The sequence below is a fragment of the Patagioenas fasciata genome, chromosome 2 (genome assembly GCF_037038585.1).
Source record: "Patagioenas fasciata isolate bPatFas1 chromosome 2, bPatFas1.hap1, whole genome shotgun sequence".
Taxonomy (NCBI): domain Eukaryota; kingdom Metazoa; phylum Chordata; class Aves; order Columbiformes; family Columbidae; genus Patagioenas; species Patagioenas fasciata.
In genome coordinates this window covers 23,407,365-23,542,266 of record NC_092521.1, presented here as the reverse complement: position 1 = coordinate 23,542,266, position 134,902 = coordinate 23,407,365, and the positions used below count along the sequence as shown (strand labels likewise).

The 134,902-nt window shown below is 42.7% G+C and overlaps 3 protein-coding genes across 5 annotated transcripts; all 3 read right to left on the bottom strand.

Annotated features, from left to right (window-relative positions):
- Positions 1–27,798: 27,798 nt before the first annotated feature.
- ANKRD46 (ankyrin repeat domain 46) lies at positions 27,799–48,584 on the bottom strand. Of its 2 annotated transcripts, none has more exons than XM_065831903.2 (4): positions 48,445–48,584; positions 35,523–35,865; positions 34,084–34,242; positions 27,799–29,854 (listed from the first exon to the last, which is right to left on the bottom strand). In XM_065831903.2, exons 2-4 carry the CDS (start codon positions 35,831–35,833, stop codon positions 29,638–29,640), a joined length of 687 nt encoding a protein of 228 aa, XP_065687975.1. In that variant the 5' UTR covers positions 35,834–35,865; positions 48,445–48,584; the 3' UTR covers positions 27,799–29,637. The 2 variants fall into 2 exon arrangements, with proteins under 2 accessions (XP_065687975.1, XP_065687976.1); XM_065831904.2 differs by lacking the exon at positions 48,445–48,584 and adding an exon at positions 48,305–48,421.
- A 791-nt stretch (positions 48,585–49,375) lies between these two features.
- Positions 49,376–81,697, bottom strand: SNX31 (sorting nexin 31). Its single transcript, XM_071803903.1, is given in 14 exon segments — positions 49,376–50,398; positions 54,120–54,179; positions 55,220–55,297; positions 57,124–57,207; positions 58,002–58,208; positions 58,865–58,960; positions 59,539–59,608; positions 61,458–61,545; positions 63,194–63,284; positions 66,556–66,687; positions 73,512–73,576; positions 74,710–74,824; positions 81,297–81,371; positions 81,424–81,697. Coding segments are annotated over 14 exon segments (1,410 nt in total). The 5' UTR covers positions 81,478–81,697; the 3' UTR covers positions 49,376–50,203.
- Positions 81,698–89,895: 8,198 nt separating this feature from the next.
- PABPC1 (poly(A) binding protein cytoplasmic 1) lies at positions 89,896–106,174 on the bottom strand. Of its 2 annotated transcripts, none has more exons than XM_065830221.2 (15): positions 105,462–106,174; positions 100,595–100,788; positions 100,387–100,502; positions 98,394–98,533; positions 96,970–97,064; positions 95,259–95,396; positions 95,067–95,162; positions 94,358–94,630; positions 94,078–94,171; positions 93,779–93,889; positions 92,884–93,038; positions 92,331–92,415; positions 92,019–92,149; positions 91,629–91,724; positions 89,896–90,338 (listed from the first exon to the last, which is right to left on the bottom strand). In XM_065830221.2, the coding sequence occupies exons 1-14, from the start codon at positions 105,652–105,654 to the stop codon at positions 91,632–91,634; spliced, it is 1,914 nt and encodes a 637-aa protein (XP_065686293.1). In that variant the 5' UTR covers positions 105,655–106,174; the 3' UTR covers positions 89,896–90,338; positions 91,629–91,631. The 2 variants fall into 2 exon arrangements, with proteins under 2 accessions (XP_065686293.1, XP_065686295.1); XM_065830223.2 differs by having other exon boundaries at positions 98,403–98,533.
- Between the last annotated feature and the right edge of the window lie 28,728 nt (positions 106,175–134,902).

Here is a 134,902-nt window from a genome sequence, read left to right as displayed (position 1 = left end):
TCCTTTTCTCCACACATTTGGGATATCACAGTGGAAGAAGCTGAGGCCATGGTCCTATAATTTCTCTGGGTATAGTTGTGTCTCTGCTCAATCCTGGGCCTTCATTCTGGAGTGATGCTTTCCCGTGTACATGGATCTGCAGCAGGTCAAAACCAGGCAGGTGTAAGGACAGAATAGGTGTAAGAGCTTGGGCTGTACCTCGTGTTCCCAGCATAGCCCATATGTATATAGAGCAGTTCATAGAAATCAGCAGATTCCCTTCGGATTTACACCAGAACAGGAAAGAAGAAGCTCCTGAGAAGTTCATGTTCCCAGAAGAGCTATGTACTTCAGTACAAAGCACACCCACCCTTTTCTCTGGCCTCTTTCTTTAGGATGACTCATGCAGATTTCTGCTTGCAGTTGCCTTCGATCACTCCAGTGAGTCTGCTGTGATTCAGCCGTTCTCATTTTGAACTCCCTCAGAGCATTCGGTCAATCCCAGCTTACCAAGGCTGGACACTAATGAAAACAACATGACACAATTTCCAGAGATGCTTGAAACATTTGACGCTCAGCCACCTTTCTCTGGTGAGCTGTCATGCAGCTTCTCTGCAGGAACGTGATTAAGTCTAACCCTCGGTGGGACTGCAGGCACGGGGATGTTTCCCACCATCTCCAGTGAATAGTTCACATCCCAAGCAAGTGGTTTTTACCACATTGTATGAAGAAAATATGACATGCTACTCACACACAGAAATAGTTTGGAATATTATTTTACTGGGCCAGATGGTATAGGGCTGTCACTGCTGGCCCCGAGAGTCATGGCTTTCCGCTAAAAAGAGGATGTCCTGTCTGAGACAGAAAGATACAAAATTAGGAAAGGTAAAAGGTTCAGCAACACAAAAGATGTTCAGTATGTGGAGCAGATGTGGCAGGAACTCCTCTGCTTAGACCTGGAAAGTTGAGAGAGGATCACATCTAGGAGTTCAAGCTTGAGTGGAGAAACAGAAATGAAAGGGATTCTGAGAAGAACAGCTGACAGGGAGAACAAGGGAAACGTTTCTACAAATCAGCCTGGCTTTTTGCAGTAAACAGCATAAATAGATACTTGAACAGGGCAACAACCTGCTTTAAACAGGAAGAGATGAAGGAAAAGAAAAAATCCCAGGTTTTGTTGATTAGAAAGTTCCACTGCATTTAGCAAAGGGTTGAAGGAAGTATAGGATGAGGAAAGACTTTTTCGAGAACATTGACAACTGAGCTGCGATGTTATTGAACTAACTAACTAACTAACTACCTACCTGTATTCTGGGGCTTGCACAAGTATTGGGAGGCAGTTTTAAAAAATTCCAGGGTAAAGGGAAATCAAAACAATAAGATATAGTGAAACCTCTTTTCTGTCTGCTTTTGTGAGCAATAACAACTCAAGTCACAAATGAAGATTATTTGTGGTCAAGATTCAGCATCCTACCTTTTAATTTCCAGTGAAAGAATTTCGAGTGCACATCTGTGAACCATCTAAGAAGTCCTACAGCAAAAACAGGAAAGATGAATGATGACATTAACCAGTTAAACAAAGCAAGGCAAAAAAAAATCCAAAGACAACAACAAAAAATCCTGTTTGGAAGGAAACTCAAAACAAAGGGGTTCCTCCCACCCCCCCTTTTTTAATATACTATGAAGAGCATAAAGGGCACGCATAACATTTCTTTTCCTTTAGGACACAACTTCAAACCACATAATAGCAAAAGACACTTAAAACAAGTGGGCTGTAAGACTGGAGCAAATGCCTGGCTCTAATGGCAACGCCTCAGCCCGTTGCTGATCCCAGGACCTCTGCTTCTTCTCAAGCAAAAGCTCCAGCACTCTTGCACACCCATGGACTGGACCAGTCCCTGGCTCAAGAGTGACAGAGGAAAAATGACTTCCTGAGGAAGACAGGATGCTGCTTAGCCACCTGCACAGCCTCCTGGGCACAGGGTGAGATGAGATCAGAGGAGCAATCCTGGTCCCTGTGACAACAAGTTCCTTTGGGGGACTACCAACACCATCAACAAAGCCTTTGGCTTCCTGGAAACAATTGCTTTTTTTTTTGAAAGTTACTCCATCACTGGCAGCGGACCAGATTTTGCATCCACCTCTGTTATTTGAAAGATAAGTTCACAAAAAAAGTCTTGGTCATGGCCCAGCCATCTCCCCTCTATTAGAGATCCTGGGCGATCCTGGCTTTCCAGTCTTTCCTCATGAGGAAACTGATCCCCTTGGCCCTTTCGGTTGCCCTTCTCTAACACACTGTATCCTTCTTCAGACACAGAACCACATACATGACCCCTGATGTGGGTGCACCCAGATGGAGCAGCAAAATGGTGCCCTCTGTCTTCTCAGTAGCCTCCCTGGGGACAGTCACCACTTTCCCGGCTGTCCAGCTACCACGGCACACTGAGCTGAAGTTTTCAGGGAACTGTCAATGGCGACTCCAAGAGCTTTTTCTTGAGTGGTGGCTGCCAGTTGTGAGTTCTGCATCATGTAAACATGGTTTAGATTATTCTACCCAAGACATCATCTTACCTTTGTGTACACTGAAGCTCATGTGTCACGTTTCTGCCCCCTCCCTTGTTTTTTTCAAGTCCTCCGGGAGTTCTTCACCAACCTCAGCATTTCACCAGGCAGATGAGCTTGTTATTGATGGCAAACCAGGGCATCCCACGACACTCACCATTATTCCAGGCTCCTGGTAAAAATGTTGAATAATATTGTATACCGGACTAAGAACTGATTCCCAGGGGTTCTGTTGCTGCTTCTCTATCCTGAAAAGTCACTGTTGAGCCCTAACCTTTCTTTCCCACTTTTAAATCACAAAAGGGCCTTTTCTCCAGTTCATGGTGACTTAATGTCTTCATAGCCTTTGTTGGGTAACTGTCAAAAGCTATCTGAAAATCCAAATGCATTATGTTCAATTTATCTATGTACTTGTTACCACCTGCATGGACTTCCAGCAGACTGGTGAGGCAGGACTGTCCCTTACTGAAATGGTGTTGGTGCTTCCCTTGACATCACATTTCCCCGTGCGTACCATGGTCTTACGGCTCTGCTGTTGCAGCAGAGATGGCAGTCAGACTCACTGCCTGTTGTTCCCCAGGGCCCCTGCAGCTGGGAGCTGCATTGGCAGCTCTGCCCCCTTCAGCACAGAGCCCATTTGTGAGGGACACACTGTGGCCAGCAACCCTGCAGCTCTGCATGTGAACTATCATGTAAATGGTGCCTGGTCCTGCCGGTTTACTGACCTCCAGCTTATCTGTTTGGTCTGATATGTCCTGTGAATTTAATTGAGATTGATCTAGCTCTTCTGATGAATTGCTGTCAAGAATATGTGGGGTTTGGGGCTCTCCCTTGTGTCCTCAGGAAAAACTGGCACATAAAACTTTCTGCCCTTTCCATGTCTTCCCTGAGTGCCCTTTTACATATTTGTCATCAAACGAGTTGGCTTCCTGTCTTTGCTTTATAAAGAACTATCAGTCTTTGCAAGGCTCAACTTACATTCTTTCTTAGCCCTTTTAATTTCTGGTGTATGGCTGACTTGGCATATTTTATGGGCTTTCCTGTTCTCCTAATGTGGGTACGCTTCCCATTTTTTAAACATTAACTTATTGCCTGTGATAGCATCCCTCATGTTCCTATTGAGCCATGAAATGGCCTTTTCAGACCACATTGTTTTCTCTTCAAATTGTGGCACAACTTTTACCTGGGATTTTAATATAGTATTTTTTTAACAGCATCTAGGCTGCCTATTCCCTTCTTATGTTTTGGACTGCTCTTTTTAAGGTGTGTTTTTGTTTTAATCTCATTTTGATATACCTCTCTTGAAACTGAATAATCCATGCACTGAATGTGCTTGGGGTGTTCTCTCCCATTGCAACACTGACCTAACTGTACTGTGATTACTATCACAGAACTGCTCTGCCATTATTTGAAGAAGTAGGTTCTGTGCGCCGCCCCAGAATACTTCATCAGTGAAACAGGTTGCCCAGAAAGGTGGTGGGGTCTCCATACCTGGAGATACTCAACACCTGACTGAACCAGGCCCTGAGAAATGTGAAGCAACTTTGAAATTAGTTATGCTTTGAGCAGTAATTCTTTCTCAACCCTCAGCTTTTGGCATACCTTTCCCTGAAAGCTCACCTGTAACTTCTGGCAAGGTGTAAGCATCTTCTCTGTGACTGCCAGGCTTCATTGCCAGCCAGCGCAGAAAGCACATTTAACAATGCAGCTCCCTGGTAACAGAACAAGTTTGGCATCTCATGGTGCCTCACAGTGCCTGGAAGCATAAAGCTGGTGCCCTCCAGGCAGTGAGAGTGAGGCCACGATGAATAACTCTTCCACTGCAAGGCAAGATGGAAGAGACTCCAGAACAAACACAAGGACGTTGCTCCTTTGCAGGCAGACTAATCCCCGCTTTTCCACCCTTTCATGTAATCCGCCCACCACAGAAAGTTGCTAACTAGGACTTGGAAAGTAAAATATGCATTAAACGAATGGGTTTGGCAGAGGGAACATCTGTTCATGAGTAACTTCTTATTCTCTACATATGATAATGGTTATGTATTAGTGTGCAGAATACTGAACTTGTTTACAGCTCCCAGGAACAGTATGTTTTGAATCATTAATAAAGAGTGGTTTTAAATGCAGAATTTCTCATCAATATGAGCGTTGCTGTTTTTCCCCTCCCTAAATAGATGCAATTCAGTTTGCAAATTAAATATCAGTGAGTTCACTTAATATTGCTCTTTCAGCAGCTCCAGAGATCAAGATTTTTATTATCACAGTCTGTCCTACTTGGTATGTTGATATTCATGACAGTTGCCCGGCGAAAATAGAACCATTTTCACATGATATCTAAAATATATTCCACGTTTAATCTGACACGACACCAAATACAAAAATATTTACTGGGAAGGGGTGGGTCTGCTTGTTTAAGACAAACCTGGGAAACAAAGAAACCAGAATGAAATTATCCCTAGCCCAGACTATATATGTTTACACTTCTTTCTCCTTACAGCAGGGTAGTCCCTTCTAAGAGAGATGGACTAACCAGAAGATTACTGTAGAGGACTAATGCTCTGCCTTAAAGAGTTTTCCATGATCTAATTCTCACCTTACTCAGCTCAGATGCTTCCTTCTCTCTTTGCTTTTCACTCTACTCTTCAGGCAGTCCATTCTATTGTGGGGATATCTTTAAAAGCAACAAAAATAACTTTTTCGTAGAAGTATGTGTGTGTAAATCCCAACTAATCATTACACTGACTTAAGCTCTGGCTAATGTCAAATGCAGATGTGTAGAGGTCCGGATCTGCTGAGCTCCCTACACATAGCACATGGCATTTGCTTAATTCTCCCTGTCGTTTCCATGTGATATTGGCCCTGCCTTGATCCTTATTTTCTCCAGATTGCAACGTGAGCCCCCTGAATGCCGGCACTCCTGTGTGTGACTGGGAGGTCTGCATTCCAGCGCCCCATCTGAAGCCCGTCAGAGCTGCGAGCGAGAATAGTCCGTGACATATTCCAGTAGGAATGCCTTTTGAAGAGTTTTTCTGGCAACTCTCCAAACACAGCAAGTGCGGGATGGGGATCTGATTTCACCTCTAATGCAAGAAATATTCCTGTGAAAACTTCTCTTGCACAGAAGAGACTGGAACGACAGTTGCAGTTACAAGTTTTAATTAGTTTTCTGGTGTTATCTGATTTTGATAAACATACGCATGCACCACACCCACACGTGACCACATCCACGCCCTCTCATAGCGAAACTAACCCGAAGGGAACGGGGAGCGCTTTTTTTTTGTGTGACAGAAAAGATACTCAAAACGACTTGGGGATGGCTGGACGAGTTTTTCAGACAAGACAAGACACCAAAATTCATGCGATAGCATTATGGATTTCTTATTAGTGCTTTCCCCAGTGCAGGATTTGAGGGAGGAAGACTCCAGCTGTGATGTGTGGTGGTCTGTGAGGACACAGGCCCAGGACCTGCCTGGCAGGATGACCTCCCCCAGACAACCTTTAAGCCACTTCCCATGAGAGAACATTTTTCACAAAACAACTAGCCTGTCTCTACTCACCAGTTCTCAAGAAAGACCTACCAAAAATAAGCCTAGGAAGTAACATTCACCCCTACAAGCTACTGAAAATCAGTGAATCGGCAGAGGCGTTTGCTTCATATCATCCTGCAATGTTTCACACATCCTTCACCTGCTAATCCCTCTCATCTTCAGGTGCTCCATTCCTGTCACTGTACCCCCCTGTATATCACCTCTCCCCTTGCCCACACCCTCTGTGGTACGTGGGTGCCATTACCGTAGTCTATTAAAATTATTTTATTAAAAGAAAACTGATCTCGAAGTGGTCATTTGCAACCAGAACCAAGAAAATTGCAGCTTCTGTCTCAGACCTATAAAAAAATCTTGGTTGCCCAAATATTTATGCATAGTTTTTGAAAGCATAGGTTGGTCTCATGACAAATGAGACTTACAGTTCTTTCCTTGTCTGTGTCCTTAGACCTTCAGAACTTTTACAAGGACAAGTAATGGTAAGGGCTGGACTTATCCCCTTCCCATCATTACAGAAAGGCTCAGACACCCTTCTGGAACCAAATCTCTCAAACAACAAAGATTCTGCCTCATAACAAAGGCAGAGCGGCTCCTTTGCTATCTCTGGTGGTTTGTGTGAATATAAAAGACATGCAGACACAGCAGAGAAAAAAAGACACTGACTAAGTGCAGACAAACACAGAAGTCTTCATAGCAGGAAAAATCCCCCCATCCTAGCACAGACTTTTGGCTGGAAGATAGTTTCTTTGTTCCCAGCTCCAAGATGCTGTCACTCCTGCTTAATTTCATCTGTTCTAACAGAAACAGACTTTTGCACATGCTTTGTAAATGAAAGGGACTGCATTAAAAAAACTGTTTATTGTTATTTTTTCTTCTTAACAGAAACTGCCTGCAGGGTCCCTCCTTTCAGCCAACAGCTTGTGGGAAAGCAGCAATAGCACACTGGAGGAATCTGATGTGTTACTTTCATCCTTAGTAGCCATTATTGATCCAAACAAAGGAGAAGCAAGTTGTACTGGATGGGCGCTGGAGCATCTGAGCAGAGGCTGGCTGTACTGGAACTGATCAGATATTTGAGCTTTGATAAGTTTCCAGATAAATGGTCCAAGACACTGTCAAAGGGTCCCCATATAGGATACAGCCTGTGGTGCTTATAAGTTTGGGAGGGCCTCTTAAAAACATTAAATCTGCTTCCTCCTCTAGAGAGATTTGCACTGTAAGAAAAATTACAGCCTTAAAGACAAAAACATTCTAATCCATCTTCCAAAAACAAGACCGCATATCAAAATGTTATAATCCAGTCATGAATATTTTTAAAACCTCAAGAAGATTCCCCTCCAAAAGCTTGAGAAGAATAATCCACTCACCTGGGCCTCAAATTGTTATAGAGGTATATCTGCTTACAGGTACAAAATGTAAAAGAACATGATGAGGTTGTTTTGAAAACGAGAAATTCTGAAATTTTAAAAGTTAAACACCTTTAATATGAACAACTCCTCCAATGCTGAACACTAGATAATCCAGAAATACAGTTAAGAAACTCAAATATCTTAAACTCTGCCTTGCTCCTCACCGTATCACATTGATTTTTCTCTCTGGTGAAGACCCCAGGGTATAGAGACATGAAATGAGGCCACAGGAGGGAATAACTGTGTATAACATCAGCCCCTGATGACGACTACCACGGCGGCATAGCTGACTGTTTAAATGTAAAGTGCCGTGGCTATTGGGTGCCTGACCCTTTTGCCTGGCTCCAAGCTGTAAGAAATTCTTGTTATTGAACTGTGATTATGAGATTTCTTATGTCCGTTGCCACAGGCTTATCAGAAATATTGGTCTTATCATCATGAGATAAAACTATTTATTAAGGCTAATAGTTTAACAACACCCCACCTGCCAAATTGTGCATAACCTCTCACACCCAAGGTCTTTCTAAACCTAAAGATTTATTAAAAGTGAAAGAAGAAATGAAAACGTTGGGGTGATAGAAAGCAAATGAAACCACCTCAGTCACCTCTCTGAACAGGCGAGGCAGCACATTTTGGGAGCAGGCCTCTCCCGCGGCCATGCACTGTACGCTGAGCGTACATAGAGGAGATGGGAGCTGCTCCAGGACCCGACGGCTGCCTCACGTCTGACGGCATCTTTCACCTTCAGCAAGCAGCCGAGAGCCGAGGGCCAAAGGATGGGAGCCCACTGGTGCGCAGGGCACTGCAGCTGGGACGGGCCGTGCTGCACTCCTGAAGACAAAAGGCTTTCCAGTACATGAAGAGCATTTTTAAAGCTCCCTCTCATGGCCTGAGAGTTCACAAGCTTGGTAAACAGGCTTTGCTAAAGCTATTTAAAAACTTGCCCTGCCTGATGTCAACACAGTGGCCCTGTTCAGGAAAGTGATGTTTTTCTCTGAATTACATCCTGGCTTTGGATGTGGAGAAGCTTTTTCTGAGGAAAACTTTGTTAGTAGGCTAGCAGAGACATGCTCCCCCTCCACACCAAGAGAGGGTGCAGGGGCAGTGTGAACGGATGGGGCTGGGAACAAAGAACCAGGGCGGGGAGCAGGATCCAGGGGTCAAAGCAAGGATCCAGGATCTGTGTTTGAGCCGAACCAGAATCAAGACAGCAAATATGCTGTAATAAAAGATTTCCTGGGATTCCCAGGGTGGCTGTGGGAAGCCAAGGGCTCTTGGGTTCCTCAGGAACTCCCAAATGCACCTGTGATGGCAAAGGGCACCTTCAAGCCTCCTTGGGCCTTACCCAAGTGCCAGCCAGCTACAAGTCAGGACGGTCAGTTTCTGACCATCACATCCACTCAGCATAACCTTTCCCGTATTCACCAGACAACCGGGGAATGGGATAAAAAGTCATTGTAGCATTCAAGACAATGTAGTATAGCACTGATAGCTAACACGCAGCATAGCGGCATGGCTTCCCCATGCTCTCCCCAAATGCCACGTAATTACCAGCAGCATAAAAATAACTTCCTTTTGGTTCTCATTTTGCTGTCACCATTATCCACAGGATGACTGTGCCCAGATCTGGATGGCTGGGGAGAAGTATTACTCTATCGCGGCAGTGCCCAGGGGCCAGGGACCTGCAGTGGTGGGCACTGGTCACCCAGCAGAGGCAATATCTGCAATGGAAGATTAAAATGGAAATCAAATTATCAGCTGAATGCAGTCTGGATTCAACTGAAGGAGAGGCAATAAGAATCACAAGGGCCAGTTTTTTTCCCATGTTCACCTCTTCAGACTTGGCCAATAGGATGATGCCCAGGACACTATCATGCAGATGACAGCATTTTCCTGCTGTAACTAACCATCTCCGGCAAAAAGGGTGGTGAAGCAGCAGCCACCAAAGATTCAGTGTGATATTTAGGAAAGATTTACACCTCTTCGTGCTGTTTGGGTGATGCAAGGAAGATAAAACCACAGTCTTCATCACTGAAAGCTTACAAACTCTGTTCCAAAACTGTAGTTAACACTGCCCCTCTTGCCACACACAAAAGCACCATAGTCACAAGAAGCCTGATGACCACATGAGCTGAAAGCCTGAAGTCTCATTCTTGTTTTTTTTTTAATGTGGGAAGTTCCTGCTCAGATCAAATCCATCATCACTGTGTGAGACACAAAAGCAAAGCTCTGTCATTTATGATTATAATCTGTATTGGGACATATATTTCATAGGTGTAAATCCCAAGATACTGGGCAACTTTGTCGTCACAGTTCCCTTCTATTTCAGAAATACAGAGGCTGCAATGTGAGTGAGTTTGTTTTTTACTTTTTGTTCTAAAGTTGCTGTGTGGCCTTGCACTGCAGGGGTCATGTAGACCTGGCCAGAAATTTCCAACTAAATTATTTTCCCTGCAAAAATGCCTCACTTACCCTTTTTGTAGCTACTTTTTCTGATAAGGTGTATGCTGTGGCAGGGAAAGTGGAGGGAGGCTAGCACTTTCTGTCCAGAAGATCAGGGCGCTGTTCTTAGATGAAAGAGCTCCAGGTTCAGGTTCAATTACTATTTGATTATCAGACAAATGCCTAATATTTTCTCATGTCCTTTTAGAGAAACAAAATCTAAATGAGACAAAACCTAGAAAAGCCTTGGTGTTGACCTACTAAAAGACTTTGAAAGTTCCAAAATCTCAACTGTTTTTATGGGATGGCATGAAAAGCATCTCACATCCCCCTCAATCAGTAGGTTTCATATCAGAAGCAATAGCTTTTAGTGGGGCTGAACTTCCCCTCAGCAGCTTCTCTCCTTAGAACTGGGTCATTTAAGTTGGAAGAGACCTCGGGAAGTCATCTTGTCCCTCCTCCCACACAAAGTCAGTCCAGCCGAGATCAGATGGCTCAGGACCTTGACCAGTTGAGTGTCGATGGGATGGAAATGACACAGCTTCTCTGGGCAGACTGTCCTAGTGCTGAACTAACCCCACGGTGAGAATTATCTTCCTAACATTGGAATGAATTTCCCTTGCTGCAGTTTGTGCCTGTCACTTTTCATCCCACCAGTGTGCGCCACACAGAAGAGTCTGACTCCTGTTACTAAGTTCTGGAGAGCAAAAACATCTCCCCTTGGCTGAGACTGGACAAACCCAGCTCTGACTGCCTGTCTTCAAACATCATCTGCTCCTGTCCCCTAACCCTCCTGGTGATCCTCTGCTTGTCTTGCTCCAGTTTGTCAAGGCATTTCTTGAACTGGGGAACCCCAAAGTGGACACAGTACTCCAGCTGTAGTTTCACAAGTGTGGAATAAAAGAGAAGAATGACCTCTCTTGATCTCCTGGCTATAGACTTGCTAATACAGCCCAGCACATGGTTGGTCTTTGGTACAGTGGTGTTTTGCTGCCACACGTTCAGCTTGAGGTCCACCAGAACAAACAGGTCCCTTTCAGAAAAGCTGCTTTCTAGACAGCTGACCATACCAAACTGTTGCATGAGGTTATTCCATCCCACATGAAGGACCTGGCATTTGCCTTTGCTGATTGTCATGAGGCTCTTGTCAGTCCATTCCTCCCACTGTCAGGGTCCCTCTAAAGAGCAGCCCTGCCCTACAGCTTATCAACCACATCCCTGCAATGTGGTATCATACACAGGTTCCAGTTGTTAATTAAGCATTAAACAGTGTTGGCCCCAGTATCGATCACAAAGGGATACCACTAGTAGTAACCAGCCACCGGATGGATTTTGTAGTGCTGATCCCAACCTTTTGAGTCAGTCAGTCCAGCTGATTCGAGAAGGAACTTCTCAGTGAGGGTGACAGAACACTGGAACAGGCTGCTCAGGGGGTTGTGGAGTCTCCTACTCTGGAGACATTCAAAACCCGCTTGGACACATTCCTGTGTAACCTCATCCAGGTGTTCCTGCTCCGGCAGGGGGATTGGACTGGTTGATCTTTTGAGGTCCCTTCCAATCCCTAACATTCTGTGATTCTGTTATTTTCCACTGACTTTATTGCCACTTGTTCAGTTCATATCTCACCTTCTTACAGAGGCATAGTCAAGATTTTTGGGTGTTTGTAAGACAATTTGAGAGCTACAGGCCCTATTTAAAAAACAACACAATAAATTTGGACAGTCATGTATTTCTAACATTTTCTAAGTGCTTGACTTTGCAAATTAGCTCAGTTTTTGTATACAATTTTATTTATATTTATACCAACAACAATTGGGAAGTGTCAACTTGGGGCCCAAAACCTTTTAAATATTGGGGGGGGTTTGGTTGTCTTTTTTGTTGTTGTTCTGTGGTTTTGGTGGTTTTTGTTTGTTTGGTGTGGGTTTGGGTTTTTTTGGTTGTTGTTGTTGTTTTGTGGTAGATGCTTTGAAATCCCATGGTTAAAAGACGCTGCAGGAATAACTGCAAGTGGTTGTTCCTAATGTATTTCACTAACTGCAATTCTAGTGACCAATACTCCTAATCTACTAATTTTCCACAGGACTCTTGCCTGCTGGAGTGGACTATGTAGTTATTCAGGTTTCTCTCCATTTGCCTTTGTAGTTCCACACCTGCTTTTCCTCTCTGTGCTACGTGTGTTCCATGAAGACAGGCCAAACAGCTGCAGCAGGCACTGCTCTCCCCTCTTCCCACTGCCCTGGCAATGGCAGAAGCAGCAAGTCTGGCTTCAGGAACACCCCAATCTTTCCCTCTAGTCCTTCCCTTCTCACATGAGGCCAGGCTATCCTTGAAAGAGTAAAAATCTGTTTTATTTACAGTGCTGAGAAACTTTGAACTCAATTTGAATAGATGACAAGTTTACTTCACAACCATGATTCATTCCTAACAGTGAATGGGACAGCAGGGGCAATGGAAAAACTGCACTTGAAGATGGAAGGCTTTTTGCAAACAAACTGAAGAAAGCTTGTTGAGAAAGCTCAGGGGATCTTTACTGTGTCAAAAGGGCAGACGGGGCTTTTGGTGACAGTCAGCTGTTGTCTTCCAAGGATAAAACATCCACTTCTGAAGGAGAGGCTTTTGTGCTAGAGGACTAGCTGTTGGTATTTGGGGCAGGTTTGGATGGTGGAAAGCCCTGCACACCACAGCAAACGCATGTGAAGAAGCTCACTTGCCAAATGGGTCAAACACAGTGGAGTCAATGCACCTCAATGGCTGTAACTGCCCATCAGGATTGAGTTTCACCATCAGAAGAGCTATCCCAGAACCACAGGCTCATAGTAGGTGGTGCTTTTGAGATGGTCATGCATACTGAAATTTGTTTTGTTTCTGCTTAGAAGAGGTTAGTGACAGCTTTCCAACAATCAAAATTAGGGAACTACTCAAGATCTTAGAAGGCAGAAAAAGGAAATAGCAAACAAGTTCACAGAAGAGTTATTGTGAGAAAAAAGTCTGTATCTTCCCACACAGCAATTGCTGAAGCTACTCAGTGGCCTGCTAAGTTTCTCTGGGTATCTGAATGAAGACGAGTGTTATCTGAGGAAGACAAGTTTGAGCAAAAATAGCAGGAAGCAGCGTCTAGAGAGTCTGATGGTTTTTTCTTGAAAAGCTCAATTGGAAAGCATGGACACATGGCAACAGCGAGAGAACAAACCCCACTGGACAGATGTTGGGCACAGTGCTTAAGGCATTGCTGGAATGCACTCAGAGATTCTGGGGATGTGGCTAGTCAGAAAAGCTGACATAGAATAAAAGCTTTGTAGAACATGGATTTGCTCTAAGTTCAGACTGGTGTATATTAGGGTGGAAAACAGTTTCTTGCTTTCATGATTGAGTTTGCAACATCCATTGGGATAGAGAGACCCAAGAAAGCTGTGGCTTACTGTCTTCTTCCTCTCTGAGGACTATCCTCATAGACACTATGAGTGATTGTAACTATTTAATGCTAATGCAAATGTTTTTGTGATATTTAAAAAATATACATTAAAAATTAGTGGCATGCTTTAGAAGAAATCCCAAAGTTTGTTATAAATGAATGCCATAGACAGTAAACAGATTAAAGTAACTTTTTGGGTGGAAAATGGCAGTTGTCCATACTGCATAATGCTATACGCACATGCTTGTCAGAGAATGAGCAATACTAAGGTCAGCTCAAATGGTCTGTGTTTTTCTTTCTGTTTAGTATGAAAAGTGACAACTCTTGTTAACAATACTGCTGTCTACAGAAAATGTCTTTCTGAGTCTTGCAGACTACAGCTCAACCTCCTGTAATGTCACTTGGTATCTCTCCAGAAGCAGTTCACTTCCTGATGTGCTTCTTGAAGATATAAAACACCATTATTATTACCAAGCCTTGCCATCAGCAATATCAGCTCTAGCGTACCGTGGTGATTAATACTTGTGTAATGTCTGGACGGGGTTTGTGTGCTGTGGAGGAACAGGGTGCTTGTGCCATGCATGACACAACTGACTCTATTCTCAGTTGGGGAACGCCAGACTATACATGATAAAGAACATGGATAGTGTCTGTAAAATGGTGAATCATCTTATACTGATAAAAAGAAGTTGTTTCAGGGAAAGAACTAGAAGACTATGGAGAAGCGTGACATCAGTTATGGTCCTTAACTACATCCAGAGGAGCGCAACCAAGCTGGTGAAGGGGCTGGAAGGAATGTTCTGTGAGGAGTAGATGAGGACTTTGGGCTGGTCCGTTCTGGAGAACAGGAGGCTGAGGGGCGACCTCATTGCTCTCTGCAGCTTCCTGAGGAGGGACGTGGAGAGGAAGGTGCTGAGCTCTGACCCCTGGGATCCAGTGACAGGACACGTGGGAATGGTTCAAAGCTGTGCCAGGGGAGGTTCAGACTGGACATGAGGAATCATTTCTTTACCAAGAGGGTGGTTGAACACTGGAACAGGCTTCCTGGAGAGGTGGTTGATGCCCCAAGCCAGTCAGTGTCTAAGAGGCATTTGGACAATGCTCTTAATACCATGCTTTAACTTTTGGTCAGCCCTGAAGTGGTCAGGCAGTTGGACTAGATGATCATTGCAAGTCTCTTCCAACTGAACTATTCTATTCTATTCTATTCTATTCTATTCTATTCTATTCTATTCTATTCTATTCTATTCTATTCTATTCTATTCTATTCTGATATAACTTTCAACTAAGCAGGTATTTAAATGCAGAGTAACTCCATCAACATTGAAGCTGTTTACTTCATATTTTCCTAATTTTAGTTTCATACGATTGACCCCTGTTTTTCCATCCTATACTTACTTTTTCTCTGCATTTTTTTGCATCCTTTCTCAGCACCCACCAGCCAGGCTTGCATTGGTTTAGTCTGCTCCATTCATATCCATGTTTACATTCTTCCTGTACTTGCTGTGTATTTTTCTCAAACATAATACAGTCATGCATATAAATACTGGCCACTCAAAAAAAAAAATCTCATTTTTGCACATCTCAGTCTGTCTCACAGTGTTACAAAGCTCCAATCATACCTGTTAAATCTTTATTCCTGAAGTAACTATAATGGTTCAAAAGAGGGGGGTGCCACTTCAAAGGAGTGGCACAAAGACTGGGGCTGCCTTGGTGTGGGTTTCTGACACCACTCATAGCTAGCAGGCTGGATCTATTGCCCCTCAAGTCAGATATAGTCTTTCTGATAAATTAACAATATCAGGTCAATTATATGGTGAAACTCACTGACCAGCACCCTTGCACTCAGAGCTCAGAACAGCCGGAGGTTTTCAGGGGAGCCCAGCTATCCAAGCAGCTTCGGAACCACATGGCAGATCCTGCTGCTGGGTTCCCAGCACAAAACCTGCCACCAGCACAACCCGGTTCTGTGGGCAGGAGGTCAGCAAGTGGATTTCAATGGGGCTACAGGAATTTTTACTGTTCTTTATTTTACAGTCCAAATCTCAAAAGAGAACTGCTATGACCCATAACTTCTATGCCAAACAGCTCTAAAAGCACATTGTGTGCAAACACTGACAGAGGAATTTGGGGCACATCCATGAAGACGGCACTGCCATCAGCCAGAAGAGGAGCCAGTTCCTCTCAAGAATCCAGTACCTGCAAGGTCTCTGGAAGTCTTTTGTGATGATAATCTCACACACATCAGCCTTTTTGGAACTACGCTGCCTGTGACTTATGAAGTCTGTGCTGGCCTCTTGCCTTCATTGTTAGCATAGGGGGAAAAATGCTACTGGGTACATAAATTAAGAAAACAGTATCGAATTTATTATTTCCCTTTTTAATATCCATGAAGTAATCATGGCAGGATAATATCACTTTCTCACAAAAAGGCCTTCAGTGCAATATAAATGATGAATAAACATGGAAAGTAAAGACAAAGCCACCGAAAACTCATGATGCAGGGTGCCATTAAAATGAGGTGAGGGAACTGCAGAACTGAATTCTAATTTTATTTAAAAAATTATTGTACTTCATTATTCCCAGTGAGACAATCTTTTTCCTTGCCTGAATCATATGGCTTTTTACTTGATGTAAGTCACTCCTTACAGAGAAAGACACATCTAGTCTAGTTCATGCAGACTTTGTACTTCCCACTCCACTGAGGTGGTTAACCAACTCTCCCTTCCCTACAGAAAGTTGCCTTTACCTTCATTCACTTTCCAAGACACTATTCAGAAAAAATTTCCTGCTCTCAGGACCTGTTTCAGGACTTGGTCTTCAAACCACCACATCATAAAAATACCAAGTTACCTTTTTTTTTTTTTAATTTTTGTCAAAGAAAATGCATTCAGAGTTTAAAGCTCAATATATTGCAAGCAGAGCCTAAGCATTTTAACAAATTCTTAATCTAGCTAGCTTTGCCACTTAACACTGTGTAGCCAAGTTCCATGCATTAAGAATTAACTTGCACCTCTTAGTTTTACAAACAGTTTTTACCAATATAAGCACTGTTGCTGAATTCCAGCACATTAATACCTGCATCTGCAAGGACTGAGAGACCAGGCTAGAGGCTTACACTTTGCACTTATTATAGCTGTTTTTCTGAAAATTGCTTAGGAAAGGATTAAGATAATTTGTTTATAAAACCGTCTCTTCCAAAACTTAAGTTTATTTTGGTGTTGCAGAGCGCTGAATGGACCTAAACTGAATGAGCTTTTGGAAAGCCTCGGCCTGCTCATCAGTACAGTTCAACCAAAGGATCAACTGTATCATCTAGACTCACAAAAGCAGACAGGCAGCTCATCTTAGAGCTGGTTCATTAAAAAAAACCCAACAAACTACCCAGCTTTGGCAAAATAAAAGGGGTGGGTCTTCAACATGGACAGAGCAGCAGGGTGACAAGGGGATGCACTGACTAAAATCTGCCTGAGCTGGTGATTTGTAATGGCAAAGAAATTTGTTCACAAATCATAACAACTCATTGCTGAATATTTGGCAATAGAAGACAGTTAATCTTGTCTTTAGAAGAGGAATCTACATTTTTAACTGGGTTTAAAGATGCTTATAGTCTGCCAGTGACAGCACTTAAATATAACTCAGCTTACCCACCTCTCCCCCCATTCCCAAAGTATCTGTCAATCAGGATTCCCACCGTTTTGTGTTTCTATCACAAATTATAACTAGATATTTACATTCAGAGAACTGCTAAGACAAAATCCACTGGATAAGTACTTGTCCTAAGTTAGCTGCCCTGCTAAGGCATAGAAATATCTCTGATGAACTGACCATAGAACCATAGAATACTTTGGATTGGAAGGGACATTCAAAGCTCACCTAGTCCAACCCCCTGCAATGAGCAGGGACATCTGCAACTAGATCAGGTTGCTCAGAGCCCGGTCCAGCCTGGCCTTGAATGTCTCCAGGGATGGGGCATCTACCACCTCTCTGGGCAACCTGGGCCAGTGTTTCACCACTCTCATGGTAAAAAATGTCTTCTTCATGTCTAGCCTGAATCTCCCCTCTTTTAGTTTAAAACCATTAGCCCTTGAGCTGCCCATATCCAAAAATAGTTTTCTAGACTGTGAATGGTTAGAGAGTTGCCTGCAATTCACACAACTGCAAAGAGATGCTTTTGTTCATTAGACAGCTTTGTCAATCTCTGCCAGATTATCTCTATGTACAATGAGCCTCAGGACAACGAAGATGGGCAATTCCATAGTTGAAAGCTGGAGTAAGAGCATTGCTTCAGTGGAGTTACTCTGGATTTACAGCTGGGAAAGTGAGACTGCAGTTTGGACAACAAGGGGTCAGTAAGTCCTTTTCTCACATATTCCCCCCGCGGCAAGAAAGACACTGAAGCTAATAAAAATCATACTGGACTGAAAGTAATGTGAAGAGGTTCTTGCACACAGTTAATGCTGCAGACAGTGTTCTCTTCAAGAACAGGGAGTTTCCCCCTGGGAAATTCCCTAAAACTCTATGTTTATTCTCATGAAAGATGAGCAAGCAGCCAAGTAGGAGAATGCAATGGATTCAACTGCTCTAAAGGAAGACAGACCTTTGATTGCAGAGGGAGAAAGACTTTTCTAGAATGAGAATTACTATTATTTTTAAATTTAATAATCAATGTAAGTGACAGATCTCTTAGGAGTCAATGTGGCCAGTGGAGGCTAAGTCATGAACACCTGATGAGAGAGGGTCATACTTGACCTTGCCTCAGCCCAGTGCAATAAAATCTGTGGTAAAGGACATTTTATAAAACATGACACAACAGAAAATAGAAACAATGAAGCTTACACATGAGCTCTAAAACTGCCTAACTTATATTGTTGTGTAGCCCTAAGAATGCTCTCCAGTCCGGCTGTTTCCATATACGACAGGTGTCCCTCATGATAGCTGTGTTGCACCAAGAGCCTCAACAAAATCAAGGTAACACTTTCAGGCAGCTTTTTGCAATGCAGCAGCCCAAACACGAGCATTTTGTTCCCACAGACCAACACTGGTGGTGGTGGTGGTGAAAGCAACGAGTTTTGCAGCCAAAATAAAGCCTTGTAAAGGCTTCGTACCTGCCATAACTGCCATCAGACCCTTGAGTTCTCTTTTCCCTCCTCCTGTCTCTCAGTGGATTCTTGATGGCTTTTCTTTTTCTCCCCCGACTTGAAGTTTCCTGAACTTCTTCTTTCTGCATACCAGGAGACATGTTGGAGTCCCATCTACTCTGAGAACAAACTCCTTGCTTCCCCCATGGCTGTAAGGGATTTTGGCACCAACCTCTACTGTGCAGGACCAGACACTAGAAGGGGCCTTATGAGAGCTGGATAAGACCTTTAGGATACGATCCTGTGTAAGTGCTTGGACCAGCGACCCAGGGAGCAGAACAGGTAAGACTTGGAAATGCTACAGGAAAGAAAGAAGCCCCTTTTTAGAAACTCATCTTCACCCTGTGAAAGTTAGAGTAACTATGGGATTGAAGCAGTCTGAGCAAAGGAGCTCCACAGCTTGTCCTGGACATAGCTGGAGAGCACTCCCCTCGCTTCCTGCACACAAACGTGCAAGGTCTGGCCTGACTTCTGAGACTGGGTGCTGGATTTAGGATGTGGCCATCAAGTGCTGTCATTAAATGATGTGCTAAGAATGGAGAAATGTCACTGAAGACCTTCCAAGGCTCTGATTCCATAGCTTGTACATCCTATTGCTGCCAAATGTTTCCAGAATGAAAACTGATCCCCCACTCAACAGGGAAATGTGAGAGCCCCTACATCCACCAGAAAGACGAAAGGGAAGTGCCTTGGTCACAGTCCTTCCCACTCTGCCCACACTGGGCCTCAGCCAGAGGCACAGACCCTGGGAATGGGTTTCTTAAAAACTATTTTAGTCTTCTTCCATTTCCATTATGCCTAGCTGAAAACAGGCAGGTCTCCTGTACTTGGCCATGATTCTGGATCTGAATCATCTCTGTACACCAACTGCTCTTGCCCACAGCTAGAAATCAATGGGACTTCACAGACTGGTGCAGGAGTCTCAGCCAAAGAGTGATGATGTGAGATCAGAGCTTTTGTCTGCAATTCGTGCATGCTTAAGAGTGCTAAAGAAATAATAGGAAACAACAATGGGATTAATAATTGACATATCAAGGAATATATATTCCTTTGCCATTAGATTATGCTTAGAATATTTTGGGTAAAAATTAATACAGTTACTTTGAGTAAAAAGCCCTACAGGCTGTCAATACCAGTATTTATTTTAAAAGTATTTTTATGCATATTAATGGCAACATTGCTCAAAGATTGGTAAGTTAGCTTGATTTTCCTGGTGGGGAAGCAGAGGTTAAGTAAGATTTTAAGGCCACACAGCAAGTAAGTACTTGGATTTATAACTCTCAAATCTGCCTTCTGCACAGTCCAGCAGGCCATGCTGACTCACTGTGGAATGCATATTTCCCGTAAACTCTTAAGGCACAAGAGGAATCAAAAGGGACAAAAGGTACAGATAAAGGAAGCATTTATTGTCATTCAAAAAACGTGAGTCAACGTCTGTTTAAGTTGTCACACCTCACCGGTGTGTGAGCCAGAAACAGGAGAACCAGATAACAGCAGGGAGATTGTTCTGACAGTGTTTTTAGCAAAACTGGAAGTCAGACACAACAGCTTATGTCATGAAATCTCCAGTACAAAGAAAATCTAATATGTGTCTGGGATTTCAAATGAAGTTTATGGAGATTTATCCCAAGGTAGCTTTAAAGTTCAGAGAAGCCAGAACTCTCCCCTGGCATCCACAAGAGTGTAGGAAACCAGCAGTGATACTGCTATTCCAGCTTCTGGAAGACTATTTCTATGCTACTGCTTTGTATTATACAAGTCTGATCCTCAGAGTTAGACCTATTTGTATGTACTGGAACATTTAAAAAAACCCAAATCAACCTGTTTCAAGTAAATTAATAATTTAAATATTAATTTACTCCTCTTATGGGTGAAATATATTAGGAAAACTAAGAAAATTAAATGGAACTGACCCTGCAGTTTCAAAGACCTTTTGTCAGACATTAACCAAGATGAGTGTGAAAGGAAGTGCCGATTATGTGACAATACTATAACCAGACTGTCTGGAATCTGGCTCTGGAGTGGGAATAAAGAATTCCTTTCCATTCCATTAAGAGTCTCCATCCACAAAAAGTTCATTTCCTTTTGTAGGTAAGCAGAAGGGAGATGCCCAACCTGACAGAGCTCCCTGAATAATCAGACGGGACTTGTAAAGGCCTTAATGCACAGAGCAGTTCGCGCTGCAAACTGCCTGCTGCATGTACCCGCTGCAAAATGCTTCTCATTTATGCTGATGCAACTTCTGTCATGGGATAATGGGATAAATCCCAACCCACTGGTGCAGATCCAAATTTAAGTACCTACAACAATTTTTTTTTAGGCGGGGCACTGAAAAAGAGGTAGAGACTGAGATTCAAATGACAAATAAAGTACCAAAAAAACCCCCAACCAACCCAAAACCTAAAACCAAAACAGAAATTAGAGAAGAACCGAATGGCCCTATTTGAACTTGGCTTTGGTTAAAGTCAAGCAGCTGAAAGAGCTTCTGATCCAATATCCGCATGTAAAAACTAGACAGGGAAATAACATATTCTGATACTTAATTTAGAACCTGACATTCTAAACTTACTCTGTGGGTAGTTAAGTCAGAACCAGACACTACTCATGCTATGCACTGTCGATTCAGAAACACAGCCTTCTGAGTCCCAGCATACAGAAACATCCAAAATTATGCTACAAATAAAAATAACAATAAAAAATCTTATCAGTTTTAGTCAGGAGGAAAAATTCCAATTCTGCTTATGTTTCTTGTTACAAAATTGGGAATGTTTGGCTCATTTTGAGAGCTCCAATAAAATGACATTTAGATATCTATAACTGAAGAATCAAAAGGAAAAGATTTTCACAAAACTGTTCTTTTGGCCAGGAACATGCCTGCATCTGCCCAGTTTTCCTCAGAAACATCTGCAGTTTCTAAGGAAGTTGCTAATCTCTCTCTCTGAATCTTTTCCCTTACTTTTTTTGTTCCGTTACTTTCAGCATTCTTCCTTCACACGCCAAGTCACACTCAACCTCAGATCCTAACGCTTGCTCGCCCACAAAAAAAACACCCCAAACCAGGGGAAATTACTCGCAGAAAATATTTTTAATGAAGAAAATATGTTCTTTGTCTTGTGCACCAGTGGCTCTCACATATGGTTTGTGGCCTCCAAACTGCTTGCTCACTGGCCGTGCAGAGATAGGAGATGACACAGCCCTGACTCCACTTCCTCTCCTCCCATCGTTGCATCAGGTGCATGCCCTTGTCTGTGAAGCGACAGGGCACAGCTGAAAGAAACGAGGTATGTTCACAAACCGTGGCAGATGTGCAGCTGGTTCTACCAGCTTGCTGACACTTGCCAGTAACCAGGAACCACTCTGGTCTCATCTCCTAACGTCTGTTTTGGGTTCAAGAGACTAACTCTGTCCTACGTCAAAGGCCTCCCAGCAGGAAGGGAGTATCTCCAGTGGTGTGTGTCCACTATAGAGGTTATTTCAGCATGCTCTATATGCCCAGCGTAAGCCCATTATGGAGCCACAGCCAAAAGAAGGGTGGTAAGCCTGGGCACCCCTGTATGCTGTTCTTGTGATCTGTGCTGCTGCTGCAGGCTACAAGAGTCCAGAGGCTACAAACCCCTGTTCCACAGAGCAGAGACTGGTCTCCATCCAGTCTCACTATGCAGAGACTCTCACAAGTGGTGCACAGATTCCCCATATCCACTGACCTAACCAAGCTCAGCTTGTTCACAGGTCAGATAAAAGACATTTTCTGCTGAAAGCAGAAGCAATCCACACATGACTTAGTTTTAATGGAAGTATCTGAAGAATCAACTACAGCATTAGAGAAAGGAAGTAAAACTGACAACAAGGCTCATACAACAAGGTCAACTTCTTCTATCTTTATTACAGAAAAGTGTAAATTAGTAAGATGACTACTGATAGTAGTGATTTAGTGAACTGGAGCCAACTGATAACCCTCTCTTCAAAATATGGTCTCTTCCATCCCATAAAGAGCTTTCAGCATAACTAGGCTCAGCAAATAGAGATACCTGGTAAAGAACAAAGGCTCAAATAAGATGGGGGATAGTGTGCTGTAAGCAATGAAGATAACAAAACGGAAAGAAGTTATGGTGAAGAAATACATTTTATGAAAGGAATCCTTGGAGCATAAGACATGGGGTAAATCTCAAGGCTAGGTGAAGCACTGTGTAGAGGCATGGAGTGGAGGGCAGGAGACGAAATGCTGGGGAGGGGCAGAGCTCAGGAGAACACAGTGGGAGCAAGAGTAAATTTCTAGTAGGACTCGCTGGCACAGCTCCCTGAGTCAGGTCAGATCTGTGCCAGCACTAGTGCCAGGGCAGGGAAATATGCTGGGAATAAGTAGCAGGTGCTGGGTCCCAGCAGGAGGTGAAGCCTGTGACCTTGTATCCATATGTAAGTTAAGATTTAAAAACTGACTTGCAGTTAGATTGCTTGCTTAGCTTAAAAACACGTATAAGGTATTCCTAATTGCTCTATTGGAGCATAGTTTGTTGCCTGGGGGGAGACAAGAGGCTTCAAAATGGTCCAACTTTGAATTTCAGAACATACAAAAAGGCCAAAAGTTTCTACAAAGCTATTGTCCTTCTGGCATGTATCTCCAAATGCCCCATATGAAATTTCCAGGGTTCTGCAAAGCCTGACAACGAAGGGAATAGATGCTGCTCCAGCTTTACCGCCAGACTGCCTCTTAATCCTCAAAGTGTTTGGTCCATCTGCAACGGCTTTCTGGAGGACCAGGTTAAGCCAAGGCCAACAGTTCCCCTAACCATTGTTGCATTTCACATGAACAACAGAGAAAATAACCAATTCCTTAGCTAAACAAACTGTACTACACTAGGAAATGAGTTGCTCACTTTGCAAAGCAGACAGTGTAACCCTAAAATCCAAAGGGAACTGACTAACATTTTGAAAATGAATAATTCACTTACTATCAAAATAATGACCCTCGGTGGGCAAAGCACCTTTGCAAGGTAGGTAATCTACGCTTCCTGAACTGTATCACTGAGACCAAGAAAATATGTCACTAAGTCAGTGCAATGAATAACACCAGAGCTGGTGGTATATTAAATACCAATCTAATGACAAATTACAAAAACCAGAATTCCTTAAATCAGACTTATTTCTAACTGATCTCACTGGAGGCCTTGCTTGCTATTCCTAAACCTCTTCTTGGCATCGGAGTCCACGGAGTAAGGACACACACATGCTCATTATCTGTGTGCATTTGCAGGCTGCAACTCTAGTAAATGTCGGATTTAAAAAAAAAAAAAAAGTTCCTTGAACTTTCAAATAAAGAATAAAGCTTTGACTTCTATTATAATTAAAATTTTTGAAAACAGCCTTCAGTTCAAGTCCCATGTTAACCACTGGTGTTAATCGCCTGACACAAGGATTCAAACCAATACCATACATGGGAAAACCACCAGTTCAGTGAGGAACATGCCTGGCAGGACAGAACAGTCCACAGAGAAGCTGCCATGACTTTCAGTGGGGTAATCCATCACTCTTTATGTCCATCACAAAAACTGTGCTTGCCAGCTTTAACCTACAGATGTCTACATACTTCATTTTTTGTCTGAAAATATCTGTACCAAAACAAACAAAGCCAGATGTTCAGCCTGCAATGAGACAACAACATGAGGATGAGCATATGGCATTTTAATTCTTACATCCTATTAATAGTGGAAATCCACCATCTTTATTAACTAGTTTTGTTTCAATATGCACACTTCATTAAGTCCGCACAACCTTTAAACATTACAACCACCACACCACTGCAAGGCTATGTCAGCCTTTCTACTAAAAAGCTCACCTGCCAGAGATTGTTATTTGAGAAAGTCCTCAAACTAAGGAATTCAGCTCAATAAGGAATTAATATTCTACAGTTCAAAACAAATTTACTGATTTTCTTCTTGACTTGCATTAAGAGAATGTTATCTGTTCTTTTTCCTTTGGCAAAGGAAAATGAGGTATTGCATATACTTGATCCTTCATCTGGATTCATGCCTTCTGATATTTAGATAAACATAATTTAATACACCAGAAATATTTAATGTTTTACAAAGAGCTTCTATTCACATTTGGTAAAACTTTTTTTGCTAACCTATGTGCAGAGGATTTCTTATATAAGAGGAACCAGTCTGGCTTCCACATGAGCAGCTGTTAATGTAGGCACACATTCAAACATGCAGTTGTCTGAAATAGCAGCGCTCTAGACGTTGAAAGTCAAGAAGGGCCAGCTCGGGTTGCAGGGCTGCAAGGCCACCCCTGCGAGATGGTGTAATCACAAGCCAGTGAAATCCCCCTCCTGCGAGGAGGCTATTACTGGTCACTCCTTGCACTTCTTACAAGCACTGGGATTGGCCTCCAAGCAGTGACTCATGAAGGCACCACGCTGTTCTGCCTCCCTTGCTGCTCTCTTGGCTCACTGCATTCACTTCTCCCCTATTTTCTGCAAACTGTACATACCACACAACAAATTCTGTTCCAAATGCCTTCTCATTTTTCCTTATCCACAAGGTAGTTTAAAATGACAAAATGAAAGAACATGTCACTTGAAGCCACGGCTGTGATCTGTTCACACTTTGACTTCAGAAGAAATTCTGATTTGTTGCTTTTTACTGATGGCAATTTCCAGTTCATCTCCCATTCCCTTGGCAGTAATGAAGAACAATAGTTTTGTCACATCATAGTCATTAGGAAATATTGGTTGCTTAATGCATAGTTACCACAATGACTTAGAAACTATAAATGCCTACAGCAGAGACACATTTTTCAGGGTTCTGCACGCAGGCTGATTCAGCTGCAACCTCAGAACATTAGTTCTGCTTTGCATAAGAGCACAGACTACAACAGATCACTGTTAGTCAGAGATGTCCAGTTTCCATCTCAGATTCCTCTGGCAGCGTGATGCTGGGAACACATAGCTTCCTGGCAATAAATAGCAAAGAGCTACCAACTAGTTGCATTTTTTTTCCTAATACTGTATATGTTAAAAGTGTTCCCATTTTGAAGCATTTGCAAGAGCAGTACAAAAGATGTCAGCTGAAGTACTTAAACACGTTTAAGGTAACAGGTGCACCATACTGCCCTGCAAGTGCAGATTTATCTCTACTGTCACCAGAAATTAATTTCATAATATTAATAGAGATTTGAGAGTCATGATTCAACAGCATTTCAGCATTTACAAAGTTTACAGAGAACTGGACGCTATGAAACTGCAACGATAACCAAATTCTTCTAGAAAGCCTCAACACCAGGGATGAGAAACGTAGTAACAATCAGCAACAATTTCTATAACATTTTGGATTGCTTAGGAAATTTTACATCTCCAGTAACCAATATACAAGGATTAATGTTGAAATCTAAGACAAGAACACTGAATGAAGGAAAAGCATTCTGACCTAATTCTCACATCATTTAAGACTTATTTTAATTACCAATTCAAATATGAATCATGTGACAATGTAACAAAGATCTGGCTTCAGAAATAGGAACAACTTAAGATAAACTACTGGCTTCAGAAACAAGTTACTTGTGTGTCAGCTGAGGAAGAAATCAGTTGTTAAAAGTCAACTTTGGGTAATGTTTAAATACATGCCAGACTTCTGAAAATTCTGAATATGACAACAGACAATATTACCTTTTTTTTTTTGAGTTTGGAGGAGAGTTTTCGCTTGCAATTAGTACTTACTAGTACCACTTCAAAATGCTGCTATTTAATTTCTGGACAAATTATTTACTTCGCATTTTTCTACCATATTATGACCAACATATTTTGATTAGAAAGAGAGCTACCTAGCTAACTAGCCCATCTACAATACACTGGTGAGTTGATTATTTTTACTTACTTAAGAAAAATAGCCAGAGAAATTGGTTGACTCATGCTAAAGTCAAACTCTGATCAGCTGCCTAGATCTGCTGTTTCAATACTTTAAAGTGAAACCATGTTCTTTCCCTCATATGAGCTTTCCACAATGATACACCCTCACAATGCCAGATGATGTCCAGTAATGAAATACCTGTTGTATGGTGGCAACCAGAAACAACAGCTACCCATGATAGTCACACAACAGATCATCCCCTTCTACAAAGCAAACTAGCAATATGAGTTCAACAGAAGCCCTTGAAGATAAAAATTAAATGGCACATGAACAAGTTACTGCAAGGTAAGATAGGGGTGATCTTGCCACAGAGTAAACGTGAGCACAGGGCTAGCCCACTGCAGAGTAGCCCATGTGCATTCATTCTACACTGCGGTTTACTTTGCACTCTCTTGTCAACCAAGTTGTTTCATGACACTGGAAAAAATCACTTCATCCTTCCACGATTGTTTTCTCTCTCACTTCCTCATTCTGTTTTATCTCATTAGTCTGAGAACAGCTTGAGACAACAATCTGTCTTGGATCTGAAGAGCACCCAGCAAAATGGAGTCCCTGGATCAAGGTATCCAGACACCACTGCAATAATAATAATGATAAAAAATCTTATTGACCTGTAGACAATCTAAACCTATTTATGTAATTGTGTTGAAACAGTGAAACTCCCTATGACAACAGCTTCAAGAGGAAGCAGGCTAAAGTCCTCTTTCTGTTCTCATAAAACAGATTGTATTCCTTGAAATCTAGTGTACAGGAAGCAAATTCATTCTTTAGAATCAAAGTTTGAAAAGGAAGTCATTAATGTTTATTGATATATTGAAAGGCACAGCTGTCCTTTTTCAATAACAGAGGTATATGCAGAACAAACTCCTCTTTTAGTCAGACATTTATCATGTCCTTATTTCAGAGTAGCAGTTGTTACACAGTGAAGTTCAAACAGTGCTTTGGATTTCTTTGAGTTTAAAAAGTGATATACGTTAATTTGGAACACACACATGATTTTTCAAACTTTTTCAATGTGTGCTTGTTAAACTGCTTATGCATGCCCCTGTACAACAAAGTAGGAAAGGCTAGTTAAGGCTCAAGCTTGGTTTTCTTGCTTATATTTTGTACCCCCTTAAAAGCAACCTTAGATCTCTAGATCACATGCTCCATACCCGAAATCTTAGATAAGAGAGAGATGGACAGATAGACAGCAACTGCGATTTAGTAACAAGACTGAAAATAGACAAATCTGAAGAAACTGTGTTCTAAAACCTCATTTATACTAACAGCATGGTTTCCATTCTCATGGAAGGAACATCCTCACTTTGGAAAAGCTCATTACCAATGCACAACAAACAAAAAACCTCAGTAAAATGGGGTATTATCATTACTGCTGCACTAATGTAATAATAAACCCAAACATATTTACTACATATATTTATTCATGGCATTCACCCATACTGAGAATACAATTACAAATTATGCAGATAAAACATACTGAAAAACAACATGATTATTGAAGATACAGAGTATTACTAACAGAAAAGTACTTACTTAGGGAAGTAAATGTAATTTAGGTATGAGTTTATGTCTCTGTTCACAAACAGATGTACAATAATTGAAATATTCAGAAGTCTGCTCTCTTTTTTTGTTTTGTTCTTTTTTTTTTTTTAAGCAGTTCTCCTTTCTGCAGCATTGCAGCTGCTAGAAAAGTATCATTTCATCAACCTCTTACTTAAGAAATCAGAACAAGAATTATTCAGATACAGTTTAGAATATGGCCCAGTTTAGTGAGGCACATATCACACCTCATAACATAGCCAACAACCCTCTTCACTCAAACCCATAAACAAGAAGGAAAAATATACATGGTAACAGAACAGAGATGTAGGTTACTTCTATCAATACTTATTGTAATTTATAATTTTATAAAAGCTTCATGTTATTTAGTAACAGTTTAGGATCAGCTAAGTAAAAAAAGTATTCATTAGGTTTGCAGAATTTATTTTGTTTGGGATTTTCAAGACAATGGTAACGGAAGGAGTTAGATGTCTAATCAGCATGGAAGGAGAGAATGTTTTCTTTGAAAACCTCCAACTTACTATGTAGTACCTTTCTAGCCTTCGTAAAAGAGAATTTTAACTGATTCACATCCCTATGTTATTTACAAAGAGGACTTCACAGTTAAGTACAGAATGGGTCAAAAATTCATTTCAGATAATGTTCCTAAATATTAACATTTTACATACTTTTATTCTGCATACTCAGGAAATAATTCATAAGCCTGGAAGTGCTGTTTGAAAACAACTGAAACGGAAAACAATTCTAGAAAGGAGTTCTATTGAATCAAGTCCTTGCCACAAACGTAAAAATGATATAATTACATAGTGCAGCCTGGTCCCTGTGGGAGGAAGTTATCCTTCATGACATATTTCACAAAGACAATGGCCTTACAGAATTATTAAATACAGAGCACAACACCTAAATCACTGTGTAACCACTCTTGCAAAGAAAGGTTAGCTTAGTAATTTTTCAACAAAAAAGCAAAATTTTCAGCCCAAGGCTGAAACAAGTTTACTTCCAAAGCATAAGAAACTGCTTTGTTCTACAAAATTTACTTCAGGCAGGTATTAACAACATCAAATTCAGCCGGGGAAGAAACAGTAATATAACCTAATAAAGGAGTGATCTATACATTAAAGACATAGCAAAACTTGAACTATTTATCATTCCTTTTATAAACTAGCAGATATGAAACTATGGGGAGGTACTAAAACAACTATGAAGTTGTAGCTTATTACTGTCAATATATCAGAATGCATTATTATATTATTCAGATTTCCTGAGGAGAACATTTAAAAGAATAATTCTCTTTCAACTGAAGCACACACAAAAAAATGCAACAGTGGATTTACGTCTCTTCACAGGGAAAAGAAACGAAATTTGGTTCTGTAACAGGATACATTTTTCACGCCCAGGAATTTAATATTCATAATGAAAGGCCTTTTCTAATCATAATATTTTATCAACAGAGAGGATTATCTTCTCATCTTGCTTGCAAGTCAAGTCAGAGGTAGCTCAGAAATGCTTTAGAATTTAGTGTTTTACTTGAAATGAATGAATCGCTCTTTCAAAGGGGTTAATACGTACAAAAGGCAAACAGTATATACATCTGCCACTGCCTGCACCAACAGAATAATTCCAAAAGCTCAAAACAAGATCAGAACAGGGAAAAGCACGGTGCACTTCTTTGCATTTTCTTCAGTGCACCAGTTCAGGCTGGTTTTCTACAAAAGGAAGCACTCCACTAACATAGTAGGCTATCCCGAGCGAGAGAAGAGCAATGACAATGATGAGGAGCAGCACCCTCCAGAAGCCCAGGTCTTCAACAAACTCTTGCCACGTTGTGCGGAAACTTGAAAGAACTCCTTCGCCTTGCTGTAGGTTTGGATTAAGGAGGGAATGGCTTTCCATCGCACTACGAAGGATTAAAGTTAAAAATACATCAGAGCAAAAGAATGTACCTTTAAGTATGACAGTAATCCTACTAAGAGCAACCGAAACATTCCAAATTAAAAACTGAACCCACCTGCAGATTTACACCATTGCCTTCACTAAATCAAGACAAAGCAGATCAGGAAAAGACTCCTAACTCTAAACTTAAGTTAGTTGAAACAATATTTTATTAACCTGTGTAAAGGGAATGATATTTTTATCTGTATAACTGTAGTGAGTTTGCAGGATCGCCACCTGGAAGCCTTCAAATGTCAGTCCTCATCATTCCTACTAAATATGGCTTAGCAAAATTTAATGAAGCATAAGCAAAAACTTCAAGGGGCATAGCTCTTATGAATAAAAGAACAAATTGCGACTTAAAAATAAACTCTGATGAATAAAATGGAAACTTTAACTAATATAGATTCTGAACTCTGTAGTGAACTTTACTACTCTCCTGTGTGTCTTTGTTACAGAGACTTCTTCGCTAGCATATCACAGAAGACCATAAATTTGGTTAACAAGTTCAGAAACTTTCTGATCTTCAAGACAAGTCGGTATTGCTGTATTTTCTGGCATATGGTGTTTAGCAACTGCTCTGATGTTTTAACATTCCACTACCAATCCATCAGGTCCCCTTAAATTGTCTGACTATAAATTAGGGACTGGAACTCTCTCTTTTAAATGATAAACAAATATGAAATTAGAATGACAAAGTCGTCTTGCCAAAAAAATGTAAGTTGTTTCAAATACTGCATGCTTCTTGTAGTATTCTCCCAATTTCGCTGGTTTCACAATTAATTTGTAACAGGAAACTTTCTCTGTTGCTATATGAAAAACTTCATGAAGAATAGGAAAACTTTCTCATCACTTGATTTCACTTATGTAAAATTCTAACCATCTACACAGTCCTATTACTTCTCACTTGAGTGAAATTACATATACAGGTGTTTACAGGGTCAGGCTCTGACAAGCAGGGAAAGGAAATGGTGAAACCAACTACGTACACAATGATGTGAACACCAGAAGGTAAGCAGAGAAAAAACAATTTTTTTCCTCCCTGCTGATTGTTTTCAGTTACCATATTGCTAGATATCTCTTACAGCAATAATAATAGAACACATTTCAAGTAAAAGTGATTTCTAAGTCAAAACTAATTGTAGCAATGCTATTGTTCAGGGTGGCAAGAATACATCGAAAAATTGTTGCTATCAGAAAACAAGTCTCATTTATGAATTTCTCTTCTAAGATTACACCATGGGAACACTTCACACTATTCGTATGGTATTTTTTCTTAGGAAGTACACTCACTGAAGAATAATTAGCCTGAACTGCCATAGCTTGCTGAAACATTGCAGCATCACATGCAGAATATTTCAGAAATTGTCTATTAAACAGCTTGTCTCTTTTGTTTTTTAAATATCTACCTTGTTGTAAAGATATTTTTGCTTGTCCATAGCTGCAGGTTTTAGTTGTCTTCCTTGCTTATTATGATTTCCCAAGCAAAACAAAGGGTTTCATAAAAGACAGCCAATTGGTGTACAACAGAGCTACTCAATAAGTACTAACTAGTTAATGCATAACCATAGAGAGGTTAAATAAAAGTGCAATGCCATTTCAGTGAAAAGATCACATGCTTGCTTATTAAATAGAAAAGGGTACATAGAAAACACTTTCGCTACTTTATATTACAACCCAATTAAAGTCAATGTTATTTAAGATATTTTTTCTTACTACAAATTACAGCTGCTTAAGAAACGGTAATGCAGCAATGCTCCCTACAGAAGAGTTTGTGTCACGTTTGGACACACTTGTGGGCACAGTCACAGGTCATGCTGGGCTGTGCAGATGGACAGACAGTCTGTGCTGAAAGACGGACAGAGCGAGCTCTGCCTCCTCACTGGGGGAGTGCAAAGCCAGAGAAAATAAATATGACTCAAGAACCTAGCTTTGGCCTCTGCTCCCAGAGCGGCAGCAACTGTAGGGAATAAGGAGCAGAAAACTTAAGTCAGAGTCTGTTTTCAGAAGAGCAACCATTATTTCTCCACAGGTTCATACATAATGTAAGAGAGTTGCAGGGGAGAGGACAGGAGACATTAATCTGAGTGTCTCTAAAATGTGAAAATAATACTAAGAGGGAGGAGTGAAACTGTGGAGGTCTGAAAAGCCAACCCTTGCAAAGACATTATTTATTTACAAAACAAACAGTGCACAAATTCACCTGCTTTTCCTGCTCTAGGCATCTGTTATTTGTTATTTTTAAAATAATGTATTTCAGACATTTTAGACATGTTCACAAACAAGCTGGGTAGTGCACTGTTTATGTCGCTCTGCCTCTCCCCAAGGAGAGTTGCTGACTTCCTTGCCAAAGCAAACAATATAACATTTATGAAGGTCAAATAACAGAAAGGAAGCTATGTTCATTAAAGAGACATTAGCAAATAAAAAATCAGAATTTAAATGGGGCTGAGCTGTTAGTGCATATGTTTAAACAGCATAAATGCATTTCTGTGTGACAAGTAACTTTCAATAAAATTTAGTTGTCAGAAAGGTAATATGCACAAATTCTCGTAATTTATATCCATGTCATTTTGAGAATAATATTAGATTTTCCATTTCAGGGCTCAAAACAGGCTCTGTTGATGAGTGGGGTAACCTGATGTACAAGAAGAGGCTTCTAATCTGCTCACTGGAGTATTTTGCACGATTTCTGTATTTGTGTTGGTTTCACCTTTTCTGTTTACTAAACTTAGATAACAACTCCACCTACACAGTTTAATTTGCATTTACAGTGAAGGCTGTGTTCATTTTGGCACGAACTGAACAATTACGTAACAAAACTCCCTGTCTTTTGTGATAGAATGTTCTAGCAATGACAGCTCATGATCACAAATTTGAATAAATTCAGTATAAGAGCAAGTATTCCAAACAACACTGATACCCTGTTTCCAATATCAATTAAAATACAAAACAGTACTGGAAAGATCTCTTGCATCATTAACCTCAGTCCCAAGTTCTGTCATGTTTACTGGCAATTCAGGGGTTTCTGCAGGAGAATGAGCCTCCTTTGAAACTTGCACGGCTTCTTGCCTCATCTGCATCCTACAAGAAGGCTGTCTTGGAAGCCCATTGTAAAAAAACACTCCCAATTTTCAAACAAAGAATATTTGTGGTTTATCTATATCCTTTGGCTCTTACTACCAGCTTTTGTCTTAAACAGTTATTTCGCATTGCTCGAAACCAGTATTTCTTGTCAGCAAGAGCACACCTCTCAGACTTCACTCTGCCAGGCTAAAACAAGCTCTAGTTGACTCCTTTTACAAGGAGACACCGAAGTAATGCTTCTCCACACTTTTTAAGGGATAAATTCTTCTTTTTTTGAATGGGACTAAACAACATTACAAAATGTACTACACAGCAGGAGTTACCATTGCTTTTCAGAAAGGCAATGAGAGTTTTCTTTATGTAGCGGGAATATCTATGCCCTTGAGGAACTTCCATTTTATAGCACACAGCTTTAGGTAAATGAATTTGCATTTTGTGTTACTACTTTCTGTACCAGTATCATTTATGAAACTTATAGGTAAGGAGAGTCCCAGAACTAGACTTTTAGGAATTTATTAGTAAGTTCCCTCTAGCCCAATACTTTCCCTGAAATTGTCAGCAATTTTCCTGAAATATTGGGTTCCCCTTCAACTGCCTCTTTAGCCACCACTAAATTCTTATTTTATCCTCCATCTTTTCCAGGACTACTACCGATAGAAATTTTTCACATACAGCACTGTATCAAATCCTTTATTCCAGTCAGATAGATGAAAACTCTGCTATCTGTTCTTGGCATAGACAATTCATCTCTTATCAAAAGGATGTTAGGTTAGCCTGTGATACCGGCATTTTGCATTTCACTCCATTTTCCCTTTGGCTTTGTGGTAAGTGGTAGAATATTTATTTTGGGGAGCCTGTAACGGAAAATGAGTAACTATTTTTTAAAATATCCACCATAAAATGAAAATCTCAATAGAAGACATTCTTTTTTCTTACCCTTGACCTGTTTAAAGAGATTTTTCCAAAATTTAAGATTTGGTTTTGGTTTGGTTGCATAATACCAGGAGAAATTCTATATTATCTGTTTTGAGTACTAAACAAGTCAATCACAAAAATCTAAAAGCCATAAAAATTACTTCTCCTAGTAATTTTTTTTTTTGTAAATACCTTTCGCTTTCAGCAGTTTGCATCGTTTCCAGCTTTGAGTGAGCTCCTCTGTTAAATCCTTTCACCTCTTGCTCCTCTAAAGATTCCAGCAGTCTAATCACATCTTTATTCACACCCCTTCGTTTCGCAAGAACAAGCGGTGTTGCACCTTGGTGGTTGCTAAAATATCCCCAAAAAAGCACACGAGAAAAAAAATTAACTTGTAATACAGAAATTTTGTAACAAGACAACCTAGCATACACATTACAATTTAGTAAGTCCTCTGAATTATTTTACATTATATCAGACAGTAGGAAATTCCTGTCTATACAAGCTATAGCATAAATGGTTAAGAAGAAAATTAGTATATTTAGGTTTGAAATAGCACAACTCTTTTTACTCTAAATAAAATAAAAATTCCTATTACTCTAATCTAATTGGAACCTCTGGGTGTTATAACAAACAATAAAAGGTAGATTTATGGCAATGTTTAAGATTAAGCTTAACTTCAAGAAGGAATTGTGCAATCTGGCTCCTCACAGTTCCTTTTCCATGTGGGTATTTGGACACCAGGCAAAAATGGAATAAAATACAGATGGTCCCTCTGCTGCTATTAAAATAATACTGAATAGGACCAGATCTGCCTTCGAACTAGGGATTTTCACCAAAGTTGTTTGAAATCAGGAAAAAACCCCAAAACCTAACCCACAACCCACAACCCAGTCTGCCAATAACTAGTTTTGCTGAGTTTAAAATATTAATGAGGGACAGGCGGAAAAGGCACAGATTAAAAAACTCAGAGGTTTTGCAGTTACTGCTGGTTTTCGCATGTGTTGTGAATATACAGAAAGTGCCACAAACAAAATAATTCAGTTACTGCAATGAAACAGATAGTTATTTTGTAACTTGAGAGCTTACATCTGAGCACTGGCATCTGACAGCTGCTGGAAGCCAGAAGGAAAGAATATACAATATTTAAAAGAAGGACTGAGTCACAGACTTTGAGGGAGGGGGAAAACACTGAATGGAAGCACTGTTACCAAAGGAGTATGGGAATCAACCGACACACACACATACTGTGTTTTCTTTGTCTTATGCAGTAAAAAAACTAAAACAATAGAACTGTGGTGGAGAAAATTCTTTTAAAGTAGTCAATGTGATTTTTTCTTTGGTGCCAACCACCCACACCTGGCTGTCTGGCCAAACCAGGATAGCAATGTCATCAGTGAGGCGGAATTAGACACAGCAGCCCACACCAGCAGCTGCTATTTTTATTTCCTTTGCTCGTTGCACAGACCAGCAGAAGTGGCCTCTTGCTTTCCTGCCTTCAAGCTGAACTGCACCAAATACAGCATTTCAGCAACAGTAGATTTATATGCGAGGTTCTGGTGACAGAGGAGTAATATATTATAAAGTATGTGCTGTAAAAAAAAAAAAAAAAAAAAGAAAAAGTGACTTACCAAATATCAATTTTAAGTCCATTAGAAACGAGGAACTGGATGGTATCCACATGCCCACACAGGTGAAGGGCTGTGTTACCTTGGTAATCAGTGGCTAGTAGGTCAGCACCAAATTTATGTAAGAGTTGACAAATATCTACATTTCCTCTGGCTGCAGCAAGGTGAAGGCCAGTTCGGCCTCGGCTGTCACGAATATTTGGGTCGAAACCACTCTCTAACAGTCGTTTGGAATAGTTAAAATCTCCATCAATGCAAGCCTGCAGCAGCGGCACATTCGTCTGGGAAGAGTCGTTTACAAAAACGTAGGACATTGTTCTGATTCTCTCTGGAGAAGGTGACTAACCTGCAAGTAAAAGTGGAAAGAAATTATGGTGAAACCAGGCAAAGAAATACAATGCAAATATTCAGTAGACTGCTCAGGTTCCCAAATGAGAATGCAAACTAGCTTATAAACCAACTCTGAAATCTTCCTGTCCTACATATTAACTTTGCGTGCTGCATTCCCTTCTGGTAATAAGGAAAGAGCTCCTTTTAGTACTACACCTCTGGAAACAGCAGCAAAGCTTTGTTATTACAGAAAACTGATAAGATCAGCATCACAAATACAATACAGGAGATTAGCTTTCACCTAGGAGGAGACCACATGTAGTAGTATTGATATTAAAGGGCAAAACACTGTAAATCAAAACTAAAAGAAAGGAGAAGAACCACCTTTCTTAAATCAGGAAACTATGAACAATTCAGTTAACTGATATAGTGACACTAATGGCAATTCTTACTAGCTATAAGCAAAGCTACCCCAGCAGGATTTTCACCATCTGAATTTGAAATGTGATACACAAAGTAGTGAGTTGCTGAAAATGCTTGGTTCCTAATTCCTTAATTCTTCAAGAAACATATTTTTCAATACTCTTCGCAGAACATTATTTTTACGGTGCCATAGATACACAAACTACTGAACAAACAAGAATAGCAATAGGAACCATGGAAAACTGACGGCAGTATGCGAAATTACTCACCTGAAAGTGAAAACTGGAAGTGGGTACAAGGAGGACAATCATAAAATCAAGTACAGAGCTATTGTGGGTTCAACCAGAACCCCAATACGGAGAAGCACAAATGTAGTTTCTTTGGCTTAATACTAAATAAGGGATTAAGTATTTTTCCGCATCAGGACCCAAAAGAGAAAAGTAAGTGTTGTTTCACCATAGATTTCTTGACACAGAATATTTCAAGAAATATGATTTAAGTTATGTAGAAGAATATTTTAAGAATGAGTCAAATAATGAGGGCATAATGACACTGTGTGCTTACAGGACACAGAAGAGATGACTTGAAAACAATAAGAAAAACACAGAATGACTATGCAAGAGGATGATAAAATGTGCATGAGGCAATGGTAAGAAGAAATGAAAACATCTAGGAGACTGGACAGCAAAGCTTTACATTGCCTGAGCATGGATGCAAAAAAAAAACAAAACTCAAACCACCACAACAAAACAAATCAAAAAACCCACAAACCAAGCAAAAAACAACATTAAAAATCCTTAGAAGAAAACTTAATACAGACATGACAGTTCGAGTAGCAGGATGGAAAAGGATTTTACTAGATAAGTTTTGAATGGACACTGAACTGAAACTTCACTTGAAACAGTATCTTTCACTTGTCTAGGCTTTGTATAGTGGGCTCATGATGCAGCAGCATTCTGATTAACTATCTGAACCTCTTATTAAGACTACTATATGCAGATTTAGATTTTCTCATCTATATAAGGTATCCTTCCACACCAGCGCACTCATTCAGCTGGGAGAATGGAAACATGGCCAGTAGCCAAAGAATTTGATTTAAAACCTCTCCTTTTCTGAGAGTTTATAATGTCTATATTTTACAGCTTTTCCCCCATGTTTTAGCTCAAATTCAAGATCAAAGTACCTACAGAAGTAATTCAAAAATGTTTACACACTGGTCTGATTAACAGCTGTAGCATTTGGGGCTGCTGAGGTTAATAAATCATATTTAAACTTCACTGGTTTGTATTTGCTATCTGGACAAATTCTGCTACATGTATCAACACTGCCTAGTTTCCCAGTGCAGGAATGCACAACTTTTTTCTTTCTTGGATACAGAAGAGAAAGCGATAGGAATAACTTCTACATTCTGGTATCTGTATAAGGAATGATTTTAAGCAGAGTACATTCCCCTAGGCTGCAAGTATGTTTTTAAGCACGTGATGGTATATCATTGGCTCAAGCAGTTTTTTCCACAACCATCTCCAATAGCAAAAGGCCAGTTTGCTGAGGTACCGTAAAACACTTCATGCAAGACCAGTGTAATTTAGGGCACTAACAGTTTTCTTATAAACCCAGACAAAAAGAAAGGACAACATACTTATTTGTACTTCCAATGCGTACGTTACAAAACCCCTGGATGTTGCAAAGCCAGGATTCCCAGCTGACAGCAATTTCAATTTTCTTGCCCATTTCCCACCCATATTGTAAATGATACGAGACTGCTTATTCGACTCTGCTAGTCCAATCTTTGCTGAGAAAAACATCAGGCCCAGTTTTTGTATGATATGATTGTGACCTTTATGTTCCGCACTAAATCTTCCCTAAAGAAAGATCATAAATCATTTTAAAACCTCCAATTATTAGCCATAGTAACAGCATATCAACAGCACAAACCCCTACTTGGACTTGATAAAAATATCGTGGTTTGCTTGTAAAACAATATTTGAGCATTTAAAACTGTTTAATAAAACAAGGCCTAACATAAATCAACAACAGAATATTATATGGGTAGAGAGGTATGCTATTTGACAAACAGTACAGCTTACTCTGTTAAATGGAAACTAATGTTTATATTTTCATACCAGACATATACATCTGGTAAAGCCTTACAGAATTCCCCATCACTTCACATACAACTCTGATGAAACATTAGCTAACAATACCAGAAATAACCCCGTCACCCTCTTATCTTCTCAGGAAAGGAAGCACAAAGATTAGCAGTTATCAGAAAGTGCAACTGGAAGTAATTCTAATTCAGAATTTTTTATCGCTAGAATCTTCTAGTATTGATCACTGAAGTGCAAAAGACTAAAGTGAAATCTTAGTATTTCACAGTTAGAAAGGCAAAAAACCCAACAAAACCTTCTCATCAAGGTTTGAAGATTGTGCGCTACAGAAATGCATTCACACACATACACACAAAAGTCTGGTCCATCTGGTTTGATTTATCCCTGTGATTAAAAAGATTTTTCTACAAACACAGTTCTATTTCACATATGGCTATCTAACCTATGCCCAACACGAGCTACATACAAAGTTGAACTATACATCATCTTTAAAATGCCAGTCCCCAAATGATATGTTCTTGCCTCAGATTTAAACAAATTTAGCAAAATTTCCTAAAAAAATGCAGAAAAAAAAATACAATAGTCAACAATTAGATATTTTTGAATAAACAAACTGTGGTTACATTCCTGTCCACAGTATGCATCAAAAAACTTATTACTGTAATGAATATCTCATGCAGTGGACTTAGAAGCAAAATTCCAAAGCAACAACCATTCTCTTTAAATCACTTCTGAAATGTGAAACAGATAATGACTCTGAACCTGCGTAAAAGCTGGTACACAGTACTGCAAAATGAGCATTCTGAATATCCCTATAAATTACTACGACTGGAGTCAAATAAATCTAATTTGCTTCAGAAAATGACTGCTTCTAAAAATGCACCACTATCTACTGAAAACGTATCTTTTAAATTATACTTTTGTTAAGAAAAAAGTTTTGGTGTTAATAACTTGGTACTTTGATAGAAAATTATTTTTGTGAAAAAAGTAAATTCAAAGACGTCCTCTCAAGCAAGAAGGATTCCTATTAGAAAGGCATAATATAATTGATTTTCCCTAAATTTATACAACACAGATATAGCCTGAGTACAGGGTACTTTTACTAATAATTTTAGAAATTATGCTATAAGCCATTTCTTCAATGACACGTGCGCTAGTACAGGATAAAAAAATCTAACCTAACTGCTCTGTTTTCAAGAGAAATACTTATATTAAGTGCTTATGTAAGAATAATTTACTTTTATTTATCAGGTCATCTGCCTCTCACTGTACTGAGTGCAATGGTCACTTGCTGTCACATGCTGATCTGCTGTATAACACGTTCGCACCTGCAGAAGCCAGGACTGAGCTTGAATAATTCAAACCATAGAGCTAAATGCAAGTTCTGTTGCTTCTAAAACTAGTCTTTAATTTGCACTAACCAAGGACAATTTTATTTTACAGCAAATATATGCTGCTGTCTCTGCCTTCTCCGTGAGTTCAGCTGCTACCAAATAGCTCCAGAAAAAGGAGAGAACAGCTAGATTGTGAGACAGAATCACTAATGAGACTAGTCTCTCCACTACAAAAATATTACTGAACCTGACAAGTTGTAATTAATCACCCAGTCACTGCTATATAGGATATACCAGTTCTGCAAACTACAGTATTTCCAAGAACATTCAGAAAAACTTAACTAATTGTCCCTATTTTAAAACAACATGTCAGGACAATGAAACAATATCAGATTGCTCAGTACTTGAGACTTCTCAATATTGACACACACTTTGACACTCAGAAGCTAAGCATCAGTCAGACTACCACTAGAGAAACTGCCACCACCAAGAAATGGAAACTGAAACGAAAGCAAGAAAAAGAAACATTCCCCACCCTGTGCCAGCAAAATACATAATATGCATTACTTGTTAAATCTACATTTGCCAGCCCCCCGGTAGCAAACAGCTTCCTCCTTCTGTAATGCACTTGGAGAGCAGTTCAGTGGCAGCAGCTCACAGAGCTCTGCCTCTTCAGTCTTTAAAGGAATGGGAAACATTCCAGTACTTTGCATAAACTGTAAGGCCATGATCTCCAAAGGCGAAGTTTCCTGGTCAAATGGGATTGTTCCCTTCAAAACACTATGTGAACACAAGCTCTCTTTGGATATATAAAATTTTTTAAAAGGTGTAATTTAATAATTAAAAAAACCTAAAACCACATGAACTTGCTTGTGTATCCTCTGAACAACGATCAGATGTTGAAATATAAACCAAACAACATTATTCTCTTTCCCTTTCTAGGTAGGCTGCGGGAGATATTCCTTGGTAAGTTTTCATGCACACTTGTATGTACATGTAAATTACTGAGAAGTCATTTAACTGAATATATGTTAATATTTACTAAAAATAATATGATCATTGTCATTTCTGTTTAGGAAAGAACCTCATTATCTATATCACGTTCCACTGAGAGCTCTGTATCTTCTATTAAAACCATTTATCTATTCAGTTCAAATGGAACAGTTTTATTGCTCTACTAAGACGATCTGCTGCTAAAAGCAGCAGCTTAGATTCAGTACAGCATGGTCTGTTTTACACACAGCTGTATTTTGCATCATTTTCCCTTCCTAACTTTAATTATTTTTTCAACAGTTCCTGGATTCAAGGTATCATAGCAGGTTCATAAGACTTACCTCTCCTTTCGTGTCTCTAAACAGACACACGGGTAAGTGGTAATATAAGAACATTATTTATGCCATTTGTTTTCAGTCATTTCCACTCCCTGCTGCAGACACGAGACACACAGGTATATTCACCTGACATCAGGACCATCCTGTAAGCAGAAACTTTGGGGCCCTGCATATACATAGTGCTCTGCATGTACAGGCTATAAAGGGCTTTATGAAAACATTAGAATAACCTGATGTTCTTTTATGGATCAGCAGACAATGAGAGCTTTGCTCATCACTGTACAGTATGTCAACATTACAAAATAAAAAATAAACAGGATCTCAAATGCCAATCCAGGATTGCAGAATGCTTCCCCAGATACATACCTTATGTACACAAAATAAGGGAATTATAGGAAAGTGACCATCTTTTAAAACACTTATTGACAAGCAGATTCACAAACATTTTATCCTTACTACACTTAACTGGTAATTGAGTTTCATTACATGTTTCAGTGCACTTAACTTCTATGAAATACACATTTAAGTATTTTCGAACCTTACTCATTTTTCACCTTCTACAAAAGAACTATTTCGGAAAAAAGGCAATTTACAAATGTCTTCAAATAATCTGTAATGTTAATTCCCCACAAACGGCTCACGTAAATCAATAAATAACTGCATTACTTCCCTGATCCTTGTGGTCAGTTTGAATACATCTACTTTTATAGAAAGTTATTGAATCACATTGGTCATAATTATTAACCTCTTCACAAACTTTTATTCAAATTCCTTCTTTGTTTCTGCTGGGAACATTTAGGGTGCTCATGTATGTTGGTCAAGAAAATACTGAAGGTCATCATCGCATATGGTTTTGTTGTTGGTTTATTTGCTTGTTTTTGTGGGGGTTTTTGTATGCTGTTTGTTTGTTGTTTTTGTTAGTTTTGTTTGTTTGTTTTAACAGACGAGAGAGAACCCGTTCCACTCCTGATGAAGTGTTTCTGTTCCAAGTTGCTGCAGACCTTGCAGCAGCGTTTGTCGGAGGAGCACGGGGCGGGGCGGGGGGCAGAGCTCCCGTGTCTGGAGGGACAGTGCCACCGCCTGGGCTCGCAAAGTCCTGTCCCGCTCCAGCAACCCTGGAGTCACACGCACCACTCACTATACCTACGTTTTGTAGTGCTCTGTTTTCCTGAGAAGGAAATGATGGACGGGTTGAAAATAAGATTTTATAAAACTCCATAAAAAAGAATTCTGAAATCCAACCTGCTATTCCCGTGTGGTACAAACAGCAATCTTGTTTAAGCTCTGGCCCTGTATTAGTGAAATGAGGACCTCAGCATGGGGCTTGGGTTCTGAAGGCCCAGGTATTTCCTTTAAAAACGTAGGCATTTATGCCTGGTTCTTAAAGAAAAATCAAACAAACAAGCAAAGAACTAAACTAAAAACACCCCAAGCACACCCAAAAAACCCAGTCCTTACCTAGACAAACAAGAAATCTGAGATTATAAGTTTACTTAACAGAATAAACTTCCTTTATCCAGCAGGAATTATCAGAAGTCAGAGCTTACTCAGCTTTATTCCAGCAATAAAGCAAACTCTAAGAACCAAGAACCTGTCACTAAACTGCTTATTATTATACAGTCCATATTTTATTTATTTCTTATAATGTATATAATACCTTATATGCTCTTAGCCATATATGACCTTGATGACATGGCCTTAGTTTAATCCAGTTTAATGTCTGGTAAAGAGAAGCAGGTCACTTAAAAGCAAGTATTTCCTAAATTTGATATGTAACTGTATGTTTGGCTACCTTTAACATAAAATTTTGCTCTGCTTGTTCATTAATTTATTTCATATCAACAAATAATAGCAATGACAACACAACTAATGCTGTGAGACACATGATTCTTACAATGACTGCTGACTACAGACATTTCTGCTCAGGATTTTCATGTTCACACAGTAAATCATTAAACTAGTTCATCAAAGCCAAACAGTTAACTGATCTATTTACTTCTTTCAAATATTCTAAATTTTCATCAATACAGCATGACTCAATGTTTAATTGTATCATGTTTGATCACATTATGTGACATGGTAAGACAAAATGCTAAAACTATTGAAGTTGTATTTCTAATTAGACAGATAGATAGGCAGACAGACAGACAGATAGATAGATGCTATTTTTCATGAATAGTCACTTCGCCATGCTTAGGCTCAAAAAATGTCTCCATCTAAGCAAACCCATAATAGTAGTGTCTGCCCAACATGCGTCTTAAGGGACTGAAGGGGGTAAATTAGCAGTCTGCAGATTCCAAGGATAACTGCCTTGACAACTTGACAACTTGGAAGTCTGAGAAGAATCAGGGAAACCACCCTTAAGGTCCTGATCTGCCCAGGGGATGGAATTGACGAAAAATGTAATGGAAGATGGTTGGAAAAATGTGAAATGGATTTGAAATTGTAATTATGGAACCTGAGGGTGAGGTAGCTCGACTGATGTTTACTCATTGCGTTCAATGGATCCTGCTAAGCCTAGAAACAAACGACATCGCCTGTACAGGGAAAATTTTCACCTTTAGATGACTTAGTAAACTTTTACACTTGTCTGTAAAAGAACTGATATTCAATGTGAAAGCTAGTGTCCACACAACAAACAGTAATACCACGCAGGGTGTTCAAGGTGAACCATGCAGAGTGCCATGACAAGATTCTTCGTTTTGTTCTCTACTTGTTTCCCAATAATATTTACTATCTTTTTTACCTTTTTGACTGTTGCTGAGCATTGTGGTTACATTTTCAAGGAACAATTCATCATAACTACAAAATACCACTCATTACTGAGAGTCCAGTATTTCATATGGGAGGTTAGGGTTCTTCTTATGCTATCTGAATCACTCTGCCTACACTGAATTTTGTGTGCCATTACATCATATTATCCAGTTACTCAGTCTTACAACCCTTCAGCAGCTTTTCATAATTGACCTTATCTTTTTACTACCCATGTCATCAGCAAACACTACCATCTTGTTGCTCGCTGCCTTTTCTAGGCGGTTCATGGAAATGCTAACAATTCAGAATCTAGAACAGAACCTGGTAGACCCAAAATTCTTCCTCTGAAAGACTGATTATAAGTTCACAAAAATTGCAGTCCTGAATTAGATTGATCCAGCTTGCCCAGCACTCTGCTTTCAACAATGGCAATCAGAGATCCTTTTTCAGGAAAGCACAAAGGTATGGCTTATTTCTGCAGCCCAATCCTCAAACACATCCCAGCAGCCACTTCTGTTACACTGGGGACCTCCCTGACCAGTCTTTTTAGCAGCCCCTCAATGGATCTTTTGTCCATGAGTTTTTCTAATCTCTTCCTCAACCTGCCCACACACTCTGCCTCCACAGCTCCCTGTCATCTCCCTATATCCATCTGAAACTGCCCTCCCACCAGCTCCAGTAAGCAACCCCCATTCTAGTGCTGCAAGATTGGACAAGTAACTCTCATCTTAACCCACTGCCTTTGTTTCATAAGTCTTGGTTGTGGCCCAGTCATCTCACCTCTCATGTGGGTGATCCTGGCTTTGCAGCCTTTCTTCATAAGGAAGCTGATCCCATTGGCCCTTTAGGTTGCCCTTCTCTAACCTGCTGCATTTTCCTTTAAACGCAGAGAACAGAACCACACACACAACATAGGGACAGTCACCATTTTCCTGGGTGTCCAGCTACCACGGCACACTGAGCTGAAGTTTTCAGGGAACTGTCAATGGTGACTCCAAGAGCTTTTTCTTGGGTGGTGGCTGCCAGTTGTTGAGTTCAGCATCATGTAAACATGGTTTAGATTATTCTACTCAAGATATCATCATCTTACCTTTGTGCAGACTGGAGCTCATGTGCCATCTTTCTGTTCCCTTCCTTTTCTTGGCATTTTATTTTTGCCCTCTTTTCAATTTTTCAAGTCAACTCTTTCTGCACATAAATCCTTTATGCTATAAGTACCCAGTTTCCTCGAAAGCCTCTGGTAGGGTACTTTTTCTCCTAATGCTTCCTGAAAATCCAAGTAGACTGTATAAATCACATTACCTGCATCTACAATCCTACCCAGTAAACTTTAGTAAAAGCTCAGCTTATCATAAGCCTTAGCAAACCTCTAAAAATGTATCCAAACTCAGGCAGAACAAGTCCCTAACATACTAACATTCAACAAGGACAGTTTTTGTGCTTCTCTGCACAAAAAATGTCAAGGTGAAGAAGAAAGACAAGCATTCTATACCATCCATGGGAAAGCCATACACCAGAAGCCTTCCTTGAAATGTCCTGCTGCCCTTTTTCTGTCACTATCAATTATGCTGATCTGACACTGCAAGAGGTCTTGAGCATGCTAGAGAATATAACCCCATCTATGAACATCATAAGATTTATTCCTTTAAGTTTATGTTATAAAATTCAGCTGATATAGCTGCATTACTTGGATGTGAGAAATCTGCTGAATGACAAAACTGGTGTTTAAGTAGTTCTGTTCCACTTAGTCAATTGAAATTTTATCGATACAGTAAAAGAAAGAAATGCCTCTTGGAAAGGTGTTGACACATGAACTAAAGCCAGAATCTAAGTTCTGTAAGTACAGATATGGCTTCAATGAGGTACTATATGAGATAAAACTTTTCCCCATGCATTTAGTTAAGTACCATATTTAAATAGTAAAGCAAACCACAATGAATCTGAACATTTCAGTATTTCTGATCTTTACTTTGGTGATGGTAGAATCTCAGTAAACAATAATAGTCGAAATTGGGTGGAACAGGCAGGCCCATGCATTCAAGACAGGCCCCTCACCGTGTCCTCTGCACTAACAGCATGCTATGAATGGTCTCCATGGAAAGCTGAATGCATCAAGGACCATGTATTTAACATAATATGTATAAATTAGTACTCTCTAAAATATTTTATATGCTTATTACCTGACCCATCTGGAAGTAGAGTGTCCACAACTGAGATCATGTGGGAAGCAACCAACTGACAGACTGATCAAAAGAAAGGAGAATGAGCCCTCAAAATTCCAGCATGCCCAGATCCCTACAAGAGCCACCAGTAGTTCACTCCTTGAATAACCAGGTATCTCAGGTCCTGAGATGCAGATGAGGACTTCAAGCATTCAGAAATGAACAGCTCAAGATTATGAGGTGAGATAATACAGTCAGCTTAAGGCATCACTTCGGATCCCTCACTCTTTCCAAAGAGGCAACTCTAAATGAAGGATACCAGAAACTGCAGAGAGGAAACCTATCACTGAGCACAGATCAGAACCGATTTTTATAGCCCCCTCTTGCAGAGGCAACCAACATTCCTCTGGTAAGGAGACAGCAGATACACATACCACACCTCAGCCTTCCACTCGGCTTACTCTCCAATACTTGCTGTTCAACTAGCCCGTGTCATTTTCTGATTGTCACTAATCCTACTGTTCAGACTACAAACCTTACTATAAATATTTCCTTTATAAAAAACACAGTTAACAGTTTCTTGATAATAATCTATTTTACAAACAAACAAAAAAGAAAAAGAGATCTAAAGTCTACAGATAATACCAAGCTTAGTCCCCTGCTGCAGCAAACAAAAGCATCACTTTTACAAATCAGCCACATTCCATATAAAAAGTGATGGGTTTTTGCTCCTTCTTGACCTTTTGGAAGGCTGCTCCTGAAAAGGAGTGCTCCCCAACAGTCAGAAATTTTAATATATTATTAATATTAAAATATATGTTAAATTATTAATGTTTCAACAAAATTATTTAGCTCAATTTATTCCCTTCACAGTGTTTACCTTGCTGGTTCAATAGAAAGCAAAAAAGGCCTTTATTCTGCAAAATTAAAAAAGCCAAATGCTTCTTTCAACAGACTCTTAATATCCCTACCTGTCCTAGGCACATCTTCCAGCATCTGTTCCACTTTATCTTTTTACCTAATAATGATTAACTGTATACAGAGTATTCTAAAGTTTTGTTCATGCATAATAATAACTTCTTTTCCTGGATCATCATAGGTTGGCATTCAATTTTTTCACAACTGCATACCTTATAACTACCTAACACATACTTTGGTTTTGTCTTGGTTTCAACTGGTAAGAATTTCTTCTGTACATTGTCTGCTTACAAGTTTGCTACTGCAAACCCTTGTTCTTTAAATGGTTACTGTACTTATTTCGTTCTCTAGTTCTCAGGATCACCCAGTTCTTTCTGCATAGTACTGTAATCTTCTATATTGCCAATGCATCCCAACTCCTCATCACTACCAAATTAAAATAGTGAAGTTTTAATTGCTACATCATGTTTTTTATTGGATAAGATTGGTCTCAAGACACGTCTTCAAATAACTAATTTTAGCATCTCAAATTTGATGCATTTTCTTTTCAATATTAGTCACCATACTTTGTCTCTAGTTACCTCCCCATCCCTTACACAGTTTTGGTGTGTTCCTTATCTTTTCAGTACAACAAAAATTTCCTTTGTAGCAATTGATGAAAAACTTTAGTGTTGTCTAGGAAAAGTAAAAAAAAAAAAAAAAGAGAAGTATTCCATTTCCCTTAAGACCAGTAATTACTACACCAAAGACAATCTTGAGGACAGGATAAAAAAAAAAAAAAAAAGCTCTTCTGGGAAAAAAAAGCCCAAAAACAAAACCAAAAAAAAACCAACAACAAACAAGCAGCCTTTTAGTTTGACTTCATAGTTTTGCACAGCAGCACGCCACAGGGGCTGCACACTTACTGCCTTCCTGCCAGGAGGGCAGCCGCTCTCCTGTCACCGTGTCCCTCCCCTCCCGGGACACAGCCCGGCCATGCACCTTCTGTTCTCCCACCACAACAGCATCGACTGCGCCGCAGCTCACCAGCGCCGGGCACCGCCAGGCCCCCTGTCGCCTTTGTCGTCGCTCGCAGTGCCTGGCACGGCCGGGCCCTCCCGGTGCCGCGCTGGGCCCCGCTCCTCGCCGAGCGGCCGCACACCGGAGCCGCTGGCCTGGGGGCAGCGCCGCAGCGGTCCGCTCCCCACCGCCGCTCCGGCGGGGATGTCACGGCACCGGGACGGGTGGTGCCGGTTCCGCTGCCGCCCCCGACGCTGCCCCTCACCCCTCGCTCCGCTCCGCCGCGGGCAGGCAGCGCTCGGCAGGGCCCGGGCCCGCCACACACAGCGGGGGGCGGACAGCGCCCTCCCCGCCCCTCATAGACAGACCGACACCGCCCTCCCCCCACACACCGACCCACCGGCATCGCCCCGCTTCCTCACACACCGACTGACAGACAACGGCCCCTTTCCCCACGGACAAACGGACACGGCCCTTCTCCCCACGGACAGACAGGCTCGTCCTCTCTCCCCACGGATAAACGGACACGGCCCCTCTCCTCACGGACGGACCCTGCCCCGCGGTACCTGCTCCAGCCGCTCGGCACACGGAGGGCGCGGGGGGTCGGGCGGGCGCGCGAGCTTGGAGAGAGAGGAGCGGCGGAGAGGCCGCGCGCGCCCCCTGCTGGGCGGAGGCCGCCGCCGGGCGCTCTGGGCCGGGGTCTCGCTCCGGCCGCAGCGCAGGGCAGACCCCGCCGCAGCCTCAGATGCTGCCACTGAGAGCCCGGGCCGCTGCTCCCGCCAGCGCTGCCCCGGCCGGAGGTGGAGGCGCAACACCACCCGCCCAGAGCCCTGGGGGCGCCTCCCGTGGGCCGCAGGCCGGCGGGCAGCGGCGAGAGGGCCGGTCCCGGGCGGGGAGGCGGCTGCTCGTCGCGGAGCTGCCGCCGCCCCGGAGCCGGGGTGGGTGGGGCGCGGCCTCCGCCGGCTCCGAAAGGCTGTTTGCAACCCGGCCTTGTGCTTCGAATCGCTTCCCCCGCCGGCCTGCGGACCGCCAGCAGTGGGGGCGATGAACTGTACAAAGCTCGCTCGGGCGGTAACGGGGCATCCAGAACCCCCGGCCCCTCGGCTCCCCGGCAGCGGGAACGAACAGCGAGAGAGGCACAGAACCGGGACAGGTGGGACAACAACCGAGCAGAAGGGGAAACAGCTTTAATGAACAGAATCAGGTCACTGATTTACATTAAAAAACCCTCAAAAAGTGTTACCAGTTGACTTTTTGTTAAGTAAAGGAAGCAAACACCACGAAGTTGTCAAAACTCTGCCTCTCAGGGGGCTATATTTCTGACACTGCTGTGTGTGCTAATCCACACCACCACAAAAACCAGCAAGGTAAAAAAAATCAAAACCTGGAGGTTTTGTGAGGATAGGTAAACAGGGAATTAAAAAACAAAACAAACCCACAAAATAAACCCAACCAAAACCCCAAAATGTAACAAACAACAACTCACCCTCCCCCCAAAAAAACCAACAAACCACAAACAAAACGACAACAACAAAACCCAAACCAACCAAAGCCACACAAAGAAACAAAACTGAAGTTGTTCAACTTCCTCAAAAACATTAGTATGGCTTTTTTTTTTTCCCCTCGCTCACTTGCTGATTCTTTACTCACACCTGATCCGGCCTTTCACAGCAAGGAGAGTAAGAAGAATCTAAGCTACTTCAAGGCTGGGATGGAGTATCGTGGATTTGGCACTTTAGTCCTCCTGCAGTAGCAAATGACGCAGTGATGTGGTTAATGGTGTGTCTACCTTATGCAGCTACCTCAGGAACCTTCTTATTCCTATGTCACAGCTAAAACAGCTCAATTTCTGATGCACAGTTAAATACATTCAACTGGCAGCCCTCCCCTCACTGTGCCAGCGAGCACACCATTACCTCCACTCTCCCAAGCCTAGCAGCTTTTGAATCAGCACTGGTGGTACCTCAAGAGGGCAACCAGGGCACCACAGTTCGTTTTGCTTGAAAGGAATGACCCATCCTGGGAAGGGGAACGATCATAGGAAATAGGTGCCTTTTCCACACAATGTCTGGGTGGCAAGAACCAGCTCAGCCACGGCAATAATTACACCAATACAGAAACATTATAAACTGATACATAAATACTTTTTCCTCCCATAACATTGTAGCCCCATTTCTAATTAACCCACCCCTTTCTGCCCCAATGATTTCAATCTGGAGGAAAAAAAGCCAAAAAAGCACGTGTGCAAGATACTGCCAGATTCTCAGCACCCATTCAAACTGGCTTGCCACAGTTGTAAATACCATGAAGAACAAGGCAGAGGAATTACACTGAAGAATTTTTTTTTGCCCTTCTAATCCAAGGTTTCAACAACAGTTTTATTATTCCCGGAAAACTGATTTTGAGAGACAGTATCTGAAATAAATTAATCACAAGTCCTCTTATTTTCTCAAACACAGAGTCTTCTTCATTTGGCATAATGGAAAATCTTTTCCTTGATATAAAACCTGAACGCACTACCTGCAGTGAAACAAACAGGTAAGAGTATATGCATTTCAATAATTATAGATAGAAACATAAGGTAGAAAATCTGACACAATACTGTTTAGGTGCAATGGTTGATCTCACAGAATCACAGAATGTTAGGGATTGGAAGGGACCTCAAAAAATCATCTAGTCCAATCCCCCTGCCGGACCAGGAACACCTGGATGAGGTTACACAAGAAAGCGTGCAGGTGGGTTTTGAATGTCTCCAGAGAGGGAGAAGGAGAAGGAGTAGGAGACTCCACAACCTCCCTGGGCAGCCTGTTCCAGTGCTCTGTCACCCTTACTGAGAAGAAGTTTCTTCTCAAATTTAAGTGGAACCTTTTGTGTTCCAGTTTGAACCCATTACCCCTTGTCCTGTGATTGGTTGTCACTGAGAAGAGCCTGGCTCCATCCTCCTGACACTCACCCTTTATATATCTGTAAACATTAATGAGGTCACCCCTCAGTCTCCTCTTCTCCAAGCTAAAGAGACCCAGCTCCCTCAGCCTTTCCTCACACAGGAGATGCTCCACTCCCTTAATCATCTTCGTTGCTCTGCACTGAACTCTCTCCAGCAGTTCCCTGTCCTTCTTGAACTGAGGAGCCCAGAACTGGACACAATATTTCAGATGTGGTCTCACCAGGGCAGAGGAGAGAGGAAGGAGAACCTCTCTGGACCTACTAACCACCCCTCTTCTAATAGACCCCAGGATGCCATTGGCCTTCCTGGCCACAAGGGCAGGCATTTTATGTTGGCATTTCAGAGATGACAGATTTTTTTTTTTTTTCCTGCCGGAATAGAACACAAGAAGAGTTGTTTCTGCTCTTAAGGTTTATTGCAATGTACTAAATACGGTACAGATTGAATGGCAGTTCCAAATGTGCCAGCCTTGGTGTTATTTGGCATTATAGGTACTTTGCCTGCCTGCTAGGCCTTCTGAGTTAGACTGACTACTGCTAATCGCACATTCTTTAACCGTAATACCTACATAAATGATATCTTTCAACTCTACAGGTTATCATGTACTGTCTGAAACTTCCTACCACCACATCATCTGACAGGAATAAGCAGGCAAATTATAAGCACCCAAGGTATAAGCAGGCAAACTATACCCTTACATCGCATGTATCTGCAGTTTTCTGTTGTACTAGGAAAACTTATGGCACAGATTTTTCTTCTGCCTCTTGCAACATGGTATTTTGATATATATATGTAAAGCAAATGTTCTGAAAAACCCTTCTAAAATGGTCCATCACAAAGCTATGGCAACCATATTGCAATGACTAACATTAAGGCATTAGAAAACTGGAACCAAATTTTGCATAGATTATCTCTGTGGAAGTTATTTCATAGCTTTTTAAAAGGTTTCTAAAAGACATAACAGCAAAATTGCCTAGATGCAGGCACATTGTACAGCACAGCCTCACTATTTGCAAAGTCCACCTGTTGCATACCAGTTAAATGATTTTATTCTCAATTCAAAAGATTGTTCTCGATTTTCCTACTAAATCTTACTGCTGCACTAAATTATTCAAACAAGAATTTACAGGCTGTTATGCTGATCTAGTAGTATCAAGACACTGCTACGGGATCACAAAGAAAACCAAAGTTAATTTTCATCTCATGAGTCAGCAGAAAATATTTGGTGTAGATTTTCAGAGTCTTTGGGCAGAAGTCAAACTTTCTGCCAACTCAGAGCAAAGACTTGTAAGACTCTTAGGGATACTAATGTCAAAATTATGAAGACCCAACTCAAACAACTTTTTCAACTGCGAATGTGCAAAGATACACTTTTAATACATTTTTCAAGTGTCTTCTAAAGAGAAATGGAGGAATATTAAAGGGAAGCCTTGTATATGGTGGTGAGACCACATCTGGAATATTGTGTCCAGTTCTGGGCCCCTCAGTTCAAGAAGGACAGGGAACTGCTGGAGAGGGTCCAGCGTAGGGCAACAAAGATGATTAAGGGAGTGGAGCATCTCCCTTATGAGGAAAGGCTGAGGGAGCTGGGTCTCTTTAGCTTGGAGGAGACTGAGGGGTGACCTTATTAATGTTTACAAATATATAAAGGGTGAGTGTCAGGAGGATGGAGCCAGGCTCTTCTTGGTGACAACCACTGGTAAGACAAGGGGTAATGGGTTCAAACTGGAACACAAGAGGTTCCACTTAAATTTGAGAAGAAACTTCTTCTCGGTGAGGGTGACAGAGCACTGGAACAGGCTGCCCAGGGGGGTTGTGGAGTCTTCTACTCTGGAGACATTCAAAACCCGCCTGGACACCTTCCTGTGTAACCTCATCCAGGTGTTCCTGGTCCGGCAGGGGGATTGGACTGGATGATCTTTTGAGGTCCCTTCCAATCCCTAACATTCTCTGATTCTGTGATCGATCGTCTTGTCTAATAACACAGCTTGCTGCATGAAGATCTAAACCAGTTTAAATCTGCTGCATAAGATGAGGCACAGCACACCATGTCATTGCTGTTTAACACAACAGTGTACATTGACTTGCTTTATCAAACAATTCCATTGTAATTATCAGCTGTAATTTTCTTATTTCACCGAGTTTCACATCAGCAGTCAGACACTGCACCAGCACAACACAGCTGATTAGGTCGGTGCGTTTATGTTGCCCTGTCCAAAGCTGCTCTCCTTACAAAGGTGCATTCACAGTCCCTCTCACAACCAAGGAGGTATTTTAAAGAATGTTAGAGTCAGAACAGCTGCCTCAGTCCTAGAGTGACACACAACTTAGTCCTTGCTAAAGCTGTACCACAGCGAGGCCACTGAACCACATCCTTCAGACTTCATCACAGATGCAACTCTGTTCAGAAAGTGCTGTCTCCTTTATTATCATTCGCAAATTATTTGTGAAGACCAAAGGCCACACCTAACCTTGAATCTTGTCTCTGGTAGTGACAAGAGCATTTCAAATAAAAGGGCAAGAAAACCCACCACAAGGGTTAATCAATTTGCTGACTGAAAATGACTTAGTGATTGTGTTTATGCTCTTTCTGAAGATATAGCAACATTACTTTTTTTCTGAATTCAGATTAGATTTTGGTTTTCTCTTTTAGAAATATTTCCCCTTTGGCCAATCAGACACCGTAATAGAGGTATTCATTTTAATTCACTTTACATTATTCCCTTTCCATTATTTCATATTCAACAAATGACTTGGAAAAGCAACATCTTTTAGCCATTCAGCTATTCAGGAACTACTAGCTATGAATACTGATTTCAGCAAATGAACTTGGAATTACATCTTTTACATGATAGAAATGTATATGTATAGATAGGTAACATTTTCTACGTGAGTAGAACTCCCAGCTACAGGGAAAAAATGAACACATGAACAATCCTGGTGCAGCATCCAAGTATAGTCTATAAACTACATCAACAGCTGCATATGGATATACACACATGATACCTGTATACATTCTGGCTTTCTGTAAACTTCAGATGTCTCATTCAGAAATACTTGCAACAAGCAAATAAAATTAAGCAAGTTGTCATTAAAGCCAAACTAAATTTTTTATTCATGTCTATTTCTTGCCCTCTTTTTTTCTTCCAAAATTCAAGTTTAACTCCTTTTCCTACCCAGTAAAGTTCCTGCTACATTTATTAGTAGTCTGCCTAACCAGAAAAACAGAGGTTGGGCTAAACAACAATAGCAAGCAAGACACACTGTATTTACATTTTGGAGACACTCACTAACCTGCTTCTGTTGGATGCTGGGTTTCTTACTGTTTTATATGGACTCAGGCATCTTGATCTGCTAAACAGATTGAAAACTTTAAACTTACAATAAAGCTTAAATGCTCCCCCAAGTACTCTAACAAAATACACTGAGCAAATCAGCATTCAGTTAAACCCAGTGGAAATAGTGTAGGAAAAGAACTGGCATATTTACCCTTCTCTCATCATTCTGTTTTAGTCCAAGCTACCTAACTACTATCAATAGCTGAGCAGTTAAGTAATGAATGCTCATCTTAATAATTAAGCTACAAATAAACTTAGAATGAGAAGAAACACCAAATCTTTTCCAAAATGAAAACTGTTTTTTTCTTCTGAATCACTTATAGCTTAAAGCTACGAAATAACATGCTGTTAATTGCCTCATTGCTCACTGTCATCAGCACGGGTCTAGAATATCACACATGTTCCTTATTTCTCTTCAGAAATTAGCAGACATTCAAAACTTTTGAATATCACAAGGTTAAACAAAGGCATTATTAATGATGGAAATAATTTTTAAAAATAACAAGTATCTAAACATATTTTCATCCATAAAGGCCTACACAAAAGAGCAGAAATATTTTAGCTACAAAGCAGATTTTTGTTTTATTAAAACTTGTTTAAAACAAAAAAAGTTTCTCAGTGTGAATGTCACAGATCTCAAATTGGCCTAACTTTGCAGCAGATGGAGCAAGCAAGTGAAGTGGTAAAAAAGTAAAAGCCAGAAATTGAGACAACAGGGTAGCGCAGAACATGCAAAAATTATGCCACAAATATCCTTTATCACATGCAGCAAAAATTCAAGTCAAGGAGAGAGGATACAAAACAGATTATTAAAACTGTGATGATAAACCATCAGAATATTATAGATAGATAGATAGGTAAACATTCAGAATATTATTTCAGTAAAAGTAAGTAAAAAATGTAGTTTTTAGCCAATTAACTCTGTGCTGAAATGCTGGAACATGCAAGAACCTTTTCCTCAATGGGACTTTTCTCAGCACATTTGAAAGAATGATAGAGTAGCAGACTTATTTATTTTAAATACAAATTCAGATACCAATATACACACATGCTCACCATTTCTTGGCCTTCTTTGGCTGCCTGCATCATCTGTTCTGAAATAATTTTCTTCAAACAGCTACTGAGCAAGAAGGCCTAAAGAGGATAAACCAGAGAACATTCTGATTTCTTCTATTAAAAGATGTACTTGACTCTTTCATTCCTCCTCCACCAGAAAATTATAATCCAAAATTACAAGTTATTGAACCATTACGTCCCTAATTCAGTTAATTTTACTCTGTGCTTAACACCCTTACAGTGCATAGAACTAGCTGCAGTTGCTTGAAGCCCATCCTCAGCATGACTAACCCTCACGGCACTGCTCCAAGTGGAGAATAAGAATTTTTGACTGGTTTTGTGAGGCAAGTTATTCTCTCTAGTTGTCCATGGCTCCCACCTCAAAGGCTGCCAAATTACACCAAAGGCTGAGTAAGGTTCATCTAACATGGCACTATCAGCATCAAAAACAACAAATGAAGCAAGCTGGAGTTCTCAGGCACATAGCACTGCTGAAAATCAAAGCCCTGGTGGTTACACAAGATGGCCACAACTGTTTGTAGACCAGCTCACAACCACATCACAGTTAATTTTAATGGAGCAGTACACGTTCATACCACACACTAGGTATCTAGCAGAGTCACCTCTCTGAGAGTTGTTCTTCGTTCCTGTGCTGTCTGATGAGCACGTAAAACTCCTTGGGATGATGCAGCCCAGCTTGAGATCTGAATTGTGCCTGGGAGGTGCACCCTACTGCTTTCTCTCCAAAAGGAAGCATCTCAGGTAGAGCATCAAGCACCAAGAGAGGAATTAGACAAAATATCCTATAAGATCACTGCTGGAGGGGGGAGCCATCTCTGACTAAGCTCCAAAGCACCCAGTCTTTTCATTTTCTGCAGTGGGCTCTTGGATCAAACCCTTGTTTCGTCCACACAGTAGCATATTTCTGGCCTTTAGCTCTTCCTTGCATTTCTGAGGAAAGTGGGACACAGGTTTTCTAATCAACAAGTCACTACATCAAGTACAACCCCAACAGATTTCACAGGAGACTTAATACTGAGGTAATTCTCTTTTTTTGTTGTTGTTCTTCAACAGCAAAGGAACTACAAAGCTTACTGCTTATGACTCATGATCTCATGAAACTTAAGAGTGCCAGGAAATTAACACTTACTAAATAGCTGTATGAAGTGCATCATCACCCCAGACTTCAGAAGTCATGTGTCAGAAATTAAGCATTTTGATTTTGCTTGGCAAAGCCTGTCTGCTGCTGGGTGGGTCTCAGAGGCAAGAGAAGCAGTTGAGTAACAGGCTCTATACTTTTTATAGAAGCTCTGTATCTAAACTGAGACTGGTTCTGCCTTTGATACTGCAGAGTATAGATTATTTGCTAGGCAGCATAACCACAGATGGATGAATTCCTGGATACCTTTCTCTTTAAAGAATTGCCTGAAAATAGTGGGAGGAACAGCACCCTATAAAACCTTATTTAAGAATTATTTATGTGTAGAAGATACTTATGATGCCACATACTCGTACTCTCCATTAACCTGTGTTAATATGGCTTATATTTATATTTAAACAATAAGATTTATTATGGAAAATGGAAGCCCTTGACCTCAAGTGGGTCTGATCAGTTAATGTCTTTGGATACTTATTGAATCCAGTAAATAAACAACACCCTTCCACACTCCATCCCAGGCTTGTTGCTAAGTGCTAGACATTTATTTTCAATGGAGAAAAGAAAATCTTCCCCTTATGCTAGAAACTCAAATGCTTGTCCCCAGATAACTCTGTCCCTAGGCTAAGCTGCTTGAAAGCATAGCTGCTGCACTCTGGTAGAGATGGACTAACCATTTCTAAAGATCCCCTATGGCTGTAAGATTACATTTTACTCTGACCCTTTCCTAAAAGGACTGAAAACTAACCTGTTTTGTGTATAAAATTATCCACTGCCATGTGCCTGAATCGCTGTACTAAAATCTGAGCTCCAGAGCATCTTCATCACCATCCTTTGTAGTACCCTGGAAAAAACAAAAAGAAAACAGAAAAAACAGCCAAAAATCCCCCCCACAAAACACAACACCCCAAACCAACCAATGCACAGAAGAAACAACTAAAAACAGCATTAAGGTGTTCAGCCCTAAATCAAAATTAGTCAATCAGGTTCATTTTATACAGTATATAAATAAACCAGCTGAAGATCTGTACCAGAACATTTCTGGGGGAGGGAGCAAGTGGGAGGTAGGATGGGCGAGTCTCTACAAGTATAAAGCTGGCTAAAGCAGTTCTTTTGCTCCCACACAAAACTCTCTGCCAACTCTGCCTCCAACAGGAAAGCACAGGGGCAGGTAAAGTATGACATGGAATGCCAGGGAAGGGTGAAAACATTGCAGAGTAAGGCCAGATGGTTTACTGCTGTACAGGCCACCAAGGGGATAATCATAGAACAGTTTGGGTTGGAAGGGACCTTCAAAGCTCATCTAGTCCAACCCCCCTGCAAGGAACAGGGACATCTGCAACTAGATCAGGTTGCTCAGAGCCCGGTCCAGCCTGGCCTTGAATGTCTCCAGGGATGGGGCACCTACCACCTCTCTGGGCAACCTGGGCCAGTGCTTCACCACCCTCATTGTAAAACATTTCTTCCTCATGTCTATATTTCAGGACAAGTTTGAAGGGGAATATGACCAGATGGCAGGAATTTAAAACAGATCACCTCCTTCTTCTGAGACCTGCCCTCCCCCCAATAGCTGTAGTTTTCATGAAGAGAAAGTGAATTCAGAAACAAAATCAGTGAAGCACTTACAAGAAAAGTAACCTGCCAACTTCTTAACTGGTTGATTTTGAAGCTGACCTCTTTGGTTTGGTTAGTAGGCAGTTTTATGCAGCAGTTAATCTCATTATTCCCGACATAGATGTCAGTTGAGCAGCAGCCTTCTTCTGGATAGTCACAAATGCAAGGATCAAGCCGTACATATCCATAGAACCACACTTCTTAAATCAGCTCCAGAAACTGCACCAAAAAGACAGAACTAAAGCAATTTGCTGTGAAGACAAGTGAAATCTAGGAAAGCTGGGGGGGGAGGGAGTAGGCATAAAAAAGAGCTGTAAGGCAAATCTTTCAGATTCCTACTACTTTTTCTCCTGGAAGGACACAGATTGACCACAGTATGTCAATGCTTGATTCAGAGAACAACTCTCACAGTCCAGACTTAGAAACTTGATTATTTGGGTTTTTTTTAGCACTGGATATGATGAGCTGAGTCTTTTGGATGCTTAACAGATACGATGATGGGAAGAAATAAAACTAACCAGTAAGAAATACTGAGAACAGCAGTCCCAGCAGCCTGAATTTCCATCTGATTTCCTAAACTGGATGACAAACCTTTGTGCCTGAGTTTAGCAAATAAAGACAACTAGGATTCAGTTAAAAACTTCTTTATAGAAGGAATCCAAGTCATTCTGTTGGGGTGTTTTAAAATGCTAGCAGAGATGGGAACCTCCTTTTCTATTTGGTGGCTCAGTATCTGACCAGGAAATAGGAGATGTGGGCCTCTAGCTCAAACCACTCCACAAAACCATACTCTAATTTAAAAGTTACAGACTCTAGTATCATTGCTTCAAAAAAAAAATCACTCCTTTGATCTCTTCATATTGTTTTTAAAATACCATTTTACCTTTGTTTGCATTTTCTTGTAGAAATTTAAGTTCTTTCATCTGCCCTTCTGTTGGTTTAACTCAATTCTTCTTAATTTCCTGGATTGCCTTAAAAGAATTTTTAAAAATAGCAAAAAAGTCAGTAAAAATGTATTTACTTTCACACACAAACACTCAGAAACACAAAGTTTGGGTTTTGGGTGTTGTATGGTTGGGTTTTTTTTAAGTCCTTTGATTTTGTGACAAGTTCACTCTACACTGTTCTTTCCTCCTGAATTAATAGTTTTCAAAGCTACTAAAACTCAATGCACCTATTGTTCAGAATACAAATGCTGTCATATTATAGCAGAGTGCCTACACATAGAGATATTCAGATAAATACATACACATAAAACCAGAGTGGACAGACACCTAAATATGTCCTTTTTGTGCAATACTTTTCACATGCAGAAAACATAGGCAAGTTAAAATCTCTATTATATGAGTTTGGGAAAAACAAAACAAGGTGATCAACAACAGCTATACCCAGCACTTAGAAAAGCACAACAAAGCAGTGTTGAACAGGAACCATTTACAAATGTTTCAAAAATTCATACAAAAGACTAATTAAAAAAAAGGTAAAAAATAATTTAAAAAATAATGTGGAAAAGCTAGCTTTTAAAATTCTGAAGACTATTCAGTTTTACCTGAATATATAGCAAATCGAGCGAAGCTCTACAATCCAACAGCAGCATATCAAGAGAAGGGTCCATATACTTTTCCATGCCAGAAGAAAAAAAAATAATAAAATATTATTATATGCTTCTAAATATGGCATTTTGATTTTTTAGCTAAATATAATGGGAGCACAATCCCTAAAGATCCCATTACAAACAGAAAAACAAAAAAACCGACACAACTGACCAAACACCAGTTGTGCCCTTAAAGTGTGTACTATATTCATTCTTTATCCATTGTAGCAAAATGGAAGTCAGGTTATTCAATCTCTCCACTTTGAATTTGATGGTACCAAACATAAGTCACAATTCAGAACTAAAGCTTTCCTCCTTCTTTTCTCAGACAAGTAGGGTTTGCCCTCGTCAGAGTCAGCAAGGCTCTCAGAGCAGGCAGTGCCATGCTGCAGTGCTGACACATCAGACCCAGCCCCAAGCTGCGTACAGCAGCTGCAGTACCAACGCCTGTTGAACTGCTGCAGGATCAGATCTGGAGAGCGGCAAAGCAAGTTAAATATTCAGTTATCCAAATACCCTGCTGCAACAGCTAGCTTGAGCCATTTTATTGACAAGCAGCTTGGGTAGATCTATGTGACAAAGAGAGCAGCATGGGCTCCATTGCTGTTACGGTTGTTATTATTCACGTGGCAGGGCTGATCCACTCCTGCAGCCCAGGAACAACCCAGAATCTGCCACTTCTCACCTCTGAGCTTTGAGCAGTGCTGGCTGGAGAAGTATCTACTCAGACAGTCACTTTGTCACAGCTTAGTACCTTAAGCTTCTCCACTTTATAAGGGCACACAGAGGGAAACAGAGAAAGCTTTGTAGAGGCCAAGGTCTAGCCCAGTAGATTTAAACCAGACAAGCTGCAAGTATGAAACAACATGTTTCTGTGTAGCTTCAAGCCAAGCAACCTTGCCCACTGCCACCAACAGGCATGGTCTGTTCTTCCTCGGCTGCTCCCAACCTTGGTCCTTGCTCTGACATTGATGCAGTCAATGCAAGTCACTAAACATGCAAAAATATTCCCCTTTTTCCTTTTTCATTGTAGGGAGAAGGAGACCAGACCACAACCACAGCAGTGAGCCAATTAAACTGGCTCAGGTCTACTGCCTAACTGTACCCTCAGGGCACTGTGTGACAAGTGACTTTGGCACCAGACTCCCTGTCCCCAGGGTTTATCCTCACCCACAAGTCAGCACAACCGTTTGCTGCACAGCAAACAAGACTGGGGAACTGATCCAGGCCAAGAATAGGCCAGCAAAACCAAATAAATAAACAGTCAGTAATTTATTTTTAGGCCAGGTTAGCTCACCAGTCCAGTTCACTGCGTCTGCCCACACAGTTCTACCAGCATGAGTTCAGAAGAGCCCAGTGTGAGCAAATGAAAGGTGAAGAGTGCTCCGCTGCTCAGGCCAGGCCACTTGCCAAAAGAAATGCTCAGACTATGGCCTCAGGTATTTTGTGTATCAGTATATAGAAACAAGCACTTAAGATAGAAAATAATCCATCTCTGCCCAGAGTTGCAGCTTGCAACTCAGAACTCAAAGTTCTCTTCTGTCTTCTTTACAGGTATATTCCCATTTGTGGTCACTGCATTATGCAGGTATAAAAATGAGGAGGCAAGCAGCCACAAAGCACCTCTCTATAGATTCTGAAAGAGAGAAGCTAGCCGCAGTAAAGGACACCTCAGGAATATGACAGTGATAAAATTTAAAACATACAGGGCCACAGAAATCAGTCAATTCCAATAACAAATTGGCCTCAGAGAAAAAGTCAAACTGCTGAGGCTTGAAGACTTTGTAACCAAGTTATTCAAGGGATTTCTTGCTCTGCTTATGTAATAGCAGTCATCACGCATCTTGGTAGTTTCTCTTAGGCTTCTTGCTCATCACTTTCTGATCCCAAGCTTACAGTGCAACTCTTTCATGCTCTGAAGACTCATATATGGAAGTTCAAAGTCTGCCACTTTTTTCACCACTGGGAAAAGAAGAAACACAGAGACATTTGGTGAAATCTAGTGGAAACAGTTCAGGTACTTGCATTAGATCAGCTAGTGCTGGTTAGTAACGTGCTTTTGAAGGAGAAAAAAACCCACAACTTACTTAACCAATATAAATTCTGGGGTAAAGTAAGGTGACAGGTCAGCTATCTTCCTCACTTCTCTGAGTCTAAACTTATATAGCTCCATTACTTATAGAATATCTCTACTCTCTTAAACCACACTCTTATGGAATATACTTCCCTCAAAACTCAGCTAAGCAGTATAGACGTTTCTGCATTTAAAGGACATGTGGATGGCAAACTTCCAGGACTTGTGCTTTTCTTGAGTGCAACACCAGGCAAGAGCCCTGTAACTAATGCACAGCAAGAAAAGCATGTCACTCTCCAGAGGTCACTGCTTTCCTGTGCACTTTTTAAAAATTATATGTCTAAAGGCCCAAGCCTGTAAACATTTATTTCTAAGGCAACACCACAATTCAGCAGAACACTTAACATGTGATTTTAGGCATGTGAGCATCCAAACATTTTTTGGCAGTGGGTTACAACTGAACTTGATGTATTTACAAGGAATATCAAAGATGCATAGAAATCTAATCAACTGAAAAACTTTTCTATTCTCCCGTGTATTTAATTATGCCACAATACAAGGCAAATAAATCCATCTGGAACTGCAGTAGAAGAGCATATAAAATCTGTTGTATCCAGACACGTTAGACATGTAGTAACAGCCAGGGATCCTGAGTACTCAGATACCTTTCGCAGCCTGAGAGAAGGGGGCAGGGGAACGATAAATAAAACAAGACACAGACATGGAAGTTCCTGTTCCAGTGAGTAAGCCCAACTCTACAACTGGACCTTCACCTTGAAAAGGTTCCAAAGAGCATTAACATCTTTATGCCATTGGGAAGACTGAAAAAAATCAAAATGACTTGTCAAGCCTGCAGAGAGGCTGCAATGCCTCGCTTCGCTCCGGCCAACAGCAGAGACCGTTCCCTTCCCTGCTGTGGCTTGAGACCAGCCTGGTCCCTGGCCTGGACCTGGCCCCATCCACACACCCGCCCAAATGGGACATCAGGCCAACAGGGACACAAAAGCCCCTTCACATTGTATGACCATAAAGAGACTCACAACCATGATTTGCAGCTCGCTCAGTACCATCATGATTACAATTAAGTTTCTATCAGCTAAGAAAGGAAACTTGTAATGATACTAAGGAAAGTTAGCCACAGACATTGTTTATAAATATAACAAAAGAGTTTCCTGTCCCATTGTTAAACTCAGCATGTGATCTGTAAATTAAGAACCGTTTTAACTAGGTAAGGCCATCTGATTAAAAGCCTATCCAGAAGTTCCCATGTGATAAAGTTGCTACATCTTGTCAACTGAAAGGGACATGGTATTCATACGTGAAAGTCTCACCCCTGCAGCACAAGACTCATTGCTGTACTTTGCTCCCCCCTGCCCCTCTTTCCAAGCCCTGCGGGCAGAGGCCTTGAGGGGTTTTATTAGGCAGGACGAGTTTTCAGCCTCAGCATGCTCATGCAAGCTCTGTTCAGGCTCAGTTACTGTAGCCATTTAAAAAAAAAAATTCCAAGGGAAGGTTAAGTTAAGTACCTTGTAAAACTTCCCAGAGCTCCATCATCACAATCTTGAAAGAAAAATAAGCTAAAATATTTTATTAATTCTCTTGATAGTTCCATCTTGTACAATGTAACCTTTCAAAATAAAGAAGGTAGGAAGTTTAGCTATCCATTAGCATGAATATGGAAGAAATGTTCGGTACCTATTAATGTAACTTAATTGTTTTTAAATTTGCCCTTCTGTCCCATTTAAGTGCCCATTTAAAAGCAAATATAACCATTCACATATTGTAGCATTTCAGTTCGTGAGGAGTTTCAAAGGAACATAAAAATGTAATAAAATAGAAAATGTTTTCTACTCTGCCATGCATTTAAGTATTCTCTAATGCAAGGCATCTGCCACGTTATTCTAGACCTTTTCTACTAAATCCTCAAATCCTGTTGTACAGTAAGCACTGCATACTCTGAACTAACAACATTGTTCGTGAGCATCACAAATACAATTTTTTTAGAGGATTTGTGTGTTTTCCAAGCTGAGAGAGTTCTCTGCGTTTTCTAGGAAATATCTAGATGTTCTGCCCCTTTACTGAAAGCATCAGTCTTACTTGTATGGTTCTACAATTCTGCATGAAGGCTTCTGACATGAGCAGACTTGAGCTCTGTTGAGCTTTCATTACTGACAGTGCATAAGGAGAAAAAAATCCTATCCAGCTTGACATGTGGATTGTTTTTAGTTTGCTGTGGCCTTTCTACATCTTCTCTGAAAGAGGGTAGAAGTTGCACCAACAGAACAATGCAGTAATTATTTGCAGGACCAGCTGCACAATGCGATAGCAGGGACAGAAAAATCAGGCAGAGGTGAGGACAAAGAACACTGAATCAGATTGGGGAAGTTGTCTTGTTCTGTTTTAGGTCCTTAAAAATCAATGCATAAGTTAAAGCAGCCATAACATAGAAGCACAGTGCCACCAGAGCATTCCTAAATTTTGCAGTGACCATAATCTCTTGAGTTCACTCAGGAAAGTGGTGGGGTAACCGTAAGAAAACTCTCCACCTCTGAGAACACACTCCTGTCACAGTAAATCTGGCAGATTGTGCAGCCTGAGAGAGGCATCATGCTTTGGGTAGAGAAGCTGGACTTTCTTTCTCTGAGCACAAGGTGGAAGTACTGGCTTTCAGTCTTTTTCCAAAGGGTGGCAATCCTGAAACACTTTCAGCTCTGTGTCACAGTGACAGCATGGTCAATTCACTCATTGCCACAGATCAGAAGGGTTCTCTCCAGCAGTATTGGCTGGTTTAAAAAGTACACATGATTTGTGCATGGGAAAAAAAAAAAAGACATCAAGCTAAATATAGTTTGGGAAGAATTGTTCTAAGTTAAAATTAAAGAACACCTTCACGAGGTTTTGCTTATAGTTGTTAATATCAGGGCTGTTACCCGAGAGGGCAGCAGAGCATAAAAATCACTTGTCTCACACTCAGTTCAGACACCACGTATGATGGAAGAAAGTTTCAGAAGTCCAGACACAAAAGATAAAGCGAATATCAGCACCACCATTTTTCATTCTGTTTGCCTCTGTGCTAAGAAGTCCCCACAAATTACTTTAAGAAATTAGCCAGAGCTTCAACATGTTATCCCTTAGTACCATGATACCAAGCATACCAGATGGCATTTCCCAGCAATGTCAAACACAGATCTCAGAATCAGTAGGATTTTGACATATTTTATTTATTAGATCAAAACACAAGGTAGTATATGCTGCCTGAACACTAGGACATTAGAGAGTAACAGTTGCAAAATCTACCTCCACTGCAAAAGAACAGTGAATGTGGTAACACATTTACAATTACAAAAGCTAAATAATCCCTAAAAGTCCTATCTCATCTTTAAGACCACAAGAGAAGAAAATGTGCCTGCAGCATTTCAAATATCATTGATTCTTTAAAGTGCCACATGAACATTAAACATCTATAAATGCAATATACAAAGCAACATACAACACCATTGTCTGGCTTGGAAATTACCAGGATCCACTGCAAAACTTACAAGTTTATCAAGCCCAAATTATTAATATTTTTAAAATTATATTAGCAAACCCTTTCCTTACTCAATGTCCCTATGCAAGTCTCCTATCTAAAAATGTCTCCCTACCTCTTCCACCCTGTTACCACCTACTTCCCTTTCATCAAATCAAAATTCCTACCTCCTTGCCACCCCCAACACTTTTTACCTTCAGCATCTCCCACCCCACAAGTCTCCTGTTGCAGGGTCTAAGGCCAACTCTGGCACTTACCTTCCCCTGGAAGACCTGGTCCCAGCATTGCCTCAGGTGGTGCAAACTCCGTGGCAGAACAAAGCCAGCGAGGGGTTACGTGGTAACTACGCACAGACACCCTGTGTTCTGGGGCCAGACTAACACAACTCAGCTTGACCAGGTAGGGTGAATACACGTTCAGCTCACTTGTACCTATGGCCAGCTGAGAACTACCTCCACAAACTCAGATTGCAAAGGCACAACAGAAATACAGTACACAATTTTCTGTATGATGAGAGGAAGTTTCCCATTCCCACAACAAAGAAGAGCACCCATCTGGCAGGTGCAGGCTTTGTTACTGTTGTTAAGATTAGGAAATGGGAGCAACTGATCTTCAGCCTCGCTCATGCACACACACATGCAAATAAATACATGAAACACGCAGAGCTGTTGCTGCTCCTCCTCAACTGGCACAAGGAGGGAACCCCAGCTGAAAGTTTCAAACACAAGCCAGCCAGTTCTGTAAGCAACATTTGGTTGCTACTGGTTTGAAAATGTAACTAGCAGTTGTTTACACATGACACCAGCTGTTACAGCCACCCCAGAGCCGCAGCGCTAGAGCTGCACCAACACTGCAAAGCAAGCAGCTTCACAGCAAACATCAGGAGACACGAAACAAGTACAGGGAGAAGCACAAAGGAAAACAAGACATAGCAGTTGCACAGTAAGTTTTAACAGCAGTGCACCAGCTAAGAAAGAAGCCAGGACTAGACCATTTCTGACTACAGTGGTCAAGCGCTTTCACCCACACTATGCTAAATGAAAGAAGGGATTAATTAAGAACGTGCCCCCTAAAGGAATAGTATATTTTTTTTTATTCTCTCATATATGAAGGAAACCTGAACTTGATAGCCAAATGCCATAGAAGCAGAGGGGACATAACATTAAGAAGAGATAAGTTATGGACAAATATAAGAACCAAAAAAGGTCATCTGCAAAAATCAGCAATGCCCACCCCTACCCCCCGCTACCATAAACCCCTCAAAAAACACAGAAGATATTCTTGTATGTCTTCAAATAGGGAGTTTTATCCTTTCCTGACTGAAATTATCTTAATTTTTGCCCACTTCTCACAAATGGAAAATTTCAACACAATTCTAGAAACCCATTATCTCTAATATTCTTTCTACAGTGTCCGATGTCTGGATATCAAGTCTAATATTGCTGCTGTTGGCAAGGTAAACATCCAGTAAGTCTCTCTGGGTTTGGATCTTAAATGTATCCTGTTAGATAGAAACAGAACACTGTTTTATTGCCTTCCATATTGCTGGAGCCCTTCTGAAGATGCTGATGCTCCATTTCCCTGTTTACTCTAGCAAAATAAACAATTGAGAATACTGTTTTCTAAACAGCAAGTTACTAAAATTACTGTTAAGGCTTGCAGGTGACAGAAAAAAAAACCCCAACAATATATGCAGAACAGCAAGAGGGAAGATACTGCAGAATTAGAGGGGGGTCACCTTGATGTTAAGGTGAGCACAGGTTACTTAGTGTCTCAGTATCTGTAGGAACAACAGTTACTGTCCTACGAAGCAGAGACACCAAAAAGAGGAGGTGGATAAACAGCTGCATGTGAGTATTCAAAGCCACAGTCTTACCAGAAGGAAAAAAATGCATCCCTGTGCCTATAAATAGGAAAATCTCTGGTGAGAATCATGAGGTTATGGTACCTTAATATCCCAGAGCCACTGCTACTGGAATACTGGGCATAGTGCAAGCACCCAAGATGCAAAACCACTGCAAACAGAGAGAAGATGCAAAGAAGAAACCTGGAAGCATTTAGGTCATGAGAAAACAGGCTTCACAGTATGTGACCTCAGAAAATCTTATGTCTAGACATAATACAGGGGTGGTAGGCAATCAGGAAAATTTAAATACAGAAGCCAGATTTGTTGGCTGTCGGGTGATGATAGACGCAGCCAGATTAGCAGTAAAGCACACACTTCTAACATCATGCAACATGTTAGTAGGCAAGTTAATTTGAGGATCTACAAGAAAAGATGCATTAGAGAAAAAAAAATCTCAGTTCCATCTAGAATGGTCACATTAAGTATCACTGTTTAATACTTAAACCATAGTCATCATTTAAAAGCTGCTTTAATTTCTCTTATTTGACTCTACTCGCCTATAGGCACAGCTTCATTCCATGGTCTTGGGGGCAAATTCTCTACTGATCTGCAGCTTTTAATTGCTGTTCTCCTAATGTGGCTATGACACAGCAAACCAAAAAATAAGAATTATCTGAAACTGTTGGGTTTGGGGATTTTTTCCCTTTATCACATGCTTTTATCCCAGAAGGCAGAACTGTCCATGCCAGAAACTCCACATATTGTTCAGCGTTATAAATATTTGTTTAGCCTCTCATCAGAAAAGCATTGTTGAGATTTAAAAAAAACCAAAACTACTTGCATAAAAACAAAAGGAGGAAACAGTGCAGTCTGTAAGGCAGGAGAAGACAGTGTTAAGGGAAGAAACACAAATACAGACACGTCCCTAAAATAACACAACAGAATCCAGCGTAAGTTTAACACAAAGGCAACAGCGTTTATCGGTGTTATTGATAATCTATTTAGTGAGCGCACATAGCAATCCCAACCACTTCCAAAATTTACAGAAGAATACTTTTGAAAGAAGTTTGCAGTGGTGGGTCAGAAAAGTTCAGGTCCTCTCCCAAGCTGCTATTTTAGTTTTGGAAAAAGCAGTAGAGTCACTGTCATCTACTCAAAACAGGCACCAACATTAAAACCTCTATTTTGACAGTACTACCTTTCAAATTTCCTACACTTTTGCTCTTAAAATTCAGGGAACATGCCATGTAACTAAACTTGGGACACTTTCTTGTGTCCCTTAATACTGCTTATTTGAACCTTCCCTTAACACTGTCACTATTACCTGTGGTAAAATCTCCTGAAACATCGAGAACTGCTGCCTACTCTCCACTTGGCCTGCCCCAGTAGCTTGAAGCACAGCTCAGTCATTACTATAAGAACACAGAATAACACAGAGCTGGTGAAGGATTTTCTCTTTTTTTTGTTTTATGAAAAGAACAATGAAAAACACGCACAAAGAAACAAACAAGCCAAAAAACCAACAAAACCACAAACCCCAAAATAAGATACCTCTTACATAGCTCCCTCACAGAAGAAGGGAAAAAAAAAAAAAATCTATATATATTTTTCCCTCCCAGTTTTCCATTAGAAAAGTTGAGTGATTGTGTTTTAACAGAAGTCTACACCACTCTGAACCCCCTGCAAGTTCTCAATGGATTTGTTGCTCAGCTAAGCAGCATGGACCACAAAAAGAAAAAAGGGTGAGAATGGAGGATCCTTACTACATCATCTTCCAAAAGAACAGCAGGTCAGGGGATTGAATTCCATCTTAATGTTGAAACAAAAATAAAACAGACATCCTTGAGTTACAATTCTTCAAAGCTTTCTATGCCAGAAGCCTTTCACCCAGCCAGCACACAACAGAAGTCTGAAAGTATGAGAACTTCTCACATGACATTCAGGTTTCTGGCCAGCTGCACTTTTGAAATAGATGTTCATAAATAAGAAACCCAACCTGGTTTAATACGAAAGAAATAATTTTAGAGCAGTGCTGAAATCACAGATCCTTAGCCTGACTTCTGTTTCTGCACATACACATCCAAACACATTGGCAAGTTACTGCCCGTGCGTATAGAGTGTGCATTCCTCCACTGCATGCACAATGATAAGCATGTGCAAGTGTGCAGAGAAGCAGAGGCTACATGATCAGAGAAAGGGGCTCTATCCAAGAAGATGCAGCCCATGATCATACCAGCTTTGATTCCTGGTAACATCTGTAGGTTTCTGGGTTATGTTTTACCCACACTTTGAACAGTACACGCACCACAGCTCTCTTATGGTATTCAGTCCTTGGCCTCATGCTGGCTCCTCAGAAGGAAAACCACTTCACACCAGAGTGTTTGATAAAGGACCACAGAAGAACACTGCTTTTTGCCTGTTATCAGATACCTGTTAGCTCTACTTGCTCAAGTAATCAGAAACTTTCCATCTGTCCTTTCGCCAACACCTGCATCCTTTTGGTCATGCTAAAAGCTGCTGGTTACCAGCACCACAGACTAGAAAAGGTCACCCTCCTAGATCCCTAACTCAAAACCTCTGCTGCTGCGAGGAAATATATCTTACTTTTTTCATAAACGCATGACTGACTGTCCTCACAGCTTCCTCCTGAATGCACCACATTACTCCATGGGTGCCTGATACACAGACCATGATCTCACATTACCTTCAAGGATATAGATGAGCTGCATTAAAATGAGACTGATAGGGATGTATGTACCTGTTCATACCATCTTTCATCTGGCAAAAAAGGAAAAGACATGACACAGGCACAACAGTCTCATCTTGTTAATGACTTCTTGCAAGAACTGTGACATTTGTGTTTAGAGGCTGGAGGTAGTAGAGCATATACTGAATCTGTCTCTTCAGCTTGGTCACTGGCCAAGTTTGCAGAGTTTGGAAGAGTGAAGGGCCAGAGGGGTTACAGGTTAGGTTGTTCAACTCTGCTACACAGCAGTGTTGGTAAATACTTCAGTAATGTTTGTTTCAAGCAAAGCATCCATTGTGCCAAGCAGCTTCCCCATGTGTTGGGAGCCCTGTTGTCCCCTGACAGCTTTGCTCATGAGACTGGGTTGCTGGGGAAACAGCCAGAGCATGCCTCGGGTAAGGAGCAAACCATAACCTATGCAACAGGGCAAGGTGCTGGGCAAAAACAGGGGTGTGGAAAGCAGGGTTAACCAGCTTGGGCTTGTCCACACTTGAAAAGTTTGCCCTGTTAGATATGATCAGAGTGATACAGCTGGCTGGTGTGATGCTGAATGCAGATACAGACAAGTCCCATCCAACACTGTCAGGCAGCTGCAGTAAAGCCATGGTCCTTGCACAGCACTCCCACTCCAGGGAGTGCTGGTCTTGGCACACCCTTCATAACCCCGTTCAGGAGAAAATGCAGGACAAGGATCAAAAAGGTCTTAAATTCAGTTTGATTTTTCCTTTGCATCTTCTGTTTCAGTCAGTGACATGTACAAATTTCTTCAGCTAGAAGTTTCAACACTGCTGTTTTTAAGACAAGCCAAGAAATTGAGCAAGCTCTAGTAGACTACTATTCTCTCTCAATGAAAGGTAGAAGTGAAGGTGAAAAAAGCCAGCAGTAGAATTTAAAAAAAAAAAATATAGCCTAGCAATCTCATTCACCTCTGGTTTCCTGTCTTCTCATTCTTTTAAAGCTGAATGTTTCTCTTATAAAATCTGCACTGTTTTCACCTGCAGACAGACCTGTGCTCAGTAAATACCTGTGGTGGCAGAAGGCCACTGACTGCTTCCCGTTCATCACCACCTGCAGTGTGGTCCCTCTGCTGCTTCTCCCTCGTTACCTGCCAGATTGCTTGTACAGCTGAGCACTAACTTGTTTCAGGTAGCCAAGACTGACTAGTCACAGCCATTTCATGTCATAAACAACAAAAAGCACACTATTTCATCTTTTCAATGATATTTTGTTCTTGAATCATTCATTAATCATCCCTCTTGCAATATAACATGAACAAGAGCAAGTCTGGAGGAATGCCTGGTTTTAACACTAAGTAGCAGTAATGCTGAAACCTGAACTACGTTTTCACTCCTAGGCAATGTGTAGGACACTAAGTGCTGCCTACACACCAATAATGGAGAAGGAAAGAACAGTACAGAGGTGCTTTAAAGATGAACTTCACTCCATGTCTTTCAATGATGGAAATTTTGTCACTGCCATAAAACATCTCACAAGTACTGGAACATGCACAACAAAGCAAGTTTGTTGAGTGAGATTCTTTAATAGCCAAAATAAATACTTATTCAGCCATCAGTTACACCAATTAATGGCACTGTGCACAGCTGATGTCAGTGGATGCACTTCTGCCTTTCACAAAGTTATATGATCTCTCTTAGGAGTTTGTTCTTTACCATCATGAAAGAACACAAAGGACTACTGATACCTGCATTATGAAGCAATAATTTATGTAAGCACTACCATTGTAAATTGAAACCATAAACAAAAATAGCTGGCAAACTACTGACTTTGCCAAGCAGGAACCCTAAACAGCGTGGGTGAAAATCTGTTGTACTGTGAAACAAACATTTGGGCTTATTTTTTGTCTTGAGAATGTACTGACCTTGCACTAATATTTAAGGTGTCATTCAGTGCCTGCCTTGAACTCTACAAAATAAGTGACTGCTTTTGTCAGCACAGCCATCCCGTACCTTAATAGACACACACACACATACATAACCGTAAATCAAGTAAGTATTAAGTACAGGTACTTACCAAGTTACTTCTCTTTACCCAAAGGGCCTGAGGTAGAGAAATACCTAAATGTACAACATTATTTCTGATGGTATGCTAAAAGTAATCCACAATATTGGTATGCCAAAAACCATCTTTAAACACTGCAAACATGCATTCTGAAGAGTTATTTCCCGACAGAACTTTGCTATGAAGTCCGTTGGTGGTGTTTGAGGGCAAATTGCAGGCGTTCCTGATGGATTTAACTTTCTTTAGCAGACCTGTTATCAGTCTAATCAAGACTCGTTAAGACTCAGCAGTAATTGCTGGGAGTTATCTTTAGGGCTATAGCAGGCATGGTATCAGAACTAGAGACTGCTTCTCACAAATCAGAAAGAGGCTTTTTATTTACTGTCTTGAGCACTTCAGCAGATCTGAATTTAAGAGACTGTAAATAAGCTGTATCCTTTTATTTACAAAGTATATAGGAAAAATTTTTCTAAAATTTGTTAGGAATACTTCTTCACGCTATTTTCTACAGCCTTTCTGAACCCGCCTTACATACCTTAATCACACATAGCAAGCCAATAGCTCGAGGCACAAAACTCTAACTTGGTCTTTCAAAACTTCCCCTCTCTCTCAAGTGGGCTGACAGCAGCACCAGCAGCATGCCAAGAACTTCCCAGAAAACTAAAGCAGCATTCTCTCCCTGAAAATGCTCTTGAAAGGGAGTCATACTGCACCCCTCTGCTCCAAAACAGTCCTGCCCTCATAAGGACCACAGCAGCCGGAGAGAAGGGAAGCAGAAGGACACACGGCACTTTGTGTGGTCAGACACAAGCAAGAACCACCCAGGCTGCAAGCAAATGGACAGTCCAGGAACTGCACTAGGCGAGGACTAAGAAGAAGGCAAATATTTTCTTAGCAGGGCTCATTACTTTCAGCTCCATGTCATGCTAACTGAACTCCTCAGCTGTCTGCCTGTAGTCAGGCTGCATCCAGGTAGCACAGGCAGAGCTTCCAACCATCTGCAAAATGGCGTACATACACATTAGAGTCCTTTGGAGTCATGACTATCTCCTGATTTTACATTTATGACAAAGTTAGCATTATAGCAGATAGTATATACGCTCAAAATGTGATGACTATTCTCTCTTCTCCCCTCTTCCTCCCATTGCGCATCCCTGCCAAAGAAAGATTATATGTATCATGGACTTCATTAAAATTGATTTCAAAATATACCTAGGCTGCAACAACCCAAATACATGCCAGATTCTGCCCATCACTACAGCTGCAAGATAAGAGAACATGACATTTTCACAGCAGTCATCAATACACTTATCAGTCCAAAGCACTGACACTACCAAAAAGCATTGACAGTTGCAAAATCCAAGAATGTGTGTAATCCTCCTATTGAGCTCTCACAAAGACTCTTCTGGGAATGGTTTAGAGGCAAAAGATTCATCAGATATGCCACAGGATATAAAAACAAAGCAAGTAGTTCTTTCCATGTGAAAAACAAATTTGTATATGGACAAAACAATAGCAATACTATTATTATTGCCACTCAGGCTTCACAGACCACACTCTGTCATCAGAACTCACTGCTTTACAAGACATACCAATATGCTAAGAACACAAGGAAAGGAAGATAGCAAATGAAGCCTTGGATTTGGGAGGTAGGATATAATTTCAGCTCTTTCATATAAGAAAATGTTTGACTGAAAAAGAAACCAAAACTTACCTGCTGTAGCTTTTGGAAAAAGCCTCTGAAAACATCACTATTGGTAGTATTTGAATCCAAAGTAACTGAAAAATGAGAGGAAAACAGGGAGGGAGGAAATCAAACTTATCCAAAAGATGAAAAACATGGCTACTGTCTAAAGACAAGAGATATAAAATACAGCTGTTGCTTAAACAGTCAGTGCTACTTTACTCATCCTTTGGTTTCTGCACAGCTACCTTTAGTAGCCTGTTGTTAAATCACTGAAGCCACGAACAGTGCAAGATACATACAATGTTGCTATTCTCCCACAGCAAGACTACAGTAAAGTTCTTGGTCATGTAACTCCATGGTCACTCATGGCCAGTAACTCTAAAAGGAACTGTTGAATATTCAAGTAAAAAAAGATAAAACAATCACACTAAGTAAGAGTTTCAAGACTAATCTTTAGTTTGTTTTGTGAGCCTTGACACCAAGTATCTGAGGCCAGAGGCTACAAAACCTCTTTAAGCTCATCCCCTCACCCAGCTTTATTTTTGGGTAGTTGAAATTTATTTATTTATTTATTTATTTATTTAATTTATTTTATTTTTTATGTATTGGATTATGCGAAACTCACCAGACATTCTAGGGATCCTGCAAACCCAGTTTATAACACAACATCTGAGATTTAATTTTTCTACAAACTCTTATCTTGTTATAACTTTTACAATTCTGACTGGAAACCCTTGAATGGAAAAAGTTTATGCAGAGCCCAGTTCATATTACACTTCTACCAGTCCAAGTGCCTGTCTTTTCTGCCTTTCTCTGCTACCCACCAACCATGAGTTCTCACACCCAACCCCATGTCAGCTCCAGAAGCTGTGAAGCAGCAGAGACGGTGCCCCAGCTCACTGATCCAGAACAGAATGGCCAGACTACAGGCTGACACCAGAAGGACCAGGTGGCTCAAGTTTAGTGTGAAACTGCAGCCTTACATTTTGGGAAAGCTGCAGAAAGGTGTCCACTTCAGAAATTAGAGAAATATTATGTGCTGCTGTTCTAGAGCTAGTGAATCAGACTGGATAGGGCCACAACACTTGGCCCCAGCCTTTTGGATACAACATTACTCAGTTCAGTACAGAAGGCAAAGCACCCTCCAGTCACAATTGTTGACACATCCTCAAAGGCTGAAGCCTGATGTATGAAAGCTGATTAGTTTGTTATAGTCAGGCCTTACCATTCTGAAGGTACTGCTTCAGCTGAGACTGCCTCTCATCTGCCATCGACTTGGTCATTGCCAGATAAAATTTTGGAGGAAAAGCAGGCACAGCACTCCCAAAAAGCTGCCTCATCTGCAAAACAGCCAGAGGAAAGCTCCACACCATTGAAGAAGTGCTCACGGTTTCCAAAAAGCTTTCAGTGCTCTCTTGTGTTGACAGCAAGACCTGATGACCTACAAGGATCATGAGGGTGCCTACCCAGTAGCTCGCTGATGGCCCTCAGGGCACAGCAAGGGCAAAGCCTTGGCCTGGGCAGCCACCAGAAGACAGCCCAAGAGAACAATCTCTTGGGTTTCTCTTTTTTACAGTCTTACCACCTCTGAGCTCCTGCTCCAAGTCAGAAAAGTAGCATTTTTTTAACCTTATCATCTAGGTCTTATACACCTCATGGACAAACAAGACATGGTTACAGACGTCTTCTCTTCCCAATATGCCCATACAGGATTTCTTTGATCTAAGCCCACAGAACTACTTTTTAAGAGCTGGTGACTTCTGCCCTTAACTTCTGTTACCTCAGAGGCTTTTATTATTTTGTACATGAGTGGCAGTATCTTTTATCAGATCATCAAATACCGTCAAAGAATAAGAACAAAACAAAACCACCAAAACAAAACAACCAAAGAATCTTTCAGGAACACAAATTGTTTGAAAGTTTGATTTCTTCCTCAGCTACAGCAGCTGGCTAATAAGAGAATGTCTCTGTACAGGCCCTACATCATTTGTGAACAGACCTGAAAGGACTAGAGAACCACAATTACATTATCTTATAATAATATACAGTTCCATTATTGGTTTGGGCAGTAGCTGGTCACTTAGAAGTGTAAAAATTCCCTGATAGAGGCAAATTACCTCAAGAGAAGGATGAGCTATGTTTACCTTCTCAATATGCACATTATTGAACACAGCAAAATACAGCAAGTTTGCCTGGAAACATTCCTTCACCAAAATAAAAAAAATATGGCATGTCATCAGTAAAATAAGACTTCTATAGTATTCTGAGACGTTACTACTAGTTAAATTTTAAGCATCAATATTCAATGCAGCAATTAGTGTCATTAAAACATCTGAAGGATGACATTTTCCCTGCGGCCCCAACTGCCCAAGTCTTTCACATGACTCCAGCAGCTGAAAAAAAAAAAAGCAAGAAAAAAAAAGCTAATTCTTGCAGTAGTAAGCTGCTTTTTTTTTTTTTTTACCTTTTCCTGCCTGTTGGCTAAAAACAGGAGTGAGGCACATTCTCACAGCTCCACTTTCCCTACATTGGCAACATGCTGCTATTTCTGAATTCTTGATTATTAGATATGAGTGAATCGCTCTGAGATACACAGCATAAAAGAGTCAAATAACACCACATGCTTCGGTTTTATGTAAAGCTAACAGTAATAGCTAGCGTAGAGTGTTTTTTATCTTCAAAGTCCTTCACACGTGTGATCTTCCCCCAAGGACTGAAAAATATTATCTCTGCTCTACAGGCAGGCAAACTGAGGAGGTAGTGCAAAAAGATTGCCAGAAGTTGGAAGAGGCACACTGACGAAAAGGAGGTCCTCTCTCCTCCTGCTGCAGTCAGGCCATGCCTCACGTACACAGAGCTGCACTGTCTGTTATCATCAGTTTGCACAAGCAGAGACTCTGGACTACTTTAAAAAAATAATTAATTCATCTCAGTACTGGATGCTTGAGTTTCTTGAAATGCAATTGTGTGTCCTCGGGATTTGGGCTACAGAAAAGAGAAACTTCTTCCAACCAATTAGACTTGTTCTTGTCTCAAAGGATTAAAGAAAAGTGCCCACAAACTTTAAGTGTGTACTTGCATACAGATTTGAAAGTCCACCAGACTATCAGCCACCAGCACAACATTTCATCCTAGCAGAATTAAACTAGCCAATATTTGTTTTCACAAACCAAACAGCCTAGGCTACGTTTTAAACCCAAGTCAACATCAACAGTGCACCTGGTGGTGCCAGGTACCAGTTGCCTGCTTCTGTGCCAAGCCAATAGAACCACAAGAGATGGGTCCCCTACCCAAAATCTGCTTCTGACACTTTTTTTCAAGGCTGGGCTTATTTCTGCAGCCTAAAACCACTCCCCAGAAGACACACGTCTCATCCCCAAGTCACGGGATCCTATGCACTGCTACTTTCTCTTGACTGGATCTGTTTGGCCAGACAGGTACTTCCAATCCACACAGCTTCACAAGCTGTCCAAGGGAAGGACTCTCATCACTTTGGCCTCTCTGTGCGTGACCAAGCAGCTTCTTTGCTGACACCATATGCAGCTCCCAGCAACACCACACAGCAGCTGCCTGAGCCAGTCCTGCCCCACAGCCCAGAACCCAGCAGGGAGGCTGGGCACAGCTTCCCACACCAAAGGCAGCTTCCAGAGCAACTGATGGGAAAGTCACAGGAGACTGGATCACAAAAACAAGCTGAAATGTGACTGTGCTGGAAACGCAGACTGGATCTTCCATCCTGCTAGAAAAGGTACTTAGTCCTTCTCCAAGATCTCCACCTAAAAGAGGCAGGGCAGCTTCCCTAAATATGACAGTTTTAAGCTCTAACAGCTCATTTGTCCAAGAAAGGGAGTAAAGATAAATGACATAGTTGGTGTTGTTTCTTTTTCATCTTTCTGCAATAAATATTCCCCTCCTCAGAAGGAGACATCATCAGTTTTTAAGCGTAGTTGACCGAAATTAATAATATCCTACTTAGTCTCATCCTCTCGGTCTGCTTTTTGGTGTCAGGTCCTGCCCTTGCTGTCTAGACAAGCTATTTCGCCCAGGGCCATGCTCCTTCATAGCTGTGCAGACACCAAAGTCAGAGAGAGCACCAGAAACAAAACTGCTAAACTGAAAAAACAGAGCAGCATTATAACTATAAAGCTATTATATATGGATTATATACAGAATGAACTGGCCTCTGAGCCTTTCCTTCTCAGCTACCTGATTAAATATTAAAAAAGGAGGAGATACCATTCTAAGATTAAAAACATTCAAAGGTGTTTCATGTGAAAATGAAAATACATGTATTCAGAAACCACCCAAGCAATCAAAGGCATGAGACTATTCTGGTACATGAGTAGCTAAATTAACTTTTAAAAAACATTTTCTATATTTAATTCCTTTTTACCAATTGTTTTATTGCAACCGATTTTTAAGAACTACTTTGCCAACCAATCACAGATGCTGCTGACTCAGCAGAGGCTGGCATCATGGCCAGAGTCCATCAGTGCTGTATTTCACTCTTAACCCTACAGAGGACGCCTCCTATTTACTCCCTGCCTTGATGTAAACCAGTGAATCCTCCAACAATTGCAAGAAATAATCTGGTCCTTTCAGTCCTACAACAGGACATAGGCTCATTCTTATGATATTTGTTTAGAGAGGGATACGTTGTCAAACTGAAAAGCCAAATGCAAACATCACATCACAGAGGTGGAAACCAGGGAGAGCCTGTGTCTTTAGCAACTGATCGATTTTGAGGAAATCCAGTAACATTTTTAGTGCACAAACCACTGTCCGGGTAATCTCTTGTCCTGCCCTAGAAGTTCCTGTCACTTGTATGTTCTTGCAAGAAAGTCTTACCTCTAAATAGGAGCATCAAGACCCACAGCTCTATTAGGGGTGTTCTGGTCAGTGTGCAGTCCCCACAGAACTAAAGCCACAGGAGAACACAGCTACAGTACAGAGCACTGCCTAGAAGTCCTTGCATAAATCCAGGGCCAAAGCTTAGATGATTAAAATGCACATCCATCTGCCACTGACACTCCTGCTGATGCTGTTCACAGAAAATCACTGCACAAGTCTTAGTTCAGCAAGTGCAAACAATAAGGAACGCTGCCCAGTGTGTATGGCATTCATCCCGAGCAAAGGAAGACTGGTCCTTCAGCTGTCCTTCCTACCGCTAATAGTTAATACCTGAATACTCAAGAGAGAGAAGAGAATGAAAACTGGATTTTCCTCAGTTGAATGCTCTACCTCCTAAAAAGAAGAGGCAAAATGGGAGAAGGCAGAGCCACCTCTTTACCCTCTTAAACCAACACAAAGCCCCATCTCCCAGACGAAGGTCAAGGGATTAAATCCTCAGACCAAGACAGGCACCTTCTGGCAATCCACAGCCAAGTACCTATCATGTCCACAAGAGAAGGGCCAGAGCTGCACTGCTCTTCTCAGCATTTCTGCCAGCCCTGCCCAAACAATCCCTTCTAAGCACTTCTAAGCAAGATCTCTTTACAATATTATTCTTGGTTGTTCACACTTCCCTCTATACTATTTGTCTTGGGTTCTCAGTTTAAGGCTGTGCATCCCATTAGGAGGTAAGGCACCTAGATGTAAGGAAATGTTGCTCAGAGTTTGTATACCTGCACCTCCCTGTTGAACAGTGCATCCAAACCCTCACATGCTCTGTTACACTGCACTGCCTACTACAAACTTCTGAAGAGTTGCTCCCTTCAGACAGTCCTTTTGTAGAGAAAAATGGCTCTGGGAGACAGAGAGGAACAGAATTTGGGAGTGTCAAACAACTGAAGCACTTTCAGAATATAAACTGATGTGGAACAGGAAAATGCACAGAAAAGGGGCAGGTAATGCACAGCATCACAAACAAAATCTACATGTACTGATTCTGTATCACACGTTAGGAGTGGAGCTTGCAGAGACGGCATAGCAGTGCTTTAGAAATCACCACCCTGAAGGAGATCAGAAGCATAAGTAGTCCAGCATCACATCCAACAGAGGCCAGAGACAGATCCTCCACAGTAGTGTTCAAGAAATACAAAGTATAATCATGCAGAAAACTGTCCATGGGAGAAGCTCATTTCTAATTCACATCCTGCACCCATCACAGAATTGTTGTATCTGTGGGGCTTTGTGGACACTGCATGTGACCTGGTCAGGAGGGTGAAATTCCTGTATCCCGGACTTTAAGACTTCTTGTATGTGTGGATTTTTCTACCTTAACAGAGTATTTCAAGCAGAAAGCAGAACAGGATATAATATGGATAAGCAACCTCACTTAAGTACAGGGAAGACAACTGAGGGACATCAGTGTAGTTGGAAGCTTCAAGACCAAGTATGGCAGCTACCAAGAGCAGGAATTAATGAATTAAAAATAAAAATCAGCTAATGAGTTGTAAAGCCCAGCAAGACCAAACTGTCAGTTACAGAGGGTGTAGAGAAGAGAAAGATTTTGCTGAGGGCGTTAACGAAGTTAAAACTTCTTGAGTAAGAAACAGTAAGCCTTAAACATGCAAGCAAATAAATAAGCTGGTTTATTAGTTCAGATATATTATCCAAAATGCACCATTAACCAGAGCAAAATATTACTGTGAGAGCTCCCACAGGGGAAAGAATTGAAGAGCTGGGGCACAAGAGCACACCTCAGCAAACATTGCTTCCCGTGGCAGCCCTGCTGCTGACTCAACTGCTTTTTAGCTGTGCTACTCCAACTGCTTGTGCAGCCACAGAGAGCTGGGAGAGATGGATGAATCCCTGCCCAGGGTTAAATGGCTGAAAAACTGTTGCAGAGTGACCCGATCACTGCAACTGAAAGCACAGCAAAAGAGACTGACAAAAGAAGGAGCATCTGCCTAACCCACTTCCACAAGAAGTGTTCAAACAGGGCCCTAAAACAGAGTTGTCAATGTAAAATTGGGCTGCTCAGCGGAGATGACAGCATGCAGTCAGACTGACAGAAGAGCTGGTCACTTTGCTTTCAAAAAGAGCTCAGAATCACATGTTCCCTGTTATCCTCCTAAGAAAACCAGAGGAAGGATAGAGAGGAAAGGGCCAGAGGCAACTTGACAAGAAACAAAAAAAAAAAGCAGAGATAAACAGACCAATTCACCCTGAAATAATTCACTTCAGTTAGCCGGGGCCATGCGTTAGTCTGTGATGCCCGCTGCTCCTTGGAATACTCCAGGCCTGTGTTCCAGCTGTTTTGTAATTCCCAGTAACTGTCTGTGGTGAAAGGGTCTATCCTGGAGACATGACTTAGGCAATTCAAGCCAAAGGATCCAACACTCACTTAACCCCTGGCTTGTCCAAAAAAACCCTGCAACTGACTGCGCAACTTGCCCAGACTGACCTCCATCCACTTTCTAGATTTGTTCCTAGGGCTAAAGGCCCCAATAAAGCAGCTGCACCTCTCTCCCTGAGGCCAAGGAAAATGCACTTGGAGCCCACAGCTGTGGGCTGCGCTTTCCCACCAAGCCAGTTCACCACACCTTTCTACCACACCTCTTGGCTTTTTTATCATCATCTTTATTATTGTTTTTTTCCTCTCGGTTTCTGCTGGATTTCACCCAGCGAGCAGCAGCTCAGCCCCTCTGACAGCACAGGGTGCGAGGGCACGGGCTGGGACCGGCGCATCCCCGGCGGTGCTGGCACCAAGGCTGGTTTTAATAGCGCACATTGGGGCAGAAACGACTCGCTGTCCCCATCCCACACGGGGCCTGTGCTGGCCGGGACAGCCCCTCCTGCTCCACCGACCTCGCAGGGGTCGGCGGACCCCGGCAGGCTGCCCCCACCGAGGCGTTTGGGGGTGCTCACCTGCGCGTCCCAGCGGCGGAGCTGGCAGTGCCGCGCCGTGCCGAGCGGGAAGCCCTCCAGAAACACGGAGTACAGCTGCCGGCACACTGCCGGCACACCGCCGGCAACCCCCCCGCCCGCTCCCAGCCCCGCGCCTCTCCCGCAGCTCCTGGGCGGCGGTGATGCTGAAGTGCAGCTTCATGGCGGAACCGGGCCGGGCCGTCCCCTCAGTGCGGCGGGGGCGCTGAGGGCGGGAAGCCGCGCAGGTGGCAGCGGGCGCGGCGCCAGGGGGCGCTGAGGCGGGACGGTTCCCCAGGCGCAGCCGCGGCGGTTTGTATTTGAAATCGCTCCCCAAAAGGGGCCTGCGGGGCGGCGACCCCGCCCCGGGGCCTCGGGAGGGCAGGGGGCGGCGTGCGGGTGAAATGATGGTCACTAAGCAGCAAACGGCAAGAGGGCCGGCTGGGCGGGCAGCGGGGTGACCCGGGGCACCGCAGAGGCGCTGCCGAGCAGGGAGGAAAGTGCTTATAGCACGGGGAAGGGGACTACGAATGATAGTTCACTATGAAGTGATGATAGTTAAAATGCAGGTCCACCTCTGGCCTGGGACTTTATCACTAATTACCAAGCAATAAAGATGAGTTAAGCTTGCTGTATTTCATAGCCTCCTTTAGCACATTTCTGGTACTCTCAGAGAAAGGCGCTGTGGGAGCTGGGCCCGCTGTGAATCGCTGCAGGAGTCCTGGTAGCCGGACACACTCAGCGATGCTGGAGACATGATGTGAGTCCATCAACAAGGAAATAACGTGGCTGAAACGCTTCCCCTGCAACCCGAGGCCTGACATAAGCACCATACTCTGGCCTCACCAAAAAGCCCTTCATCAGAGGAAGAAAATTGTTCCAGGAAGGCCATGATTCACTAACTGACCTGGGGAAAACCCCTTCCCAGTGGAACAAGGTTTGTATGTATTTTTCAAGAAACAGGATTAACTTTGGGCATTCTGAAGAAAATGGAGAACAGTAAGTGAAGTAACATTGTGTAACAGGTTTGATGACTTATTTTTCTTCTTCATCTGTGCAGCCAAATATAACCAGTCTGACAACTTCTGGAGCACCCACGCAACTGCCCTTACAGAGCCAACTTCGTAGCTCCAGGTGTCACAGCTGCCCTGTTGTACCTGGGAGAAGAGACACCTGCACACTGGGAAGATCTGGAAGAACTTTCCTTCCCCTCCTGAGCAAGGCCCCTCTGTTCGTCCTTGTTTGCATCCCAAGCATCGTGGGATGCCAGTTTAACCCAAACTGGCAATATAACCACAATAGCTACTTGCTCACTCCCTCCTCCATCTCTGAATAGGGGAGAGAATTGAAATGGGAAAAGCTTGTGGATTGAGATAAAAACAGTTTAATAAAGTAAAAAAAAAATACACTAGTATAGTACTACTACAGCTAATACACATAAAATTGAACTAGAATATAAAATAAAAGATACTCAATGCAATTCCTCATGAACTCCATCTGCACTGAGCAGACAGACCCAGGAAGCAGCACCTGGTCTCACACAGTCTCACAGTATGTTTGGGATTGGAAGGAACCTCAAAAGATCATCTAGTCCAATACCCCTGCTGGAGCAGGAACGCCTAGGTGAGGTCACACAGGAACATGTCCAGGCGGGCTTTGAATGTCTCCAGGGAAGGAGACTCCACAACCTCCCTGGGCAGCCTGTTCCAGTGCTCTGTCACTCTCACTGAGAAGAAGTTTTTTCTCCAATTTAAGTGGAACCTCTTGTGTTCCAGCTTGATCCCATTACCTCTTGTCCTATCATTGTTTGCCACTGAGAAGAGACTGGCTCCATCCTTGTGGCACTCACCCTTTATATAAACATGAATAAGGTCACCCCTCAGTCTCCTCCAAACTAAAGAGACCCTGCTCCCTCAGCCTTTCCTCGTAAGGGAGATGCTCCACTCCCTTAATCATCTTTGTTGCCCTACGCTGGACCCTCTCCAGCAGTTCCCTGTCCTTCTTGAACTGAGGGGCCCAGAACTGGACACAATATTCCAGATGGGATCTCACCAGGGCGGAGTAGAGGGGAAGGAGGACCACTCTTGATGTACTAACCACCCCCCTTGTAATACAACCGAGGATCCCATTGGCCTTCCTGGCCACGAGGGCACAGTGCTGGCTCATGGTCATCCTGCTGTCCACCAGGACCCGCAGGTCCCTTTCCCCTACACTGCTCTCTAATATGTAATTTCCCAACCTATACTGGAACCTGGGGTTGTTCCTGCCCAGATGCAGAACTCTACGCTTTCCCTTGTTAAATTTCATCAGGTTATTCCCTGCCCAACTCTCCAGCCTGTCCAGGTCCCACTGGATGGCAGCACAGCCTTCTGGGGTATCAGCCACTCCTCCCAGCTTGGTGTCATCAGCAAACTTGCTGACAGTGCACTCAATTCCCTCATCCAAATCGTTAATGAATATATTGAATAATATTGGCCCCAGTACTGACCCCTGAGGCACTCCACTAGATACTGGCCTCCAACTGGACTCCGCACCATTGACCACCACTCTCTGGCTTCTCTCCTTAAGCCAGTTTGGTCCCAACAGACGATCCCAGAGAGAGAAGAGAGAAAAAGGCAGAAAGGCCCAGAGATCTCTGCAAAATGGCATGATAGCAAAAGGCCGAAATAAAGAAACTCCTAAATAGAACTCTCCCAAACCATTCTCTGTCCTGGCTCCGAGCCGCTCCAAGACTAGCCAGAAGATCCTGACTCTCCTTAAATATGAACCATGATGCTAATGGGATGGAATACTCTCATTGCTCAGTCTGGGTGTCAGTCAAGTTCTGTTCCATCCATGCCCCCCTTCCTCACTGCCTCACGCCTGTGGGCAGGGCGCACAGAATGTCTTTGGCTCCCAGACAACTTTAACTCTGTCTGGACATGTTATCTTCTCATTCTCAAACCAAATCCAAACAATGACCATGCTAGCTATGAAAAAGAAAGGTTTCTAACTGCATGAAGGAAAATTAACTGGTTTTCAGTCAAATCAGCACACCAAGTCACTTTGCAAATCCACATCTCCACTTGTAACCTGGGAGACAAAGTGCCTGCAGAATTAGTTGGGTGGAAAAATATGAAGTATAGGCAGACAGAGGAAAGATCTGTGCTCCGGGACGTGGGTGGGAATTTTCTGCTTCTGCTGACGTTCTAGGTTGGTGGTCTCATCTGCCTGAACCTGGTTCCCTTCTGGAAAACTGTAGGAGAGGAAAAAGACCTATGTTTGGTGGCAAATATCTCTAATAGTAGCAACAAATGGGATTAAGCAAGCTTCCACTTGTGACAATGCAATATGTTCAGGGCCCAGTTTTTGAACTGTAATCTCTGTTTTATGTCATCTGCTAAACTGAAGTTTAACCTGGACCACATGTAACCCAAGGTCCCAGTTACTGCAATGTGACAAAACCAGTTAGCCTGCCCAGGGCATCATTTTTGTTTTCTGAATGCTCAGATATCACATTTGAAAGCATATTCAGAGCTATAAAAAAGTACCTCTGGACAGCTATAGCCAGCTGGAACTATTCGGCATTGATATACTGCTCTTAGTACTTGATGTGCAGCAACCTCATTCCCTTGGCCCAGCTTGTCATTTTATTTATTTATTTTTAATTATTACATTCAAATCAAATATAAGTGAGAAATCTAATTTTCAAATTATTTTTAAAAAATATTCTCCCTTTGTTCTTGTTGCCCAAGTCCTTCAAAGAGAGCTCCAACTACACAGACACCTCGTGGTCTTGGTGTAGCTGAAAACATTTGCTTCGAATTTGTATTTGCTTCAAATGCCACAAACTAAGGATTTATAACCCTACCAGCTGCATTTTCATTTGGATGCAGCTACTATCCATCATTATTGACCAGCTCCTACAGAAGGTAAGCAGGACTGAAAGCTTTCCTTTGCAGCTGCAGTCATACCACATGGACCCACAGTTGCATAAGGAACAGCATTTAGGCTGCTGGTGCGCTGAAATCTCTGCCTGCCTTGCTGAGGAATCATATCTTGGTGTTTTTGTGTGTCTGTGTGTGTGCTCCTCCTGACTTGTCAATTGAGGAAAAACCTGTGAAGAAGGCAGGCAGTGAATGAGATGCTGACTTGCAGCTCAGAAGAGACAAGATCCCAAATGCAAATATCAGCTGGCAGGAGGAGGGTGTACAAGTTTTCAAGTCTTCACATGAGAACAGGGAGAGCCTAGACTCTCCCCCTTGGCTAGCAGTGGATCTGCTTTAGGTCAGCATGCTGCCTTTGAAACTCCATCAGAGATGACCTGGAGCATTTCCCAGCCAGACCTTGTAGTGTTCCTGTGGCTTTGTCTCACACAGCTGGTGTGGGGCTCTTGATATCACTTGTCATGATGTTGATGAGGTAGCTAATTGATGTAACGGGACACAGGATGTGGTGTTTCTCTTTGTAAGGAGAAGACTAGTTGATCAAAGGGAAAATGGGAAGGAGGCAAGGGAGACAGGACAGTTCAGTTCAAAGTGCCCACTTACATCATAAAAAGTCCTCTGAGAGAAGAACTGAGGCTTTTTGAGAGTAGCCTCTGATTCCAGTAAATCCAAGCCTGTGCTGGCTTTACTCAGGAGGCATTTCTAACCTCAAATCACATACATGGGAAGCGATGAAGAGTTCACTAGTAGTTTAAACTACTCCAGCAGGGAGTGAAAATGTTGCTCGTGTTTGGGGAGTAACTCCAATGGAAGGGTCAGTTGTAGAAATGGAGCTTCCTACTTCATCCCGAGTAGGATGGCCAGAAACACGGAATTGTGAAAGCCTAGTGAATTGTGGTCTTGAGGGCAAGACTGTGTCTCTCTCTAGCATGTCAGTTTGGACCACAACTCCTGGACCTATTGAGAATAAAAACAAACGCTGGTTGTTTTTTGGGAGAGTTCCCAAGCCCACCCTCCCCTCGCCCTGGCCCAGGTATTCCAAGCAGAAATAGGTCTATTAGACACAGAACTCAGAAATTTTTTTTTTGCTGAGAATCCTAATCCAAAATGGTAAGTGACTGTTTTTCAACATCCTGTTGCCCATAGCAATCACTAACAATGCTCCCAAGAAGGAAATGCATCTAGGTGAAAAGACTGAAGATAGAATTTTTTCATCTAATTAGTGTAAACTAGCAACTGGAATGACATTGCTTGACTCAGGAACATCCTGATTTCCATCACCTTGCCCCCTCCTCTCCCAGCTCTCAGTGAAATTCAGATTTCCCAAACTTTTGGAGAGCAGCAAGAATGCCTGCAATCAAGACTTCCTCTGCACCAAACCTTCAACTTAGTCATCCAGAAAGCCACATTCTGCTTGGGAAAGCAGATGGCGAATATAGTACTATTCATTCAAGTCACCATTCATGCCAGGAGCAGGCTTTTGGCTGCTGCTAAACTCCAAAGCATTTGCTCTGGTTAGAATTGCAGACAGGCAAGGACTGAAAGAATGAAATACCAAGGGATCCAGCAAAATCAGCTTAGCACTGGGTGGCTGCAGGGCGGCAGGGGATCAGCGTAAGCCTCTGACACATGCTGGAGGGAACATGAAGCAAAAGGAAGTGACTGCCAGTCAGGCTGCTTATTAACCCAAGGGGACGATGCACTACCTCAACTGAATAATGTGATTTTCCTGTGTGGTGCATTGTTTTACAGCAGTACTCAAGATACATTGATAGAAGCACTGACAAACACATTATTCACTGTCTCCGAGATAAAAAGAGAAAAAATAGACATAGATTAAATAGATGTCTGCAGTTGACGGTGGGAAATTACCATGTGATCAAGAACGGGAAGAAATAAACCCAACCAAGCCATAGTTTTGTTTTCTTAAGCCATCATGATTGCCTCAGCAGAATTGCCGCACTGCTTCCTTCCATCACAAAAACTACCTGGTATTTCAGGCTGGTACAGATACTAGTGCTTGATACACTCACAAAGGCCTTGTACAAAGCTGGACGAACCCTTCTTTTCCTCCTTTTCCGGTTTCCCCATGTGTAAGAGGTTAAATAAGTTGCATATTCTTACAAAATATAAAGATCAGTTTAGTTTAACTCCAGCAGACTCACTGAAGACACATTACCTCTTATTGGGGGAAACAAGTAAAAGTGAGGTGGGCTCTTACTTTCCTGCTGGGGCCCTGAAACTCCTATAAACACTTAGGTCTTCATATCATCCTTTAGACCTTCCATTAAACCTTCAAATCATCCAGTTCTTGAACATTTTTATTATGGTGCTAAATATTTTTAGGTCTTTAAAACTGTCTTCAAAGCTTTAATGGTTTTATAGTTGACAAGACATAAAATTAAGGTTGTACATTCAAACCCTTATCATGTAACGTATCTCATCTGAACTGCTTCCTTTGTAGGATTTACCATCCAATTTCAAGAATTCTTAATTGTAATTGTACACTTCAGCAAGACTGCAAATTAAATGCTAACCCAGTCTGCCTCAGTCAGGACAGGACTGAAAGTAAGAATTGTACAAGCTTAGCCTAATGCTTTTATAGTGAAGTGAGCCATTTTAAATAGGATTCATTTATGCCAGACTAATTTCACCTCTCTGTGCTAGGCTTATTCCTCAAATTCACTTAACGGAAAAAATCTGGTCCGTAATACTAGCGGAAAAATGAGGGCAGTCTTGCATTGCCTTTTGGGGGACTTCAGAAAGCACGCTGAAGGGCTTTAGAACCAAGACAAAAGGTCCAGAGAACACTGTAATTCCCTGCAAACAACACGGATTTCAGAGAGCTTTCCAGAAAGAGCTCACTAACCCCTTCTGTAGAAATCATATCATTTAAATAAAGCAACTGGAGCCCCGTGGACTGCAGTGGCTAAGGGTGATGTCTTCCTCCATGACTAACAGATCTCTTTTCCTTTCCCCAGTTCCAGCCCACCAGGTTGTTCTCTTTCTCTGGGAAAGCAGTACATGCCATCTCCACTGCTTCCTTTCTCCCCCAGCATTAGCAATTTTGATTAAGCAGCTTACAGAGCCATGGGCTAAACTGGGTAGAAAATGCCTCTCATACTCTGCAAGTCTGCAGAAGGTACTCTCTTAAAGCGGAAGAAAAAAGGCAGGGCAGCAATTGTGGAATAACCCATCTGTAGATGTACAACTTCAATCAATTTACACAGTGAAAGTTTGTTTTACAACAGCAGGTCTTGTTACTCTGTCTTCATTATGCATTTAACAGTTTTAATCCTACAAAACTCTCAGCCTCAGTAAGGTGCCATAGCAAATTGAACAGGTCATGTGCTAGTGTTGGCTCTTCTCACTTTTGCTGCCATTAGTCATTTGCTTGGATGTTCTGTTCAGTGACTAATGCACAGGCTGACCTGAAGGCCCTATCAGCCCTGGGTGAGACAAGATTATTTCTGTGGTATTGTACAATAGATCAGATTTAGATCAATCAGCAATTTACTTTAAAATGGTATGCCCTCCCTTTCAATTACATTTTTTAAGTGACAGTCAAATAAAAGGATGAACCAGGAAGGTCACCTTTTGTAGAAAGAAACAGATTCCTGGAGCTAGAAAAAAAGCCAAACCACCAATTTTTGCATAAGCTCACTGTATGCAGAGCTCTCTGACATGTTATAACTGGAAGTTACAGAAAAGATCTTGGTAGTGAATATTAAGGAACAGCACTCAATTTCAGGTCACTTTCTCAGTTTTTAAATCTGCTGATTTAAAGCACCCTAACTGTATTCTTCTTCAGTAGTAATACTTCAGTTGCCAAAGAGCCAGTCGAGACTTTTAAAGTTGCCTTTGACAAGGATTTGTTCAGTGCATTAAAAGCCTCCAAATGTGGCAAAGCTAAAATTAAACCAATAATCAATTGGTCTCTTACTAACAGAATGAAACAAACAAAAAAACAACAGTAGCCATTCAGCTGAGGGAATACAGCGTTAGAAATATCCAACTCATAGGGTTCAACAGTCCTGTCCCCAGAAGGATTTTTACTGTGTAAAAAGTGTGATCTTTTGGTTACTATGCATTCATTTTTTAATACATTACCACCTGAAGCCTCACCCATTTTGTCCTAGAAACACCTTGTGTATATTCACAACAATGGAATTTTGCAACACTTTGACAGCCAAACCTTGCTCCTACTCCTATATCCAGTCTACTCTGCCTCCACCTCGGGGTTCATTCACCGTCTGAAGACAACAGCTGGAGACCTACGTAGAGATTCTTTCTTCCACCAAAACCTGTGAGGAACACCATGTGTAGGTGGTCAAATGGGACCACGTGTTGGTACGTTACGCAACTCCAACACAGACCTTCTGTAACAACATTTCTAACTGATCATCTCAAAGGAAGGTATTTAAAAGTCTGTTTCTAACTAGACAATGAGCAGAGCTCAGGCATCATGCTATTGACTTAAAACCCAGATATGGACCTAGCTTCTCTTTACATTTGTTTTAATGCCTAAGTTCATATTATCAGTAACAGGTGGCTAAATGTAGGCTAATCTTCTCTACAAGCTGCTGAAACATACTACAGAGTGAGATTCTAACCTGGCATCCTGAGTGACCACCTTATGAGAAGCACACTGTACGAAAGAAACCATCACAAGTCAGTCAGTGTTTAAGGAATTTTTATTAAACCAAGAATTTTATAATCCAAATTATGGTTCTTTGCTCAGCTATCAATTCTCACTGTCAACTAAAACAGTGGTGATATTCTGAGCTTTTCCACAGTAAAGAATTACAAAATTAAAGAAAGGAATGCTTTAAATTTTTGTACTGTGCTGAAAATTCTTTTCCCCCGGGTTTATAAAACATTAATTTGTATTTTTTTTATTTTACTATTTTTTTTAAATTTTAAATCAATAAGTAATCTAGGACTAGCATTTGTTATGCTAGCCCCGGCGTTGCTCTGTACATAAGCGTCAAAGTTTCCTTTCCTTTTTTTATTTATTTTATATTTTGCAATGTTTTTCTCAATATTTAATAATTTTTCCATGTTTAGATTTTTTTTTTCTTCGGTGAAGCGAAGTTCTAGATTGTAGTCCCGGATCTTTCTGCAAACAAAAACAATGTTGTTAGGTTCTAAAATTAAAGCAGCACCTTATGTTTTCTGACATGCCTTCTGCAATGGTAAGTCTGACAGTACTTCGGGCTTTCACAGTATCATTCATACTAAAGGTCTTTACCAGCAGTGTGTATCAGAGGTGTGCCCCCCACTTTTTAAAGACCGGGAAGTAAAGTATCCCAAGTGATACTCAATAAGACAACTAAACAGTACCTTGCACAGCATGGCCTTGGACACTGGCTACACCCAATAATTTGTTACTGTAACTAAATGGGACTGCAGGTCACCTCTACTCTTGGTGCCAGCTTATCAAATAACTGGCATTAGCAGTATTTTCAATTTCCAGTTATTACAACATCATGGAGCATATGGAGTAATGGTCTCAAAGTTTGAGCATCTTTGTTTCAGACAGACAATTCATTCAGCACTTGTTTATCTCCCATGTGAAAGCATCACCAGCAAAAAAAGGAAAAAGAAAGAAGCGTGGAAAAACCATGACTCAAATTCCACATCCAAAAGGTAAGTTGCTAAAATGAAAAGATCAAGGAAAAAAAAGTTAAGTGTTCAAATGCTAACGTAAGCATCTTCAACTGATGGCTACAAATGTGGGAAGTTCACAGACAGGCAAAACTTAATTGAATGGAATAGGCTCCTACATCATCCTCAACTCCACAACATTTTCCCCTTTCAAAATTGTAAAGATGCCACCTTTTGCCTCTTCCTGTCACGCAAAATTAAGATACTAACCTCACAGAAGGCAATAAAGAAAAATCAGTATTTTAATTGACATTAAATTCACCAAAAAGATAATATGTAGTTTAGTTTTCACTTACTGTGCAATTTCAGATTTCAGCAAGTATATACAAATTATAGTTTAAATAAGCTATTTAATTTCTAAGGAAAATCAGGGTTGGAGTGTCACTTTAAGCTTACTTCAATTCCGCAAGTTCCTCTTGAACAACAGTATGAATAGCAGCGTTTGACAGAACTGCACATTTTTGCATGCAGGCCTAGAAATAATTTCAGCTATATGTGCTGTTAAAAACAATGCTTTGATTCCAGCTAAATATGCTAGACAAAATGTCAGTAGCATTTGCTAACCAAGAGCTACAGAACCAGACAACAGGCTTGAGCAAAAATTTGTTTACAATTGTGACCATAGCTGCTGCTTTCTGTGGCTGCATATGACACAGAGCCTGGAAACAGGCTGCTTGTAAGGCCATGGACCAAGGACTATTGCCCCAGTCAACTGCAAAACTGCAGTGTTCAGAAAACTTACTTATTAAACACTTGGAACCCCAGTGGGGTTATTAACTGCCTTTTGAGCAGCCTCTTTAGCTTGGTGGGCTTGTAGTACGGCTACAGCTTCATCAACCTGTTAAGTAAAAAAGAAAAATTAACAGGAAGCTTGGTGATTTGGGTATATTTTAGTTAATGGAACAGTTTAAATTACACATACAAACAATGTCTGCATTGTTAAAAAGGACAACATTACAGTTCCAGTTCACACTAATGTAAGTCACTGTCACCCTCTGAAAGAGGATATTCTCACTTCTTGCCCTGGGTCAGTGTTGCATTACTGCTACTACGCTGTGCCAGCACAAATGCCTGTTAAATCAGTGTAGAGTTCATGGATGAGAAAGCTCGTGTAAGGCAGAAGTCCACCTACCTTCGAACGAAGAGACTCAGGAGACTCGAGCATGTGGAGGAGTTCAGAGTTGTCAATCTCCAACAACATCCCAGTGATCTTGCCCGCCAGAGTAGGGTGCATGCTTTGAATGAGTGGAAATAGACGTTCACCTGCAGAGATAAAAAATTATCAGTGACAAATCCAATCTGACAAATACAGTCCAGATTTAAGGGAAAAAAAACACCTTGTTCTATTGCTAAAACCATTTATTCCACATTTCAAGACTGATAAAAGAATACTTGGACTGTCCCCTTCTGCTACGTGGCATAGAGAAAGGTATCATGTACATACCTAACATCTGCTTTTGTTCTTGTGGAGGGGCAGAAGCCAACATGGAAGCAGTCAAGGGTTCCTGACCTTGCACATGGACAGCAGGCTGCAAATTAATTAAACACTGTTTAAAAATCAAATTCTAGTTCATAATTAGGTGCAGCTTCAAATATCCAATGTTCCACAACCCAGCACAAATAATGCCTACACTGTCAGAGACATTGAAGAAATTACAACTAAGTCAATTCAATCAAATACTGTTGGTTATAGCTGAGTGATGCTGGAGATCAGTATCAATTGCTCCATTGTGGAGCAAACACAAGGAGAACTCTGACTATTCAGCAACTGGAAAACATGAAGTTACTAACACAGGATTACAAACTGTCCCAGGTGAACTTAAAAAATACTTAAAATCCCAAGACTATAACTCTGCTGCCACAATGCAGAGCCTGAATTCTAGGATAACAAAGACAACTATTAACCATAAGTGTCCCCCTCCTTGCTCTGCAAAACAAAACAAAACAAAAAAAAAACAACCCAGCAGAAGTATGGATCAATTCCTAAAATTACATACCTGCTGCATAGCAACCTGCGGCTGTGTATTAAGATGCTGCTGAGGATTACGAACACCTGCAGCGTATTTGTACTGTGGTACTGTGCGTACAGATGGAGTAGCTGCAGTAGCTGCTGCTGCAGGACGTGGACCCATTGTTTGTGTTGATGTATTAGCTGAAAAAAATAACGTAATGGCATATATGAATAATTCATTTTTTAATTTAGCTTACACTGTACAAGTTACAAAAAAAACTCAAATGGAATAATCAATTTAGGTATTATATCATAGATTCATCTCAGTAGTTTTGTCAACTGTCACATTACTGGTCTTATCTGAAGGCTGAAAGCTCAAAATGTCCTGGATGTTACTTTCCAGTCACTTCACTAATTAATTGCTTTTCTTACATGCTATTGAAAAAAGATCTGTAAGAAAATACTCACTTTGGTTGAGTATTATTTTAATTCCATTCTAATCTCCAAGGACACTTGATTTCCTGATCACATTATGTCCATAGTTATAATAAAAAAAGATACTTTCATGAAGTAGAATAGCTAAAAAGTACTACCACCTAATACATCCTGAGAGAATTAAGACTCCATTACAATCAATTCCAGTTCACTCAGTGACGTGCAGATTCTGCACACATGACAATGGTTCAGAGTATTCTTTGACAAAATAATAAGAGCTGAAATTTTCTCGTGCCAGTATTTCCACATGCAACCTATTATTACAATTGCCACAACGATGTTTAGAAATGGCAGAAGCTGTCATACAGTATTATTAAAACGCACACTAAAAGAAGAAATGCTTCATGCTAAAGAAATGGGATCACAGCAGGAGTCTTTGCTGGGACAATATTTACAGTAGCTACTTGAAGATGATACTAGCATAAAGTTTGCATAAATGAACTTACCAACACGCTGTGTTGACATGACTCGTGGAACCTGGGAAGAAGCTGGTCTCATGGTACTAAATGGTGGTCTGGGTGCTGCTGGGCGGATAGCACCAGGCATGTTCTGGAATGCTGTGTTTTAGAGAAAACATATCAAGTTACATGCTGAAACACTGAGTGGTGAAAAGAGTTCAGAAGTAATACCACTAACATGACAAAGACAAGACTGAAATTGTAATGCCCTGAAAATGTATTAAAAAGTGCAAAGCTAAATGCTATGGAGTTTACCCCAATCACTACAAAAATGTAAAGTGACTTACGATGAGGTCTGGCACCCTGAGCAGTCCAGCGAGGACTAGGTCTAGCAAGTTGAGCGAGTTGATTAGTAGGGTAGTATGCAGCACGGTTCTGAGTCTGCCAAATATAAAAACATTGTGAAACTTTGTTATCTTTGAATGACATTCTGAACAGTCCATCACCTTTCTGCTATGAAATTAGAATGCTGAAATTATGGACACATGGTAATAGTTATATTTACTGTTAAATCAAACAGATTTTATACATAGTACGAAACATTCAGTTGCTCATCTCTATGCATACCTGTGGGATAGCTGCCATGAAGTAACCTGAAGGAGGTGCTGGTTGGTATGGGTTGATGACAGGATTTGGTACTGCTCTTACACTTGCCATTCTCTGCATATACTGGTTGGTGAGATGAGCCTGGCGCTCTTCTTTACGCTGGGCTAGAGCTACATATAATGGTTTAGTAGCCACAATTCTACCATTCATTTCTGTAACAGCTTTGGTGGCTTCTTCGGGTGATGAAAAGCACACAAACCCAAATCCTTTGCTGCGGCCACCTTCCATCATGACCTGTCAGTACAAAATTGAGTTTTAAAACAAGAGGATGGTGTATCTACTCAACTGCATGAGTTTCTTTTTTCAACTTACTGGAAGTGAGGCCACAGGTTTGTTTGACTGAATTGATTCACAAAAAGAAATATAATTGCTTAATTAATAGCTGTTAACTGAATACAAATGAAAATCTCAGTGAAGTAATAATGAGCACATTATCACACTGAAAAGATGTCATTTGCCTCACATTACTAACAGTACTCAGTTTATTACAAGAAAGGTTGATCATATGTGTTTCACCTGAGTTGTACAATAATCAAGAAAGCAGATGTCTGTGTACATAGCAGTGATAAGCGACCGGGTCACATTTGTTAGTCAATGAAATAAATCACTCTTTGGTGAAGGATCATGGTTCATTCTCACAGAAAGGATAAGCACAAGCTGTAAATTTTACCTTGGCACTAGTGATTGTACCAAATGGGGAGAATTCTTTTCGAAGACGCTCATCATCAATCCCATCGTCGAGATTTTTCACGTAAAGGTTTACACCCTAAAAAAAAAGGCAAGTTATTTTAGAAAGTAAATGGTTTGTGAAAGTCTAAAAGTACAATAGAATAAAGTTAGTCCTCTTGAATTAAAACTGAACCTGGTATCTGGTGATCCTGTCCTGCTTCATTTGTTCAAACTTGCGCTTCAGCTCCGTCTGTCTTTCCACCTTTTTCTGGGCCCGGCCAACATAGATTTGTTTTCCGTTGAGCTCTTTCCCATTCATCTCATCTACAGCCTTCATGAATAAACAAAAGGTTAGCAGTGCTTTGCCTTCCAACGTTTTTCAGGTATATGAAAGAAAATGTAATTCAAATAGAAAAAGTTACATAAGGATTCCAGAAAAAAAAAGCCAACCCATCTAAAAGATCACTAGCTGAAACAAAATAACCCAAGACCCCTCTGCTTTAAGTAAAAAGGAAATTGATTTCTGAATGCGCTTCTGCCCAGTCAAAGTCACAGGGTATGCAAAAAACCTTTCTTATATGAAATTGTGGAAACAAAACCAAACAAATCAAAACACATACTGAAGAACTATTTCTCCAGCCTGATCTTGCTAAAGGCAGAGAAAAGAACACAAATCAGGTTGAAAAGCTCTAATTCACACACCTGATTTCTCTTTTTAAAAGTAACATCTGAAACTGTAGTATCTATCAGATTTTCTTATACTGTATGTTAAGTTATAGCTGGCATATATGTGGGGTTTTTTTCCCTAATTTTTCATCTTTCATTAAAGACATACCTAAAGAGCAAGAAAATACAAACTTTTCTTCTTTATGCTGTTTTGAGTTACAACTATTAAGATGTGAAAATTCTGGTAGATTTATTCAATTAATGTAAAACCAGAAGTCACCAGTTCATCGTATACCTTCATGATCAAAGCAAATAAACATGTATTTACTGAGATATTCGAATGTTCTTGAAAACACCGAACATGTGATTCTGGCTACTCTAAGAGAAACAATTCATTGATGAATGTATGCAAGCCTGAACAATGTAGATGTAAGGCAGACAGGATTTGTTCTAATCTCTTGCTTGTACACTTGCAGTACTGACAAATCACCAAAATGCCTTTTGAAAAGCAAACTTTGTTGCTCTCATTTGTTCTGTGCTGAGTTTCTCTCTTGATGCTATGTCCCCACTGCCACAGTCAACTGACACATCAAAGCAACCAGCTGACAAAGAATGAAGTTCTACAGCATACCGGCACATTATTGACACATATACGCATTAAGAGGGCCCCTCTTTCAAAGTTACTCTTCAGAGTAAAAGCAATATCACAGGGCTCTGACTGTTTTCTTACAGCTGTGCCAAACATGCTCCACAAAACTAATAGCTTTCTTGCTGACTTTGCAGTGCTGAAGTCTGAAAACACAATCCTTTCTGCCTTGCACAAATGCTTTGTGCAACCAAACTGCATCCAATGATTCATCTGTGTTTTGCTGAGATGTAACAATTTACTACGCTTGTGTGTTGCACAGCATGACAGAGTCCAAACCTCATTGAGACCTTGAAGCCCAGCTACAACAGGTTATTAAATTATTAAAGGTTCCCCATTTCTACATTAATTCCAAGTGTCTCAGAGTATCTTTACTTAATACGCTGCTCAAAGCCACTGACATTTACTCAGAAGAAAGCACTCTAAATGACACAAACTATGCTAAGTCATTTAGGGAGCAGACACCTGTTTCTTGCAGTGTCCTTCAACAATGAAAAACCCTTGTCAAATTTACAAGATTTCAAATCACTCTATGAAACACATTATTCAGATCTCAGGCATAGAATTCCTAAAATGAAGTCCGAAAGCTTACTTTTTGGGCATCTTCATGTCTTTCAAAACTAACGAAGCCAAAGCCTTTGGATTTTCCACTCTCATCGGTCATGACTTTCACACTCAGGGCAGGGCCTAAAAAGATAATTAAATACTTATGCTTTGTACACAGAGTGTATTCTCTTCATGTTTTGAACATCCTGTTTAGAAGTATTAATATTTAGCTTGTTTTGCTTGTATCACAAAGGATTCTTGCACCAATAATAATATCCAGTAAACATCACCCATTAATGTAGAACTGCTCATTTGCCCTGACACTGAACTTCAGCCATTATGGCTGATGTCAGCCATGCTGAGTTTCTTTCCTACTGTAATATCAAGTAAAATGGGGTGGAAGTGTCACCTCAAAGGGAATGAAATTGTTTTCCTCATTAAAAATTACAACATTCAAAAAGCATTAGTGCTTCCATCCTTTGAAACAAGTATTGAAAGCCAGAGCAGAGGTCTTTCCATTAGGTGTGTGCTTCACTGTTTATCCCAGTGAAAGGTCATCTCAGTTTAGCAACTGTAAACCTTCGAAAAATAGCAGTTCACAGACTCAAGTGAGACAGATAAGGCAGCTAAATTCACTACCATTTTAATTACAGGTGCTTCAGTAGCAGAAAGGAATTTCCTGTAAATGCTGCTTAGGGCCGCTATAGAATATCCCACATACAAGGCTTTGTCTTGCTTCACATTTTATCCACTGAAGAACAGCAAAAGCATAGAGGAAATAAAACACAAATAGAACCCAAACCAAAATAAACCCACACATGGCTGAAAATAAAATACACGTGTCCTATAAATCAGTATAAGAATCTTTAACTAAGGAGCAGTTTGCCATTTCCTGTTTGGATGGTGACGCATCGTATATATTTCTAGATCATGATCACATGCCTGCCATAATTTTTTGTTGTGCATAATTGAGGATCAAGACAGAACCAAATAGCTTGCCAAAGGAAAAGTTCCTTATAATTTCACTTAAGGTGAACCACTGCAATGCAAGTGAGTAATGAACACAGAGATACTAAGTCTGCAGGTCAATGAAAGCAATAGCAAATTCACTTGTCATGTATCCTGTAGTGAACAGCATCTATCTGTACTAAAACAGAACACACTCCTAATTTGCGGCTTAAAAGATTTTGAAAAACCTATTAAAAAGACTATTTAGACACATTATTTTCAGATTACCAGAAACAATTCTGATGACATTATTACATGTGTTATTCTACCTATTTAAAATTCTGCAGTGGATGCTACTGCACTTTGAATCTGAAATTAGAAGTACCAACTTTTCAGTACTTTTTAAAATCGACATCAGTCAGCCAGCTGATTCCTTCTATTACAAGGCACTGTACAGATAAGGTATGAGACATAAGCTGAAGCTCACTCATGTCTAAATAAACTTAAACTTTAAGACATTACCAAACTTGCCAAAGAGTTCCTTAAGTCTCTCATCATCCATGTCTTCTCCAAAATTCTTGATGTAAACATTGGTGAATTCCTTTGCTCTGGCTCCAAGCTCTGCCTCACGTTCCTTGCGGGATTTAAACCTTCCAACAAATCTAGTTGCAGGAGAACAGAATAATGTAGACTAAAGCAAGTCTGTCAAGGTTTAAAAATTTACTTTAATCCTCTGGCATCATACTTTATTCTTGAAAAGTTTCATTAACTATAGGCATGAATTTCTTCACATAAAATATTTACAATAAAACGCTATCAGAAAAACAATGTCACCATCCTCTGCCACATCCGTGTGCTTATCACAATTACTAGCGTAAAAATGCTTTTCCAGCTGTTGGCGAGATTGTTCACTCTTATAAAACAGACTTTGGCAACAAGAGCTGGACAACGGGAAAGAGTACTAGTAGTGGCTAAACAGAAATTCTAGGTATCAGCATAATCCCTCGGCCATATTAAAAACTTGGCAGCCTTAAAGGATTTACCATTTGCCAATCCAGTTTTTAAGCAAGGGATATTTAGCTAACTTCCCCCACTTCCTTACACACCTTTCCAGTCTATATCAAAGTTTTTTTTTTTTTTCAAAGTAGGCATAGAGAAATAAATAGTTCAACTTGTTCTTTAGTCAAATACCATTGCAAATTGGCTGGGAACACCAAAGGTCAGTTCATACCATCAGAGAAAGAACAGAGGCAGAATACAACACTCTACGAGCCAGGGAACTACTCCAGTACAGATGTTACATGGCTAAAACAGATTTCTGATTGTAGACTTTTGCTCTCAAATTTTATTGTATTGTCCAATTTTATGGTTCCAAATCTGACAAATCCAATAAAGTAGCACACAGTAACTCAACGTTTTCTTAAACTTTGACTTCACCAGATTTATAGTAAGCAAAGATGGCAAGAGTGATAGTACAATGTGTTCAGCAGATTTTGATAGTGAGTGAAGTACTTTAATTCACTTTTAAGAGCCTAGCCTGAATAGAAATTCAAAGCAAAATTAACTCTCGTGATATATTTTACCAAAGTTTACACAAATCATGTGCTTTTATAACTATATGCTGACCATTTTTTACTAATTTTAAAAGACTGTATAAAGATGGAAGCTGAGTAAAAATATCCATAGTACACCAGTCAAACACAGAACAAGCAGGAAAACTGAAGCTCCAAAATATATATCTATGTTCTCCTTGTTTATGGCTTGATCCATCCATCTCTACATGTAAAAATAATCCATGATGGTAAGCTGATGCTGATTTCTGTTACCCTTTTTCGAACCTTTCTCAAGTATTTACAGAGCTATTCTATTGCAACTATACCCAATACTGTAACAATCCCTTAGGCATAACTGTGAGGTACTCTTGCCCGATCCAAGCCTAGATATCACTAACAAAGCAGTCAAATAACTTTCTTCCTACAGTATACAACAGTGATACTATTTAAAACACTATGTTTCTGTAAGTTTTATTTTCTACTCTTATTTCCTGGATATGCCTATTAACAGACATTAATATAAAAACATTAATGTAATCTGACTGCTATTCAGGACTGAGTAACACTAGAATTTCATCCAAAAAATGAATAATGTACCTATCGCACAACTCTTATAAAGGAAGTATTATTCAGAATACCCAATGGATTGTATTTTATCTCAGACGAGCAAAATCAGAAAACCAGAGAAGTTCCCAAATCCTCATTACAGCATTGGCTTGTAACACAACTAACACAACAATATTTTTCCTCTGAGTCCTTTATTAGCCTTTTCTGAACTGTATTCTGGCTTTAGAATAGGCAGGTGGTAAAATTCGTAGTATTCCTAGCACTAAAATACTAACTCCACTTTAAAATTAGAAACTTTTAGAACAACCTGTCACTTCTAGGTAAGCTTTAAATAGCTGTCTGCTGTAAAATGAATTTCAGTCTGTTGATCCCCAGCTACATATTTATGTACTTACACTTTGCGGTCGTTAAGCAGCATACCATTCATTTTTTCAATAGCTCTTTCTGCAGCTTCTTGTGTCTCAAAATGTACAAATCCATAACCCTTGGATCCATTTTCATCACATACCACCTGTTAAAGAAAAACCCTGTTGTAAAACCCAGCATAAATTGAGGAGTTTTTTTGTGCCAAAACATTAAACAAACCAATAATTTTCTACTAACCTTACAAGATAGGATGTTTCCAAAAGCAGAAAATGTGTCATACAAAGCTTTGTTATCAATTGATTTATCCAAGTTTTTGATGAAGATATTTCCTACACCGCTTTTGCGTAGAGATGGATCGCGCTGAGACCACATGATGCGCACAGGTTTGCCTTTAATGACATCAAAGTTCATGGTATCCAAAGCTCGTTCAGCTGGAAAAACGTCACGGAAATTAGTAGGAAACACTGAAGTTATCTTAACAAACACACAAATAGCATTCAAAGTACAGTTCTTCGTAACATTTTTATTATTTGAAGTCCAGCAACAGCAACAAGATCCAAACCCAAACCCCCAATGTAAATAAAAACCCCTCTGTTTTATGCAAATGAAAACTGGCAAATACTTCGCAGCAAAAGCTGCACTTAAGACATAGGAAAGAGGACAAGTCAGCTAAACAAATAGCCTTAAGTCACCTAAAGGATTGGACCCCACTATGAAAAGATGGTTTGGTGACAGGAGAAAATGTATCAAGCCATGGCAATCATGATTTATTCCACAGAAGGAAAAGTTTTAACACTTGTGAAAATCAGCTGGCCACTCCTATATCAGGTAGATTTTTTTTTTTTTTTTGCAAACACTAGCGTAAGAATCCTAAATCACCAATACCCTAAACTGATCAAATTTTTTTGCTAGGTGTAGTCCAAACCTGGTTCAGGCAGCTGTTTCACACAATTCCTTCCTTAGTGACAAAAAAGATCTGTGAAGGACTTCAAAGCAAGGGACAAAGAGATTTAAAACTAGCACATAGACGAAGAAATACATACTAGACAAATGAAGGAGCGAACATTGAAACAGCAAAACAAAGTGACATAAACCAGGTTTTGTTACTCCAATGGAGCGGTTTTTCCAGTAGAACTCCATAACTAACTTTTCAAAGCCTGAATTTAACATCTCAGTGTATTTAGATAGGGAAGTAATCAAGACTTCTTCAGTTTTCATGTCCCTTCAAAGCAACAAGGCATGTCTGTGATGTTTTAAGTGAACAAGGTGTTTAAGCAAGAAAAAGGAGCAGTTCTCAAGTATGGCAGACATACTTCATTCTCCTACATTAGCTCCTTTTTGTTATTGTTCTTGTATGTCTGGAAGAACACTGAAAAAAGTCCTAAAAAATACCTGAAGTCACACCCACTGGTACTAATTCACTTAACTGCAATTTGCATATAGTAGAGCAATGTGATATTAACAAGACTGAAATCAGTTTAGTACTAGCTTAAAAACAGTAACCATGTCAGTTGATTGCTTTTCTTACAAGAAGTCCCTTCAAGGGCAAACCACGTTGTGAAAACTCTTATGTTTTTGTTACTTTAGCTATATTGTTGGAGATCATGGCCAAAGAAAATTTGCAACCAGCCTCTAGTTCAGCAGATAGACCATGTTTTACATCCTTTCTTGTCACATTTTCAGATTGCAAGTGAATTTGAAGATTCTATTATCTGAAAGACATCTGTAGAACTTAGCAAGACAGACATCTAACATTTTCTTGTATAAAAAAAAAAAAAAAATCTACATATTCATGTGACAGTAGCAAGTCAACAACTGATTAAAGCTGAAGCCACAAAAAATAAAAATTCAGTAAAATTCACAAAGCTTTCACAGACTTTAATATAAACTAAACAGGAGAGAAAAGACAACCCAGATACTGATAAAGAGACATAAAAAGCACAGGAACACTTTACATTACAAAAGAGCAAAGAAAAAACCAAAAACAAAACAAAAAACAACAACTGTGGATATCAGACTGGACACAGTAGAAACATCTAATGCTTTGGTATCGCCCTGGAAGTCATTAGAATTATCACTGCCAGCACCAGCAAAAGTTCCAGCAACAAACAGTTCATTATTTCCAGAAGTAGTAACAGAACTTCCTTTACTAGAAAAAAAGGCTTTTCTAATTCATGTTAATTGATTCTAGAATAATCCTGAAACTCCTCAAAAATGTGTGTGCTTGGTCATATTTCACAAACATCTGAATCCAAGGGGGTCCACACACAGGCCTTCACAAACTTCACTGCTCTGAACAACTAGTGAGCACCTCTCGCAGAGTGATGTAATTTCTCCATAAAGACAAGGACAGCACGGAAACTGTCAACAGCTCTCTTCATCTGTTCCATGGAGTAGAACTACAAGAAATTTAAAGTTTCTGCTTAACTAACACCACACCGTCACTCCACACTATATTTTAAAACATTTCTAGAATACATCTGCAACCAGATATAAGCTATTCTCAGTAAAATTCACAACTAGTAAAACTGGCTTACTTTGATTACATTTCAGCCATAAAAGGCTGCGCAGTGGTTTGCAGGAAGCAATTCCCCATAGCAGTTAACTTGTTACCAAGTGGACACACCTACCCCTGCTGTACTTTTGCTGATTCTGCTGGAGCTTTTATTGAATGAGTCACCAGTTCCCATTTTAGTTGTGAGCAACTGGACAGTCCACTTTAGTAACAATTTCAAAATCACATGGAATATACACTTAATTCTAAGCTGAGCTAAATGTACATAGCAATAGTCATTAAAAAATAAACCTCTGGAAACATAATTCAAAAGATCTGAAGGGAGAAGTGCAGTTTCAGATTACCCAAGTTTAGTGATTAAGCAAGAGTGCCTGGGTTTTATTCCGGACTATGACTCAAATTCAGAAAAGTCACAAATGTGAAACATGTGCATACCTCACAAATGTGTAATCAGGCCTAATTAGTTTTTTTAAGAGCTCTGAGATGCCCAGTTTGCAGACAGCTGGTAATGTCAAACGCACCTTCAAAGATGTTTTCAAAACCCAAGCTAGTTGTTACTAGGTGTTTAATAAGCACAGCCTGAGATGTAGCTAAGAATAGGCTAAACCAAGAAAATACAGCCAGTTCAGAATCAAAATGAAAGCAGTATTACTGTAAGAATAACCATTCATCCTCAGAGCTACTATTTCAAAGCTTCAGTAAGCAGAATGATATATGAAAAAAAAAAAAACCAAACCAGCAAATACTTTCTAAGTATTTTCCAAGAACACAAAATTCTAAAAATGTTGCAGAAGTATAATTACACAATATCATTTATTTTAAACAAGTGCAGATACATAACAGATGCAAGTTGATACATATGGGAAATACTTGTAGTTGAACTGGACTATGTGCAGAATAAAATGTATGTGTTTCCCAAAGTCTGAAAAATGCTTATAATATTTAAAGTAACAGCACTTTCATAAGAGGCACCATCTCAACCTCTGAATGCAAGTATACTGCTCAGGTTAAAAAGCTGTATTTGTTCCTACACTCGACAAATGACAAACTAAGTCATAAGATGTAGGGCTGAACAGGTTGCTCAACTAATGGACACGACAGAGTGGGCCCTTACAGAATTCTGTTATTACTAAGGAGACGAAACATTTGAATCACCTTCAACTTCTGCCTTGACATTATCACATCACAGTACTAAACTGTGCTAACTCCTTATTTTCCTTTTTGAGAGTAAACTGTACTACAGGCTTTATCAAATAAAAGCAAAAAATGTTAAAACAAGCATTCAAATAATCTCATTCTGAACAATGGCTGAATAAATTAAAAGCTCTCTGAAGTGAGAAAGTTGATAATAAATGAAATATCTGCCTTATTAAAAACATAAGACAGTAATTTTTACTACCTACATACAGATATCATTGGTACATCAAAGTCTGATCTGATAATGGCCATGTATTTTCAAAGTCAGTTAATCTAATTGCTTGAAAAGTTTGTAATGCAAATTTCTCACTTTCATACGCTTAAAAATAAAACAATTTTAACAGAAAACTGTTTACTAAACTGTACTTGAAATCAAGTACAGTCTCCCTGGCTGAATTATTTTTTCTTCTTACTGGACTCCACAAAACTTAGAACTGGCCCCATTTCATTCTTTTATCAAAATACCCTCCAAGAGAGCAAGCTGGTTTGCCAAACTTAGCACAAACACGACCAGAATTACATGGAAAGTTTCTTTACTGACATAACTTTAGAGAACCAGCAACACATTGTGTCAAGTAAGTCTAATAAAAACACGACTTGGGAAACACAATGCCAGAGAGTCTTCTGCAGATCAGAACACAATTTGTTACAGGAAGAGTGCAGCAAGGAGACCCAAGTAATTTCATGCCGTCCCTACACGTGACAGCTCTGCCATGGTGTTTTAACGTATTGCTTCAGCCTGGCCTTTGACTGGACGCCTGCGAAACCACCAAGCGATCCCGGTCCGCCCTACTTCCTTCTTCTGGCCCCTTAATCACGCACACACACCCTGCTTCTGCGTACTTATTAGAAGGTACTAATGACTATCATATTTTCTCTGAGCTAGCCTTCATCTCCGAGTCCTGATGCGGCCGCGCACGGACGTGCCAACCTGTGGAAAAGCCGCCTGCACACCCCCGCCCTCCCCGCAGCCGCCCACCCGAGGCAGCTCCGCCAGGCCCCAGGCTTTCGGCGGGGGCGCCCGGGCCCGACCCCAGGACCCGCCTCGGCTTTCGGTTCCCGGCGCGGAGGCGCCTCCCTCCCCCCTCCGCCGCCACGAGGCGCGGGCGGCCCCAGGCCGCGTGTCAGCAGCGGCGGCCCCGCCGCAAACTTCCCCCCGCGCGGAGACAAGTTTGGCCGCGTCCCGGCAGCAGCGGCGTCGGCCCGGAGAGGGCAAAATGGATACGGGGCGGCGGCGGCAGAGGCCGGGGGGAGCGGCCGCGCCGAGCCCTGGTGGGGGCGGGGGAGGAACATGGCTCCCGCCCCAGCTCTCCCCTCACGCCGCCTCGCCCGCCGATCCCCCGTTCTTCCCTCCTTCCCTCCCTCCCCCGCGGCCCGGCCCCAGCCCCTCACCGTCGGCGGGCTGCTGGAAGTTGACATAGGCGTAGCCGAGGGACCGGCGGGTGATCATGTCTCTGCAGACACGGATGGAGAGGATGGGCCCGGCGGGGCTGAACTTCTCGTAGAGCATGGCCTCGGTCACGTCGGGGTGCAGGTCCCCCACGTAGAGGGAGGCCATGGGGTAGCTGGGGGCGCTGGGGTTCATCCTGCCGCCGTCTCCCGGCACGGGAGGGCAAAGGGAGGGCGCTGACGAGGCGAGGAGGCCGCGACGGCCCGGCGGTCCGTGAGGGCAGCGGCCGGCGGTGGCGGCGCGGGGCGGGGGGCACGCCGGAGGCGGATTCGAAACTTAACGGCTGCGGGAGGCGGCTGCGCGGGGGCGCGGGGTCGGGCTCACTCTGTGCCGGGCCTGGCGGAGCTGGCGGCGGCTGCTGGTCTCGGCGGGGTCGGGCTCGCTCTGTGTCTCCTCTCGGCTGCGCCGGGTCCGGGGGCTTCGCTTCACCGGGTTATTTTATATCAAACCGGCCGGTTGCAGAAGGTTGACGGGAGGTGGAAAAAGGGAGAATTTTTTTTAAGGTTTTTTAGGATTTTTGGATTTTTTTTGGCTTTTTTATATTTTTAGTAATAAATGGTGCGGCGGGGCCGGGCCGGCGTGTCCGGTTGTCCGGAGCACACGCACTGCGCACACAGCTCCGACGGCGGCCGGGGGACAAGGGGGAGGCCGCCGCCCCGGCCGCGCACTATATATACCCGCCCCGCCCCCACCCGCCCCCACCGCTCCGCACGCCACGCACCGAGCGCGCGCACCGCGCAGGCGCCGCCGCGGGGGAGGGCGGAGAGTCGCGTGGCGCCGGCGCCATGGCCGCTGCAGCGCATGCGCGGCGGTCGAGGGGGGGAAATGGCCGGGCGGGAACGCGCCTGCGCCTCGCGACGTCACGGGGGGCGGTGGGGGCTCGGCGCCAGGGCGCATGCGCCTGCGTGAGAGCACATGTGCGCAGCGGGGGGGGGTGGCGGGGCGCCGGGGGGCAGAGCGCGCGTACGCACAAGCGGATCGACGGCGCGCCTACTGAGCGGCCGTGCGCGTGCGCCCGGCCCCGCCCCGTCCCGTCCAGTCTCGCGCGCGCCTGGGGCTGCCCGTGCGGGGAGTGGGCCAGGTGCAGGCGGGCAAGGAAGGTCGCGTGCCGGCCGGAAGGGGATGGGCCCTTCCGGCCCCCGGCGCATGCGCGGGAGAACCGTGTCCTCCCCGGGCGGTGTCTGTGTGTCCCCCGTTCCGTGCAGGGCTTCCTGCTTACCGCACCGTAACGGGGGTCCTCGGCCCCCGTAGCGGTTGGTCGGTGCCCCGCCGCGCTTCCCAACGCCGCGCTTGTGCCGGGGGGGTGTCATTGCTCGGGGCCGCGGTGAACGGGAGCTGTCCCTGCGGCGCGCAGGCCCGGGCCTCCCGCGGGAGTTTGTTCGTTTGTTTGTTTGTTTTCCCTAGGCTGACCTGGCGTTAGGTGACAGCACCTCCCGAGTGGGTGTGTTTGCACCAGCGCTCCAGAGCCGTGCGCTGCAGCTCCGGCGGCGCCTTTAACCAACCCCGAGCTGTGCAAACCAGAGCTGCGCCTTCTCGGGGTGGTGGGTGGTGCTGAAGAAGCAGTAAAAGGGTCGAGGAAACCCTAAAGCTGGATCTCCAGGAGGAGGATTCTCAATAGATTGGCAGAGCTGGTTTTAGTGGAAACAGAATTTAGGTTCTGCTCAGGTTGTTTCTTAATTGTAATGTATGTACTTGCTGTATTTTAAAACATTAAAGTTGTGGTTGTAAATCGAATAGTATCAAGTATTAGCTCACCATCTTTTTGTAGTTTTTGCATGTGTGTGAGGCATCTGCAGTTACAGGCGGTTTGGGGAGGTTATACAGGGCAATTAAGTCCCGTTAGAAGCTTGTCAAGTGAGTATCAGGATTTGTGCCATATAAAGAATTTTTCAGAGAGAAGCAGTGATCCTGTGGAGTTTAGAAAACCTGTGACAAGAATACTGCTGGTTTATTTTTAGCTAGCATCTTATGCCCTAAAAGAGTGAAGCTTTTCACAAAAAAAGGATTTTTTTTCCTTATCTTTAAGAATTCTATGGTTTTCTATTAACAACTAATTAAATGTGTTTCAGATTCTTACAAAAGCGTAGAACTAAATAAAATATCAAATGTGTTTAATTCCTGCCATACCAGTTAGTACAAATGTAAAGCAAGAAGCCAGATCTTAGATTTGCAGAAGTCTTGGAGATAACACCTCTTTAATGTAGTTTTTCTTCTGTGTGTGTGTTCTTTTTTTTTTTGTTGTTTTGTTTGTTTAGTTATTTTTTGTTTAACATGTAGTTTCAACAGAGAGAGGAATAATTGTCTGCATTTTTGTATCTTGTTTTATTTTTCTTTCACCGGTACTTGCCATCCCAGGTTTAAATAGAGCCGTAGGAGGGAGTACTTGTGGAATTTTACTGTCACATGTGAAGGATTCCACTTGCAGTCAGCAACTGCTGCAGTTTTACTGCTCCTTGTTGGAGGTCACCCAACCCACAGCAGAACTGGCATCTCCCCACTTGTTTCACGGCACAGTATCACATCTTCATTCAGCCCTGGTGTTGTAAACTGAGATACTGACTTCGCACAGGAAGCAGCTGACAAGCGAAAGTGTCCTCTTCTGCTGGCCCTTCTCTAGCAATGGTTACTGCTGTCGGATGAGTAAAGCAAACAGCGAAACTCAACAGTATCTTATAGTATCTGATGTCTTTGCTAAAATTGAAACTGTGATTTTTGTTGGAAAAAGGAAAAATCTAGTTTCAATACTGGTTTATAATGCCCTCCTTAGGATGTTCTATTTACTGTTCCTGTTTCTTCTCTCTCCCTTCCTTACCTGGGGTTCTGCTGCTCATCTGTCCTCAGACTGTCCTTTTATGAACTCCTATTGCTTTTGCACTTCTCTGCTGTTGGCACCTGAGCATATTCTCACATATTTATTCTTGCCTAGGCGTGTTCTTGCTCTTTCATGTGAGTTAGGTCACTCTGTTTCTGTCAGCACTCCTGGATGATGGCAATAAAGAGCCCAGAGCATGGTAGAACATTTCGTCTCTCTGGCCAAATTAAAAAAAAAGAAACTTGCAAGTTCTGTTTGGCAGAGAGGGGCTTTTCTGTGATCTTGCTCGTAGTCTCTTGACAAAATCTGACTTCAGAGTTTTCTAACACCAAATGCTATTAAAGCAGTAAAAAGGCACTCTTAACCTTAGATGGGTAGCCAGCAAAGTTCAAATTATTATTCAAAAGCACTGAAGCTTTCTAATTAAGCATTTCTAGTGTTTCTTCTTTTGGCAAAATAACATGCTGTTTGTGTCTTGTCCTCATAGATTATGCTCCTTTTGCTTTGAATTGAAGCAAGGATGTAATGGTTAGTAAAATTTTGCTGTCTATTCCCCCCATACTGTGGTACCATTGTGAAGTGTTAAACAGGAAATTTGGACATAATTTGTGAGAAGAAAAAGCTTCACAGTAGAAGGTAGGTATAGTTAGCTGATGGTGTCCAAAACAATGATCTTGTCCTCCTGTAACAAATGTATTAAGTTTTCTTTTCAAGATGTGGCCTAAGTGTTTTAAGGCAGCATGAAAGGAAGGGTTTATGGTTGAGGCACAAAATTTACATTAAGCTTTAGATTCAGGTGCTGGCAAATTCTGCTAGTCATTTAGAATTAAATCTCATAAAGTATGTGAATGGTTGCATGCATGGCTCTGCAGATTGCCCTCCCCGAACTACAGTCCGGAGTCCCAGGTGAGGTTTGGGATCTGGAAGGGATCCTGATAGGAGAGCCCTTGTTGAGTGTTACCTGATACTCTCATTTGCGTCTCTCCAAGATCCGCTTTAGATCTGTTGGTCCCAAGTGCCACATGGCAGGTGATAAAAGCTGCTGTAGCACACTTGTCTCGTGGGTTGGGCTTATCGCCCAGGCCCAGTGTGTGCTTTGTCATTGCAGGTGTTACACGCGTGGCTGGGCCTGGACGTTGGTCCTCTTAACAGAAACTGCTTTTTTTTTAAATCTTAGGCTTCATATTTAGCTGGAAGACATAACTCAATGTTTCCTTTGTGAGCTTGAGAGAATCTCAGCCAAACAGGAATTGAATGAGGGCTAATTATTCTTTAATTATAAATCTTTGAAGTATTTCACAATCCTGATAAGACAAGTTACCTGATGGACAGGTTGCCTCCTTTCAGTGAAATGTTAGTAGAACTACCAAATAGGAAAAAGAGCAAAGTTTACACAGCATTTTTCACTCACAGCAATTGATTAATATTCTAGACTACATGGATACGTATTTTCTAAACATAAGTTCTACCAAAGTTAAATAAATATCTTTTATAGCTTAAAGCTCTTAAGTAGAAACAACATTTTTCCTTTGTGCTAATGCTATTATGATTTGTGAATGCAATTATTTTTTATTCTAGGCTATCATGGAAATAGCAAAGTTACTAAAATGTGTTCAGACTTCAATAAGTTTCCTCTCTGTTGCCTAGGAATTATGACTTTTTGATATACACTGTATTGCACTCCAGCTTTGTAGTTAGCTGCGGGAAGCATTTTTAAATTGTATCTGAAAAATGCTAATATCAAAGATCATTTTTTTAAATTAACGCAGCTGATAGCTGCTTTTAAACAGTAAAGTTTTATTGCTCAGAATACACATACTGTGCTCCTGTGTTGAGAAGCTGCATGATCTCTTTCACATCTCATCATTTTCCTTTTTTGTTTAGCTACAGAGCAACGCTGTGTGCTAAAAGAGCATTGTGAAAGCTAAACCCTTGATGGTCTGTGTGAAGAGATAAGGGCGAACATGAACCTTTTGAAGGGGAGTGCCGTTTTCTTTAAACTGAGTGCTGAGCTGATAGCGCTGTTTGCTTTTGGCAGCCTACTTAGGCCAGATAGGCTTGTCAGTGCTAGGTAATCTCTTGAGCAGAGCCAATGCCAAATTCTGAGCAATTTCTTTAATAAAAAAGAAAAAGAGAAAAGGGAATAAAGCTTACATCAAGACTTCAGAACTCTGTATTTTTAATTTTCTCGAATGTGGGCAAAAGCAGTTTTGCTTTCTTGAGGCTATTTGGCGAGTATTCTTCACTTATACAAAGAACTGTATGTCTGTTTACTGAACTTGTGGAGAAGTAATTTTGACAACAAACGGGCAAAGAAGTATCAGGCAATCATGACATGAGAAAGGTAATAGTGAGTTACTTTATAATGTGCCTGAAGAAAGCAAAGCAACAGGTTTGTGCGGTGGGATTGCTTTCTCTGATGCCAAGTGCAGCTGGGTGAATGGGAAGGTACTGAGCTGAGTTTGGTCAGGAATATCACAGCATTTTCCCCCTCATATCTCTACAGGAGTATGCTGTGTCTCCCCCTCCTCACTCTAAGAACTAGTTAAGTCTCAAGCCCTGGGAGATACTGTTGGAAAGATGGATGGGTGAAGGAAGAGGCCCTGGAGCCGGGTCTGGGCTGGGTGCAGAGCTCTCTGAGATGGCTCTGTCTGGAGGAGAGAGATGGTGCAGGAGGGGGACAGTCCTTGCCTGGCTGTCACTGCTGATCCAGGTCTCCAGCTGGGTCTCGTCTGTCACTCCTTCTTTGCTCCCTGAGAATGAGCTTCATGCTGCTCCATCCCTGTCCCTGATATAGCCACCTCCCTTCGGCCACATACTCTGCTCCATTTCTTTCTTCTCCTCTGCCAGATACAGTCCACCCCAATCGCTTAGAAACCACAAAATAAAGGTATTGCCAAAAACAGATGAGTGTGTCTCTTTCCCTCTACCCTTTACTGGCTAGAATGAGAACTGCTTAGTCTGAGGCTTTCTCCTTTCATCAGTTTGTTCCTTAAGAACCAAAGTACTCGAAGCAAAAATGTTTGAGTATCAATACTGCTCTTCCTGAGTGTCCTTGAAGTGCCACAGAGTGACTTGTGTTGTATGCTTGGGGAAACAGAGTTATTGCCATATTTCTAGATAATGACAAATTGTAGACTGTTAAAGATGCAGAACTGGGGGGTTTGGGGAGGGAGGAGGAGGAAGACACGGGAAGGAAACATGGTAAGTGTCCTAGTCTGTTCTCTCCCCAGGTGAGAACATTGTATCATCCTGACCAAGAGTTTTCAAGCTTTTTCATAGAAATCCTCCAAGGATGGCAATTCAGTAATCTCCAAGTCAGTCTGTTCTGGGCCTTACTCCTTAACTTGGAAATGATTTTCTTAATGTCTGACCCCAGTTCCCATTTTTGTAGTTCCTTCTTGTTCTGTCCACAGTGGAAGTGCACAAAGTTTTGACCTTTTCCTTTCCTGTTAGTTGTTGTTGTTGTTGTGTTTTTGTTTTTTCCCAACTACTTTTCTCCTAACAAAGCCATGTCGCTCCTGCAAGGCATGCATTGGAAAGTGTTCATGCTGGTTTTGTGGTGCTGGCTTAATGACTGGGTCAGACCGGAGTGAGCTCTGGCATGAACAAGTAATCTGTTTTGGATGGACTTTGCTAAATTAGGATGTACACATCACAGTGATTTTTGTGCCACCATGTACCAACCTGCTGCTCCCTATTCTGGAACAGGTTGCTATTGTTCTGCCATGTGCACAATGGCGTGCCAGTCCTTTCATGTTGTGGGGATTTTGTCTGTATATTCCTTTTGCAAAAGGCTCATGGCAGTAGCCTAAGTGTGTGTTGCCTGAGAGAAAACATGGACTTCACTGCACAAGCTACAGTTCATTCATTTGCCACAAGAACCGGCAGAACCAAATCACAAGGGATGCTTTGGCCAATTTCTCTACATGAAGTCATTTAGCCGTTCAGTATGACTTGAGGTTGCCCACATGCAGGATATATTTCTGTGTTTCTTACTCCATGAATGTTGCTTTCCGCTAAACTTCTCTCACGGGTCTTATTCCAGGCCCTTTTACCATTTCATAGTAGTCCTGCCACCTTTGAATCAGTAGCCGAACACCTTTAACCCAGTGCCAAAACCTGGCTGTCTCTGACATACCAACCTGCAGCTCCTCCAGCACAGCCCTGCAGGCTCTGGCAGCCCAGAACTAATTATCACAACTCGTGTGGTGAGCCAAAGAAAAGTGCAAGGACTATTTGAAAATGAAGTACAAAGAGGAAAGCCAAAAGGCAAATGGAAACTGAAGTAGAATATGATTCACAGACCTGGTGAAGCTGAGCCAGGGAGATGGGCAAGGTGGCTGCCGGGGTGGTGGGGCTGGACTAAGCTCCATGCATGGCTGCGCAGTTCCTCCTGCTGCCCTGGGTGGGTCTGCGGCGGCAGCGTGGGGTGGCAAGGATGTGTGCTGAGGAGGGTGTGTGTGGGGCATGGAGACACAGCTCAAGCACAGCATGAGGTGTTGGCTGGTGACAATAAGCCCTTATGGGACCCTCATAATGAGAATCGTGCTTGAATGAACTCCTACTGAGTCTGTGCTGGCTTGGTTGAACTCTTACTCTTCACCTTGGTCCATGCATATCAGCTCCATCATGCTGCACCCACCTCAGAACCTTGCAGACCTGCTTGCCAGGCTCCCTTTTCCCTCTGCCAGCACAGTTTCTGTGCTGCACCCACATTTCCAGGGTGACTTGAAAAGGTTGCATCAGTTGCAGGAGGGTCTGGGCAAACATCTTCTGCAGGAGCTGGACACAAGACCTGAGATCTGAAGCAGGGATAGACCTGCATAGATCTGGTGCCCAGAGAGAAGTTGCTCTGTGTTTGAAGGAAGCTGGTGACTCAGGATAAAGGGGCAGGTAGAGAGGAGGAAGGAACAGGTGGTGAAACCTCCAAATTAGCTGTATGAAGTGCCACAAAACCTTGCCCTGGACACATGGTGTCAGAACCTGCATAAAGCCTGCTAATATGAAATTAAACCATCATCATTGTTTGGATCCACCACGAAGAGCTTATATCAGTGAGTGCTTCATGTCACACACTGCTTTTAACCCAATTTTAGGACATTACAGCTCAATTTATTAAATCATCAAACTGTGACTCTCACTAGTGAAAGGAGACAGACAGCTCACCTATAGAAGGACATGGGCTTTCTGGCCAAAGCTGACCCTGGTCCCCTCACCACTGATGCCACAACAGTTTTTTCTCTCAGTTCAAAGGGATTGTACTGCAATTCATAACTGCCTTATAATAATGCTCATACCTGTAAGAGGTGGGAAGTAAGGTACTGCCATTGGTATATATCATAGTAACTGTTCAGTTATGTTTTGTGGTGTCTGTGGATTCCAGCGTATTTTGGATTGCAGTCAGGATGTGTGAGATGGCCAAACCTGGTGGTTTGGGAGAAGACAGGGAATATGGCCCTGCCTGACCATCCTTTAGAGGGCACTGACTGACCATTTGTGGTTCCACCAGTGGCTGACAATACCCAGAGACTTGCTGCCACTGTGAGAAGGACCATTGCCCTTTCCTGCTCCTTTCTGCCCTTGTCCTCATGGCTTTCTCATGTTCTTTAGCCCATGTAGTCCTGACCACTTCCCGCTGAGGAACTGGTTGATTGTAGGGTTTGGTTAGTTGTGGCGTTGTGGTTTGGTTTTGTTTGTTTGTTTCAAGTGTTTTAGTGACTTTAATCTGCTGAAGGGGTGCAGGGTACGGGTTACGTGGCCCAGGAACAAAGGGAGATTGTTCCAGCGCTGATAAAATGTTAATTGGCCTTACGGCCTCCTGTGAAATGACTCTTTTGCAGCACAGTTCTGGAGGAATAATTAGCACAATTATTTGCTCACCCTGTTTTACCAAAAAAAGGGTGAGAATGTAAGGGAAGGAGACAGGTGAAAGGGCTGAGTGTTGGCAAAAGGCCTGGGCAGAGATGATGTGTCAGGAGGGACTTCAGACCCTGGGGCTGGGAAGTGATCTGATGGGAAGAGGACTTTAGTGATGCCCAGAGAGGGTGAGCAGACCCTTCTTCAGAGCCAGGGGAATTTGACCAAGAGCCAGAAGAGTCGCCTGGGGCAGGACTTAACATCTAGCATGTTTGGCTCCTGTCCCGTTTCTCCTGACAGAAGGGCAGGACCCAGCTGGTGTGGAAAATAGAATGGTGGGTGTCTGGCTAAGCACCTCAGTCTCTCTGATGGCCCAAATCTACCTCCCACTGCTGTGTTACGCAAAGCACACTTTGCTTTTGTGTCTTGCAAGGGCATCAATTTAGACTTGCAGAGCTGCCTCCGTCCCTCTTGCCAGGTTAGCTTCTTTCCCCTTGGGTTTTGTGCCAGTCTGCAAAGAAACAAAGCCAGTGAGTGGAGGAAGGGGAGAGCTGGTCTGGAAATGGAGCAGGAACTCTTCTACGCACTGAGGTGACCAGAAGGTGATCCTTGGCCCCTCAACAGATTCTCCTCCCAGCTGAGAGGGACTCTGCTCCCCCTCGTATGGGAGTCAAATCAGTCCAGTCACTTGCAGCCCCAAAGGGCAGGTAACAATGCTAGGTAACTCACAAATTAGCTAATGGTGTAGCACTGTACAAATGTGACTGCTTAAAATGAAAGGTGAACCATTAAATGGTCAGTGATTCTTAACTGGGGTAGCATGAGTGCAGTTACACCCAAAGAGAGAGGAAAATGAAATAGAAACAGCAACTAAAAATGTCATTGCAAAAACAACCCGAAGAAATATTGTATGAACATAGGAAAATGCACTTTTTGTGCACTGCAAGCTGCCGCTTTTTGACAGCATCAGGAAACACGCTGTTGAATAGATAAAACCAGGCTCCCAACTTCCCCTAAGCTGCTGGTGATGCTGTTGCTGGGCCAGAGGCAGATGGTGGCACGGCCACCCCAGCTGTGCCCATGTGCTGAGTGGGGGCTGGGGCATGTGCCGAATGACGTGTCGTCTGCCATCAAACCAAGCCCCAGCCAGGTGAGCTCAGACTCCTTTTCCATGGACAGGGTCACTGATACAGGCCTCTCTTTCTCTCTCTTCTGTGGCCAGCCACTGACTGTCAGTAGGAACTCCAGTATATTTGAGGTATCTCGGCTGAATTTGATCATGTTTACCTGGGGACTCTGGGGAAAAAAAACAGGTAGACAGGTCTTGGGATTATACAAGTCTCTTGCCTTTATGAAATTCAGACTAAAAGTTAATCCAGAGCTCAGGAAAGTGGTGAATGGCTCTGGCTGTTGCAGGGTACCAGTGACTGAGCCATGTAGGTGCGCTCAATGGCACAGAGACACCCGACACCTTTGCCAAATGTGACGCAGAGCTGGGCGTGCAGCCCGCAGGGTGTCCAGCCAGCACAAGGACAGCTGCTCCAGTGCAGATCTTCACCTGGTGGGAATCCACTGCTGCCATCTTCTCCTGCACTGCTGTGCCCCTTGCGAGGTGTGAAGGTCTTCCCCAGGTCAGATGCCTCAGTGCTGACAGCAGGGATGCTCAGGTACTTCAGAGGACTTGAGTGTGAAAGTCTTTGATTTGGATAGGCAGAAATGCAGAGGCAAACAACAGGGCTTTGACAGTCACAAGGATCTGGCTTACATGTGGATATAGACTGGTTTCTACTAGGTGGTATTTTTTTTTCCCCGGGTATTTTTCTCCATGGAAACAATCCTGTTTCATCCAGCTGCACCTTCCAGCTCTGCTGCTGACATTCTTTGCCTATGATGCACGCTGCGTGAGCATGAACGAGCAGGTATCAGGATGGCACGCTGGCAGGGATCTGCAGTAAACACTAAGTGGAGTGATCTGAAATCATCTTACATACTGTGTTAGCAAAGTACAAAGCCCGAGGGTGCTGATGCTGGCATAGCTGAACAGGGAGCACTGGGCAAGCTCTAACTCCTCTGTGTCTTTTCCGACAGCGCTGCCCTGTGGGGCTCACACCGGGTTTTGTTCAGCAGTCCCCGTGCTCCCTGGTGCTGCAGCTGGTTGTGTGTGGCAGCAGCACAGCCTCCCTGGGGTGAAAAGGAGTTTAACAACCACGTTCGCCTCCTGCAACAGTGCCACTGCAGCCAGGTTACTGACCTTCGAAACCAAGTTATTGCTGTTTAGCTGTTTTGCTTAAAAGCAATCCCTCCTCCCCATTTTCATAAAACCTGGCTGAACAGCTCAGACTTGACAGCTCCATCTCTCCAGAGGAGCACAGCCAGGATGTTGCCAGGTTTTAATCTAAAACCTCTCCAAATCCAGGTAGAATTCATCACAAAAATTGTCACAGAAACTAAGGAGAACAGCTCCTTAGGAGGAGTATCTGCAGCTGCCCTTAGGCTATGGGAATGTGGAGCTGAAAAAACAGGGATGGATTCCCAGGGCTCTTCATTCTCACTTTCTGAGTAATCCTGTCCATTTTGAGAGTGAAAACAATCCTGTATTCTGTGCCAGAAGGAGCAACCCCAGTGAGGCATGAGTGTCCCAACACAAACTACACCACGGGAAGCTCTGCTGCTAATTAGCTTTGGCTTTTCTTATTTTCTGTATAATTCTGCTTGTTTACCCCATCATCACTTCGTGATAGATGAAGCCTTCTGCTACTGTAGCCAAATGGTGGTTGAGGCTGGAGCACCCTGATGAAAGGCTTTCTCATCTGCATTTTGTTATCATGGAAAGGGATTTACCTCCACACTGTACGCAATGTCCAGTTACTCGTATGTGTCCCGCATCTCAGCACTTCGGTTTTCCTGCCTATTACCTTTCCACCTCTGTTCTTATTACAGGGCCCTCATGAAAGCCAGCATTTTTATAACCAGGATTTACCCACCAATTCCTGCTACTGGGGAGCAAACAGAGGCCCTGACGTGTATCGCTTGATTTATCAGAAAGCAGGGTTGTGTGATGAGAAACCGCAGAAGGCAGGAATACACAACTGGTTGTACAACTCCCCTTAAGGAAAGAGATTGCCGTTGCCCTAAACAGAGCAAGTCAGAGCAGCCAGGTGCCCTGCATCCCTCCTCCCTGCCATCCTCTGGCTGCGCTGCGGGCGAAGACAACATGGGGGAAGGAGATTTCCTGGGGATACTGAGTCCTGGCTGAGGCAACAGGCACATGGTGCAGGCAGGGCACAGCCTTGGGACATCTCCAAGCACCTCTAAGCAACCTGCAGGAACTCCTTGGTGCCAGCCCAAGGGCCACCAGGAGAGGTGAGCCCAGCTGCCCAGGGAGAGCAGGGCAGCCGTCAGTAGATGAACCCCTTGCTCAGCTCACTGCCAGCTGCTGCTGGTGGGGCTCTCTACAGCCTCCCCTTCCTCCCCGTGCGCTGCCCACAGCACAGGCATCTGCAGATCACTTCTCTTCATTCTCCTTTTCATATTTGCAAGGTGGTCAGAAGAAAAGCCCCACCCAAGAGTTTCCTGTTCCCTGACCTACTTTTTTTTCTTTTTTTTTAAATTGCATTATGTTTTTATTGGGTTGTCTCTCGTTCAGCTTCCTGCCAGATTCCTGCTTGTTCACTTGGACTATTTGGAGCCCCTTGGTTGCTGCCCCACTCTCTGCTGACACAGAGATTTGTGGCCAGGACATGGTTGCAAAATGTGAGCCACCAACTCTTGGAGCCTGGTGTGGCTTCCCATGCCCCAGCCCTCCACCTGCAAGCAGCTGCTGGGCCAGAGGTTTTCAGCCACAGCCTGTTTTTAAAGTGTTTCCTATTGTCATTGTGGAGATTCTGCATCAATGAGGAAATCAGCTTTGAAGACAAAAAGGGGAACAGAGGGGTGTTCATTTGGTGCAGAACATCACGCTTTCCACCACAGCCTCATTGTGTTGGTCATAAACTGGAGTGTGCCATGCATCTCACCCAGGGGTCATTGCGATACTGACCACCATTAGGTGTCACAACTGAAACGTCAGTGAGCTGTGCCCTGTATTTTTGGCCCAGTTAGACTTTCTTTTCTGGAGTGGCAGATGACCAGCTGGCACTGTGGTGCCCAGACCCTGCTGTAAGTGGAGGGAACACTGCTGGAGTCCTGCTGGAATGTGCAACTGCTCCACATGCCCGCGGCTGTGGTGGGTTGGAGATGCATTCAGCGCTTTTCACTCGATCCATGAGATCAGGTCCTTGTGCCCCGCGCAGACAGCCCTCACATGGGGGTGGTAGGTGAAGTTTGCCTAGGTTTTAGAGCCAGGAGTCAGTGTCTTGGCTAAATACAGATCTTAGGCTAGGCACACAGAATCTGAAGCAGTCAAGTTAAGTTAGCAAGTTTCATCCCACCTGCTGAGCTTGGCCTGACTCTGAACAGGGTAACATGTTTGCGATTATCAAAACTCTGAAGTTACTGTCAGTCAGCTGAGCCGTTGGTTGGGACTGATCTGCTCCCCCGGCACCCAGTGATGTGTGCTGGTCTGAAACCCAAAAGAAAGTGGGATCCTGTTGGAACCACTCTGGAATACGAGGCTGGATCTGAGGTGGGGTCTGTGTCTGTCCCATATCATGAGGGTCATGCAATTAAATGCTTGTGTACATCCATGTCTTCAGCATCTTTGAAAAAATATGCAAGCAACAGGGTGGTGCACAGGCTGTTTCCTTCACTGTTCTCCATAACATAGTTACACTCTTAATGGAGCCCTCCTGATAGAAATTAATAATGGTGTTCCCCATTCCCAGGTGTGGCCCGAGAGCCAGCCTACAGCAGCTCTCCTGGCTCTCCTCCTGCCTTTCTTTAGTCCAATATCATAGTAGTGGCACAATGCCTTTCTCCCTGCTGTGAATGGGGATTATTGTAGCCAAGGGTGCATTTTACACTGTCATCTCAAGCATCAGGACAACCAGTTAAAAACAATTACTATCTCTATCTGCGGACTCTTCCCCTTGTGCCTTTCAGCTAGTTGCACTGAGAAAACCCATGTTTCCTAACAAAAGAGCCTTGTTCTCCACTGCTGTTTCGCCTGGGATCGGGCGTCAGGAGTTCGCCTGCCCGCTGTGTCCCCGTGAGCTCTGGGCTCAGGGCTGCCCGACGGAGCAGCTCAGAGAGCTGACGGGGATTTTCCGCCTGTCTGCTGTCCCTGCCCTCGGACGTCACTGCCAACGGGAGCCAGGAAGGGGTGGCCAGAGACAGCAGTGCCAAGATGCAACTCCCAGGCATTACCACTGCTGCTTTTATAATTTCTCCTGTATGTGCCTTGTCAGTGAGATAATAGGATAGCTGTTTTGCCAGGCAAGCTGTACTTTTTTATCACTAATATCTCTTGCTTTGTCATTGTTTCCTTGCTTTACTAGGAAGCCCCTCCCCCCCTTTTTTCATGAAATGCCTCACTAATTCCTGTAAATAAGAAGGGTGAGGCACATGCTGGAGCAACTTAAAATGTTTGCAGTGAAAACCAGTGTTACAGACCAAAGGTGTATCGGCTGGGAAATGGCTGTGACTCACTGCTTCATCACTCTGAAGAACAATATCCAGCAATTGCATCATTTGCCACTTGATGGCTTCTCCTTCATGGCTTGCTGGTGGCCTGGTTTGGAGGGTGTTGGCTTCTTATGCCAACTTCCGTGGGAATCTCTATGTGCTGTGTACAGGGCATGTTGTCACTTTGCTGGACGGAGGCCGGAGTGCTCAGTGCACCGTATGACAGGTAGACCCATCTAGTAATTCATTTCTCTGGCAGCAACAAGGATCAAAACATTTCTCTAGTACCAGTACAACCAGTACCCACAGTTATGTGACAGGCTGAATTCAAGCTGCCAGTTACAAGCCTACGACCAGAGAGGTCCTTTCCGTCAGAAGCTGCAGAATCCTCCCTGCAGAACTGAGCAGATCGTCCCCCCAAAACAATGTGGAGTGGAAAGTTACATTTGGGGAATGTGACTTAAAATGGATTTTAAGAAAGATATCTCTCCCAGCATTTTGTCCCATGATGTCTCTCTTAGGTGACCATAGCAATCCAGAACAGCTTATTATATGTGAAACAGCTGATTGCTCCTTCCTTGAACTCTCCTTCATGTTCCACTTTTTAGACAGTTAATTGCCAACTCTGTTTGGTGAGCAACAAGTCGATGGCAAGCAGATCTGAGATCACAGCCTTTACCACTTCTCTGGCTTCCTCCCTACTTCTTTTCACCCTGAAGAGGTTTTGAAAAGAAGGTAACAGCAGAACAGAGAAGGCTGTCCAGAATCGCTGATCTCCTTTTGCTGACCCCCAGATGGTCATGTCTGGCAACCCTCATGGAGCAAGGGAGGATGCCACTGCACCTTTTAACTTGCTTTATTTTCCTGGCAGCACTGCACCCCTGCCCAGGGTGGGGGTGAGTGGGGAGTCTCTTGGGATCCTGCCATCCCCTTTCTTGTGGCCTCTTGGGGCACCTTCCTCCTGTCTTAAAATGCACAAAACTGTGGCATTTGAGGCCAGCCTCATCTCTGAACCATGCGATATCCTGGAAGGATGTCTGAGAGTGCTCCCAACTGGAGGTGAATAACTGAATCAGAAAGCCTCAGCCTGCTCCCACCAGCTCAGTGGCTCACCCCCCAGCCTCCCAGTATGTCCCCTGGGTATGTCCCCAGTGCATGTCCCCTGGGCATGTCCCCTCTCTCTGCAGGCTTGCAGTGGTGCGCAGTGCAGCTGTGGCCCAGGCCAGCTCTGGGCTGGGCGCAGGCAGGCGAGGGGAGCGCAGCCACAGGATTTCTGGCTGGCTGGAGCTGCCTTTCGAGGGCTGCCAGCTGCATGTCCCCATCCCGCACTGCCAGGGACAGGAGGGGACAAGACGTGCGAGAGCCAAGGCAGCCTGCCTCTGGGTGCTGAGGGTGCCGGGGCGGCACTGTGTTCATGCCCGTAATCCAGTTTGTGGCTGGTGACTAAATAATCCCAAGTCAATTTTTAACTTTCCCAGCACGAGCTCATTTTCAGCAAGATGACGTGACCTGCTGGGAGGCTCAGGCACTGACGAAGCAGCCGCCTTGCTGGATTTCCCCTCCTGCTGCTGATGAAAACCACCACTTCCTTCCCCGCTCCCCTCTGGCCCCCTTGCCTGCTCTCTGGGGCAGCCAGGCGCCCGCTGTCCTCCCCAGTGCTCCTCCAGCCCTGGGCAGAAATACTAGGTTGCCATGTTGTTTTTATTCTCCAGATCCCTCACACCCCCAGGGGAAGGATGATGGAAAAAACTGTCCCGGGTGGTACGTACTAAATGCACAAGGTCAGGGAAGAGAGTTTCAAGGCTCTTGACAACCTATGGCCACCACACCTGAGCGACACTTGGGCACTGTCACTGTCAGTCTCTCTCCAGACAGAGGTGTCAGAGTAATTGGTAGGCATGTGGCCACCCCGCATCACACTGAAACGATGATTTCTTGTTACGCTGGGCAGCATGCCCAGCTGCTTTTGAAAGGATGCTGGTGGCTTTCTGAAGGCAAATATGTCACATGTGCTCCATTGAGGCAGAGTGGTGCTGCCTCTCTTCTTTGAAGCAGCAGCGGGTGGGAGGGGAGGTGAGTTCAAATCAATCAATTAGCACTGATTAACCAGGAGGAAGAGGAAAGCTGGCCTGGTGCTCCTCAGTCACAGCCCAGACACATGGAGTAAGCTGCTCCTGGCTGCTTTTACATAGGGACTAAGCATGAAAGCATCAGAGCTGGCCAGGGGGTGTCCTGGCAGAAGATGGGATGGGGGAACAGGGTAAATGGGGCACGGTCACCTGATGGGGAGCTAGCTTGTAGGGCTGCCTTTGGGATGTACCTTATCTCAGTGCTCCCTGGTTCTCAGATGTTTGCACTTTATCACTTTAATTCCTGTTTTTCAGCAATCTGGCCTGCACAGCAGCAAAGGCAGCGCTGTAGCAGCCCCAGCTTTGCTTGGTTGTTTTCAATACAGCATTGCAAGCAGACCCCAGAGGTGCCTGGCTGGTTCTGCATCCCAAGTCCTCGGCCCACCTCCTAGCAATCACACTTGCCTCTGCAGGTCCAGCCCCATCTCTTGAGAGGAATCTGATCTGCTTTGTGATAAACTAAGGGCTGGGGATGTGGATTTATTCAGCATGGAGCTTTGATGTCTTTTGTCTGGTTGAAACTGATGGTGTTGCTGGTGGGAAGCATCGGCTGCATGTGTGATTGGGACCCATGCACACACCTGAAGAGACTCATCAAGGAGTACGGACAAATACACTGCCTCCCCAAATGGACAGGCCTCCAAGAACTAAATTTTTATCCTTCACACCCCAAGTCTTGAGCACAGCAGCAGGCCCTCAGCTCAGAGCTTATACACAGGACATGTACTTGAGCCCTTCAAGTCCTTGCTAAAGTCTTAATCTTGCAAGGCAGAGACAGAGCTTGCAAAAGTGTCTTTCCTCTAATGGTGGGATCTTAATTGGATTCAGCATTCATGAGGTTGCACCTGGAGGACTGTGTCCAGTGTTGGGGTCTTCGGGGCAAGAGGGAGACTGACAGGAGTGTATCCCTTGGAGGCCATGGACATGGTTCTGGAGCTGGAGAACAGGATGTAGCAGGAGAGGCTGCAAGAGCCAGGGATGTCCGGGCTGGAGATGAGAAGGCCAAGCTGGCTACAGCTGCTTCCAAGGAGAGCACAGAGAAGGGGGTGCTCAGAGGTACATGGAGAAGAGGCAAGGGACACGAGTTGTGGCAAGATAAATTCTGATTTGATACATGGAAAAAATTCCTCACGATGAGGGTGGTCCAGCACTGGAAGGGGCTGCCCTGACACATGGTGTCATATCCATCCTAGGAGAGACTCAAGACTCTGCTGAGCAAGGCCCTGTGCAACCTGGTCTAACTTTGGTGTTGTCCCTGCTTTTAGTGGCCACAGATGACATCCAGTGGTCTCTGAATTAATCCGAGTTTTCACGAATCTCAGCTCTGCTGGGTCTGAGTCCTCTGAGCATCACCACCCTCACAGCAGTTCTCACTACCTTGATGGTTCCTCTGGACTGGAGGTTGTGGAGATGTCTCATTCCTCTCGGCCTGGGCGAGTGACAAGATAAGAAGCAGTTTCAAGGAGAAATCCTGGTTTACTCCTCTGATCAGATCCAGACCAACTGTTCAGGTGTAGAAGAGAGGATCTGCAATGGCCACCGACTGCAAAAAGCTAAATTGAACACAGCTGGTTTGTGTTAGAGATGGGGTGAGAAAAGCTGGAAAGGAATAACCTGGCATTTCTTCCGCAGTGCTTTACAAACAGTACCAAAGTGCTTAGTTTTTGCTGTTGTTCCAGGGCTAGTGTTTTTAACGCAATCTTTTGTTGCTTCATCATTAATGAGAGCAAGACTTTCAGCTACTCTTGAACTCGGGGAGACTTTTCAGCCCTCCTGCATGCAGCAGAAGCTGCCTGTGCCCGGCAGAGGAGCCTGAGACAGCCCCGCACGGCCCTTCCCTCCCCAGCACGCCAGGGTATGGCTGCTGGGAAGAACAACACGGTGTGTTTGCTAGAGTATATTAAGCATGAAGAGATACCAGGCTATGATTATCTTCTGTGTGGATGTGAACAGGTGAAACATGGTGTAATTTATGATTCTTATGTTAAAATTGCAATGCTTGAGCTGCTGAGGTGGCTGAGAGGTGAATGTCAGCAGCAGCCTGCAGGTTGGATTGCTGCAGGTGTCAAAATTTGAGGGATGCTCAAGGGCAGGTTCCTCTTGTTCCTCAGATCTGCATGGCATTTGGTGAGGTTTACGTGGAGATGAATGTCTCATACTCTCTTTTTGGTGGGAGAGTTTGTCCTGGGCTTCCCCAGGAGCATTGTGGGGAGGTGCTGGTGGGGACCAAGATCAGGTTGCCAGCACAGTTCTTTCAGTGCCATGTGTGCCTCTGTCAGCCTAGTGAAAGCCTAATAATTAGGATTGCCATTATCTTTATTTTTAATTATGAGGTAGCACGGTATTTTAGAGGCCAAAAGTAGCCCTGTAATTACCTCGTACGATTATTCAGTTATTAGCCCGTCTCTGACACTGCAGACACCCAGGAGAGCTTTTGGCAGGCTGGCACGGCACTGCGTGGGCTGGATGGGACCTCTGGGAAAACCCTCCTGTCCTCTTACCCAGACCATGCACAGGCCCCGCGGGGACGAGGACAGCACAAGAACCTCTGGCAGCGAGGCACTGACCGTGCTGACACCAGGAGCAGGCTCATGCCTTGGGGCATTGCTGAGCACTGCAATGCATGGTGATGTGCAAACTGTTGGGTAGCATCAACCAAGAAACTAATGTGTTTTAAAACCAAATTATTTAGAAATAAAGAGTGGAGGAGGGCAGAAGGCTGCTGAGAGCAGCCCTGTGCTTCTCAGCTGGTGCACAGCGTTTGTTGTTCCTCCCCGGGGCAGGAGGAGCTTTGCCTCTGCCCAGGCAGGTCTCAGCTCTGCTGCCTCACTCGAGTCTGAAGGACTGAAGAGTTTATGTGGTTGCTGTGGCGAGAGCCAAAGGGGCTTCACTGGGCATGGGGAGGGAGATCTGCAGGGAGCAGTCTGGTGTCAACCCAGCACCCTGCAGGCTCACAGTCATGCTTGAAACATGCTGGATAGGTTAATTTTCCTTCTGCTGACAAGCCCTGGGCAGACGGAAAGCCTGTTCTCAGCTCAGCTCATCACTGCCTGCACCCTGCGCCTTGCCGGGCTCACGGGAGGTCTCTCGTCCTCCCTCTCACCCCCGCCAGGTTTGTTGCTTTAGCTGAGCAATTCCAAGGCTGGCTGGTATTTCAGTCATTGAAGCAATTAGTAACTGATTTATATAACATGACTGTGGGGTCTTCACAGGGGTGCAACTGTGAAGAAACACACTACTGGCAGAATAAGAAAAAGCTGCCAAAAAACTGCCCCTCAGTTAAGTATGGGACTTGCATCGCCAGGCCAGGTGCTTGCAGCAGCATCTGTACCCATGTGCCGTGGCTCTGTCCCATTTTGCTGCAGCTCTGCTCTGCAGATGAGGCCCCAGCAACCACATTCGCCCATCCTTCCAAGGGCCTGAGCAAGCTCCATCCTTAGAAAGGAGTTTCTGGTCTCCCCTGTTTCCACGGGGCTCAGCACAAGCTGTGTCCTCACGCAGGGCCCATTCCTGCTGGCGTTACATCCCAGCACCAGCAGTGCGTCTCCTGTACCGCCTGCTGCATCAGGCCCAGCAGATGCCTGAGGCTACGTGTCACCAGGCCACCTCCCTTTCAGCAGAAGGTGGGTGCTGCTGGCTCGCTCTTGCTCTCCTCCTGGCTCCCTGCAGAGACCTCGGTGGCCATCGCTCACCTCTGCTCATGGGCACTTGTGGGACAGGAGGGATGTTCGCCCCCTGTGCACACAGGCAAAGCTGGCAGAGCAATGCTGGGACACTGGATCCCACAGCGCTCCCCAACTCTCCTGGGGCTGAAGCTCCGAGCTTGGATGGGTTATTTTGGGCATGTGTGACCCAATGTCCTGGTGCAGGAACAGAAACCCCCCTGGTTCAGCAGCAGGAGATGGGAAGGCTGAGCAATAGTGCCAGCTCACTGCTCAGCAGCTGCGAGGTCTAAGTAGGAAATAACAAAGAAATGCTTGCAAAATAAAAATGCTTTTGATGTGAATAGAAATGTTTGTAATAATCTGGATTTTTTTTTCATTTAGATAAGGCTCAGAAAATGTATTTTGTCACAGTGACATGCAGTGAGCTCTAGTAGGTGTACCCATTCCAGGATAAAAGGAACAGAAGCTGTTTGCTTGATGAACCTGAAACCTTTCTTAGAATTACAAAAGGAATAAATGATCTTAATCATATTAACTCCTGGGTGGTCGCTTGAATCTTTGTGAGCAGTATTCGTCACATCCCGAATGGTGCAGTTTTAAGCCTGCACAAAAGACAACTTCACATGATCTCATGCTCTCTTTATCAGTGGCGTAAGTTTGCATTTAATTCCAACATGAGCACGTTTAGTTCAGTAAACCTCAGTGCAGGACAGCAACGGCTGCCCTGTGGCACATCCCAGCAGCCCACCTGGGCCCTCGCCATGACCTCGGCACACAGAGCATCTTCCCACCGGTGTCTCGGAGAGGGTCCGGTGGCTGACAGCTGGTGAGAGGAGAGCAGGGGCTGCAGGAGCTGGGACACTCGCTCTGCTGTGCCATCAGCTGACCAGGAGCCATGGACCCTCCTCACCCCTCCTGCAGGCACTGGCTGCAATGTTGCTCCTTCAGGCAGTTCTTGCCCAAAGCCAGGGCAGCTCAGCACAGCATCTTCCAAGCAGCTGTAGTCAGGACATCAAGTATTGAGGCTGCTGTATGGTCATGTTTATAAAGAACGAAAACCAACATCTAGATTGTACCTTTCCCTACAGCATTGTGTTTTCAAAGGCAATTTCTCAGACTGTCTTTTGATCTCAGGTGAGTGGGGCCACTGAATTTTGCTGTACTTACATTGCTTGAGCAGTTGTTGCCAGTCTTCTTGGTTCGGTTCTTCACCAAAGGACTTATTCAAATGCAAAATAAATTAGGCTTTTCTTATCTTACTGCACACATACTTCAGGATTTTTTGAATATTAAAAACCCCCAGAGACTCCTTTCTTCTCTCCAGTTACCATGGTTCATTTTGACAAGCAGTGATACCCCCGCTTGCAGGCAGCTGCTGGCAGTTTTGGGGAGAGACTGGGGCAGTGGGAACAGTCCCGTGCTGTTTCTGGAGGAGGTGCTGGAGTCTGGGCACTGCAGGGGGGTTGTGGTGGGTAAAGTGTTTTGCGAAAAAACATCACGGGGCAACGGAAACGGAATGAACTCCCTGCTCTCTCTTTCCCATCCTCTCTCTTCCAACAGAGCTGGTAGGAGACAGCAAATACTAGAAATTGTATAATTAATTTTATTCACCCTGGATCCTGCGTGATGGAGAGATTCTCAAGTGAAAATGCACTGAGAAATACTGTGCCAAACATTTACACCTAAACGTGGTCTGACACAATGTATTGGTACCTACCTACAAACCTTGCTTGGCTTCTATCTCCAGCTCATCATGGTTATATCACCACACTCCTAAAACCATGATCTTGCAGTAAATGTTAAGTGATCTCATCAGCACATTGTTTAGTGTCAAGTAACAATGCAATACAGGGATGAGAGAAACTCACTGATGACAACCCTTTATATGTGTTGTCTATAAACAGAAAGTTCACCTTCCTCTCTCCTCAGGGGAAAAATAGACAAAGCAATGTGCTTTTTTACCACCTAACCTAGTTTATTTTCAGGTATAGAAAGAAATATAAACATTTTTAGGCTCAATAACTATTTATACCTTACACAGGAATAGAGAGCAGGCAGGGCAGGCCTCAGCACTGTGTGACCTCTGTTTCACGCAGGAGTGGCTCATGGATTAATCAGTCCGGTTCAGGTCACAGATGCTCACCAAAACCACACCTTTGCTCCACGGGGTGGAACAGGCGAGTACTGCACGGGGCTCTTGCAAATTTGGAGGCTCCAGCTCTGTGTGCAGGCTGCGCTTTTCTAATGGGGTGCGATCAGGAAGGGTGGTCCCTGCGCTCTCCTGGTGTTGACACTGGGCGTCTCTGCGCCCTTGCAATCAGGGACCCCAGCCAGTAGAAAACAAAGATTAATTTTCAACTGCGTCAGTTTTCTGATTATGAAACCACACAAAGTGATACATAGGATAGCCCAGATCCTCCTGGGAAAGAAACACAGCAGAACTGTACATTTCCAGTGTAAACTACAACTTTTGCCATGACGCTTTTACTTTTTAATTGCAACACATGCATTCTGCCTAGTTGAGCTTCTACTCCAGTTTCTCGGAAAGGCAACAGCAAAACCCTTACTGATGCCAGACACGGATAATTCCCCAGGGGCCCTGGGCACAGCACAGCAGCAAGGACTGGCCTCTGGAACCGGAGAGACCCCCTCCTGCGGGCAGCTGGGGACCGCAGCTCCGCTCTGCAGTGACCATGAGCGCTGTGTCCCTGTGTGCACCACTTTGTGGTGCAGACAGCTTTGAATTAACAGTAAAGGAAACATGCCCAGGTCCCAACTGCAGGTTTCCCAAATGCTTTTTCTGCTTCAATACTTGCTCCCATCAGCTTTGCGTGTCATTTCACTTCAGAGCTCTGCTTTGTGTGTATGGCAGGTTGAAACATCAAGGGTTTATTATCTGCACAGCTCCTCTGATTATTCAGAGATTATGATTTTGGCAAAAAATAGCTTCCTGAGGCCTCAGGGCACCCTCAGGCATGGGGGGGTCACTGCAGGCAGGGCCCACGAAGAGGCACCAGCCCCACTGAGGGGCAGCTGCCCTGCTCCTCTGCCCTGGCCACGTCAGCACAGAAGTGAGAGAAGCCCAGAGGGTTTTGCAGGAGCTGCTGCTGCACGGCAGTGAGGGAACAGCTTATAAAGGCCACAGGGTTAAGAATCTCCCTGCTCCTCAAATTGTCATCTCCAGCCACACAGAAGCTGCTCTTTCTGGGAGACGCTCATGTAGGTCAGCTTGGGATCACTGCCAGAGCTGCTCCCAGGGACACGGACATTTAAACACGTGCAGCCTGGGGGGAAAAGGCAGCAGCCAAGGCTGCACACACAAAACAGAGCAGGCACGAGTCAGGACATGGGGCATCTCCTCTGACTTCTGGCATCAAACACCAGGGCTCCCTTGCCCATCAGAGAGGAGAGTGGCATCTCCAGGAGCTCCAGTTTACGCTGTGTCTGTCACAGAGAGGGTTAGTCGCTCGTGTAAAGAGCCCCTTTTCGGCTGTCTTTGGAGGGGCCACAGGGATTACAACCACCCTGCACAGTGAAGGCTGCTCCTGGGGCAGGTGGAGGGGACACGCCCGCTCTGCCTCCTCCTTCCTCAGTACCAAGTCCAAGGGCGAGGCGCTTTATATTCCAGCACCTTGGCCTCTTCTAGTCTATGGCTTGATGCTGAGTGATACTGTCCAGGCGTCTTTGTGCTCAAAACTGCTCTATTAGGCTGGATGTGGTGTTGGATTTGGGGAGCCCAATATCTTTCTCCCATTACATGAGCTGGCACACCAGATGTTTGCTATCATGGGACAGGTAATGCTGGTGCCCTATGAGTTAGGGCAAAAAGAAAGATTACAGGTACAGCCGGACAGAAAGCACACACATTGCTGCCCTGCTAAGAGAGGCCAAGTTCATTATTTACTACAGAAAATGGAGTTTCAGTGGGGATTGCCAGCAGCACTTACTTGCAGGTGCCAAGGTTTTAGTACTTGGGTCTCTGGACAATTCTCCACTGAGGCTACATAGCAGATGGAGCTGCCAGGCAGCCACAGGCAAAGACATGAACTCCAGAATCACTTCCAGCCTCTGGAGGAATTCTGCAGATCCACTGAACCACAGGTGAGAGCATCAGCACCTCCAGGGCAGGTGTTTTGTGTGCCTCTCTACAGCCCAGCACACCATTCACTGCCATTATCTACAGCACAAACATCTCCTAAGAGATTTTCCTCCTCTCTCAGATAATTCTGCATCTTCTAGCAGTTCTGAGAAGCAACAAGCCCTTCTCTCAGTGCTCCTTCCTCAGCTACACAACAGCCAGAATTCTCCCCAGCATCCTCAGGCTTTCTGTCGGATGCAGCTTAATGCAGCTGCCAGATACTTTCAGCAGTAGCTCTTCAGTGACTACAAAAATACTTTTCCATCAAGAATATAAACAATATTTTGAAAGGTAGATTTTACTTCTTGTTGTAATATGTCACTGAAATTGCATTTGAGTATCTGATATCATCTTGATTTTTTTTTTTTAAATTGAGTTTGATCTTCAGCTGCATATGCTCTTACCATAAGGAGTACAAGCCTATGACACAACTGAAAACCTTAGTACATGCTACATAAAATAAAAGACATAATTAAAGAGAATCTAATTTCACAGAAAATAATACTACAGTTCATTTTGTAGGGCTAACAACTAAAAGAAAAATGTATCATCAGAGTGTAACAGACATTTCTTGAATCAAGAAAAGGTCATCCAGCTCATCCTTCTTGGACATCTTATTTCCTTGTGAAAGATGCTTACTAGATTATTTAAATTGTCCCAGGAAGCTTGTTAGGGAGAGTCTGATGTAGCTTTTGCTGAGTATGTGGCACGAAGTCTGCTCCAAATTCAGCTTGTGCTTCCTCAAAAATATCTGTAATTTTCTATAAGGTTTAAATTCTGTCTTGAAGTTTCTTGTTTGAATAAAAGATGTTTTAATCAAGCAAATTAAAAGATCTCTCACATGAATTTAAGTCTAACCTGGCAGACCTGCAGACTGAAGTCCATTCTTTATCCGGAGAGCAGGAACAAGGCAGGCAGGCAGCCATCCTGCATTTCTCTGCCCATCTGTGACCTTTAGGGACAGCTTTTAGGGACAGAGTTTAGGCTTCCTCATTATCCTTCCAAGAAAATGTAAGTTCCTATGTCACCACAAAACCTAGGGAGCACCAGTGACAAGCAGTGTGACTGCAGCCCGCTTGGTTGGCTTTTGGTGAGTGGATGTTGTCATCACCTGTCTGCACTGGATGCCTGTGGGGAGCCCATCCAGCTCCTTGGAGGTCTATCATCCCACCGCCTTCGCAAGGGGAGGAGGATCTGACAGGTGGGTGAAGAAGGTTGGTCACATCATCTCACCAGGTTCACACAAACTGAACATCTGGGGAATCATTGTGGGATATCGCATCAGTGATGAGGACGATGGCCACAAACACACGCTCTGCTGATGGCTCAGAACTGGCTCTCCATCTCACTGGTTGACTTGTCACTCATTCCATCAGCCTCTGATGGGATTTTCATGTTCCAAAGCTTTAATGACCATAATGCATTAACTGACTAATCTGCCAAACTGACTTGCATCAGCCTGTGGGGAGACCTTCACGGCTTTGTCCCCGAAACAGGCTCCTCTGCGTTTCAGAGCAGCTGAGCACAGGTGGGGCTGCAGCCCTCACAGCGCTGCTGTCTTCAGCAGCAGTTGCCAAACACACATTGCCCGGCCAAGATGCTCATGGGGACAGGACAGTGGCACAGTCAGTTGGGGCACAGGACAGAGACAAACCTGTGTTTCAGGAAGAAGGCAATTCCTTTCCATTTGCAACACAGTACCATATGTACCAGAAGAAAGTGATTGGTCAATTCACTAATTGGCTATCTTGTTTCACTCATTTGATAGGGGAATGGGAAAAAAGAAAAAAATATTGAAATTCAGAGGCAAAAAATCCACAGTTTCTTTAGTCTCAGTAAAGATGCTTCTTCAGGAAACTTCATGGCTGAAACCAGCACGGCAACTTCTTTTTCACTTCCCTTTGTTATCAATCCCAAGGTATTAGTCGGATAAAGGAGAAGGTGACTCATGAATCACTGCATCTTCAGAGGTGCAAGGCCCAACCTGGTGAGGCTGCAAACTCATTACAAACTTCATCACTGTGATCATTACAAGCCACCCTCCTCCCCCTCCACACATACGTTTTCTGCCACCACCAACTGTTCATCTAGGCATCAATTTTAGCCTTTCACTGGACTTTCATGTGTCCCTAATTAAGCCCATTTTGACTGGAAGGCATCTTGGATGCACCCTTTACATTTCCATGTGTTTGGAACACGATGTACTACCAAAATCTTTAACAAGGGACTTCTCTGGATATTTTTTCCCCATTTTTACTACGCTTATCCCATCACAAAGACTCTACACTGCATCCCAACCACCAGAGCTATTTCCTTCCCCTCCCTGAAAATCCATCAGTCCTTTCCCTTTCTGCTTGCCAATTCCACATCTCTCCCAATCTGCTGAACAGCCCTGGGGAAGCCCCAGGGCCTCCTTGGGCAGTTTGTCTATCCTGTCAGCCTGCAGGAGCGGGGGAAGGCAGCGAATTGCCTCTCCCGGGCAGCTGGTGCAGCTGGGGGGTGGCAGGTCGTCCTTCGCTTGTACACGCTGCAGTTGGGAGTGTCAAGGCTGATCTTTACTTCTCAAGCATATTCTAAACCTTGGGCTTTGTATATATGGCAGATTCAAGAGCAGGGAAGAATTACATCTGGTGTATATTATATCGCTGTAACAGTCACTGAAGCAAAAACTCTCTTTGCTGACCAGCCCCTCAGGATAATAACTTTGAGCTCCCACAGTAACTGAAAAGGAGAGACTGTTGAGCCTGTGATGACACAGCTCAGTGCTCATCAGGCACTGGCAGGTTTTTTCAGTTAAGAACACTCACCATCAATTAGGTACTTCCTTTAAAACCCTTAATTGTGCAGCATTTGGTGTCTTACTCCGATGATGTTATTTTACAGGTTCTGCTATGACCTTAACTGTGATCTGAATTTCTACTGGGGATAGCAGTAAAACCAGAACCCAATTTCAATCAAGACCTCATCACAATTTGGTAAGTAGCATAGGCCTGATGTATGTTTAACATGTAAACTCTTACTTTAGAAAAAGGTGGTGGTGGGAGGGGAAGATACAAGTCTAACTCTGTATGTCTCTAAAGGTCACATTTAATGAACATGATCCCATTTCGCAAAAGCCGAGACCATTTCTGAAAGTCATGTTCTGTCTAAAAATTCTCATTCGTCTACTCCATGTTTTTAAAACACCAGTCCTACTAAACGGCTGGGTCCCACAGAACATGCTGTTGTAATTGCCCTCATTGAAATGCTCAGAGGGCTGGCTGGGAAGCTGTGTCATGTAATCTCCTCTGTGCTTTGAGGTTGGATTCTTGCTGCCTCACTTCCCCATCTTCCTCAGCATGTCTTCTTACTTCCTTCTGTTGTAGTCTTGTTATTAGCATTTTCTTTGCTCACCTCCACAAAATATCTATTTGCATTCTTTGTAAAATAATTATTTCCCTTCCAGAATACATAACACCAGACATCTCTTCCCTGACATGTAAAAGTAAGCTATTTCTATATCCCAGCTGTGGAACCTTTGGTTTTGTTGGGGGTTTAGCACACAATGAATTTCAAGCCTGATAAACTGGGAAGAGATAGCACACAACATTTGCTGTGCAAAAGTCAGACTGTACTATTACTACTGACAGGCAGCAGGAAGTAAACCCCATCCTTATGCCTTGGCAAGTAACAACTAAAGTCCATGCTATGCTGGAATTGCAAACTGACCATCAACCTGCTTTGTCTTGGAGGAAATCGCTCATTGCTGATGTTTCCTGCTGCTTTAGCTAATGGACTTCCACCTCTGTTTTCCTGCTACTAAGAGTTTAAGCCCTTTGCTTCAGTAACTATTGTTTTTGCTCACCCTCATGGCCGTTGCTCACCGACACACGGCAGGGTGAGAAGGCAGGAGGTGGATGGTCTGGATTCACATGGAAATGCCTGACATCATGTGGCTTGGGTGAAATCTCAACTATAGCATTCAGGAACTAACCAGTCTCTACTTGGAACAGAATTGTGAGACTGAGTATGGAAACCTTGTCAGGTCTCAAAACATAAACAGATGTTTTGCTGAAGTTCAGTGTTTTCTCTGCAAAGCCCACAACCTCTGGCTTTGCCAGGACACATTAAGCAACCAGTGAAGGCAATGGTACATCCTTACCTTCAGCCAGATTCTCATTCAAGAAATGCCACTTGCTGGCAATCCAGAGACAACCTCACTGACCTAGAAGGGTTCTCCAGTTCCTTTTGGCAGTAGGAGATGGAATTAGATATGCTGATGCTAAATGGCTTAGCATTAACAGAAAAACAGCTTAACTGCCCTGTCCTAGAAGGTTAAACTATAATGAGCCTCTTAAAAAATACTCAGTGCAATGGACAAGCACTGGGCTTTGCAGCACAAGGTGGGGATCAGCCTTCCTCTCCAGCCAGAGTGCGGCTACACAGCCAGCAGAAAGAGCCAGTCCAGACCAGAACATTTTGGAGTATTGCTTTGGAAATGTAAAGAAATAAAATGATCAAATTTAGATGTAAAGAAATAACTTAGTGGAATTAAATTTGACATCTGTCTATGAATAAGGATAATTTACCAAAAGGATTTATATTCAAGTAATTCTTTTCTCTTTAAGGATCTTACAAAAAAAATATCAGCAGCTTGGGACTTGGTTTTGCAAATTCACAAGTGCTGACAAGATGTTATGTCTGCCCTACAAGTCACCTTGTGTGCACCCACGCTTGCCAGTCTGCCTGGGACAGCTCAAGTGTATGATATTTAGATTTTATGTAGACAGCAGTCTAATCTACAGCCATAGCAGCACTGTAAATGAATGCTTCCAATATGCAGGTATCACTTTGCTCACCACAACTATGTAGATTCCTGATGACATGCTCCAGCTTTAAAGTGTTACGGCACAGCTAATGCAATGGAGCAAGGACTAAAAGCAAGGAGAAGGAGGAACATGGAGCAAGCAGAGGCAGTAAGCGAGTAATTCCTCCCACTAAACGCAGTGTTTATAGTCAGGCAAGAAACAGTTGGTCAACAGAAATAATTTGCTAAGTTCTTTCAGGGAAGCACATCTCCAGGAAGAAAACATTAAAACACTCACTCTAAGAAAGAAAACAAAGTAGCCTACAGATTCTTATTTTCTTCTACTATTTTCCAAGCTCTTTTAAAGACAAGCCCCAGATGTGTAATCCCGGTCGTGACATACTTGAAGTTCTGTCCTCAAAACCTTTTCTT

What these genes read in the sequence shown, in the direction of transcription:
- ANKRD46 (XM_065831903.2), bottom strand. Translation starts at nt 35,833, where the DNA reads ATGTCCTACGTTTTTGTAAACGACTCTTCCCAGACGAATGTGCCGCTG. An exon ending in GGACTTAAAATTGATATTTG is followed by an intron (nt 34,243 to 35,522) that starts GTAAGTCACTTT and finishes GGGATATTTTAG; the next exon opens with CAACCACCAAGGTGCAACAC. An exon ending in CAAACTGCTGAAAGCGAAAG is followed by an intron (nt 29,855 to 34,083) that starts GTATTTACAAAA and finishes AATCCTTCGTAG; the next exon opens with TGCGATGGAAAGCCATTCCC.
- PABPC1 (XM_065830221.2), bottom strand. Translation starts at nt 105,654, where the DNA reads ATGAACCCCAGCGCCCCCAGCTACCCCATGGCCTCCCTCTACGTGGGG. An exon ending in GTACAATCACTAGTGCCAAG is followed by an intron (nt 94,631 to 95,066) that starts GTAAAATTTACA and finishes TTGTACTGACAG; the next exon opens with GTCATGATGGAAGGTGGCCG. An exon ending in AGAACAAAAGCAGATGTTAG is followed by an intron (nt 92,150 to 92,330) that starts GTATGTACATGA and finishes TTATCTCTGCAG; the next exon opens with GTGAACGTCTATTTCCACTC.